Source organism: Cupressus sempervirens, chromosome 9 (assembly GCF_028749045.1).
Source record: "Cupressus sempervirens isolate cs-2001-9-10 chromosome 9, ASM2874904v1, whole genome shotgun sequence".
Taxonomy (NCBI): domain Eukaryota; kingdom Viridiplantae; phylum Streptophyta; class Pinopsida; order Cupressales; family Cupressaceae; genus Cupressus; species Cupressus sempervirens.
The window spans coordinates 208,156,653-208,300,831 of NC_143126.1; the positions used below are offsets into that span (position 1 = coordinate 208,156,653).

At 36.0% G+C, this 144,179-nt stretch overlaps 1 protein-coding gene, 1 long non-coding RNA gene and 1 pseudogene across 3 annotated transcripts; 1 reads left to right on the plus strand and 2 right to left on the minus strand.

Annotated features, from left to right (window-relative positions):
* The first annotated feature begins 9,215 nt into the window (after positions 1–9,215).
* LOC149538223 (subtilisin-like protease SBT4.3) lies at positions 9,216–19,714 on the plus strand. Its single transcript, XM_089802443.1, has 11 exons — positions 9,216–9,269; positions 9,460–9,563; positions 9,676–9,773; positions 9,890–10,036; positions 10,159–10,264; positions 16,302–16,830; positions 16,922–17,025; positions 17,151–17,375; positions 17,472–17,580; positions 17,686–17,899; positions 18,313–19,714. The coding sequence occupies exons 1-11, from the start codon at positions 9,216–9,218 to the stop codon at positions 18,849–18,851; spliced, it is 2,229 nt and encodes a 742-aa protein (XP_089658569.1). The 3' UTR covers positions 18,852–19,714.
* Positions 19,715–25,829: 6,115 nt separating this feature from the next.
* Positions 25,830–110,573, minus strand: LOC149538224 (uncharacterized; annotated as a pseudogene). Its single transcript, XR_016356012.1, has 2 exons — positions 107,873–110,573; positions 25,830–26,583 (listed from the first exon to the last, which is right to left on the minus strand). The product of XR_016356012.1 is annotated as an uncharacterized LOC149538224 (transcript).
* LOC149538225 (uncharacterized) lies at positions 60,815–62,431 on the minus strand. The gene is made up of 2 exons (XR_016356013.1): positions 61,944–62,431; positions 60,815–61,797 (listed from the first exon to the last, which is right to left on the minus strand). It is a non-coding gene; the product is annotated as an uncharacterized LOC149538225 (long non-coding RNA).
* Positions 110,574–144,179: the final 33,606 nt, after the last annotated feature.

A 144,179-nucleotide genomic window follows, 5' to 3' on the forward strand; every position in this document is an offset into this window, starting at 1 on the left:
TCCCTTAATCTCCCTCCAAAGCCTAACTGTCTCTAAACTTAGTGAGTGGGTGAACACCCCACTAATTTGTCCAAGACTCTCTAATGAGGTCTTCCCACTATCTTTTTTAGCAAGGACACTAAGCCACCCCCTCTTACAATTTGTCTCCCTCTAAATTTTCTACATTTGACTTAGTGGGAACATGGAAGATAACACATGTGACAAGTCCATTTTCGAATTGGTGGAAGAATGCATGGCTAAAGGGGCCCCCTAGGCTATCTAGTCACTACCATGGTCAAAATTAGGTCCCTAACATGTTATATTATCATATGGGTAGCTCATTTTCACATAAAAGACACTTTGGGACCACCTAATGACCCCTAAAAACCCTAGTCAAGTCCAAATTCGAATTTCCTTTGATTGTGGCCCATCCTACCCCTTTTCAAGTAGGTTTACTTATTAATAGGGTAATTAGTTTTAGGGTAAATTGCCACCATGATCAAAACCCTAAATGACATGTTAATTACACACAAAGTCCACAAGTGTCAAGTGACACATTAAAGCACATTCCACACCACCATGACATGCCACTAATGCATTTTAATGATTAAAAATTTCCACATGCAAGTAAACTCACATTTATGAAGAAAAAAAAATACTTTCACAATGAGGCTTTTGAATCTTCCAAAGATTTGCCTTGGTTAAACTGTGTTCACAAAGGTTTGGAACTTGTTCCCCCCAAGAATTTGCATGGTTCCACTTCCTGCACATTAAACTCGAGCATCAGTAGTCCTAGGAGGTTATATAACATATATATCACTAATGCATAAAATTTCAAATTTTTGCCAAATCCATATTAACAAAATTCAAATTAAATTTCCTTCTTTAATCACTTTGAATAGATCATTCAAGATGTTAGAGTCTCAAATTCGCATATCATAAACCATCATAATAAATTTAACATTTATCGGCATATCCTAAATCATCATAATCAATTTAACATTTATTTGCATATCATAAATCATCATAATCAATTTAACATTCATCTGCATATCATAAATCATCATAATCCAATTAACATTTTGCATCGCATTATAATCTAATACTATCATGCCATAAAATTGCATCCATATGTGTTCGATCATTTCATACACAATATCAGGTTCATAGTACATATTATAGATGCAAAACACTATTGTAAATGTCAAAATCAATAAATGCAATAGGCCATTGTCCTTCTAAGTCTCAAATACTGTCAAAATATCAAAATGCAAGTAACATACTCCCCACTTAAGCATTACCATTTCACATATCAAGTATTTCTGAAATTCAGCTTCTATCAAAACAATTGAAAAAAAAGTTAGAATATGAATGAAATCATTAATTATATCATTTAGGTCTTAATGTGCAGACATAAGTGCTAATCATCAAAATGAAAATATTAAGATGACATAACCTTATAGTCTCAAAAATATATCAAAACATCAAATTAGAAGTGTCATAATGCAAATATGTCATATGTACTATGACGGGTCAGGTGAGGCCTCACATGTGGCTGAACCATATTCTACTGATAGTAGTTTTGGTCATAACATGTCATTTGTCCTCTACTATTACACAACATTGTACATTTACCTAATAAGATGTAATATGACAACATGCCTTAGCTGTACACAACACTTCCACCATATCATAGAACATGCTTCCACTATATGGGATGGTACACCTCCACTATACTAGTTAGCACACTCCTACTGTACCTTTCAACACACTTCCACCATACATGTCAACATTCTTCCATCATACTAGTCAAAAAACTTCCATTGTACTAACTTAGCACACTTTCATCATACTAGTAGCACATTTCCACCATATTAGTTAGCACACTTCCATTGTACTAGTTAGTAAACTTCCATCATATTAGTAAACACACTTCCAGTGTACCAATCACTTTAACTAACCATTAATGATTACATGCCAATAAAATAATTGGAATTTCAAATAATATCTTAATTTCAAAAATCTGATAATGAAGTACAAAGTGAAATATCTGAAGTGAAATCTCAAACAATGGACTAGGTGGTTGCTAATCCAAAAATTGATTAATATTATGAGCATTGGTCTTCCAAAATATCAACACATGATACTCACCAAATACTCTAAGTAATATTTAGATATCACATTTGATGTCATGATTATTGGTCTTCCAAAATATCAACACATGATATTTAGTAAATACTCAAATAAGTTTTGATATCATGAGTATTGGTCTTCAAGTACTCAAATATCATAATTTGACTTGTTGTGGAAATTATATCTCTTATACAATGATGAGCTTAAGGGGATTTCTAATGAATGGTTCATAAGGCACAACACTTGGTGAAGCTTTTGCAAATAGGGTTCCAAGTAGAGTGGGTCTAACCATGGAGGAAATTTTGTAGTTAAGCACGCTCGAGATGGAGTAGTACTGGGATGGGTGACCTCCCAGGAAGTCCTAGTGCTTCACCTATATCCAATGAATTCTAAGTGTTCTATTTATTCTCATGAGAGATGGATTCGTATTGAATCACTACTCATGAAATATGAGTCAATTATTTTGACTTGAAAACTACACAGTTAAATCCTAATAGCAATATCACAATTTGACTTGTGGAAATTATCTCCTATCAATTGATAATCTTAGGGGGCTTTCTGATGAATGCTTCATAAGGTACAACACTTGGTAAAGGTTTTTCCAATGGGTGGCAAGCACAGTGGGTTTAACCATAGAAGAAACTTTGCTGTTAAGTGTGCTCAAGCTAGAGTAGTACTGGGATGGGTGACTTCCTGGGAAGTCTTCTTGCTTCACCTATGTGAGCATCACATAGATCCAATGAGTGATATGTGTTCCATTTATTCTCATGAGAGATGGATTCATGTTGAATCACTACTCATGAAATATGGGTCAATGCTCAAAAACTAGATAGTTAAATCCTGGTAACAATATCACAATTTGACTTGTTATGGAAATCATCTCCTATCAATTGATGAGCTTAAGGGGCTTTCTATTGAATGGTTCATAAGGCACAACACTTGGTGAAGGTTTTTTGAATGGTGTTGCAAGAAAAGTGGCTTTAACCATTGAAGAAACTATGTAATTAAGTGTGCTCAAGCTAGAGTGGTATTGGGATGGGTGACCTCTCGGGAAGTCTCGATGCTTCACCTCTGTGAGCATCATCTAGATCCAATGAGTGCTAAGTGTTCCATTTATTCTCGTGAGAGATGGATTCATGTTTAATAACTACTCATGAAATATGGGTCAATGAATTTGACTCAAAAACTAGACAATTAAATCCTAATAACAATATCATAATTTGATTTGTTATGGAAATTATCTCCTATCAATTTATGAGCTTAAGGGGCTTTCTAATGAATGGTTCATAAGGCACAACACGTGGTGAAGGTTTTTCAAATGGGGTTGCAAGAAGAGTGGGTCAACTATGGAGGAAATTTTGTAGTTAAGTGTGCTCAAGCTAGAGTATTACTAGGATGGGTAACCTCCCAGGAAGTCTCGATGCTTCACCTCTGTGAGCTTCACCTAGATCCAATGAGTGCTAAGTGTTCTATTTATTCTCATGAGATATGGATTCATGTTGATTCACTACTCATTAAATATGGATCAATGAGTTTGACTCAAAAACTACATAGTTAAATCTTGATAGCAATATCACAATTTGACATCTTGTAGAAATTATCTCCTATCAAATTATGAGCTAAAGGGCCTTTATAATGAATGTTCCATAAGGCATAACACTTGGTGAAGGTTTTGTAAATGGGGTTTCAAGTAGTGGGTTTAACCATGGAGGAAACTCTATAGTTAAGCATGCTCAACCTACAATATTATTGGGATGGGTGACCTCCTGGGAAGTCTCGGTGCTTCATCTCTATGAGCATCACCTAGGTCCAATCAGTGCTAAGTGTTCAATTTATTCTCATGAGAGATGGATTCATGTTGAATCACTACTCATGAATTATGGGTCAATGAGTTTGACTCAAAAACTACATAGCTAAATCTTGATAGCAATATCACAATTTGACATGTCCATGGAGAAAACTATGTAGTTAAGTGCACTCAAGCTAGAGTAGTACTAGGATAGATGACCTCTCGGGAAATTTTTTGATGCTTCACCTTTGTGAGCATCACCTATATCCAATGAGTTCTAGGTATTCCATTTATTCTCAAGAGAGATGGATTCATGTTGAATCACTACTTCTGAAATATGGATCACTGAGTTTGACTAAAAAAACTACATAGTTAAACCCTGATAGCAATATCACAATTTGGCTTGTTGTGGAAATTATCTCCTATCAATTGATAAGCTTAAGGGGATTTATAATGAATGGTTCATAAGGCACAAAACCTGGTGAAGGTTTTGCCAATGGGGTTGCAAGCACAATGGGTTTAACCATAGAGGAAACTTTGTAGTTAAGCGCACTCAAGCTGGAGTAGTACTAGGATGGGTGACATCCTGAGAAGTCCCAATGCTTCACCCATGCGAGCATCACCTAGATCCAATGATACTAAGTGTTCCATTTATTCTCATAAGAGATGGATTCATGTTGAATTACTACTCATGAAATATGGGTCAATGAGTTTGACTCAAAAATTACACAGTCAAACCCTAATAGCAATATCAAAATTTGACTTGTTGTGGAAATTATCTCCTATCAATTAATGATCTTAAGGGGATTTCTAATGAATGGTTCATAAGGCACAACACTTGGTGAAGGCTTTTCAAATGGGGTTGCGAGCAAAGTGAGTTTAACCATGGAGGAATCTCCATACTTAAGCGCACTCAAGTTGGAGTAGTACTAGGATGGGTGACCTCTTGGAAAGTCTTGATGCTTCACCTCTGTAAGCATCACCTAGCTCTAATTAGTGCTAAGTGTTCCATTTATTCTCATGAGAGATGCATTCATGTTGAATTACTCATAAAATATGGGTCAATGAGTTTGACTCAAAAACTACACAGTTAAATCCTAATAGCAATATCACAATTTGACTTGTGGAAATTATCTCCTATCAATTGATGAGCTTGAGGGGCTTTCTATGAATGGTTCAGCACAACGCTTGGTGAATGTTTTTCAAATGGGGTTGCAAGAAGAGTGGGTTTGACCATGGAGGAACAGCTGTAGTTGATCACGCTCAAGTTGGAGTAGTACTGGGATGGGTGACCTCTCGAAAAGTTTGGGTGCTTCACCTAGATCTAATAGTGCTAAGTGTTCCATTTATTCTCATGAGAGATGGATTCATGTTGAATCACTACTCATGAAATATGGGTTAGTGATTTTGACTCAAAAACTACATAATTAAATCCTAATAGCAATATCACAATTTCACTTGTTGTGGAAATTACCTCCTATCAATCATGAGTATTGGTCTTCTAGAATATCAACACATGATATTCACCAAATAGTCTTTAAGTAATGGCATTCCAGAATGTTGAGATACAAGATATTTTCCAAGTACTGAGAGTAATGGTCTTCAAAACATCAAGTTTCATGATATTAACCAAGTTTTTTGTGTAATGACCTCCCAGAAAATCAAATTGCATAACATTCACTATGTACTAAAAAATGTCTATAAGGTATATACACATGCATTCTCATGATGCGTATTGTATAAATATCCGCCATTTAAAGTATAATCTATCATGACTTGCATAGACATCATGAGATATCCATCATAACAGGAAAAAAAAAGTTATTATAAGGTCATCACCTTTCAATAACTTTTGCAAATACAAGTGATCATCATTTGGAGGTTGTCACTTCCTCATAATGTACATAGGGGATAGACCCATTAAGGCCATACAATCACACACAAGGATGTTTGAACTTCCTCTGAAAATCAATCAGCTGAGTCCCTCAACCAAAGTTGCCATTGATGAACTGTCATACTTCCTCTAAATCTGATATGATCGAGATCTTCTTTAGGATCAACTGAAACATATCCTCTATCTGCTCCTTCATATGGATGTGTCAAACTCCCTCTAAACATCAATATTGTAAGCTTCTTATCCAAACTTTGCTTTAACAAAGTCTCAGACTCCCTTTGAATCTGATACTAACCAAATTGTCTACAATAACATCCTCAAAAAATATCAAGGTAAATAGTTCTTATAGTAATAAAAATCATCTTTAATAATTATTCTCAATAACAATATTATTATATTTTAACAATAAGAGCATTAGAAATTAGATTTTAAATAATCATCTATATAAATGATCTATTTATATCGTACCATTCAATAAGAATTTAATTATGAAAGAATATTTACAATATTTAAGATTCCTTATACATACATGTTTCCATATTAAATGCCTACATATACATAGTTATAAACATTGTATTTTGAGGATCACACTCCTAATACAATATTCTTTATTAATATAATATTGAAATAACATACTATACTCTCTCTTACCTTGTCATGTCAACTACCGTGACTAGTCCAAGTTTGCTGAAGATTCCTTAATGCTCATGTAGAGATGATGACTTGCCTTTCCTTCCTTTTATTACATGATGAAAGGAGGATGACATATAAAACAGACACATGCTTATGTGTTGGCCCTTTTTGGTCAATTCTTGTCTAGTATCCAAGTGAGTGGATTGTCATTGATCTTGTTTCGCGATATTTTCCTTTCTCTTGCCATGTTAATGGACTTTCTACCTTTTAACATGACTAACCTCCTCCACTTTTGGTGTTGATGTCCTTGTGTAAAAGGAGTAAGGTAGATGTCATTCATATCTTGTAATACATAGGTAAGCTCAAACTTGCAACTCTCCTTAAGGGGATTGATGCCCCAAGTCATTAAACTAAATTGACTTCCCTTGCTTCATAGGTTTGTTATCATAGTCTTGCAAGACAGTCACTTATGGATGCCCTTAAATATTACGTTGAGGAAGAAATTAAGCTTACAAAAATAAGTTAGCTTTGACTATTTAACACTTTTAGCATAGGAATCAAGCTTTAGAGTGTGATGTTTAAGTCATCCACTCAATGACATGTCAGAATTTTAATGCTTCATGTCAAGTATGTGGGAATGTTGAGATATACTTATCTATTGCCTATCTTAATCATTTTTTAATCCTTGTTGACTACCGTTTGAATATTACTCAAAGAGTATGTTTTATTTCCATGAGATTGGCAAATAACCCCTCACATAAAAATTCTTGGAGCACAAGTTTGGTCTTCTTGATGGGCATCAATATGTCCTCTCCATTTATAAAATTCAACTTTCCACTTCATGCTTAGGTGGTAAACACATCACCTTCTTTCTTGGGTGATAATGTCTTTGTACTTACACTTGTTAGTGCTCAAGCTATGTTCTTTGCTAAACTGAGGTTGTGGTGCTTTCATAGCAATTGGTGTAGCACACACCAACAGTCTTTGTCAAAGTGAGGTCTCAAGAATATTTTAAGTAATCAATGCACAATGTTTGTGTAAACACCTATATCTATTGTTTGGAAGCATAGTTCAAGTGTATGATGTCAAAGGCTTCTATATTTGTATTTTGGAGTCAATCCTTAATTACATGGCTATCTCTTGTTACATTGTTGATCAACTAAGTACTTATGTGTAGATTAATCATAGTATAAAATCTTCCACCTCAGGTCAACGTACTTAATGCATTTTTTTGACATTGGTACTGATAATAACATAGGCATCTCCCGAATATTTGTATCCTCTCTTCATTCATATGTATGTATGTATCACACACACACACACACACACACACACACACACACACACACACACACACACATATATATATATATATATATATATATCTCACATATATGTAATTTCAATTTAGTCTCAAAGTTTATCCAAGTGAAGCTACCAAACATCAACAAACTGCATAAATTGTGATGTTCTTGCAAAGTTTGGAAATCATGTAGTTTGATTTATGTACTCATTCTCCTACAACATCTCTTTGAGTTCCTAATGCAATATCTCCATCTTGACATTTGCACATCTCTTTGAATTGTGGATTTTCATTAATTTGTTCACTTAAGGTTTATAGCTTATCTCTCTCATATCTAAAGATATTGATTATACATCTATTTTAGATTTATAACATGAGTTGTTATTTAGACAAAAACTGATTATCAATCACTTTTGTCGAACAATAAATACATGAAGTCATTTTTCTAAGCTAAAAGAAGCATTCAAGAAAATTTGCATCCATGAGTTATAGCAATATCAAAATACTTTCCTCATAGGAGATAATTATATGACATTGTCGAATCTTAGATCAAGTCATCAAAAGCATAATGTTTATCATAAGTACATAATATGAAATCAATTAGAAAATAGTAGACTCCAATGACTTCAAAAGATTAACATGTTGAAATTCAAAAATCCAAACATAACTACAGCATTCAAAATATTTATGCACTTATAAAATTTCCTTGATTGATGACTCATTATTAAATTCCATAATTTTAAGTATACAATTTTAAGATTTTAACTCTTTTTATATTTGTACCATGTTTCATATATAAATTTTAATTTTAATTTTCTTAAACTTAATATTATGTCAATATCTGATCTATTATTTTATTTTTCAAAACTAACAATCACCCATTAAAAAGTTGAAATCGAATATTAAAATATGATTAAAATATTAACTTATGTTCTTTAAAACATCTTGTCCTTCAGTTAATCCAAAACAAATTACGAACTAATGATTCAAGTATTAACTTATGTTTTCTAATTCATTCGATACAACAAAAAGGAGATGACATAAAAGAACGAAGTTTTCTATCTTATATTCTTATTATCATCGGCTTAACCTTTCCTATCAATGTTTACATGAATGGCTCGTTCGAGAACAAGAAACATTGTCAAATCCGCCCCATCAAGCTAGATTCCATTTCCTACAATCATCGAATAACTGGCATTAGTTTTACATAAATAATAAACATCTTTCTCAAAGATCTTCGGCATAAAACAGAAATAAGAATTATCTAAATGGCATCAATAGAGATGGAATGCCAAATATATTGATATGCCCAGTGATAAACATATTCCCTTGTGGGATTAAATCATCTAGGCCGGCTATCAAACTGCTCCTATAAATGGGACTCATTTCATAATAGTTTTGTATGAGAATTTTCTGTAATGATAAGAACTACAACTTCCATGGCCTCCCCAAGCATAACTTATCTTTTGTCCTTCATTCTCATAATGCTTCATGCCCCAATGTTTTGCATTGCTGCATCTTCTGATGGAGATACAAAGGTTAGTACTAACTCTTTGGTTGGCATCTTACACTATTAGAACGTTTTGATCAAGTTCAATCTGAAAAGAATAGCAACAAGTCATACGATAGCTCAAGAATAATATTACACTACTAGAATGTGTATAAACCTTATATTATGTTAAACTAGATTTTCACCATTCTGATTGTGCAATCTTTTTGTGAAATTAGCTACACGTTGTTTACATGGGCCATTCTCCATCACAAGATAATGGGCATTCTTACACAACAGCTGCTGCATTGCACCTTGATTTACTTGAATCTGTTCATGGAAGGTTACTATACTTAATCTAAGATCATATTATGTTTTATCAGAGTGATCAAAATAAAATAGTGATATTTTATGTACCTTAATAAATAAATATAATAGTTATGTTGTTACTATAGTCGAATGGCAGCAGAAGAATCGTTGAAATATAGTTATTGGAAGAGCTTTGGTGGATTTGCTGCCATGCTTTCTTCATCCCATGCCCAACAGATCTCAAGTAAACCAATTTTAATACTTTCTTCAAATGGCTAATCTTGTTGTTTTATTTTTGCTTTGATCATTGTTGGAAGAGGTGTGTAAAGAACATTACTATACATGTTTATGATTGTGTAGATATGGATGGTGTGGTTTCTGTGTTTGAGAGCAAGGAAGTTCAACTTTTAACTACACGATCATGGGATTTTATTGGCTTTCCTTCTTCTGCTCAGAACAATAATTTAGATTATCAAAGTGACATCATTGTTGGCGTCATTGACACAGGTAGAATTATCAAAACCAGTGTTTAATCCAAACCTCTAGTTTAGTATTGATAAATTTTTCAATGTATTAATTTTAATATTATTTTGTTGTTAATTAATTATAGTATTGTTTTGGTGCTGTAGGAATATGGCCAGAATCAGAAAGTTTCAATGACACTGGATTTGGTCCAGTGCCATCCAAATGGAAAGGTGGATGCCACACAACAAAAGACTTTCCTGCCTGCAACAAGTTAGATCCATTCTTATTCATATTTTATTATAGATTGCATACTTTTTTTTCATTTTTTCTTTTAATTGATCATTTTACTTACATATGTGTTAAGTGTTTTTTTGAAGTTGTGTTTTACCATCAAATTATTTTTAGAAATTCTTATTAGTTTAATTATAGATATATTTTTTTTAAATTGTTATATTAAATGTATAAAATTATAAATGATATATGATTAAGTTTTATTGATTATTTTTTAAGGAAAAATAATATTAAATTGAAATAATTAAAAATCATCATTATATTTTACAAAATAAAGTTAAAATTTATTTAAAATATAATTTATTTATATATATTAAATTTGTATAAACATATGTTGTGAATTGTTTTTCATATTATTTGGACACTAAGATTGGTTCCAACTTATTTCATTATTTACATTCTGTAGCTAATGAAAGGGAGTCAAAGTGTGAAATAATGTTTCCAAATGCTAAATCTAACATGAGAGATGATGCTGAATTTTTTCACAGACTCTTAAGCTATTACAAACTAGATAAACACATATATGTGGGAAAACCCTTTCATGAAAGAATCCACCATTACAGAGTCAGGCCTAATTGTATTATCAACAACAAAACAACTAAATACAATTTCAGAGTCAATGCTCTCCAAGAGTAATCAACTATGATATATAATCCAAAACAATCCCAGTAACATAACAAAGCTCTTCAAACACCTCTCTCTCTCTCAAACACACACACACACACACACACACACACACACACACACACACACACACACAACTCTTTTTAAGAACATGCAGTATTTATAGAGTTTTCTTGCAAAAAGGAAACAATTTTTAAAGTGTCTACATTCAATGTATTTACAAATTATTTTAGAAACTTCCTTTGTCTACAATTCTTGCATAAAAAATAAATCCAAGAGAATATGCTAAAAAAATTAACTTTTTAATTTTTTCTCCAAGTCTATCCTTGTAGAAGATTTAGTCTCATCTAGCATCTTTCCAAAAATGCATAAACAATTAACCAATAAAATATCCTAAGGTTGAGTCACCTTATCCCAACAATCTATCACTTGACAAAGATCTTACTTGAGTCATTGAGTCACAGCTTAGGCCCCAGAGCCCATAGAACCAACACAACATATGGATTTCTTGGTGCTTACTAGCTTTGTTAATGCATTTGTAACACTCCAAAGTAGCGACCTTTTCCAATTTCCCACCTTCATCTTCCACCGTATTGTGAAAAAAAAATATATATTATTGCTTTGTCTTGGCATGGAAAGTAGCATTCTTTGTTAGACAAATAGCACTAAGCGATCACAACAGATAACTTAATTTGTTTTGTATCAAAACGAATATTGCAACACAGTCTCTTGAACCAAATGGCCTCTTTAGAAGCATGATTAACTCTCATATAATCTATTTTCATAGTGGACAAAGAAGCTACAATTTGTCGCTTGCTCATCCAACTAATTGCACAACCAAACATCATAAAAAATTATCCACTAGTGGATCTTCTTCTATTAATGTCACCTGCCCAATCTAAATCCAAATATCCACAAATGCAAACTAAATGTTGAGATTTAGTGGGATTATCATGAAAACATAAGGAATACTTAGATGTACCTTTTAGATACCTAAACACTCTCATAACTGCAATCTAATGCACCCTACTAAGATTAGTCATAAATTGACTAAGAACTCTCTCTGCTTGGGCAATGTATGGCCTCATACAAACCATAGCATACATCAAGCTACACACAACACTCGCGTAAGTTACTCTAGACATGTCCTCCATCTTAGTAGGAGATTTTGAACAATCCTCCTTAGAAAGTTTCATTCCCTATAGCATTGGAACAACTAGTTAACTACCTAAAAGTTGTTATGTTGAGTTTCGTCAACACAGAGCTAACATACTTCCTCTAGCTCATTCAAATCTTATTGTTGTCTCTATCTCAAATGATCTTAATCCCAAGAATATATCTAGTTGCACCTAGATCTTTCATTTCAAATTGTGTTGTTCACTAAGACTTCAAATCTAAAATCATTATTTTACCATTGTCAATAAATATATCATCTCCGTATGGGACTAATAAGAATGTGACAATCTTCTGATTTACAATATACACAATGGTCTACTTTTGATCTCAAAAACTCCAAGGACAAAACATAGGTGTCAAGATTTTGATACCACATTCTAGGAGGTTGTTTCAAACTATATAGAGATTCCTTCAAATTACAAATAAGGTTTTATTTATCATTCTCAATGAAATGCTCTGATTGTGACATAAATTTCCTCCTCCAAATCACCATGAAGGAACATTGTCTTCACATCTATTTGCTCAACTTCAAAAGCATAAGTTGTTGCAAGTGATAACAAGAATCAGATGGATGTCATCTTGGCTACGTGACAGAATATTTCATCATAGTTAATTCCCTGCACCTGTGATACTCCTTTACAACCAACTGTCCCTTATACTTTTCAACACTGCCATCTCGACCCAATTTCTTCTCAAACGTCCATTACATCCAATAGGCTTTTGTCCTTCAAGAAAAGGTACCGAATCCCATGTAGCATTCTTTAATGTTTTCATCTCTTCATTCATGGCTTTCATCTAGGAATCTACATCATTCATACACGTTGCCTCTCTAATAGTATTAGGTTCATCTGTGTTAGCAATCAAAGAAAATATACAACTAAAATTCAACAAAGAATATCCAAATCTTTCAAGTAATAACCATATATATCAGGTTGCTTCCTATCACAAGTAGACCTCCTCAAAGTTTGAGGCTAAGGTTCTTGCTCTTCTCCAAAACTTTTAGAGCTACTTGAATTCTTCTCATTGTTAGGTCTATTAGAAGCTCGTATCTCTTCATCCTTAGGGTTAGAAGAAATTTGAACCACTTCCTTTTTCTATTTCTCTTCTTTCTCTGGTTGTAAATCAATTGTGGAAGGTTTCATCCCACGAAATATTGCACTTCTACTATAGGGACCTTCTCTGCACTTAGATCCCAAAGCTTGTAACATTTCACACCAACACCATAGTCAATTAGAATACACATAACCACCTTGTTCTCCAATTTTGATCTTTTCTCACTTTGCACATGAGCATACATCTAACAACAAAAGACTCTAAGATGTCCCAATGAGGGCTTCTTGCTAGACCATGCCTCCATGGGTGTCTTCTCAACAAGTGTTGAAGTATGATTTCTATTAATTAAATAACATGCAGTAGCTACAGCTTCAACCCAAAACTTTTGTTGAAGCTCAACACCACTCAGCATACTCCTATCGCTCTCCATCAGTGTTATGTTTATCCTCTCTCTAAATCCATTTTTTTGTGGGGTTTACAGAGTTGTCCTATGTCTCTCAATTCCATGATCCTTATAGAACCTATCAAATCTATTAAACAAAACTCATTCTCATTATTAGTCTTCAAGCACTTAATTTTTATACTAGTCTGATTTGCGGACTTAAGTTCCTTAAACTAACTAAAAAATACACATTTATTTCTTAGGAAGTACACAAATATCCTTATACTATAATCATCTATAAATGAGACAAAGAGCATAGATGTAAATATTGAAGGAACATTAACTAGACCAAACACATCAAGTAATGAATATAGTCCAAAACCCCAGAAGACTTATGAGTACTGGAATAAAAAGAAACATGATGTTGTTTCCCATAAACAGAATGTTAACATAAGTCGAATTCCATATTCATCAAGGGGCTCTTATTTTTCTAGGCTCTAAGACCCTTTTCACTAATATGACCAAATCTTTGGTGCCATAACATTGTCTTATCAATTGAGAGCTTCATCTCCAAAGAATTTCCACCCTTAGGTACCCCCAAAAGCATGAACATTAGATGTAGAAACAACCGTCATCTTATTTTCTTGATCCGATGGCGAGGATGAAGAATCCAAAGCCCTTTTCTTGGACTTCACAAAACCACTATTGTACTAAATCATGCATGCATCCAGCCTATACATTGTGCTAATCCTAACGCCCTTAGCAAGCACCATAAAGCATTTTTTCATCTTGCATCCACCACTACAGCCACATCACTAAACTTGTTAATTGAAAGTAGGCTATGTGCCAAACTAGGGATATGCAATACACCCTCGATCCCCTTCACTCGACCATCAAAGAATCTAGAATCTAGTCTTGACTCTACCATGGCCAACAATATTCAGGTGAAAGTTGTCACCCAAATACACCTTCCCACCATTTAACTCTTTACACTTTGAAAACCAATCTCTTTGAGATGTCATATAGAAAGACACACTTGAATCTATCAGCCACACATCTTCTAATGTGTGTGTTGTCAAGGCTATGACAAGATAATCTACATCATCTTGAGAAGTTTTTTCAAAGTGGAAATCAAAGAAATCCATTTTGCCTTTATTTTTCTTCTCCTCTTTGCACTCTTTTTGAAGATAACCAGGTCTACCGTAATTCTAATATTTTGCCTTTGTCTTTTTATTAGGAGATTTAAAGTTCCCAAGAGAATTGGATTTACCTTGTTTTTCATTCTTCTTGCATTTCTCCATTGTTCTACAACATGCAACTAAGGCCTCTTTATCCATCTTAGAATATTTTCTTTGCATCTCTTCAAATAACAACAAACCAACCACATCCTCCAATTTGAAAGTGGTTGTTGTGCTTTCAATGGCCATAACAAGGTAATTCCATGAGTTTGACAAAGAACGTAAGAGAAGCATACATTAACCTTGATCATAAATCTTAATTCCAATAGAATTCAACTAAGCAACTAGCATATTAAATGCATTTAAGTGATCAACAATAGACCCTCCTTCCTACATCCTCAAATAATACAACTTTTTTCTTAGAAATAACTTATGTTCCGAGAATATACCCTAATAAATGCCACTAAGTTTCTTCCAAAGATCAGCTACAATCTTCTCTTTGTGGACAATCAGGAGCAATGAATAGGCCAAACAAAATCTTAGCAAAGCCTTGGCTTTTCGATCCATCATAATCCCAATCATCCCACAATGTAGTTTGAGGTTTCGTTGAAGAAACTACATCCCATGGATCTCTATCTACAAGCATGTCGTCCATTTTAAGTTTTCACAACTCAAAATTGGTGCCATCAAATTTTTAAATCTCTAGTCTATTGGATATACTTTTTGTCTCTAACCTACAATTAGATTGTGAAATATTTTCCTAGAAAACTCCCATTGAAACTAGATCAACACAAAAAACCTTTCTACCGAACAACAACAACAAAGCTGGTCAGGCTCTGATATCTATAGAAAGGAAGCCAAAGTGCAAAATAACACTTCCAAATGTTAAAGATCTAACATAAGAGGTGATGCTGAAATTTCTTACAAACTTTATAAACACATACAAAATCAGATTTAAACAAATAAACTCACAACATCAAATATATGTGGAAAAACCCTTTTAGATAAAACCTAATTGTATTATCAACAACAAAATAGTTACAAATACAATTTTAGAGTCAAATCTCTCCAAGAGTAATCAATTGCGATATCTAAATCTAGAATAATTCCACAGCATATCAACGCTCTTTAAACACTTCTCTCTACCAACTGTCTTTAGCAACACAATATTTATTGAATTTTCGTCCAAAAGGAAGTAGTTTCAAAACTATCTACATTCAATGTATTTACAACTTATTTTATAAACTTCCTTGTACACAACTTTTGCATAAAAAACAAATTCAAGATATTAGGCCAAAAAGAATTTCAGATTTTTGTTCCAAGCCTATCATTGTAGAAGATTTGGTTTCATGTAGCATCTTTACATAAATGTATAAATAATTAACCAATAAAATATCCTAAGATTGAGTCACCTGATCCCAACAAATACTTTATGAAATAATAATTAAAACATATGTACTAAAAACATTGTGATGTCCAATGAGAGTATCATATTATGAATTGTGAATTTGATGGTATATAATATTATTCTAAATTTAAGAATATTAAAGACCAACGGAAAGGATTTATATGTCCTCATCAAAGTTTTCACACATATTACCAGGAAACTAGTGGGAGCAAGGTTTTATCGTACTTTACCATTTCCAGCACCTTCATTTGATTTTATATCTCCAAGAGATTTCTTTGGCCATGGAACACACACCTCCTCTACAGCTGCTGGAAATCATATTAAAAATGCTAGCCTTTATGGGATTGCTGAAGGAGAATCAAGAGGTGGAGTCCCTGGAGGAAGAATTGCTATGTATAAAGTTTGTTGGGTTAGTCTCATAAATCCTGCATGTTCAGATGCAGACATTCTTGCAGCATTCGATGATGCCATCTCTGATAATGTAGACATAATTTCTGTTTCACTTGGTGCAAATATAGCCCTTAACTACTTTGATGATGTTATTGCCATTGGAGCATTTCATGCAATGAAGAAGGGAATTTTGGTATCAAATTCAGCTGGAAATTCTGGACCTGATAAGGCATCAGTTGTCAATTGTTCTCCATGGTCTCTAACTGTAGCTGCAAGCACCATAGATCGTATGATGGAATCGGAACTTCTGTTAGGAAACAACATATCTATACAAGTAATTATCAAAGATCCAACACTTTTTTCAATTTTTTCTACAACAGAATATAAATACTTTCATATTAATTTATGATTTGTGGACTCAATAGGGACTTTCTATAAACACATATACAATGGAGAAACCATGGTATCCTTTAGTATATGGAGGAGATGCTGCTAATATTTCTGGAGGCTTTAATTCAAGCTTCTCAAGGTAAAAATCAATATGTAGGACTCAGAAATAAAAAAATTATCTATTATAACTTGAAAAATTAATATTTATGTTCAGATGCTCTGATAAAATAATTACAAATATTTATTATTTATATGTTTTTGCAGTATTTGTGAGCCTGGTTCTCTAGATAGCACAAAAGTGAAAGGAAAGATAGTGCTTTGCTATTACTATTTAGATATTCCAGATTATTCTGTTTATTCTGCTGGCGGTGAAGGTGTCATCTTAATGCTGGATTCATTGAATGACACAGCATTTGCATGGTTTAATCCTGCAACAGTTATATCAAGTAAACAAGGAGAACTTGTATTTTCTTACATCAACTCTGCTAGGTAATTGACTCGAGTAAATATTTGAATGGTAAGTTAATAAATATATTAACAATATTCACCAATGATGATCCACTATTATTGATTGCATTTCATTAGCTCTCCGGTTGCAAAAATTCAAAGAACTACAACTCCTAAAGTAGCAGCACCCATTGTGGCTTCCTTCTCATCTCGGGGTTACAATCCAATTAGTTTGGATATTCTGAAGGTAATACAGATTTTATTAAAAATGATATAAATATATAATTTGTTGTAAAGTGTGAATATGAGCCCATGTGAAATAGCAAGATATAATGTATAAATGTGTGGTCAGCCTGATATTGCAGCACCAGGCGTAGACATTCTAGCATCTTGGTCCAACAATGCACCACTTACTTATTATACAGAAGAGACTAGGCATCCTGACTTCAATATAGTATCAGGAACTTCCATGTCATGTCCACATGGTGCAGGAGCTGCAGGATTTATAAAGTCCTATCATAATGATTGGTCTCCCGCTGCTGTTAAATCTGCTCTAATGACTACAGGTATTTTATTAGTCATCTGTAACATTTAACATTTAACATTCTTCATTGTCTATACACTCCTAAATATTACTATAGATTTTCAATTCCATGTAAATTATTATATTTGAAAAGTCTATTTGTAAATTTGACAAGGGAATCTAGATTTTGCAACAATATTTATTAGTATTTTTTTGTTTTTAGATTTTCTTGAGCAAGATTTAATTTACATCAGAATTGACTATGATAATTGTTTTGTTTTTGCTAATAGCTTTTTCATCTCGATGATAGATCATGAAGTTCAATGTAAAAAATTGATGGAAACTAAATCTTATATAATAAAACTCAAAGATTAAACAATAATCTTCATGAATTGTAGAGATCTAATCTCTCATATCCATTATTTTAGATATTTGATGATTTAATTTATGATGCAGCATTTGTAATGGATTCAACACTTGTTGGAAATGGAGATGCCGAATTTGGGTATGGGGCTGGGCAGATAAATCCAGTTATGGCCATTGATCCAGGGCTTGTGTATGATGCAAATGTAGATGATTACATCAGTTTTCTTTGTAAAGAAGGTTACAATGACACCACATTGCGTTTGGTGACAGGAGACACTGGTAGTTGTGAATTTATAGAACCATCTAAAAATGGAGGAAGAGAACTAAACTACCCTACAATAATGGCTTTTATTGCTCCAGATAAAGAATTTGAAGCTATATTCCCCAGAACTGTTACCAATGTAGGAGTTGCAGGGAGTACATACAAGGCCATTATAAATGCACCATCTGGAATCAATGTGGCAGTGGAACCAGAGACACTATCGTTTTCATCTTTAAATCAGAAGTTGTCATTTAATGTTACAATCAAAGGAGGATCCATGGATTCTAACACGTTGCTTTCAGGTGCCTTAACATGGAGCTTTGCTAACTATGCTATTAGAAGTCCAATCACTATATATGCTATTTAAGTATAGTGCTTTATTTGAGAGGATATTCTTCCATTTTCATATGCTCCCTTCAATCTTGAATAATAAGAAAACTTTTTGGTGGAAATTTGGAAACAATGTAAAAAGTGATTTAATTTTCATAATCTCTGTTAAATGATACAGTAATATACTGTGGCAGGATAAAAGAGCCATTGTAATATTTTTTATGTTCTATCAGGCTGATAATTCTGATTTCTAACATTGAGAGAAGAATATCAAATTATGATTTTGGAGCTTATGATATGCCCTTGATTTTTTATCTTTCTATGGCCTGGAAACCTCTGTTGTTGAGTTTATATTTATTTTTAAAGAAACATCTGTATATTAAGGGTTGAAAACTTGAAAGTTCTTCTGTTATTAAAATGATTTAATTAGATAAAGATTAAACCAGTTTGTAAAAGTACAGAAAATTCACTCTCAAAACCTGATGAAGTTTTCATAATCTTATCTATCTGTACCTAAAGCTGGACTACGGATTCAGTTTTCGAATCAAAAAATTAAAAAAGAGACAAGCAAAAGAATAGAAGTTAGTCTCCCCTGGTTTAACATCTGATTCTGTTTCATTGCGACTACCTCCTCCTTGCACGCCCTCTTACTCTCTTACTACCCTCACCAGCATTTACCATATTATCTGCCCTCCTCAGCATGTGGACCATTGACAAACTCCTTCTGACCTATATTAGTGCATGTTCTTCCAGTGTCCTCATCACCACCTGTTTTAACTCAGTCTAGGTCCCATGGTTCTATATTCTGTTGTGGGGGACCTTGAGAATAAAAGATATTCAACAATCCCACTTCCATATTTTTCATTCTCCTCTCACCTTCATCCTCGGTTACCCAATTTTGGATTCTATGAAAGTCTGTTACTCAAGTGGGACCTTCACTGTGACGAAGTTTAGAGAATTTCATAAATAAATCAATCCTCCCTCTAATATTCCATCTCCTATATCTGAAAGCCGTTGGCTCTTCAATTTCTAAAATTGGTATCCTCTTGGAGGACACCCATTGATAATAGCCACCCTCTAATCCCTGGGCCCTGGGATAGTGAGATTATCATCTATGTTTCTCAGCACTATAGCTAAATTAACCAGAAATTCACTTATGAAAAAATTTCCTACATATCCTCTTAGCCACATTTCTGGATATACCAACATGCAGTAAGACTGCCAAGAAAACCTCAGCAATTGAAGAGAAATTAAATTGGAAGTAAAAACAAAAGATAAAAATAAATAAGACAAGTGCACCATATTTATCGTAGTTCACCACAAATGTGGCTACATTCACACTAAAGAGCAAAGTGAATCATCACAGCTGGAATAGCAACCACAGCCAGTTGCCAATCACATCTAACTAAGTTACTAACTATAAAACATTAGTAGATTTATGCTGAAATATCTAGCGCATGCAACAACTGAAATTGTATTAGCAATGTCAACCAAAAGTTGACTCAATCAACCAATCAGCACATAAAAGGTATGGCAATAACTTGAGTTGATCTACAAACCGCAACCAACCTGCTACAAAATATCATGACCTCTTCCAAGTTCTCTCTTGGAAGGAACACCCATGCAAGCCATAACTCATCCTTCTACCAACACCACCAAGTGCTCAACCATGTCAAGTATGATCTCCTTTACCTCCCCATATGAGAGCATTTACAACACCCAGACACCATGGATGAAAGCCCTTATAAACAAGAAGATCAAACTCCAAAGTTTCCAAAACTAGGAACCATCTTAAACCATCTCCTAAACTCAAATGAACAAGGAGATAAATCTACTGAATAGACCAAACGTGGGGAGTGAGATTGCTCCTCCAGGGTACACCAAGTCACAATGACTCTTCTCCTAGAAAAATCTCCACTAGGTCCATAATGAACTTGTTTCTATCCACAGGTGTAGGCTCCTCAAACTTCATGTTGAAACCTCCAAAGAGAGACTACGTCAACAAATGTTGTCTAAACCAAGAGAACTGTAGCCTCACCCAAGGCTCTTAGTTTTCAAGAGTACCTCCATGGTCAAACTACAAAGTACCTGATACCAAGAGTACTAACCAGACCAATTGTCAAAACCACCATTGCAGGTCTGCATAACCTAGGAACATAAAATGACAACTTGATCTCCATATATGAAAATCTCTTGCTACAAAGAGCACAAACTGTCAAGAGAATCCATATCGTGCCAATGCTCTAATCTAGAATCAAGAGCCACCCATAGCACAAGAAAAGTATCTCCAATCACATGGAATGAACCATCTCATGACAAAAACTAAAGCTACAATTGCCCCATAATCTATAAAATAATAAATTATCACCAAATCTAGGATCTCTTTATTCCCAAAACATATTATATAGGAATCAAAGCACCACCAAGCTCAAGAAACATGTACAACAAAATAAACTGATAACAAATTCTCCACATTCAGAAAATATTAACACACAAGACAATATAAAACTATCGCATCCCCTATCTCCCTTTGTCTCTGTCCCTCCTGCATTGCACATAAATACAATTTCATTTGCATACTATGCTCTACCTAGCTATGCACTATACAACCGCTAAACTTTGCATAAAATAAAAGACCTTCAACCAACAAAAGGTACATCTCTCAAACCACCGCAGGCACAGGAAATGAGTGATTATGTTGAAGTGGAACTGGACACATCCCCTCCATAGTACCCAATTCGACACTTTGATCCATGTCCTAATCATTTATCTTAAAAACACATCAATCAAACAAACACTGCAGTTTGCTAAAACTATTCCTCCACCATAATATCAATAGTCTTCTCCAAGAAAAATAGGTAGGAGCCTTCATTGTAACCAATGACCTATGTATTGTCCCCGCTAACATGGAGCAAATCAGGGTCATGGGTATGAGTAATGAGCTAGCCTATCTCAATATGCACCACACAGTGATTGACCTCCACAATGAGCTTCTTCCTCTCACGCATCTCGGTTCTTTGAACTCATACATTCTGAATTCATCACAAAAATATTCCTCCATTGATAACACAACCAACAAAACCTCTTCATTATTTTCTCTACAAATATTTATGCAGAACACATACCTCATCACTACCGAAGGAAAAAAATGTTAATAAGACACAACACAGAGGGCGGCATGCAAACTCCTCTAAATCTTGGGTTTAGGCTTTTCAACCTTTGTGACTATGTTCCTTCAAACGCAGCTCTTGCACTTAATCTTAGTGCATTATTTTTTCAACAGGCTTCTTCTTGCCTTGGCACCATTATCTTTTTCTCTACTCTCCTAGATCTTATATGCTCTGATACCAATTGAAGAGGAATTAAATTGAAAGTAAAAAAAGAAGATAAAAATAAATAAGACGAGTACACCATCTTTATCGTGGTTCATCACAAATGTGGCTAAGTCTACACTGAAGAGTGGAGTGAATCATTTATTCAGTCATTGCAGCTTGCATACATAGGGCTTTGCTCTTATATTTATAAATTAGTCTTCAATAGAATATGAATAGTCAAACAAAAAATAAACAATTAGGGAAGACAAAATGAAGAGTTGGACTTCACATCCAACAACAATGTCCATATTTACTCTATACATGTGATTAGCCCTAATGTAATCATTGCCTAAGGGTAGCTCCCCAGACCATTGCTAGGCTTATTTTGGCTAGCAGACACTACTCAACATTTTAAGGAGCATTTTGTCGAGTGGGTATCCCCATGAATATTAATAATTCTGATTATTTTTTAGTAATTTATTTTTTTCAATTATAAATTACGTTTTGATTATTAATGATTTAGAGATATGTTGATTCCTAATATTCCAAACATGGTTTCTTGGCCAAAAATGTTGAATTTCATAGTGTATCCATCCAATGCATTAAAAAAAGGAAGCAGAAATTTACCAATTGACCAAAAGTGCAGGCATGTGTAATTTATACAGCGTGGTTGAGAAAGAAAACTGAAGAATTTCTTTCATCACAACACAACTTACATCATTTACAAACTCCATAAATATCTTATATAATTAAGGAGAAATAACATTTGAATAATTTTTATTTACTTGAAAAGATATTTACATTTCTCTATAGCTTTTATTCCAATGCACAAATTTAGCTCCTCCAAACAAAAATATACCCATTCCCTAACTCTCATGCATTGTGAGGCATGGTGTTTCACAAATTACCATAGTAACACGGAGACACATCCCCCCACTTTTTGCCCCACATCTCGAAAATGGGGACACATCGAGGACTAGGGGACTCTGTCACTCCGTTCCCAACAGCGCCACCAGATTTTGCTACATCCACCGAGGATGGGGAGACATCCTAGTGTTAACTATTTTCTGATTCAACTATTTATGTTCAATGTTCGATGTTCCAATTCAATGCAATGTTCAAGTATTTACTCTTTCATATCTTTATATCTTATATTGCAATACATTTTTTCATCACTAGCATTTTAAGTACAATATGTATAGTATATACAATCCCCTATCCCCTGCCACCATCCCCTCGGTGTCCCCCCACCATCCCTAAATTAAGGCCCCTCTGTCCCCCCGTCCCGGAAACTTGTCCCCCTGTTCTACCATCCCCTCGTCCCCCAGGGCGGTGTAACTATGCAAATTACAAAAGATTGACAATGAATGTAATTTGATCAACTAACATAACTTTTATCAACAATTCTTCCCTTGGACATTGGAAGCCATAAACCAATCACTTTCATGTAGAGTGTGTGTATGGGCTTCCATGGGATTACTCGACATTCGATGCGGTCAACAATGGATCTAACTTTTGTACTTAAATTCTCGTTTCATATCTACAAGCAGGTGATAGAGCATGATCAAATACTCAAGCATCTTGGGAATGCTAAATATTGGAATGGAAGGGAAAGCTTTCTAGTGCAGGGAAAACCCTCTAATGTATGGCAACAAGAACTCACTGTATGGCTAGTAGTATCCCAAGCACTGATTGATCAGAATGGATCTAAGTTGTTGCACACGTGATATATTTTGTATCATATTAACAAGTATTTAACTATATTTCAAAATGAAATTATAGCTTGCTCTAAACATGCCCAGTTCATACAGCACTACACTTGCAAATATTTAATTAACTTCTTACAAAAAAATACATGTTGATTTAGATTTTAGTACTTTACCTATATGTTGTACTTTTCAAGTTATTTACTATTACAAATTTTCATATGATTTCAAATAACTGTGTTGAATTCATAATCTCAGATTCAACTCCTAGTAAAAAGCATTACAGAATTTTGATCATGATAAATTATGTTTAGCTGACCGCATAAGAAAGCCAGTGACAAAATCTAGGCCCCAAGTTGTAAGGACAACAGAGCATAGATGTAGAAAAAGAGCAATCTAAATTTCAGACTGCTTAATAACTAATTATAACAGTCAGAACAATTCTTGTTGCAGGTTGAACTCCAAACAGTCAGAACAATTGTCAACGAATGTGGAGCAGCTTACCATCCATTGAAAAGAATGTGGTATTTTGCACAGTAAGAATAAGACTGATAAGAAGCTGGAGAACCACAGAGGTGAATCTTCTCTTGAAAGTGCTAAATCTTCCGCTTATGAGGGTAGAACATCTCTAGTTTTAATTCACATGACAGTCCACCCAAGAACAACGGAAGGTTGTGTCCTTTTAATTTGGCATTGAACTCTCCATATCTGTTTGTTCAAGAACATGGGCATTCTGTCATATGAAAAAACAGTTTGTAAAAACAAGTTTGAGATTGTAAACAATGTGAGTGGTGCAGGTGGACTGTGCAACAGAAGCTCATATTGTTCTAATGTTTCTGATAGAGACAAACAACAACAAATCCTCTGTTTCATATATAAGTACTGAAGATCATAAAAGATCTCCAAGTACAGAAAGGGTTAGTAATTCACTGGTGAATAATTTGTCAATTGTTGATTCTTCCAGGATGCCTTATAGTAGAGTTGGCAGTACCCAAGATTCAAGGTGGATGCTTTCAGACTCGTTCAATTTCTCACTTGAAGATATATTCTTGACCATTTTTGTCACCACTAGTTCTATAATGTTTTGGATACAACATCACATAGAAAAAGAAAGGGAGGACATAAAACTAAGGTAAGAGATATTGGAGGAAAGAGAATTAAAAAATTCAAATCCAAGAGTATACCAAACCAATATAATGGAAATCGCATGCGCTTAAAAATTTATCTTCTTAGAAATGATGGTTCACTTCAACACAAAACACATTTCAAAATATGTACTCGATGATTAATAAATTAGTGTCATTGATTATGGAAACAATATAGTGTTTTACCATAACATAAATAAAAATAATACCACCTTGTTTAAGATCTTCAAATAATGATTCACATAGAAAATGAAATAATGCATATGGAAACCTAAAGATACTAGGAAATCACTTGTCATCACATTTAACTTCAAAAATATAATGGTTCCACCAATGCAAGGAATGTGGTTTGGTATACCACTCACCAATGACCTTCTGTTTCTACTGAAAATTAGAAAAGTTTAAATTAAGGAGTACATTTTGTTGTTCAAAACATGTTGCATAAAGCTCCAAATCTATTTCATCTTCCTCATCATCTAAATAATGAAAAGCTCGTGAATCTTTCTTATATTTCTTTAATATGTTTTGAATCTTCAACATCACCACAAATTTGCAATGCTATTTGTTGTATCATTGAAAGACATTTTAACGATACCCTGATTCATTTTTGTCTATTTGTATCCATCACCTATACTGCAAAATTAAAACCTATTAAGAAAAAAGTGTACAAGGACAAAGAAAGAAATGTTTGTGCTCTAAAAGTACATTATAAATAGAAAAAACAATGATACATTCAACAGTACACATCAATGTATTTCAAGAAAAAATGAGGTCTATTAAATTTACCATATGCAAGCCTAATTTATGACAGAGAATCAATACAAAAGGATGCAATTATTTTACAGATAAATGTTATTATAGTTTTAAAAAGATGAACATTATTCATAAGCAGTTCCATACAACTTTGTTTTATTTCGTAGATATATGCTACTAACAAATACAAAATCAATCTTCTTTGGCATATGATTCACTGATTTCATTTTAAATAGTCCTACCAAAATACCACTATTTCCATAGAAAGTGAATGTAAAATTTCTGTAAGTATTATACCAAATGTCACTATTTTCAAAGCATGTGAAAGTCCTAAATGAAATTTAATTTAAGAAACCTAAACTATATCCCACTATGTCAACACAGGTTTTCTAAACATCAACATGATGAAAATATAAACTTGTTGTAAAGCAAGGTTTAATTTCCATAGCACGTACAAAAATGAAATTTGATGATAGAAGGCCCTTGATGTAGCTTTGTTTCATCATCCTCTCCATCAGTTGAGTCCAATAAACATCTATGGGCTTTCTCAGAAGTAAAAACCAGTCCAGAATAAGAATTGGAACAGAATAAACTTCCACTAATCAACTGCTGAATCTGCATTGTTTGTATGTTGTTGCTTCCATCTCATTCTACCTCACTTTTGGGTCTTCATGCATCTGTATCTCATTCTACCTTATACATGTAAGTTTATATGCAATCAGAATTTAACTAAAGCCTTTTTTCTAAGTTACCAGATTCTCTCCAGCAATCCTCAAAGTCTGGTTCGATTCTCTACAAAGTCTGGCCCTTGTCAAATTCTCCCCAAATCTGCCTACAGAGCCACATATTCACTGCAAATTCCAGTAGAGGAACGTGGGAAGCTTTTTTTCTTAATGCAAATTTAAATACATCATATATTTACCAATAAATTTTGCTTTGGAAATCCAATGTCAGAGCAATGATGGAACTGTTTTGGAAAAGGAACGCAGTCACTTTTATGGACAGCAAGCCATATTCTAATCCATCCATGCAGTCCTCCCTATTTTGAGTTATCTTGGAGTATATTCAACTACACTTTAAGGAATACAACCATTTGAACCAACAACAGATGAATGATTTGGTCTTTGTTTGCCACAACCTTCATCCAAGCTTAACAATATTCAAGGTTGAGAATTTAAAAGCATTAACCATTAAATGCTAGAACTTAATGAATTAACAGTATTCTAACTTTCCTTGGATTTTGAATACTTCAAGATCAGTCAACTCAAATTTCTAGGACAAACTAATAGTTCAGGAACTTGTGCCTTACAAAAATTAAATAGTGTCAAAGATAATCAACCAATTGACCTTGACAAGATTGATCTTGAATTAGAAAGGATCACAACTCATAAGAGACTACCATTTCAGGAACAGGATCCGGCATCTCAAATGAGGTATTTGGTGATCATGACCACATTCCACAAGAGGAGAACAGCAAATAGAAGCATCAGCTTCAAATAATTTTTGTAGCCTAGAAGCCTTAGGTGCTAATTGTGCTTTCAAGTTTAATACTTAGGTTGTAACAGTTACTTGATTAAGAACTTGATGCGCGGTAAAATTTAAGATAAATACAGTTCCATTTACACTTACAATTTTTGTATCAATGCCATGTAGAGGAAATGCTATCGTTAACTGCAAACAGAATTGCTTGAGCACAACACACTGGTTTCACTCACAGGCTTGGCAAGTTTAACAGACTTCTAACACAATATAGCCGTACTGGTTATGGGACTGAGTAGCATTTAGCATGAACAAAGAGAGCTCTGTGGTAAGCAATAGCATATGCCAGCGGTGCCTGAGAGGAAATGGAGGTAGTATATAAAAACATCCACCAAGAGGCGAGCCAAGAATAACAATAAGTCACCCACGCATGCTCAGTTATGAATAAAGATTGAGGTGGCAAGAGATGTCGCGCAGTCTCCAATTTCATTATGAATAATGATTAACATAAAGCCCGATGCCTAAAAGGATCATGGCAATATAGGTGGTCACCCAACAATTAAATAAATACATAATGACCAAGGTCAAGATAGAAATTATAAAAAAAATAAAGGTAGCAACATCCCCAAACCCATGTCTTACTATATTAAATGTCGTTCTTATATATTCATGCTTGCCTAAGTAGCTTTATATATATATATATATAAATAATTTTTTAAAAAATTTATTTATTTATTTATTTATTTATTTATAAACAATATGTATACATTTTATACCCACACAAGTATGAGTATGGACAAGATATTATTGTAACATCCACTTTTTCCGGCCTCGGTTAACAACTAGCATATCATAGAAATACAGTTACTACTTCATATTCATGAGAAGGCAGTTATAACAGTTATGTACATGTGAAAGAGATTAATGGTTACAACCAATTTAATGGAAGTTTCATAACTAAAAATTGAAAGCACCGTTAATAAATCCAAATAAAGAATTTAAGTTTTACATAGCCTAAATTTTGAAACCAGAATCAGCCTAGGGCAACATCTACAAAGCCCAGGTTAATCCACATATAACACTTAGGCCACGAATAGTCATACCACTATATCGTAAATACAAATACCATTTAGGGCATCAAATACCACTGTATCATCCCTTTTCTTTCTGTTGCTAACAATGGCTATAACATATAGTTAGAAGATATGTTCATAATCATTATTCACATAGATGAAAGACAAAAATAACAACAATAAGATAAGCCTACCTCATGAATACAAATACATTTCATGTTTGAATGGAAGATCAGCTGATCTAACCGATTACCAAATTACATTGACGAGAAAACTGATTTCATTAAAGGTGATAATTGATTCAACGATATAATTCAATCTAACATATCTTCAACTTGCAATTTCAAATATCATAAAAGTAAAATACCTATTACCAACAAATGTTTGAATGCATAACTTATCTTTGACTTTTGAATGTCTTGGCATTTGGAGGAGAAGAGAAGCATTTTCAAGGGCTTTACCTCCCAACCACGGACCCTTGAATATCTTCACACAATCTAAATTGAGAAAGGCCACCCCTACCCAGAAATAGACATAGAACACCTTAATCAGCCATTAAGCATCCTAGTACTAGGGTATCAATCCCACCGCTCAACTAGGCATCAAGATCTAAATATTGGACTACCATGAGCCAACTCTTGTTAATTAATATCTCTTTTCTTTTGGGCTTACAATTACTATTATTAATGGTTCATTACTTTTCATGCAGAAATAATTCTATGGTTCAATTTTTTTCAACTCACCCTTCATCTCAGCCAAGATGGCCCTCCTAGATGACTTTTCTGGGTGTATGCTAAAGTGTTCTTTCTATATTAGTCGTAGGAAATTTCTTCTATCCTTTCCACAGTCATCATAGATTCATTAAGTATGCTTTACTTACATCTTCTTATGCTTGTTGCCCTTATCTCAAGGACATATGAGAAGACGTCCCTATATAAGGTGTATTTCACAAATTTGACTAACCAAAATCATAGTATCAGTATGAGATTAATTCTAAATGGAAATCACCAGCAATCAGTTGTAATTCTTTATTTAAATTGATGGATGTACCCTGTCATGGATATTAGTCGGATATGAATCAAAGTTTGCCATCGAATTGGCATTCTGATCCAATATCTGAGCTTTAAGAAAAGAGGCCTTATTCACTTACATTCTCACCCATCGGGTGGCTACCTATACCATACGAGCCATGAAATTAAGCTTCAAATTGAGATGCACGTATTTCAGACTTCACATCAAGATTCAAACATGAAATGCAAAACATGACCTGGAATGTGCTCTGCCTGGAGTTGGTTCTTACAACTTGTTCTATTCTATCAATCCAAGGTGCACAACTTTCCAATGACTCTACATAGGAGTCTGTATGACCTCGGAATGGAAGAAGAATTTGTGTCTAATAGAAAGAACTTAGGCTATGGCTCTAAGGAATAACGATGCAAAATAGAAGGTAATCCATACTTTAGAGGGTTGTACCTTGCAAAAAAAATAAACTCAGACAATTGCGAGAGGAAGAGGAACTCTTCCCAGGCAGTGGGGACAGTAATAAAAAAAATCATTTGCACGTTATCTTCGTTGCAAGAAGAGAGTGGCGGTGAGAGTTACAATGCAAACAAGAAGTCATCAGCACCAATATTTAAAATGGCCATCTCAACTTATAAGGTGTTCAGCCTGTAGGTGAATAGGAAAGAAACATATAATCAATGCAAAATACTATTCATTTATCAAATGCTTTCCATACACAACAATGATGTTTCATACAATAATAATGATGCCCAAATACATAAGTGTTCACAATATTTATAATGTCTAATATGGTGCCAATAAAACGACACAACCGTGTCCGCACCGGTAACTATCTAACTACCCATTTTGTCAGACAACATCATCCCCCCAAAAAAAGAAAAGTCATCTCCTGGCGACTCAAAAACTAACAAAATTAAGAGACAACATACAAACATAGAAACAATATAACCTAGGGATGAGGTTGCATTCTTGAAGTGTTCTGCTACTGGCACAACTCATAAACTTGATCAATGTGGATGCATAAATCCTTTTGCGTTTGTGTGTTAACTTCCACTGCCTCCTTCAGGAGAAGTGTTGCCTCCATGGCCTGGGCTTGGGCTATCTACAATCCTTGGTCGACCGCTTGCAATCTTTGTTCGGCTTTCTCCTTATCTCACAAAAGTGTCGCTCGCTCAGCTGCCCATGCTGCCTACTGGCTAACCAATTCAATAGCTAACTTCTCTCAAGCTTCTATCTTGACTGTCGTAGACCTCACCATTGCAATCCTCTCTGCTTCCCTATCCGCCTCTGCATGCCTATGAGCATAGTAGACGCCTTTATATGCCCCTACTATCTCGTGTGCCAACTTCTCCATAGTAGTGTTGCACGGTCCCAACTCAGGCTATGTAGCCCAATCAGCCAACATCTTTGGTGTTTCCACTGCTAGCCATCCCCTAGCCTCAAAGCAGGAGAGAAAACACTCAAGACAGACCCCCCGAATATAAGCTCGGATCAAATGTAACTCCTTCCTATGAGTCAAAGCCTGATATCCAATGATTTGTCCTCTCTCCATCACAACCTCCATGGCTTTGATGTATGCCTTGCATTTATCCTCATCCAACCCATAATCCTCTTTTCCCACATTGTCGACATCCCACTCCATATCTGTATCTATCCCTGCCCCTACTATAGTAGCCACATCCACAACTAGTGCGGCCTCTTCTCTGGGCACATCCTCAGACTGTGGTACTTGCACCTCTTGTGGTTCTAATAGGGAAGCTACTCCTAGGGATACCTCTCCATGCCTCAGGGATTGAATGGAGGGACTGACCTCTGCAGGAATGAGTTGGAGCTGCTGTCTCAAAAATACACTGACTCTGTCCATCAACTTGACCTTCTCTGGTTCTGTTGCCTATGGTTGTGCTATTTGGGTCATCTCAATACTTTCAACTGGTTATGTAGGCTGTGCTAGCTAGGCTTAGGCCAACAAAGATGAAGATATGGTGACCACAACATTAGAGCTGATCACATCTAGTCGAACCTGAGGTTCGGGCTCTAGCGCATGCATCTCTACCAACTCTGTTGCTAACACTGCTAGTGCGATCTGCTGAAACATTTTGTGGAGTCATAACATTTGTGGTTTCTGTCGTGGCCATCGACAAAGTCATGATAACTAGTGCATGCCTCTGGCCAAATGAAGGAATAAGTGAGGTAATGGCTGTCAAGTATGCCAAAGTTCGCAACTGGGGAGGGGTGATAAATGTGGACCCTTTGACTATCGCATTGCTCCCAACTTCTGCCAAGGTACTCTCTTCATCGGAATCGCCCCACTGCTCTCTGTGGTTTCCTCCCACTGTTTGTCTCTCTGTATGCCTCTAACCCCTACAATGCCCTCTTCTAACAAGCCGCAGTTCCACCCGTATCTAAATGCTTCCAATAGAATACTAGAGGTTCTCTTGGTGTTAATTTCCCCCTTGGTGGAACTTCAAAGTCATCTACTGGAACTTGATGAAGGGTTGCTTCCAGAAACAAACCGATTGCATGATGTGGCATGAAAAATGTCCGATGTTGTAATCTCATAAACTCCTCCATCCTATTTGCGAGGACTGAGGCCTAATCATACACAGTACCATTCATGATGTCATTCATAAATGTAATCTAAAGCAAGGCGATACCTGAGGCCCTACTTGTCCCCATCAACTTGCATTTAATTACATCTCCAATGGCCCTCTCGAATGAAATCTCGTTGTAGTCCTTGGCTCTTGGTACCTTTCACCACAGACTCCAATTCCTCTAGTGTGAGGTCATGGGCCACCAAGGTTACCCAAAATTTCTTGCGTTCTTGCGACAACATGTGATTCTTGGTCACCACTTTGTGACCTCCTTGGCCAGGAATGCCAAAATCTTACTAAAATCTCGCGGTTTAAAAGAGACTATCATCACTACTTCTTGTACAAAAATGTACTTGTTCTATTGTTCTTGTTGTACATTTCTATCATAGTTCTTAGGATTGACTCAAATAGCCGAATGGAGAATACTGGGAGTTGTATTGCCCAATGTACTTGCACCCATATCAAAAAAAATTTGATTAAATCTATATCTGCAGTCTTTTGCCACCATCTCTGGCACTCACTTCCATTCAATCCTTCAAACTGAACTATAAGGTGTGACAAGTCGGCCTTCACCTTCTGTTTCTTGTTGCTGGATGCTGTCGACCCTACAACTCAGACTTTGGAAGCCAACATTCTCGCATTCTTTTCCATACTATTTGCCTTCCACTGGTCTTTCCACTACCTTCTCTTCCCTGCAGAATGCATACTAATTGACTAACTGTCTCTTATTTTGTCTTTATAATACAAAACAAAATGGTTAGTTTATTGCCAATATCTGTGAAATGCTTCCTTCTTCTTGGCAGCTTACTTAGTCTTTCCCAAGGCTGAGTTTCCTTCTCTTTCCTTGCGCAATGTTTCTCTACCCGTCTCCACAAATACCATCCTATTTTCTCTTTTCCACCAATGGTGAACCCTTCTCTTCTTCATGTGAAATGGCTCATTATATATCCTTGATTACTTCTCTGTAGTCACTCCTAAAGTTCCTATCTAGCCTCCTCGTCTCTATGGAAGTTGTGACTCTGTTCTTTCCCGCTTTGCTACACTCCCCCGCTTTACTTCTCTCCTTTGCTAGTCCGCGAAAGTTCCTTGCTCTTTTCCTCTAACCCCAATGGATGTTTTATAATGGGAATTGTCGAGATTTATAATTTAATATTCTTCCTTTGGCAATCTCTGCAGGGGTTTCTTTTTGTTTTGAGCGACACCAATGGTCTGCGGCCATATATGTCCACGGGACCCTTAGTGCCCAGGGGACAATTTATCTTCTTCTTTTTTTAAAATTTTTTTAATCACCTAAGTCTAATTTTCAACGAGCCCTTGCTTCGCCTCCCTATCATTCCTAGTAAATTTTTAAGTTGGATCCATTGATGGCGTCGAGGATTTCGTGCCTATCCAAGGTCCATCGTTCTATGGATCCATTGTCACCGACTTCTCTCACTTTATACAATCCAAGCCATTTAACCTTGGATTTCCCTAGTTTTATCTTGTTGTGGCCATTATACCGAAGCACAAGTTGGCCTGGTTGAAACCTTTTTCTTTTCAAATGTTTGTTGTACCACACCTTTCGACGGGTCTACGCCACCTCTATCACCCATTGCGTTGTTAATCTATGTTTGTCTAGTTTGTTCAATTGATATAGGCATTCACATAAACTCTCCATATCACTAAGTCTATTGTTAATTGCAATCCGCAAACTTGGGACCATAAATTCGGCTGGTACCACGGCTTCTTGGCCAAATGTTAACTGGAATAGCGTCTATCTAGTTGTGACTTTGATTGTGGTGTGGTAGGCCCACAGCATCGAAGGCAACTTTTCCTCCTAGTCTACTTGTTTGACTCTGCATGATTTATATATGTTGGCCATCAAAATTTTATTTGTCACTTTCACCTGGCCATTGGCTCGTGGGTAGTAGGGACTTGACAATGAATGAAAAATCTTGAATTCCATTGTCAATAATCTGATCACATGATTGACAAAGTGACCCACTCTGTCACTTGTCAATTGAATAGGTATGCTATACTGTGTGATGATCTGTTCATAAAAAAACCTTAGCCGTAATGATTGCAGAGTTGTCAGGTAGTGCCCATGCCTCTACCCATTTTGTTAAATACTCTGTAGCCACCACTTTGTATTGGCAACGCCAGACCCTAGTTCCCTTCAGCAGACCCACGAAGTCTAGTCCCCAATGTTCAAAAAACTCCTAGGCATGGGACGGTTTTAATGGCATGAAGTCCCTCTTGAGTGGTTTGTCGGCTCTCTGGCATGTATCGCAACTCAACTCCCATTCCCATACATCGTTATAAAGTGTGGACCACCATAACCCAACAAGCAAAACTTTTCGTGCCGTTGTGTCAGGTCCCATGTAGCCACCTGTTGGACCTTCATGTGCTTCCCTTAGAACACTTTGCACTTCTTCCATTACACATCACCATAGCACTTTATCAGGACCCATCTTGTACAGGAGACCATTTATCAATTGGAAAGTCCAACTCCTTAAAACTAGCTTCCGTCGTTCGCCTGGCAACATCTCTTGAAAATTGAGACGTCAATAGATATTCCCCGATAGACTTGTACCATCCTAGAAGAATGGCAATTCTAAATATGTGTGCATCCAGGAAATTATCATTTACCACTTCTAGTGGCACCCCGGAGCTAATTTGAGAAAGCTAGTCCGCAATGACATGACTCTTCCCAGGTCGCACAATGATGGTGAAGGTGAATTCCTGCAATAGCAACAACCATCTGCTAATCTTGCCTTGGCTAATTGGTTTGTTCACCAGGTACATCAATGCCTAGTGATCCACGTAAAAGGTAAATGGTGTAGCCAATAGGTAATGTCTAAACTTTTGTACCGAGTACCCCATCCTAAGAGCCTCCCTTTCAGTGGTGCCATAATTCTTCTCGGCTTTTGACAGTAGCTAGCTTACGAAATACACTGGGTGATCAAGGCCATGGTCACCAATCTGCACCTATGGCGAAGTTTGAAGCGTCAATATGGATGTGGAACTCCTTGTCCCAATTCGGGTACACCAAAATGGGCACCCCCAACAATCTATTTTTCAACTCTGTGAAGGAAATCTCCTGCTCAAAACTCCAGACGTACAGTTCTCCCTTCCGTGTCAACTTGTCTAGAGGGAGAGCAATTCGAGCGTAGTTCTTTATGAACCTTCTATAGTATCCAATGTGCCAGAGAAAAGACTTGACTCTAGATACTGTTGATGTGTGTCTTATGACTCACCAAATAGTAGAACAAAATACCAAAATATCTTATCCTCTCTTGAATAAAGTCTCGTGTATGCTAAGATTGCTAGAAGATCATACAATGACTTCAAGGTTCCTCTAATGCCAGGTCTTGACTATGGATAAGATCAGTGGTTGATGTGATTTGTTGATGATCACAAGGGGCCTTACGTGTTTATTTAGATTCATTTCAAGCCATACTAGATGTGGGAGCTATCTTAAGGTTTTGCAATGACGTACATTTTGGAGTTTTCACAAAATATGCAGAAATTCAATAAGATAGGGTTCAGGAATTCTATTCTAATCCTAAGGGTAGTGATAACAACAAATAGTACTCTAGTGGACAAATTCCTCAATTTACCGAATTCCGCTCCGCCAAGTTATACTATAACTACGCGTGAATTGGTGCAATCTTCAAGGGTTATGCTAAAGATTTTTATATCACCAAATACGCCATCATAAAGAACAATGTATACAAATGATAGAAGTTAAGCATATGCATGAAAGGGGTTCAGGCTAACTTTGCACGACGAATTAGAATCACTAAAACATCAAAAGTATGAACCAAAGGAATTCATCAATACACCATCATACTCTTCATTGTAATCACCACACATCAACTAGGCTAAACTTAATATAATTGAAGAAATTTAAGAGAACAAGCAAGCACTAAGACACATCAAGTATTCACCAAACTCCAATGAAAACTTTATTATCTTAGTAGCTCATAGCAACAATCTCATAAAAGTCTCTCCTTTACAAATGAGAAATGAGGCCTTTATATAGGTCCTCAATTACAATAGGTGGCCCGGATGATCACAATAACCGATGGCCAAGATTGTCCCACATCAGCCCTAATTATGGTTAGGGCAAAGGAAAGGAATCTACATTAATGCAACAAGGAATCCATTACTGTAGTGGGTAATAAATGCCCACTATGCATGCTTGTTTAGGAAGTAGGGGTGCAATAAATATCCACCATGCATGTCCATTACTCAATAAATGCTCAGTCTTCCTTGAATAAATTATTCTTGATTCCATTCTCTGAATGCATAGAAGTTTGACTTGGAGACCTCAATTCTTCATCAAAGATAATTGGATGCCATGAAATGATGATGGAGGCCATGTAAGCTCGAGTCTTTTCCAAATGCATCATTTTAACTAAGATCCAACTTTGACTGACTTTTCTGAAAATCTCTCTGCGAACATTCTCGTCTTCCATGTACTTGCTTGGAAATTTATCTCCCTAAAACAGATTAGAATCCCTTGTTGATGATTATGTTACTCTAGAATTTCTTCATATTGAACTTCCTTCGCCATGTTCTTGAATTTTTGGATTTGAAATTTGATCTTTGAACCTTGAATGTTTAGGACTGGATCACTTAGTACTTTGATCTTGGTACTAGAATTTTGGATTTGAGCGTCTTTCTTGAATTTCTAGAACTAGAGCTTTCTCCTCCTTTTTCTTCAAATGCTTTCAATTCATTGTTATGTCTTTTCTTACATTTTGAAGAATTCCCCCTTTTAATCATCATCAATCATTTTTCCAGTCTTGGGTACACACTTGAAGAGGGTGAAATTCAAGATCTGGAGGAGAAATTTCAAGCACTTAATCCTTTTTCATTTTTCCATGAAGGAGAAAGTTTCCAACACTTAGCCATTTATTCTTCCATGAAGGAGGAATTGCCAACACTTAGCCAGTTTTTCTTCCATGAAGGAGAAACTTCCAACACTAGCATTTTTTCTTCCATGAAGGAGGAATTTCTAACACTTCGCCATTTTTGCTTCTATGAAGGATAAATCTCCAACACTTAGCAATTTTTGCTTCCATGAAGGAGAAATTTCGAACACTTAGCCATTTTTGCTTCCATGATTTCTAATTCTCTTGCTCATGGAAATTTTGAGTGGTCAAGGATTTTGTCCATGATGGAAGAATTCCGCAACAACCATTTTTCTCCAAGGTGGGATTTTTTGAGTGATCGTGGATTTTGTCCATGATGGAAGAATTCCGCAACAATCATTTTTCTCGGAGGCTGGATTTTTTAAGAGATTGTGGATTTTGTCCATGATGGAAGAATTCCGCAACAACCATTTTTCTCCAAGGCTGGATTTTTTGAGAGATCATGGATTTTGTCCATGATGGAAGAATTCCGCAACAACCATTTTTCTCAAAGGCTGGAATTTTTGAGAGATCGTGGATTTTGTCCATGATGGAAGAATTCCGCAACAACCATTTTTCTCTAAGGTAGGATTTTTGAGTGATCTTGGATTTTGTTCACGATGGAAGAATTCCGCAACAACCATTTTTTTCTTGATTGACTGTCGTGCTTGCTCATTCTTTTGTAAATAGACACATGTATCATTTTGGCTCTTTATCAACCATAGCTCACTTGTTGTAGAAACAGACCTGCCAAAAATAGACATTCTAAAAATAATAAGTTGTCCCAAAGTCAAAATAAGGCCAATCTGAGAGGCAGTGAAATTTACTAAAAATAGTAAGTTGTCCCAAAGTCAAAATAAGGCCAATCTAAGAGGCAGTGAAATTTACTAAAAATAGACTTTCTAAAAATAGTAAGTCAAGACATTCAATTCTCAAACAAGCAAATAATTTCCATTCTCAGAGCCACATGGACAACACTTTCCACATCTCGCCAATTTTACCAATTCTCATTTGAAAGAGGGAACTTTAGAAGATTTAGCCCAATACTACTAAGAACTAAAGCCAAAAGGACAAGACCAAGAGACAAAAGGGGGGGCCCCATTTGCAATGGGGCGATGGTGTGAAAAGCCCACAAACATCTAGCACCCATCCAAAGAAATATTTTTGAACATTTAAAGAAATAAGTAACTTAGAACAAAAATCTTAGGATGGCCTATCCGAAAATCTACTTAACAACAAGCACTCAACAAGGGAAAGAACTCTCAAGTTGACCATAAGTACCCTGACCATAAGTTACTCATGTGTGCGCAAATGATTTATTCCCTGCTCGACAAGAACTTTATAATCTCTCAAATTCATTAAACTTAGCTATTATAATATCCTTACTTCAAAAGCAACCTGGATAGAGCCCTGCTGCCAGTTAGGCATCTATAGCCCCAACGGAGTTATCACTGTGGCACCACAATCATGGTTCTACCTTTAGTGATTATTTTTATAGCACCGATAGAGATGATTGCACACCCTTGAACCAAATTTCATTTTTATTTTCACTTTGATATTGCCTTTCCTTTGCATAAATTCTCTTTTCTTTTCTCATGATATTTCTTTTTCTCAATCTTTTGTTTGGCTTGCAAGCAATGAAGCTTGTGGAGGGTTTGGAAGACCACAGTGGCGCTAAAGCAGGTGTAAGATCTTCGCTAAGTCCAATTTCACTTCAAAACACCAAGAACTCAGAGCAATTGTGAGTAGAATGTTGTAACCATGTTAAAGATAACTTAAGAACCTCCATCGAGTTTGACCCAAATTTAGTACAAGTCCTACCATAGACTAACAACTAAGCACATCCTTTAATCTCTGAACCTTGTCAAATGTATTCAAGAAATGAACAAGACAGACTTCATTTTGTCACCAAAAATGTGAAATCTACACATCTCGCCCACGAGTGATAACATGGACCCCCTTTGCACTTGCAAAGGCCCCAAACCAAAATGCTCACCGACAAAGGTAAGCTAAAAGATTTCAAGTCAAATGACTGGATACAAATCAAACTCGAGCTCCCTCACAACATCTAAACTAAGCAACTGAAAGAAAACTATTCTAACCAACTCTAAACTAAACAACTAAAAGAAAACTATTCTAACCAACTGAAAGGGAAACTAAACTACCCAACTGAAAGGAAACTAAACTACTCTCCTGAACCAAATGGTCCAAGAGAAACCTACCCTAACTATGTACAAGAATCTTGAAGGGATGACACAAACCAAACCTATATATACACTTGATTTAGCATAGCTTCTCAAGATGTTCAAGAGTATCAAGGATTGGGTAAGGGTTCTTAGTTTAGCATTTTTATCCTTGTACTTTGAGAAAATATTTATCAACCAATTTTCAAAATCAGGAAAACTATCATGCAAGACCAACAATTGAGGCAATTCATGTGCTCCATGGTCAATCCAAATGCAAGTTTTATTTCCTAAACCTCCATAATCAAAATAATAATTATCAAAATTTTCAACATTAGAAGCAAGGAAAGAAACAACCTGGCATGTCTCAAGTAGTAGCTCATGTTGAAATCCTTGTTGATTATTCACATATTTAGGAGGATGCAGTTGGTGGTGGATTCCCCCTCTGGTGGTAACATCAAACTCACAAGTGTTCAAGATAGGATAACTCTTGTGATCAAGCCCTTGGAATATTGCTTTAGGTGGCTTGTCCTTATATAGCGTGAACCATGCATCCTTATGTGTATTACTAAGTGCATCCTCAAAAATCAAGGATTCCTTAATGAGGTCTCCTTCATATATATTCCCAACTTGTTCAAATACAATATCCAATTGTGACATCAACCCAAATTGCTCGTCATCATCCTCACCCATGGTGTTGCTTGTAGATTTCTCTTTAGGAACATCTTGCAATTCTCTATGTAGAATCTTATCAAGCATAGAATTTTCATGATTGAAAGGAAGATCATCAAATGACTTCATAAATTCATCATCAACTTCAATAATAGGTGGTAATGTTTCAAGAGGTTGAAATTGATGGTGAACGATGCCACTTGTAGTAACTTTATCATCTTGAAATACATTTGGAAATGAATCTACTTCCCTCATGATATCATTTAGCACCCCCACAAAGGTTGTAGTATCTCTGATGGTTTTGTCAACTTGTTCCCTATACCTTGATTCATCTATGATAACTTTTAATTCCTCATTCGTCCTGTCCACCCAATTGCCTTCTATTTCATGGGTATGTGAAATTTCTTGCAAGTCATCCTCAAGAATTTGACTTTGTAGCATGTGGGAAAGTTCCCCAAGGACCACATCCTCAAACTTGGGGTGATTATTTTCTAGTTCTTCATTATGTAGATCTTTTTCTTCTATGTCTCCCCTTCCTTTGATGAAATTAATTGTGTGCTTGATTTTATTTTCAACACCTTCTTGTGAAGTGACATGTGAAAGTTCTTCCTCTCAATTGTCATCATCATTATACTCAACCATGATTCCTTGATGCAACTGATTTCTTTCTTCAGCATTTAGTTCCCAACATGAGTGACGACTACCACCTTCCTTCGACATCCAACTTGGAATTTGGAAGATATACTTGTCACCCCCCAAAGATATCTCCTCGTACCCACTTTTTTAATCATCATCAATCATTTTTCAGTCTTGGGTAGACACTTGAAGAGGATGAAATTCAAGATCTGGAGGAGAAATTTCCAGCACTAAATCCTTTTTCATTTTTCCATGAAGGAGAAAGTTTCCAACACTTAGCCATTTATTCTTCCATGAAGGAGGAATTGCCAACACTTAGCCAATTTTTCTTCCATGAAGGAGAAACTTCCAACACTAGCATTTTTTTCTTCCATGAAGGAGGAATTTCTAACACTTTGCCATTTTTGCTTCCATGAAGGAGAAATTTCCAACACTTAGCCATTTTTGCTCCCATGATTTCTAATTCTCTTGCTCATGGAAATTTTGAGTGGTCAAGGATTTTGTCCATGATGAAAGAATTCTGCAACAACCATTTTTCTCCAAGGTGGGATTTTTTGAGTGATCGTGGATTTTGTCCATGATGGAAGAATTTTGCAACAACCATTTTTCTCCAAGGCAGGACTTTTTAAGAGATCGTAGATTTTGTCCATGATGGAAGAATTCCGCAACAACCATTTTTCTCCAAGGCTGGATTTTTTGAGAGATCGTGGATTTTTTCCATGATGGAAGAATTCTGCAACAACCATTTTTCTCAAAGGCTGAATTTTTTGAGAGATCGTGGATTTTGTCCATGATGGAAGAATTCCGCAACAACCATTTTTCTCTAAGGTAGGATTTTTGAGTGATCTTGGATTTTGTCCACGATGGAAGAATTCCACAACCATTTTTTTCTTAATTGATTGTCGTGCTTGCTCATTCTTTTGGATATACACACATGTACCCTTTTGGCTCTTTATCAACCATAGCTCACTTGTTGCAAAAATAGACCTGCCAAAAATAGACATTCTAAAAATAGTAAGTTGTCCCAAAGTCAAAATAAGGCCAATCTGAGAGGCAGTGAAATTTACTAAAAATAGACTTTCTAAAAATAGTAAGTTGTCCCATAGTCAAAATAAGGCCAATCTGAGAGGCAGTGAAATTTACTAAAAATAGACTTTCTAAAAATAGTAAGTCAAGACATTCAATTCTCAAACAAGCAAATAATTTCCATTCTCAGAGCCACATGGACAACACTTTCTACATCTGGCCAATTTTACCAATTCTCATTTAAAAGAGGGAACTTTAGAAGATTGAACCCAATACTACCAAGAACTAAAGCCAAAAGGACAAGACCAAGAGGCAAAAGGGGGCCCCCCATTTGCAATGGGGCGATGGTGTGAAAAGCTCACAACAGATACCTATGTTGGGGCTTCCATTTCCACGATCATCCTTACTTTATCAGGGTCGGTCTTCAATCCTGACTTGCAAACAATGTGCCCGAGTAGTTTGCGTTGAGGAAGCATGAACCAACATTTTTTTGGATTCAATGCCAGCATTGCCCACCGACACCTCTCCATGCATTCCTGGAGTGCTTTCAAGTGGTTTTCTTGTCCACTGAAGATGGACCAATCATCCAAAAATGCTTACAAGTTGCCTATCGACATTTTGTCAAATATGTGCAAAATGATCCTCTGAAACATATTAGGTGTGTTACACAATCCGAAGGGCATTCGGTTGTAAGTATACACTCCATCCTCCACCACAAAAGTAGTTATTAGCTTATCTTCTTCAGTGATGGAAATCTAGTTATAACCAAAGAATCCATCCATAAAGGAATACATCTCATGTCATGCCACTTCAACTAGAATTGTGTCCATGAAGGGGATTAGAAAGGGATCTTTTATTGTTACCACATTCAAGCACCGAAAATCCACACATATCCAGATTTGGATCTCGTCCTTCATGGATATCACAATTGGTGACACCCACTCACTTGTTTGAAGTTTAAATATTATGTCGGCTTCCAGCATTCATTGTATTTCCTCATCGACGCGGGCTATGTAGTTTTTGTTCATTTTGTACGGTCGCTTCCGCACAAGTATGGCTTCAAGTACTAAAGGTATGCGATGGACACACATTTCTAGCAGGACCACTTTTAAATCCTTTTAAGTCCATGTAAATACATCTTTATACTCCATAAAGATTTTAAATGTCGTGGTCTTCAGTACCGAGTTCCAGTCATCTCCAACCAATATGTTCCTCGGATTCTCTGCATCGCCAAGATTAGTAGCCTCTACTGATGGCTCTTCGTATCTTATAGCTTTCCCTTCAAAGAAATGGATGGGACTTTCATTGATCTTCGTGTTGCCTTCTTTATATTCCACGAACTCCAGTGGAAATACCTCCTTCTCATCTTCCGGCTCCTCAATGCCAAGCATTTAGGAATGGAAGAGCTCATAATCTTCCATGTGCCAATGGAAAAGTCCATTTAGTGAACTGGTCTCATCCCTTGAACATTCTTCCAATTGTAAAATGCCTTCGTCATTCAAATTCATATAGGGTCTTCCCTCATCTCTCGGATGTTCCCCGTCTGACTCGGACTCCAACAACGATGTCATTTATTCACTTACTATTTGAGTTCGGAGATCAATGGCAAACTTCCACCCTCCACTTTTCATGGACAAAACATTTTTCTTCCAGTTGTGATTCACTTTAGCGGCCACCAGCCATCCTCTTCCAAGAATGGCATCATATCCTTTTTTCTTCAAGGGAATAACTACAAAATCCAACAGAAATGGCTACGTCCCGATAGTTACTTGTTGAGCCACCAAGGTCCCTAGGGGCTTTATCCCTCGATGGTCGGCGCTGAGCAGGTTGAATGTGGGCAGCCACAAGCTAGGCTTGCGCAATTTCTTCCACGTCTCCTCAAGAAGAACATTCACCCTGGACCCACCATCCACGATGGTGTCCATCAAGATGGTTCCTAGGATTCCCATCTCAACCACCGCCAAGTGACAGCCGTTGCTTACTAATAGCACCATGGATCTGTGGCCGACCCTCCTAGTACCGTTGGTTGTTCCTTCGTCTCTGACAAGTTTGCGTGGGCATTCAATAATGTCGTCCTTAGTTGTGGTATCGTTGGTAATAGGTCTTGAAGTCTAACGAGAACCTCCATTTACAGCATCTGATTGACCAAGTTCTCTCCCTCTGATCTTCCAGGAATAGTATCTTTTGTAGCCTTCATTGCCCTTTCCATGTCTTCCTGTGCCTCCCACAATCTTTGCTTCTCCGTGCGGGGGTCTGGATATGTGGTCTGCTTAGCCTAGTTACGAGTGACAATAAGAACTTTCTCTTCATCATTATTAAGGACGTTTACTTGTTTTGGGCAGTTAGCATCTTCATGGTACCCTGGACCACACCATCGACATAATTTTTGAGGAATGTCATTCTTCAGAAACTCTCTAGCGAAGTGGTTCCATTAGTTACATGCCAAACATTAGATTATGGGTCTACCCTTGGAATCATACTGTATCTGATTCCTGTTGTCATTGCCGCCCCGTCCTCCTTGCCAGTTGTTTTTGTAGCCGTCGAATGTGGCATTGTTGTTGCCCTAGGTCTCATTATTAGTGCCCAAAGTGGATGATTGTTCCTGTGTGAACAGTATCTGCTAACTTCGTGTCTTCATGTTGAACGGACATTCCTTCGTCGAATGACCCAAGATCTGATAGATATCACACATTGCCTTTTTAGGGCACGCTCCCTTTGGGTGGCCTTTCTCTTTGCAATCCGTACACCATATTTCTCCCTCCTCCATATGGCAACTGGTTCCCTTCATGGATTTGAATTCCTTTCTCATCTGCTCTAAGTCTTTTTGGAGTGCTTGTACTTTCTTATTGGGTTCCTCATTGCTATCTGCACTGCTTTCCTCTTCAAAGGACTCATCACTCTCCAAGGAGGATGAGGATTTACTTCTCTTCTTTTTCTTCTTTGTCATTTTGCCCTCACTTTCCAAGTTCATGGCACAGTCGTAGGCATCCATGTATGATGTGGGCAAGACTATCTCCATCTTCCTTCTCAATGCCCCACGGAGTCCTTCTACAAACCATTGTTTCTTTGGTTCGTCTATTAGTTGAGTACCCATTCTGCTCAGAAGATCCTTGAGCCTTCAATTGTAGGCTTGAACTGTTTCCTTCTTCCTTGTTTACAGTTATAGATCTCGGTGAAAACCTCATTGTCGTCCCATAGCAGTCAAAATTCTACTTGGAATTCTTTATTTAGATCATCAACATGTGGCGATCTTTGCCTTGTCCATGTCCGAGAACCAATCCACGGCCACTCCCCGTAGGCTGGCAGGGAACTGGTGCAACCACTCGTCTGCATCAGTGACTGAGTTGGCAGTTCATATATTTGCATACGTATGTCAATGCCACATGAGATCTTCCTTCCCATTACCTATGAACTTTGGGAGTTTTTCTTTTAAGACATTGTGCTTCTCGTCCTTTGATTGCCGCTAAGTCATGTTGTTGAACTATTAGAAGTTGGTCTTAGAAGTTGGTCCTGATAGGTTACTCTGACCACCATGCAATGTCGCTCTAACACTTCCTTGTGTCCCGATGTCTTCTGTTGGCCTCGCCTCCTCTCCTACTTCTTCACAAGTTCCCTCTTGTAGTGGTGTACGGGATGAATGTAAAAATTGCTCCTTTGTCTCCTCAAGTACTGCTAATCTATGTTGTGTTTCCTCGAGGAACTCCTCAATGCTCAGTCCCCACCATTCCAGTGAACTGTGGCACCTTTCGATGGTTCCTGTGAACCCCACTACAACCACCACACTAGGTGATTCCTCCAGCTGCCCCTCAGTCTGTTCCTCGGCAAGTTGTCTTATTCTTCATCATCGTTCGGCTTCCCCACGCATAGATTATAATTCATCAATTTCTTCCCTCAAATTCCTATTCTTATTTACAAGATTGGGCATTTGACATATACCATTATTTTTAAAAAACAAACAAGATAGAACACTCTTTTATTTATTTACTCTATATACATCATGTGTCAATTTATGCAACAATTAGAGACTTCTGAGTGCCCTTGACACCATGGCACAAAAGCTCATAGTTTAGTTTTCTGACGCCATGTGTCTCTCTCCTCATAGAAATTCCTAAGGGTGTTTTGCCGACAATCCTCTTGTTCCACTTCTTCCCCACTTCTTTTCTGTGACAAGTACGCATGCACAATTAGGCAGGGAAGTTGGTCTAGGAATCAGTTCGTTGTCGGACTTGCGTGCATGGCATTCCACACTGTGTTCTATGAAATGTCATTCTCTATGGCTTCTCTCCGTCACGTTTCTAGGCTTACACGGTAGAGAATGTGGAAGTTTTGGGTTGCCTCATGTTCGCCTTCTAGAAGTTATCTTTCGTCATCCTCGTTCGTTTTCCGGTTGTCTTCTACGGTATTCCCATCTATTCTTGACCTTCCATGTGCTACTTCTGGATTAGAACTAGCAACGGCGCCAAATGTTTAGTTCGTAGGTGAACAAGAAAGAAACATATAATCAATGCAAAATACTATTCATTTATCAAATGTTTTCTGTACATAACAATAATGTTTCATACAATGATATGATGCCCAAATACATAAGTGTTTACAATGTTTATAATGTCTGATAAAGTGTCAATGAAACGACACAACCATGTCCGCACCAATAACTATCTAACTACCCATTTCGCCAAACAACATAAGGCCCGATGGAAATAATATAGGAATATGAAAGGTGGCCTCACATGAAATAATATTAAACCAAAGCCAAGGTGAAAGAAATAATAATATTGTCTTAGTATATAGTATCATAGTATCTATGCCAACAGTGGCATGTTGTGATGGTTAAGTTGTTGCATTGTTATCCTTGCCATCAAGGTTCAAATCTCATGGGGATGAGGTCCCTCGTTTGTGGCTTCACTGGTTCATAGCTCCAGGTCAAAGCGTTTACCCCTTTTTTTTTTCTTTTTTTTTAAAGTATCATAGTATCTATAGATACCTATATATGTGTGTATGTATATATGTGTACATGTGTAAACCCCAACCATATATTTCTTATGTATATGCTAAATATCAAGTATGCATATACATCCATATATATTTATATACATGTATAGATATTTAGGTCTCATGATGTCGATATGATAAGACATGCTTATACACTATATATATATATATATATATATATATATATATATATATATATATATATATATATATATATATATATATATATATATATATATATATATATATATATATATATATATATATATGGTTTATGTATGTACACATATACATGTATAGATATTTAGGTATCATGATGTCAATATGATGACATGCTTATACACCAAGAGGCTCTAACCAACAACACAGTTACAAAGGTATAAACTTGCTCAAATTTCAATTCATGCTTAGTGATCTCGTTTACTATTAAATGATATGTAATTTAATAGGTTAACTCATGGTCATCCAACATATACTCTTGCTTGCCTAGTCGTTTACCCTTAGCCATGGTGGTTCAGGGGTCATACCTATTTGCTCAATAAATGGTGGTACCCCCTCTACACAATTCTTTTCTGACAACACTTCTACCCCTTGACGTGTTCCTGCAAGGAATTTCTCCACAATTTTATCATATTCCTCAATATAATAACAATTACCATAACAAGTTATTAATCATAAACTATCATAACCGCTAGCTGTCATTTCACTTCCCATGAATTAATGATGAATAACCAACTTTCCAAGATAACATTAAAATATCATCATAAAGATTCACTAGCATGCCAACTTCATATGAAATTTTAACGATTAACCTTCTTACCATTTCACAAGATGATAACTAATTTTACCTGTCAACTAACTTCACATGAAACCTCAACAACTATATGAACATTTCAAATGGAGTCAAAATTGGGATGCAACATACCCTTCCCCTCATTTAAATTGTGCCGATAATTGGAATGTAACAATTACTATACTAAGACATGATAGCATTTCAAGGCACACTGAATCATCCACAAAGTGAAGGTAATATTTCTTATTTGAGCTTTAAAGTGTTTTAGTTTCACTAGATAGCTCATGGTAATCCTTGTACTTTTTCGCCTGTCTAGTCGTCCTTGGTACAAGGTAGTTAGGTTCATACCTGATGGCCTAACAATGGATTTGGGTGTCCCCTTCCGAACTCTCATTTTGGCAACACTTCCCCTCATCGTCATGCTCCAACAAAATGGAAACAATTCAAGGTAATAACACATTTCCAATAATTTGAAATAATAATAAAATATCACATAATCATTTTCAATTTCTAAAATATTCATTTTCCAATTTCATCATAACTAACTAACATGTCACATGAAGCATTAACTAATAACCAAATTTCTATTCCACAAGAATCAAAATATCTAAACAACTTTAACGATAGATCAATTTCACATGAACCAAAATTCTCAACAAATATACCAAACAACTAATTTCACATGAATTTTTCCAACGGCTAGAAGATTATTCATGTAGCAAAATTTGGGGTGTAACATACCCTCCCCCCTTATGTTTCATCGCCCCCGATGAACTCTACAACATAACAAAAAAATACTATAGCTAAAACATAAGTCAAAACACATATATAATTTAGAGTTCTTTCATAGTTCAAGTTCTCAAAAACAAATGAGGAAACTTCTACAAGATCTCATCATAATCTTCCCATGTGTCATTTCCCTCAGAATACCGGTCCCACTAGACCTCACATTGAGTTACATCTTGATTTTGCAAGCGAAGCTTACGCACCTCGAGTATTTTGAGTGGTTCTATTTCCACCACCCTTGGGTCTCGCACCTGCAAAAGATTCCAATCAATGACATGCTCATCATGGGTTATATATTTCTTAAGGTATGATTCATGAAACACATTATGCATTCTAGCAAAGGCTTGACGTAGAGCAATTGTGTAGGCTACCTAGTTTATGACCTCCAAAACTTCAAATGGCTCTACATATCTTAAGGCTAGTTTTGAGTTCTTGCCAAACTTGATGTTGCTCTGTTGTGGCTTAACCTTTAGGAGGACCTTTTCTTCGACTAAGAACTCTCTAGGGATCTTTTTCGCATCTGCATAGCTCTTTTGTTAGTTGTTTGCCTCCTTCAGTCTCTGACAGATTTGAACTACCTATTCCTCAATCTCTAGAAGCATCTCAAGCCCGACAATGATTATGTCTTCGATCCTCTTCCAACTCGCAGGGGTTCTGCACTTGCGCCCATATAGAGCCTCGAAGGGCACCATCTTAATTGTTGATTGGTAAGAATTGTTATATGCATATTCAACTAATGGAAGATATGTTTCCCATAGGTACTGTTGGACCATACAATATACCCTTAGGACATCCTCTAGTACTTGGCTCTCCCTTTCTGTTTGATCATCTGTTTCAAGGTGATAGGCGGAGCTGATATTCAATTTGGTTCCAAAAGCCGAAAATATGGTTTGCCAAAATCTGGATGTTATCCTAGCATCTCTATTGAATATGATATTTTTTGGAATTCTACGAAGTTCAAAAATTTCTCTTACAAACTTATGAGCAATCTATGATGCTCCACCTATTAGATTTCCTAGTATAAAATGAGCCACCTTAGTCAACCTATCTACAACCACTAGGATGTTATTATTTCTATTCTGAGTCATAGGTAACCCTTAAATTCTAGAACTTCATTTGGATGAAATAGTCGTGCTGGATAACGGTGCTCTACCTTAACCCTCTAACACTTGAGGCATCCTACCACAAAATCTGTGACTTCTTTCTTCATCCCTTTCCAAAAGTACAAAGGTTTTAGAGCTGCCATCATTTTGGTTACCCCATGGTGTCCGATATAAGGAGTAGTATGAATTTCTCCCAAGATCATCCTTCTAATTTCCAAATTCCTAGGTATGTACATCCTACCTTTATATGTCAAAAGTCCCTCCTCTAGATGGTATCCTTCATATCTAGAATCTTGAGGTTCCCTCTAAAGTGCTTAACGGACCTCGCTATAAAAGTTGTCACCGAGTAGATACTGTAGTACTTGCTCCTTAAGCTCAATGTTTATTGCTACCATAGCTGATATATGCCTCTATAGGCTTAGGGTGTCTGCTACTCTATTTTCTTTACCCTTTGATATATCTGATCCATCTCCTTTGTCGTACTGCATTGGGATTATGGTGGGCAAATATATATTTCAGCCCATGATGATCTAACCGAAGTTTGAAGAGATTCCCAATTAGATAGTGCCTCCACATTTATAGAGTGTGCACATTGGTTGCTAGTCCCAAGTCATGTGGTGCAAAATTTTGCTCATAATTTCTCAATTTTCTGGACTCATAGGCTATGACTTGGTCTTCTTGCATCAATACGCCCCCCAATTCTTCCCCTGATGCATCTATTATGACCACAAACTGACCTTCTGGATTAGGCACTCTAAATATGGGGGTGATAGTTAACTTTTCCTTGAGGTAATCAAAGGTTGTTTGGCATTTTTTAGTCCAAATGAACTTCTTCCCTTTTCTTTGGAGTGAGGTGATAGGATGTGCAATTTTGAAAAAAATCTTTGATAAACTTCCTATAAAATCTAGCTAAGGCCATGAAGCTCCTGATTTCTAACACATTCTTAGGTATTGGCCAATCTTTGATTGCCTTTATCTTTGCAGGATCTATAGCCATTCCTTGAGCTGATATAATGTGCCCTAGATACCGAATTTCCTTTTGGAAAAAGGAACACTAAGAAATTTTTCCATACAGCTTATGTTCTCGCAACCCCTGAAGGACTCTCTAAGTGCCTCTGGTGCTCCTTTTCATTTCGGGAATAGATAAGAATATCATCAATAAAAACTAACACAAATTTATCCAAACAATCCTGAAAAATACTATTCATGAGGTTCATGAAGGCTGTCGGAGCATTGGTTAACCCAAAAAGGTAACACTGTGAACTCATAATGCCCATACCAAGTTCAAAAAGCAGTCTTGTGAATGTCCTCTTCCTTGATTCAAAGCTAATGATAGCCCAATCTTAAGTCGATCTTGGAAAACATGTAACTCCCCTCATCTGATCAAATAGATCATCAATCCTAGAGAGTGGATACCTATTCTTGATGATAACCTTATTAAGCATCCTCTAATCTATGAACAATCTCATAGTTCCATCCTTCTTTTTGAAAAACAAGACTAGAGCTCCCCTAGGCGAAACACTTGGTCGAATGAGTTTCTTATCCAAAAGGTCTTGCAACTGCATTTGAAATTCCATCAATTCAGTAATGGTCATTCGATAGGGCACTCTTGATATGGATTCTGCCCCGAGCACCAAACCTATAGTGAAGTCAAATACTCTGGATGGAGGTAAGCCGGGAAGTTCTTTCGGGAATACATCCTGAAAGTGTTTAAGGTATGGATACTTTTCTTCAAAAGATTCCCTCAGTTTTTCTCTGATTTCCCCATCTTCAAAGATGTAATCATCCTAAAAAGCGTTTTCTAGTGGTTCTCTCAAATCTTCTATCTTTACAGTGAATATCTCACACCCCTTCCTCTTGCATCTTTTAAGTTGCATAGCTAAGATTTGGCGAGGTCTTACCTCATGCATTATGCCTTGAATGCTTATAGTGTTTCCTTGATCATCCAAACACTCTACTGTCTTGGCAAGACAAACTACTTTGGCCTTGTGCTCACTGAGCCAATACATTCCCATGATGATGTCATACAACCCTAAATGTGTTACAAGTTTACCTTAGTACAGAAGTTCAGAAAATCTACCCAGGCCTCAAACAGACACTGCTCTACCCTAGCCCTTGTCTTATTTGCATACTCAATAGTCCATGGTTTTGTCATAAATCTAGTTCTTTTAGGGAACATACTCAAAAAGGCCTAATTGATGTTCAGCTTGCCGATTATCCACTACTCCATGAATCCTCTGCTAATAGATAGCCTGTTGAGGAGGGAGTGGAGGTCATGGTTGTTGGTTAGTGTTGAAGTTGTTAGGGCATTGATTAGCGTAGTGGTCCCCACTGCATGTAAAGGATCCTTTGGGTGGCCCTTTCTTTTCATCCCTTTATTATTACCATTGTTATTGGTATTACCTTTAACCTCCTTTCTACTCCTTCCATTGAATTCTGGTTTGTTGAGCCTAAAGTTCTTAAAACTCCTTGTATGGGTTCCTAAATCCAAACCTTCAATGTTCTAGCTGATCTTCCTCTTATTATCTCGAATGGAGTCATCCCTTTTAATTTTGAGCTCTTGCTGAATGGCTCGCTCGAGAACTTCCTCCATGGTTTGTGGAGTGAGGACATCTACAGCTCCCCCAACTCTATTGTTTAAACCCATGATAAACTTTCTAACTTTCAAATTTTTGTCTTGCTAATAAGGGGGAACATATTTCAATAAACGGATGAGCTTCTCCCAGTACTTATGTAGAGTCAAATCTCCTTGCTTGAGATTCTGGAAGTCTAACAATATCTAGTCATAAAAGGTTTGGGGAAGCCATCAGTTTTTGAAGATAGAGACAAACCTTTTACATGCAATCTCGGTGGTTTTGATATTGAGTTCTATTTTGGTGTTTCCCCACTAGGTAGCTGCTTCTCCAAAAAGATGGTACATTCTCCATATGAATTTAAATGTTTCCAAGAAGCTCCTAATTTGATGTATTGCTCCATCTCAGCTAGCCATGCCTCAACATCTTCTTTGGATTCGGAGCCTAAGAACCTAGGAGGTTTTATCTTCTTAATATCAATGGATAGATCGCTGACTATTTCCTATTTCTTTTATTTTTCATAAGGTGTTAATGAAGCTTGTTTTTCCTTTTCGTTGTGGTCAGAGTTCTTAGGCTTATACCTAGGACGGAGCAAGGAGTGGGTCTCCTCCTGACCTCGCCCAATTTGGGTTGTCATTTCATTCATTCTCCTTTCCATATTCTCTAGTTCTGTTTGCTTATCTTGTAAAATTTGGATCAACGGATCTGATGAGTTATGGGGATTAGCCCCACTGGTTACCTCGTTATCAATAGTGTTTCCATGGCTAACCATGTTTTAAAGTTGAGTTTCCCTAAGATACACAATTATTTCTTCAATCAATATTATGCTAGCATTTGCTTACAACAATTTTAGGAAATTATGCTCACCAAGAGAGAAGAATTACTAATTGCTCATTATATATATATATATATATATATATATATATATATATATAATTTTCTTTTTCTTTGCTTGTTGCAACTGCAACTACATTATTTACAAAAATTTCCTCTCTTGAGGACACATCAAAAAGAATAAATTAACAATAAAATGGACATCCTATTCCTAGGTATTTTGTCCATTTCCATCTATGGGCTTGTCTTGCCCTTTACATGGTTTATGAAGGTCATCAAAGGACTAGTTTGTCTGGCATTCCATGCCTCAATAAGTTTGTTTCTCATTTCTGCCTTCCTGGCCGGAGTCCACCTGATTCTTTCTTTCTTGATTCGTCATAATGTTTGCAGTAAGGTTTCATTATCCTTGGGTATAGAGCAATAGGAATAATAATGTTTTGGCATACTCTTAATCAGATAGAAAAATATGGATGTCAGGGTTTCTTGCGAGGTGTCATGTGGGTATACACCATGTTTAACATCCAAATCTACATTTTCAGTTTTCTTGTTTTGTCTGAGAGGTGTGATGAGCCCAGGGTTCAAAGTTGAACCTGGCTCTAATACCATATGTAACATACTAGAATTCTAGAAATAATTAATCTTAACCGAATGAAAAGAGGTACTATTAAATGAGTTACTTACTCTTTCACATGAAATGAAAATATGTCTAATTAAAATCTACATTTCCATATATTTAGAAAGTAACAACCATCTAACTACTAGATTCACATGACATTCAATTATTAACTACCATTTTCACTTGCATTTTCTAATCTGAAATATTCTAATGGAAACAACACATTTATCAAATGAAATGCGAAGAGAAACATGTAAAGGTTATTAGAGTAAAAGCAATTGATGACATTGAGTTGTACAAGCCTTAACATCTGGAAGAGAGGAGAACCATTGCCATGGGCTTAACCTCCCAACTACAAACCCTTTAGTATCCACACATAATCTCCATTGAGAAAGGCCCTCCCTACCCTAGGAGTTGGCTTAGGACACCATTATCCAACCACTGAGCATCCTAGTGTTAGAGAGTCGACTAGACAGTTGTTGAGACTATGGATACTTTCCAATCAGCCTATCTTACAACTGCTAGTACCCTGAACTCTAGTGATCATGGTGAAAAACATGTCTTTAACTACCTTGGCCAAAGATTTCAGATGGGCAACTTATATGCCCAATCACCCACTGCTCAACTCGACAACAAGATTTATTACAAGGATTTCCATGAGCTATCTTTTTATTGTATTTGAATGTTTTTACTGATTACATGATTTCTTTCATTGCAGAATTCTTCCCACTCTCTCTCCCTTCATCTCAACCATGCTGGTCATCATGGATGATAATTTGGGAGGTTCACTACATGACAACTGTTCTTTTTATAAATAAAAAATAATGTGATTATACATTTGCCATCATCTTGCCAATTCTGGCCTGTGGCATTATAGGAATGTTAAGCCTTAAATCTGAATATTGTTCTCTACATATTTAGAGCAACTTACCCATCTCGAGGATATATAAAACATATCCCTATATAGTTTGGAGCTCATGATAGAGGAACATGAGTGCAAATGAATTTCAAGCATTTCACATACACAATCCTTCGACATTCACATATATAAATCTCTGATGAAAGTGCAAATAGAAGAATATACATCTATCAACCCATTTGATCATGAATTTCAGTAACACAACCAAGGCTGACTCGAGCAAAACAGCTATTCAGATTTCATGATATAAATATGATCAGATTGCGTATGATTACAAGACATGGCTTGATTTGGCAAACACGATATGCTGAATATAGTTAAATTGGGTGTAGGAAGATGCCACCACTATCGTTAACTACAAGCAGATTTGCTCAAGCACAACACAAGTTTCATTCATGGGCTAGGCAAGTTTAACAGACTTCTAACACAATATAACCGTACTAGTTACGGGACTGAGTAGCACTTAGCATGAACAAAGAGAGCTCTGTGGTAAGCAATAACATATGCAAGAGGTGCTCGAGAGGAAATGAAGGTAATATATAAAAACATCTGCCAAGAGGCAAGCCAAGAATAACAAGAAGTCACCCGTGCATGCTCGGTTATGAATAAAGATTCAAGTGGCAAGAGATGTCGCGCGGTCTCCAATTTCATTATGAGTAATGATTAACATAAAGCCCGATGCCTAAAAGGGTTATGGCAATATAGGTGGCTGCCAACAATTAAATAAATACATAATGACCAGAGTCAAGATCGAAACTATTAAAAAAAGGTGGCAACATCCCCAACCATGTCTTACTATATTAATGTCGTTCATATATATTCATGCTTGCCTGAGTAGCTTAATATATATATATATATATATATACACACACACACGCCAAAATAAATGAAATTCACATACATATATATACATATATATACGTGTATAGATACGTATACATTTTATACCACACAAGTATGAGTATGGAGTCTAGACACGATATTACTATACTAAGACATGATAGCATTTCAAGGCACACTGAATCATCCACAAAGTAAGGCAATATTTCATATTTGAGTTTTAAATTCTTTTAGTTTAACTAGATAGCTCATGGTCATCTTTGTACTTTCTTGCTTGTCTAGACGTTTTTTCCTTGGTCCAGGGTAGTTAGGTTCATACCTAATGGCCTGATAGTGGATTTGGGTGTCCCCTTCCTAAATCTCATTTTGGTAACACTTTCCCTCATCATCATGCTCCTGTAAAATGGAAACGATTATGGGTAATAACATATTTCCAATAATTTGAAATAATAATAAAATATCACATAATCATTTTTAATTTCAAACATATTTATTTTCCAATTTCATCATAATGGCTAAAATGTCACATGAAGCATTAACTAATAACCGAATTTCCATTCCACAAGAATCAAAATATCTCACAACTTTAACGATGGATCAATTTCACATCAACCAAAATTCTCAACAAATATGCTGAACAACTAACTTCACATGAATTTTTCCAACGGCTAGAAGATTATTTAATGTAGCAAAATTTGAGATGTAACAGTATTGCTTCACATAAGTTCCATTATGTTGCCTCACGGTTTGTGGTGTACTAACACTGACATCAGAGTAGCACAGCAAATTGGTGCAGCAGTATTCCTGAGGTTGAAATGGGATCTAGGTATTTGGTTTCAGCTTGCATGTGCGAATTGCTTGAGGGCAAACAACCTCTAGGAAGAGACAATTGTAATGTTCTCAAATATTGGCGAAATAAATAAATTAAATTAATTATTTAAAGCTGTCCAAATAAATTAATATTATAAGGATGATTTTATTTTTATTAAAAGTGACTTCATAAAATAAGTATTATTAAAAGTCATTGAATTAATAAATTCACCTTATTATAATGTCAACTTTAAATTATAACATAAAGTTGCATTTTGGAGAGATGAAATAAAGTTGCTCTCTCAAAATAGGGAAAAGACTATTATAAAAGGAGGAAAAAGAGAATGGTGAAGTTGTTATTTTTATTTTGAGTCTTTTCTTTGTGAGCTTGAAGCTTTGCTTAAAGGTCCAGTAAAACCCTAGTAAAAATCCTAGATGGTTTGGTGATTTGGATGATAACCCAGATCAGCCCCTTTGGTGAATTCGCTTCAAGATTCACATGTGTATTATATTTGTTCGCATTGTGGGTGTCGATCCCATTCATGGCCTGATTTGGAAATGATATCTCAAAGGAACTTGATGATATTGTACAGGAATTATGTGGGTACGCTGCATGTAAATATTATGCATGTTCTAGCACTGTAACAACAGTATATTTGATGTAACAGCCATGCATATGTTATATCAGAATCATTTTCATAGATCGGTCTTTGTAATAGCTTATTTCCTTGGAAATCTATATCGTTTCCTTTGCATATTTAGTTTGTATGTTGTTATTTTCCAATGAAATGAAGCAAATCATGTCAAAAATCTAAAATCCAAATCAGACTTGAAAAAACATCCTAGTTTGGGATATTTCAATGTGCTTTACACCCTGTGTATTCAGATTGTATTTCATGGTCTTTTGTGTATGACTCGTGCCTTACACATATTCAGGTAAATACTCCATGCTTTAACTGTACGATTCATGTGTATTGTGTTGATTCTATGAATACTTAAAAATGTTTCAAGAGCTAAAATCTTGCATTCAAATCAAAACAAGATACATTATTCATGCAAACATGAATCTCACTATTCCCTAATTAACATGGGCAAGACTCTAGTCAAAACAAGTGAGGGATTGTCAGACAAACCATGCCATGCAAATCTGTAAGGGTAGGAAGAAAATCCATACTCTATAGTGACAGTATTGGAACTTAATGAGTGTAAAAAGTCCGCCATTCATAGCATATTCATGAAAATCAATAGCAAGACATCTCAATAGGCAATTCAGTCGTGTCCCAGATATCAACATGATATTCAACCAAAACATTCTTTATATAGACAATACTAAAATCAAGTTAAGTTGCTATTATTAACTCTTCACAGCATCTTCTGGACCTATCAAGATCAAACATCTTTCCTGGTTCTCTAAAATTGTCATAAGGTCTCTTAGCGATTGACTTAGACATAATCATCCCACAACTTATGGAGTAAGAAACCCAGTCACCCAATCATGAACAGAACACCAGGGTGGGGTAAACATTATTAAAGGTTTTATGTGTTCCACCACAACAGTCATGATCCATGTATGATAATCCCTGTTCAGGAAACTATTCCAACCTGTTTACACTACATACATAGTGAAGTATCACTAGATCGTCTACAAGACTGAAACAAGTTTTGAAACCAAAAAAAGGTACAGAACCAGATTGTATACAGCAATCTATTGCTATGAATATTGAACAAACTCAGACTATTACACCTTCCCTTGGGTCATGGATGTCTGTCATGCTTGTAATCCTCATCTTAATATATGGAAAGCACACCCTTGCTATGACTCAAAGATATGTCTATGATGCTATGCAAGAAAAGGTTATGATGTTGAGAATAATTGATGAAACGTAATATCAGATTGGCACAGCAGAAGCAAAACACATTAGAATCTCTAAAGGGTTGAATTGGGATCCTCATGATAACAAAAGACTCCATAGGCAAAATTACACTATCATTGCTTGAGAATTAGTATCTTGGGAAGGCGGACTGTCATGCCCCCTGTTAGGATTAAACCATGGACGGAAATAACAATTACATGCAAATATAACCAATATCAGAAAATAATAGATCACACAGTAAAGAACACAAGACACCAAGATTTAACATGGTTCACCCAATCCCTGGGCTACATCCACCAAACAACAAGTCTGATATTATTACGATCCAGTGATAACAACTTGATTACAATTCGTAATCCCTTACAACTCAATACCGCCGCAAGAACCAATTTTTGCATCACAACAACGAAACAATCCCTAACCCTAAGCCCTTTTATACAAGTATTTTTACCGCTTTAGGGTTATAATTAATAATTACATGTCGGCCCAAAAATCTCGATAAAATAGGGTCCAAAAGAATTTATGAAGTATTTACAGTACTTTCTTGATTAGTCACCACAATCTAACACCCCCCTCATGTTAGGAGGAAATACAGCTCACAAACCCTATTAATAGGCGTCGAACAATATACCGTTGACAGCCACCTAAGACAAAACAAGTATTCATATTGGGCTGAATATCAGTTTATTTATCTCCAATATCAGTTTATTTATCTTGTGTCTATGCATATAAAGTTCCCACAGTTGTCACAAATGAGATAGATTAAATGCTAATTTAATTATTTTGGCATTTATTTTTATTTGCTGGCTAATTATTCATAGCTAAATTCTATTTTGTTGGAACTGATTTAATTGGTTTTGGGGACTTGTTTATAGTTAATTTTATTTAAGTCGATTAAAATTAGAGCAATAGCAGTGATAGGATTTAAATGAATTAAATTTAGAACTCTTTACAGCCAACCCTTTTAGTGTTGTTGCCACTTATATGCTAAGGGGCCAACCACACTTTGTGTCATGTCCCCTATTTTGCCAGTAGAATTTAATAATAAATAAATGAATCAATTTAATAATAAATTATATTAATAATTTATTATTAAATAATACAATATAATATTATATTATAAATAAATAAAGAAATATAATATTTTATTAATCAAAGAACATAATCAATATAATTATAATTATAGTTATATTTAGATAATTATAAAACCAATACACTTACATCTATCAATCATGTCCCTTGGGATAATAATATAGACCATAGTTACGGGACTCGGACTCGCCTGTGACTCGGAAAGCCAAAATTTGACTCGGACTTGGACTCGACAATCGAACTGGGCAAGGACTCAAAAAATAGAAAAACCCATGAAATTCAAAGATTTTTAAGTATTTAAAGATTTTTCCATGCATCATTTAGTCAATTAACATCAAATACACAATAATTGAGATAAATAGAAGCTACTTAACACACACAATTTTGCATAGATCACATAAGTATAACAACGAATTTCTAAAGGAAAAAAACTAAATAACATAATATAAAGTTAAACATAGTGTCACTATCAAATGTCTACAATTTATGAAATCCATAGAATCAGAAGTTGAAAAAAAATATCAAAATATCAGCTAGAGTGTAGAAGACTAAGGTTCATAGTAGCCTCTGCCCTCCTACGAATATGCCTAAGATAAGTCATGAAAGACTCAAATATTGAGAAATATGCTTATTACAGCTTATGTGTGCATTGTAGACAACAACAGGGCTCTCAATCTCAATTATGTCTTTCAATTTGCTTGGTGAAACATAACCTGTAACAATAAAAGTCTTTTAATAACAATTTTAATAACACTAAAAAAAAACACCTTCCAGAAATCTCTATCTTTTGAAAAAAAATTAAATTAAATTTTAAATTTTAAAAAATTCAGGGAGTCCTGGGCTCGGGACTTAGCGAGTCCACATGGACTTTGCCAGGACTCGACCAAGTTCGAGTCCAGAGGCCATTTGCCTCGGAAAGGCCACCTCTGCTTCAAACTCGTAGAGTCCTACTCGGACTCGTAGACTATTGGAACACTAATATAGATCGAGAATATAAGGAAAATAAAGGAAGGGATAGCTTTGACTAAGATGGGGGAAGACTTAACATACATTTTGGAAGACAAGCTCAGAGAAACTAGCGATCATGGAAGAAGCGAACATCACAGAGAAAGAAGAATAAATACTATCAGACACCAAGTGAACAGCGTGGACGAACAGTAACTCGAGAGAATAATTACAAACAATCAAATTAGTAAAGGATGAACCCACTTCAACACATACTGTGCAATTAGCGATTTAAGAAATTAAATTGCATACCACCAGAGACCATAACAAGAGCCTACAAGTCAACAAGATAAAAATGAGGAAAGGAACATAGAATATAAAAAGCTATAATCCGGAACTTCTGGGCATCCATCGACAATTACAAATAAGAGAATATCTCCTGGCAGATTCGCACTTCAGTTTACATACGATGACATAGATATCAAAGTACATAGTTACATTCAACACCAACTCATACAATCAATGAACCATGTAATTTTTATAAAGTCAATGACATCTCATCCATAGCAATGGACATATTTGAAAGATTAATTCCTACGATATTTTTGGTGATGAAGTTGTGGAAGACACAATACTTCTCGGAATAAGAGTAATCAACTATGGTAAGGAGCATTGTCACAAATCCATAACATATAAGAAACGGTAAAAGGAACAAGTCAACTATTGCAAAGATGAATACAATAAGATGAGTATACTTAGATGAGATCAGTCTCAACACTAAACCCAGGCATCGACCATTATAGGACTAACATAGTTAATAAGTTGAAGAGATATGGAGACAAGCATCAAACAAAATTCTGATATCCAATATGCCTAAACCAGTCAGCTGTATTATTGAATAGCCAACAAGAAGTCAGTATAGACCAAAGTAACAAGAATCAAAATTGGATTGGAATTGGCAAGGTTGAATTGAACCATGAACCAGACATGAATCGGAATCGAATCGGCTGTTAATCGGCAAATTTAAAAACACCCTTTAAATTTAGAGATTTTAACAATTTCAAACTTATTTCATGCACCCTTTATTGAATATAACTTAAACACACTATAACATCATCAAATAGAAGTTAACATACATGAACATGAAACATAAATGATAAATCCATCACATATGTAACTATGTTACACGTAAAATGTAAATTGTAGGCTATAGCTTAAGTAAGTAGAAATCATTGATCATAATGATTCAAATCATAGCATGTATGTAAGATGAAGATCCATAAGACATCAAATCATAAATATATGTAAGAATCTAAGATGAAGATCCATGAAATGTATATCTATTAATATTTGTAAACAAAATGAAAAAACAAGGCTCCAACTCAAGCCTCATCATCATCCTCAAGCTCAGTCCCAGCCTCAAGCCTTCTAGAAAGGCGTTTAAGGAAAGTCCCAGAGGACTGCCAAGTCATAGCCCCTACATGTAAGATGGGCTCACGAACAACATCACTTCGGCCTATGCGTGTGCATGTGTGTGTGCGTCTACCAGTTCCTGAACGTACTCTAGCTGCCTCCTCTACCATGGCCACAACCTCAATCTCTCTATCCACCTAGTCAACCCACTCATGGTCTTCCTCAGTGAAGACTGGATCCACAACCTCAATGAGTCACTCTGATTTTGGATCAATCTCCAGAAGAGTTGCTTGGCTGACTCAGAATACAAATAGCAATTTTTTGAGGTTTTGGGGTTGTGGGCCCAAACATTTGCCACCACCTATCTAAAATAAGGAAAAACAAAAACAATTAGTCTCATTTACAACTTTAAAATTACATAATCAACAATTAAAATGAACTTATAAGTCATAAATTTAAGAATCATGAATATATTATTTAATTTTTCCCTAGTTGTATTGTCGTCCAAGCATCTACGGCCATCCTGCCAAAGAAAAGTGGCCCTTCTTTATTATTGAACTTGTCGAGCTCAATGGTTGCAACTGCACTATCCTCATCACTACTCGACCTCTAGATCACTATATATAAGCCGGTGAGAACCTCCCCATCCACCTTGAAGTCAGGACGGAAACGAAATGTCAAATTCAGATAGTAAGTTGCTGCACGGATGTGTCGATGGAGCTGATTTTTCCATCTCTTGTCAATGATCTCCCAAATAGGGGCATACTTCTCCTGCACTCTTGCATACTGGGCTCTAATGGTCTCCTTGGCCCTATCCATGCCCTCATATATGTAGCCCATAGAGGGCTTCTCCCTATCAGCAGTTCGTAGGAGAGATACAAGGGGCTCAGTGACCTACACATAATGTAAAAAAACATTTGAGTCAAAACTTAAATATAAAATAATATAACTAGAAGTAAAAATAAATAATTAAACAATTAAATAATAAATACTAAATACTAAATAGTAAATTACTAAATGTTAAATTGCAATAAATTTACCTTAAGGATTTCTTAAGCAGGTTTCCAAAAGCCATCATCATCAAAGATGCAATTCACCACATCTGCCCTTGCAGTGGTTTTAGCATAGGAAGATGTAATCCACTCCTGCCCAACAAACATGTTCCTCAAATCGTCCCTTGATGTCGACAAGGACTACAGTGTGATGAAATTTGAGGCAAACCCCGTGATGCTTGGACAAGCTAACTCCTTGCCTCCTATGTAGTCCCTCATTGTGCTAAGGACGAATGAATGGTTATAGATAAACTTGCATATACTCTTTGCCCTTTCGACACATGATTTGACCCACTCAAGTTTGCCAATTTCCTCCAACATGAGGTCAAGGCAATGTGTCGCACAAGGAGATCAAAATATGGTGGGGTGCCTCTCCATCAAAAGTTTACCAAGAACAATTTTAAGTTCATTAGAAATTCAAACATGTTAGGAAACTTAGAATTAGAAAAGGTTTAAAATTCAAATAAAATTTTTTTGAAAACTTGAAAAGTTAAAAGTTTACCTACAGCAACATAACTTGTTGCATTATCTGTCGCCACTTGCACCACATGCTGTTGCCTTGCCTTTGCTATGATTTCCTCAATAACCTCACATAAGTATGTGGCATTTTTATATGAGCGAAAGCACAATGGATTTGAGGAACATGGAATATCCTACAAAACAATGAATTATCATGGATCATCAACAAATTAACAACCAACAAATCAATATTTGAAATATTCAATCATAATTCACAATTCACAACATGTGTAGGAAAGTAGAATGATCAATCACCTCCTCCGGAAACAAGAAAATTGAGGAGTGTTATATTTCTCTGATCTGTCCAACCATTAGTCGTGATGGTGCAACCCTTTATGATCAACTCCTTTCGGTGGTCCTTGAGCTCAACCTTCATATCCTCTACCATTTCATCCAAGAGTTATCCACTCAACTCAGCCTCAGTTGGGGCTTTAAACCCCAGACCACAAATAGCAACTGCATCTATCATGTTTTGCCAATAAGAAGCCCTATCACAAATGGAATATGATTAGAAATTTATATGACAAATCATTATGTAAACTTGTAAAGTGAATCTATGATTAATCAATGAATCATAAAACAAATAGATATAATTAAAATTTTACTTTAACCTTAAAGAAAACAAAGAAAAAAGAATCAATTACCTGGCTGCAACAAATGGAATATTGCAAAAGTACCATAATTTGCAAATTTCTTTTCTGGCAACATCATGAATCTCCTTGTTCAAACCCATGCCCTCAAGCGTGGATTGTGGGCCACAAGTAGTGCGGGCACAAAATAACTATCCAATCTCTTCTTCTGCACTCTAGGCTATAATAAGTTGGACTCAATCTCAATATAAGACCGACTAGCACTAGAACTAGGACAAAAAGGAGGCCTGGAAGAACCCTCTCCAACACAACCTACAGATGCGGATGCAGATGCGGCTATGGGAACATGGGAGCCAATAGCCCTTAACCCTTCAAGTTGTCTTTTCTTATTCAATTTATCTTGTTCATATTTTTCTATTGCCACTAAACAAGTGTGATTTGCCTCAACAATTTGTAGAGTGCAAATTGTAATATCATGTCCAGGTACAGCAGCAATTTGGTATTTGAATCTATAAATACCACTAGAATTTATTTCTTTACAAAACATACATTTCGTTTGAAATTTGTTTATTCTAAAAAAGTCTTCGATATATTTCCAACATTCATCTTTTTTTACCCATTGTGGAAAATGAAAGTTAAGGTTGTTGCAATAAGAAAATTCAAATAAAACCTCAAAGTTAGAAACTAATAAACAAAAGTTACAAAACAACATACCCTACTTTGCAATTTAGTAAAACTAAAAAACATTCAAGATTTGCAAATGAAAACTAGAAAAATTTAACAAAAAATGTGTAATACACTAACATGCAAAAATAAATCAATGGTTACCTCTTGCAAATGAGTTGAGGAGTGTTGCTATTGACTCCTTAATGCTCCCAATGCAATCTTATGGCCTCCCCAAGTGGACTTTTGATCTCTTTGTTGCTCTTCCTTCTTGCTAGTTGGAAACCTATAGTTTTTCTTTTTTCTTCTTCTCTCTCACTTTTCCTCTCTTCTACTCATGCTTAACAATTAGATGGCCCTTTACGGTTAAAACAAAGAGGAAAGGCCAAAAAAAAATGTGTTTTAATTAAAAAACAAGTTCACTTTTTGCCTTGTCGTGCGGCTGATTCATGTGTTTTTTGCATGAATCGCATGAATTGGCAATTTAGGCGATTCATACCGAAAAATCAGCTGAACCGATTCATGACTCCAAAAAAATTGTCAAGCCTGAATCGAATCACCAAACCAGCGATTTTGGCGATTTTTAGGCAATTCTCAAAACAATGGTACAGACACATGGTGGTAGGTTATAAACTGGAAAATCATGGTGATATCATTAGTATCCAACATGAATCAAGCTAATACTAACAATGAGATTTGCACGAAGCATATACGAACAAATCAACAATATAGTCAGTGCCTTGCCAATATAGAAATTATACACAGTCTGAATCTACCATGAACGATTATCTTTAATATCAACTAGGTCACTAGTGCTCGGAGTGCTGAAGGCAACGACTGACTGTCAAGATTAATTTGGTTCTCTAATCATCCTTAAAATGGTAAAACATTAATTAGTGTAGATATTAAGAGTCTGGAAATAAGACATTTTGATGAGGCAAGCCTTCTACATTTAAAATAATTAGCATGTTGACTACCCTCTCGCTGTTGGGTATCCCAAAATAGTAAAAAAGTAATGTTAAAGTGCAGACTAGCTCAATATATAAATCATTGCAGTTCAGGATAGCCTTCAATACATTCTCAATAAGTCTATTGCTTCTACCCAAGCTCAATGAGGGTGTAAAGTAGTCAGTAAAAAAGCCTCTTGTTATTAAATTATTCTCTTAATTCATAGGTCCAGACAAGGGGACATTTCACTTTGGCATCAACAAAGAAACATATAAAAAAAGTTTAATCACCCACATTATAATAAATAAAAAAGGAAGATTTAGAGAGGTCATTGTCATTGGAGAAGGCAGGGATTAATATTAATATGACAATTAAGTGCAGCAATTTATTAAGGCAGAAATCGGCTTAGAGGCCTATTAACCAAAGGGCACCTCCTTTAGAGAAGGCATGTCCATAGTGAAGAGTGGTGTCTCCCAAAACTATAAGAAAACCTAATCCATTCAGGACGAATATGAAGGTATAGAAGGCACATAAAGTAGGTTAAAAAGGGGAAATCTAAAATGAAAATCATTCAGATGTAAGCAGAAAATCATATCAATCAGACGTGTAAAAATATGGCATCACTCCTTTACTAGCACAATAGTGAATAAGAATGAGTGCATGAGCAGAATCGTAAAGTGGAGCAGATATAAATGGATAGAATGTATAATAAGATCATTCAATGAGCATGGGATAATAGAGCAGATCTGGATGACATTTATGAGAAAATTTTGGACAGTAATAGAGTAAGAGCAGTTCTAGAGCAGACGTGTGTACAGTAAAGTATTAAAGATAAATCATACACATCAGCAGAAGAGGCATTCTGCACATCAAAACAGAATTAGCAAGCAAATACAAATACCAAGGAAGATGAGTCCAGTCAGGAAACAAAATACAATGAGATCAAAGAAATCAGGAAGAGTAGCACAATATACATAGGAAGCATTCAAAACACAACCCCATAAATCTGATATAGACTAATTAAAGTCTAATAGCAAATATATCAAGGAGATTAATCTTCAGACGAGGAATAATACTGCAAACTGATATCATTTCAGATCTGCTATTCTCGGTACTTTCTTTCTTAGTCAATTGTGGTATATATAGTATAGACACATGTTGCTTATGCATAACAGATAATGCTCAAGTGGATGTTCACACAGAATATGACTGTCTGAAGCCCATCTTGTAGGAAGGGCCTGGGGTGTAAGAGAAGAGGCCTTGGGTATAAGAGAAGGGTTATAAGAGGATCATGTAATTAGGCCACTCTAGAGTTGAGCATATAACTGGATCCTAGGGGCAAGAGGGCACTTACATAGGACCAAGAAACCCCCTGATGACCTCCACCCAACTCCGCAAGATGGCACTTGTTAGGAACATGAGACATCAATAGGAAAAGATAAAAGAAAACTACTAAAAATACTAAAAGAGGGCTCTGGCAGACATCCACTCTTCCACTTAGTGTAGAAATCATAGTTTAAAAACTTGGTATCGGCAATATCTCGGCTGACCCAAAAATTTTGAAAAACTTGGAATCGGCAAAAACTCGGCAATAAATCGGCACTTTTATCGAACATTTGAAAATATAAAAATTTCTTAAAATATTCTTAAAAACGCATACATATATCAAATTTGTAGAATATATTATAATTTGAAAATTAAGATATCCACCATCTATCATTTAAAGTTCAAACCAATATTACAATATTAGAAAATAGATTTACAAAATAACAAACAATAAAATAAGTACTAAAACCTAATTAAAAATAAATAAAATTAAGTTTTAAAGTTTTAAAATTTAAACAATGAAACATTACAAAGTTTAATTTTAAATATAGGTTTTAATTAAAAATAAATAAAATTAAGTTTTAAAGTTTTAAACTTTAAACAATGAAACATTACAAAGTTTAATTTTAAATAAATATATTAAAAAAATTAAAAGAAAATCAAAAAAAATACCTAGTTTGAAGTCAATGCAGGCTGGGAGTTGATGGTGGCTGGAAGTGGATGCCAAATATTGTGAATGGCGAATACAAAGAAAGTCGAAGGCAAACACGGAAGGCAGGCAATCACGTTTTTAATCCAAATCTGTTGCAGATGCAAGTAGTCGTGCTGCCGTCGAATGGAAGGAGCCACAAAGAGCCACCGTAAAAGTTTAAATGATGTGTGCCTCAGGATAAGTAGAAACAAAAAAAAAAAAACCTAACACGCAAGCATCGACGACCGACAACTTCTAACCAATTTTTTGCGATGATATTCTCATTTTCGCGTGATATATTCTGATAATTTCGCCGCGGGTTTTTCCTTTATTTTGCTGCCGATATATGGTGTGATATATTTGGCCTGTAAAGTGGACAGCGAAATACCACAAGTCTGGCGATATATCGCCAATATTTTAAACTATGTTAGAAATGGCTTTGGGCGAACCTACCACATTTCTTTTAGCATGTTTGTCATTGATGTTACAAACTGAAACAAGAGGTTATGCAATTTATATTTAATAAAACTTGGGAAATTTATTGAATCCTTTACGTGAGAAGAGACTGCAATTAATCTGACTGCTGACCTGACAGAGCAGAGATGGAGATATCCTTTTGTTGACTGAGGAAGCTTGTTTGGACACAAATATATAGTCATATGCTGAATACAGTTTATAAGAAATGACACTAAAACTTCCAAATTTTATAAGGTTCCAATTCATCGCCAAAGGGATCATCTGTTATCTGTCTAGCATCCAATTTATTCACTTGGAAAGGACACACATTGAGTTTGGCAGAATAAAGACATGATTGGAAGGGCTTATAGAATTATGAAGACAGTCTAAATAAATGTATCATATTCAGAATGAGAAACATGTATCATAGTCAGAGACACAGCGAAGCAGTTTATAAAGCAGCAGATATTCTACAAAGAATTGATATAGTCAGGAAAGAGAGAATCGAAAAGACCTTCATGTGTGCTGGTGGTGTTGCAATGGAACCATGATATATGCCACCTGTATATAGGGTTAGCTCATAACTGCTTCATCATCATAGATATTTCTGATTGTTTACTGATCTAAATGCAAATTGCTTTGATAATTTGGTTCAAGAAGTTACAACCAATGAAAAACCTATCAGTGGTTTTTTAAAATACTTGTACATCCGATAGAGATAAATCAAACTCTCCATTTATTATTGCATTGAATTTCTGAAAGGTGATGTGGTGATCGAATGAGTCATATGTAAGGGTTTCATCAAAATCTGAAGAAAAGCGCTGTGAACATGAAACTGTGATTGAAGAATAAAACAAGTATTGTGTGCTTCAAAAGGTTTAACATAGATTCTCTCGCATGCAGAGTTATACGTTGCATTGAAGAATGGTAAAAAGTTGCACAAAAGAGAATGCAGACTGTTGAAAACTGTGAGTAGTGAATTCTGAGGTAAAAGAAAGATAACTAAAAGTGAACATCAGGCCTACAGTTTGTTTTAGAAATCTACTTGAAAGGAATGTTCTGATACTATGCTCAAATTATGGATTCTGATTTCATAAGATATAAATCATATGTGTGTTTCAGAATAAGATATAAATGTGGATATGTTCTTCCTGATTGTTTACAGTTTGCTGGAAGACTTGTAATAATTTTCAGACTGGAATCAATGTGCGGAAACTATGCTCTGATTATGTTTGTTGGAAATTAGTTTATGGAGTGGTATTAGCACTTCAGATTAGAGTCATTTTACAGAGAAATAATCAGAATTGTCTTGTTGCATCATAAACTTCATTCATATTTGTAAAAGGGAATACGTATCTTGTACATTCTGAGCAGGTGATCAAGTTATTGGTGAGTTGGTACTCACATAAGGGTATTCAGTGATACCTTGGATTGGCACCGTAAAGATTATAATGCTTGAAATTGTGAAACTAGATTAGGACAGAAGATCCTGGTAGCATTTCTCACAATGGATTTTCCCATCCTAGGTTTCCAGTCAACTCTTGTGCACTGTCTTTATTGTGTGTTGTTTCTTTTCAGTTTGGTGCCTTATTTCAATATTTAGTTGAAAGTAATTTATCCAAGGATTTAATTGGATAAAAGATTTAAATTTTATCTACTACTGACTCATCACCCCCACCCCTACCACCCTGCCCAGTAGTAAATGTGCTCCACAGTTTCTTCCTCCAAATCCTATTATGCTTGGACAACTAAGTTGCCAGATTGGATGTAGGTTCGACATTCGGGTTTGAAATTCGATCAAAAAAAAAAATTGGGCTGGGCTTGGGTTCGTATTGGGTTCGTCTGTACAAGAAATTTTTACTAAAAAAATTATATATGTGTAAAAATATGCTGCAGCAAACAAGTTCATACACCACTATGCTATTATTAAAGCAACTTAGCAAAATATACCACAATATATATTAACTAAATGAGAACCCTAAAACACTTAAAAATTATGATGGAGAGAGAAAATTAAGAACACAAACTAAAACATACCTTTTTACAATTCTTTTTTTTTTAATTTGTTTTTTTTTTTTTATTTAAAATCAAAAATCAAAAAAGATCAAAATTCTAAAATAAATTCGTCTCTATTAGTATTAAACATAAAATAAACTAATGCATTATTCCTCTAATATCTAGAAAAAGATATGAAATAAAATAGATGCAAATTTTAATAACACACAACAAAACTAGACTATCCAATTTCCATAGATTACAAGAAAGGTGAGATAACAACTCTAATTTTGTTCAAAAGAATTTTCCTCTTAGTTTCCAAATTGGACGGTAGGAAGTATTCATTGGCGCTTTCACAAAACTTCCACAACTCTAAGTTGTTTTCATCGTCATTTCTTGAATCTTCACTCAAAAAGTAAAGAGTACGAAAGAAAAACTGTATGCTAAATTTCAACCTTTTTTTAATTAACTATACTTATGTTTATCGTTTGTAAGTGGGTCAAGATACGGAAGATAAGTTTAGCAGTCCTCTCATTTTCCAGACTACTTTGCAAATAAAAGACAAAAGACTTCAACTTGAAAGATTCCATCTGCACTTTACAAGATTTGCATGTTAATTTTCTGAGCTTTGACGACTCATTTCGCACCAAGAAATGCATTGATTATAGATTCTCAAAGTAGTCTTAACCCCAACATCATGGCATGCATTTGAAATTCACCGAAATTGATCCAAATTCATTTTGGCTGCAGATTGACTGGTCCAAATTTGCTGCAGATGATTAAAAATTTGACAAGGGTCCCTTTGACCAAATTTGCACTGAATTCCTTGTAAAATATCGATTTGTGTGCGTGTGTGGTGTTTGTGTATTTGCGTGTGGTGTGTGTGCATGTGTGTGTGTGTGCGTGTGCGTGTGTGTGCGCGTGTGTGCATGGGTGCGTGGGTGTGTGGGTAAGTGTGGGTGTGGTGTCTGGGTGTGTGTGTGCGTGTGCGTGTGCGTGTGTGCATGTGTGTGGGTGTGTGTGTGCGTGTGTGCGTGTGTGTGCATGTGTGCGTGTGTGTGCACGTGTGTGTGTGCATGTGTGTGTCTATGTGTGTACGTGTGTGCGTGTGGTTGGGTGGGTGTGTCTGTGTGTGTGTCTACGCATGTGTGCATGTGCATGTGTGTGTGCGTGTGTGTGGGGTTTGTGTGTGTGCATGCGCATGTGCGTGCGAGTGCATGGTACGTGTGCGTGTGCATGGGTGTGTGTGTGGTTGTGTGTGTGGGTGTGTGGGTGTGTGTGTGTGCGCGTGTGAGTATGCACGTCTGTGTGCATGTGGGTGGGTGTGTGTGTGTGTGTGTGCGTGTGTGCGTGCGTGTGTGTGTGTGTGGTGTGTGGGTTTGTGTGTGTGCATGAGCATGTGCATGTGCATGTGTGCATTTGTGTGTGTGGGCAGGTGTGTGTGTGTGTGGGGTGTGTGGGTGTGCCTATGCGTGTGCATGTGTGATGTTATGATTGTAGGATTGAGATCCATGATTGCATTATTTGAAGAAAATTTTCTAATATATATGAAAGACTTGCTGACTTCTGAAAAACACGTGAGTATTTACGTCATTGACTCCCTAAGCCGGAAGAATACAATGGTTGGGAATTTTATTTTGACTGAATTATTGTGCTCCTTTATTGAAAAAACACCCTCCCAGCCTTCAACAATGTCATTTCCAATGATCTTGTGCTATGGAGCGAAGATTTTTAATTCATCCAATTGTAAGTGCAATTGGAGTTTGTTCAAGGCCATCCAACAAAGAAAACAAATAAGTTAACTCTAAAGTGTCTCAATGACCTTTTTTTTGTACAATATAATCTTTGATTACACACAAGCAAGGTAGAAATATTAGGAGGTCCAACTGATTTAGATGATATGGGTCCTATTGTGAGATTTCCACACTATCAACCCATTGTGAATTGGGACCCCCTCTTTTTGCTTTAGCAGGAGTAGTGGTCTTAGGTCGTCTTGGTAACAATTTTCAAGTCTCCAAGTCTTAGAGATGATTTTGGGCAACTTTAGCTTGTTGGGTAGTCAAGTCAATGATGAAATGGGCATGTACAATTTGGGTTGGAAGTCCACCTTGCAATTCCCTAACTCTCCAAAATTTTGCCCTGCCTTGGATGAGGTCTAGATGAAGTTTTCAATACAGAGTGCTGATCAAAGATGCAAGTTGATGAAATGAGGAACAAATAATCAAGTAGTTGAACCAATGAATAATAAATGCAGCCCCCAAATTGGTTCAGAATTCTGCCCTTAGAAATTCCCCAAAATCCAAAATCTTTGGATGTCTCAAGTCAGTATTTGATCAGATCTGTCAGCTGAAAGTTGATAAAGAAGGTGAATGATTATATTCTAAGTTGCAAGTTTGATGAAAGTACAAGAGAAGAACCAATTTGATGAGAGAATGAAGAGATAATGATACTCCAAATGGAGACAAAATTCCCAAGATCTTGGGATTTCCACCATAAAAATACAACGCACCTCATGATAAAATCAGATTGAAACCCTCTCAAATGGATTCAAAGAGATGAAAATGATGAAGTTTAATCAAACTAACAAAAGATAAAGGGGCAAAAAAAATTGTATCCTGGGAATTTTATTCCCAAAGATCTAGAATCTCTGCCATAAAGCTCTTGGGCAGAATAATTACAAAATTTCCGATGTATAGCTCTTAGGTGGAAGTATTACAAAATTAGGAATTGTACTCCCAACTTCTCCCAATCTCTGCCCTTGACATGAAGGGGGCATGTTCATGTGCTTTTTATTTCACTACAACATGCAAAATCACATAATCAAGGTTTTGAAGTCAAACAACAAACACTCAATGCTCTCTTGGAAAAGGTCACTTCTTATGCTAAGCTTGCAATGTAAGATCATGAAATAACTTCAAAGCTCCTTCTATTGCGGATACTCTCTCAATGAAATAATGTGAGTTGATAGTAATTGTTGTGGGCTTTTCACACCATCGCCCCCTTGCAAATGGGGGGCCCCCTTTTGTCTCTTGGTCTTGTTCTTTTGGCTTTAGTTCTTGGTAGTATTGGGCTCAATCTTCTAAAGTTCCCTCTTTCAAATGAGAATTGGTAAAATTGGCCAGATGTGGAAAGTGTTGTCCATGTGGTTCTGAGAATGGAAATTATTTGCTTGTTTGAGAATTGAATGTCTTGACTTACTATTTTTAGTAAATTTCACTGCCTCTCAGATTGGCATTATTTTGACTTTGGGACAAGTTACTATTTCTAGAAAGTCTATTTTTAGTAAATTTCACTGCCTCTCAGATTGGCCTTATTTTGACTTTGGGACAACTTACCATTTTTAGTAAGTCTATTTTTAGTAAATTTCACTGCCTCTCAGATTGGCCTTATTTTGACTTTGGGACAACTTACTAATTTTAGAATGTCTATTTTTGGCAGGTCTATTTCTGCAACAAGTGAGCTATGGTTGATAAAGAGCCAAAAAGGTACATGTGTCTATATCCAAAAGAATGAGCAAGCACGATAGTCAATCAAGAAAAAAATGGTTAAGTCTGGAATCACCCATGAAATATCCAAAAGTAGAAAGGCATGAAAATAATAGGAAAAATGGTTGTCGTGGAATTCTTCCATTGTGGACAAAATCCAAGATCACTCAAAAAATCCAGCCTTGGAGAAAAATGGTTGTTGCAGAATTCTTCCATCATGGACAAAATCCATGATCACTCAAAAAGTCTCGCCTTGGAGAAAAATGGTTGTTGCAAAATTCTTCCATCATGGACAAAATCCACGATCTCTCAAAAAATTCAGCCTTCGAGAAAAATGGTTGTTGCGGAATTCTTCCATCATGGACAAAATCCACTATCTCTCAAAAAATATAGCCTTGGAGAAAAATGGTTATTGCAGAATTCTTCCATCATGGACAAAATCCATGATCCCTCAAAAAGTCCCGCCTTGGAGAAAAATGGTTGCTGCAAAATTCTTCCATCATGGACAAAATCCACGATCACTCAAAAAATCCCACCTTGGAGAAAAATGGTTGTTGTGGAATTCTTCCATCATGGACAAAATCCATGACCACTCAAAATTTCCACGAGCAAGAGAATTAGAAATCATGGAAGCAAAAATGGCTGAGTGTTGGAAATTTCTCCTTCATGGAAGCAAAAATGGCTAAGTGTTGGAGATTTGTCCTTCATGGAAGCAAAAATGGCGAAGTGTTAGAAATTCCTCCTTCGTGGAAGAAAAAATGCTAGTGTTGGAAGTTTCTCCTTCATGGAAGAAAATCTAGCTAAGAGTTGGCAATTCCTCCTTCATGGAAGAATAAATGGCTAAGTGTGGGAAACTTTCTCCTTCATGGAAAAATGAAAAAGGATTTAGTGCTGGAAATTTCTCCTCCAAATCTTGAATTTCACCCTCTTCAAGTGTGTACCCAAGACTAGAAAAATGATTGATGATGATTAAAAAAGGGGGAATTCTTCAAAATGTAAGAAAAGGCATAACAATGAATTGAAAGGATTTGAAGAAAAAGGATGAGAAAGCTCTAGTTCTAGAAATTCAAGAAAGACGCTCAAATCCAAAAATCTAGTACCAAGATCAAAGTACTAAGCAATCCGGTCCCAAACATTCAAGGTTCAAAGATCAAAGTTCAAATCCAAAAATCCAAGAACATGGCAAAGGAAGTTCAATATGAAGAAATTCTAGAGTAACATAATCATCAGCAAGGGATTCCAATCCATTTTAGGGAGATAAATTTCCAAGCAAGTGCATGGAAGATGAAAATGTTCGAAGAGAGATTTTCAGAAAAGTCAGTCAAAGTTGGATCTTAGTTAAAATGATGCAGTTGGAAAAGACTCGAGCTTACATGGCCTCCATCATCATTTCATAGCATCCAATTATCTTTGATGAAGAACTGAAGTATCCAAGTCAAACTTCTATGCATTCAGAGAATGGAATCAAGAATAATTTATTCAAGGAAGACTGAGCATTTATTGAGTAATGGACATGCATGGTGGATATTTATTGCACCCCACTCCTTCCTAAACAAGCATGCATAGTGGGCATTTATTACCCACTACAGTAATGGATTCCTTGTTGCATTAATGTAGATTCCTTTCCTTTGCCCTAACCCTAATTAGGGCTGATGTGGCACAATCTTGGCCATCGATTATTGTGATCACCCGGGCCACCTATTGTAATTGAGGACCTATATAAAGGCCTCATTTCTCATTTGTAAAAGGGAGATTTTTTATGAGATTGTTGCTATGAGTTACTGAGATAATAAAGTTTTCATTGGAGTTTAGTGAATACTTAACGTGTCTTAGTGCTTGCTTGTTCTCCTAAATTTCTTCAATTAGATTAAGTTTAGCCTAGTTAATGTGTGATGATTACAATGAAGAATATGATGGTGTATTGATGAATTCCTTTGGTTCATAGTTTTGACGTTTTAGTGATTCTAACTCGTCGTGCAAAGTTAGCCTGAACCCCTTTCATGCATATGCTTAACTTCTATTAGTTGTATACATTGTTCTTTATGATGGCGTATGCAATGATATGAAAATCTTTAGCATAACCCTTGAAGATTGCACTAGTTCACAAGTAGTTGTTGTATACCTTGGCGAAGAAGAATTCGGTAAATTGAGGAATTTGTCCACTAGAGTACTATTTGTTGTTATCACTACCCTTAGGATTAGAATAGAATTCTTGAACCCTGTCTTATTGAATTTCTGTATATTTTGTGAAAACACCAAAAAAAGTACTTCACTGCAAAACCCTAAGATAGCTCCCACATCTAGTATGGCTTGAAATGAATATGAATAAACACGTAAGGCCCCTTGTGATCATCAGCAAATCAAATCAACCACTGATATTATCCACAATCAAGACCTGGCATTAGAGGAACCTTGAAGTCATTGTATGATCTTCTAGCAATCTTAGCATACACGAGACTTTATTCAAGAGAGGATAAGATATTTTGGTATTTTGTTCTACTGTTTGGTGGGTCATAAAACACACATCAACAGTAATCACCTAAGGGACTTATGCTTTTCATTTAGTGTATATCAACTGCTTGCACTTCTAAAGATTTAGCTTCACAATATGCAACGAAAATATATTTTGATTTTCCAACTTTCCACTTCAACTTAACTTCTATTGCTACTTCTACTTCTAACTATAAATGCAAGGATGTATGGATGAAGTTGGACTCTGCTAGATGCAGCTTTATTAGTAACTCCACCCACCTAGTGCAAGCTTTGGTTTTCAAATCAATATCTCCTCTTCAATACAATCAAATGGATGCAAATTAAAGATTGAATACCAATTGAAGTTAAGTACAAATCACTAGCTCACCACACAAGGCTATCATCAACATGAGGCTAGTAGCCTTGTTTATGTCGAGTCACTCAAGTAAGTTGTTGGACTAACCGCCAATGTTCCCCTTCAAGATTCGTGGCATGGCTTAACCGCCTCTAGTGTTCTAAAAGTCTAGTAGTTGTATCAGGCATTGATAGGTTGATCTTTTGGTGCAATGGAAACTCTTGTTTGTAACAAGTGGCATCAAAGCTTGGTCATAGATTCAAATCTCCTCAGGTAACGCTGAGGGGGAGATTGTTGGACTAAGCGCAAATGTTTCCCTTCGAGATTCATGACATGACTTAACTGCCTCATGTGTTCTATAAATCTAGCAGTTGGATTGGGCATTGATAGGTTGATCTTTTGGTGCAACAGCAACTCTAGCTTGTAACATAAGCATCCACAATTTCTTTGAATAAACTAAGCTACTTCAACATGAATTGAAATCTACTCCAAGTAAGGGATTGAAGAAATCATGCAACACTTCAAAGCAACATTACATAATCCACCATGAAAACCAACAATGAATTATCAATCACTTTTTCGTAGTATTAAGGCAACAGTTTCAATAAGCCCCTACCTTAGCTAACCTATTGTAAATCTTATCTCTAATGAATCTACTACCTAACTTCACTAATTGACCCCTTACAAATGAGAAGGCCTTGGCCTTTATAGTTGTTCAATAACCCTAGTTAGGATTTCCATAATGTCAACCAATTACATAAAGGCACTACTCAATGGACCAATATGAAAATTACAATGGTCTTCATAACCAATGAGAAAATTGTACACTTTGTGTAATATGATTGAATGTGCTTGTAATTGGAATTCTCTAATTGGTAGAAGACAACTAGGTGCCATATCAGCATTCTTATCTTGTAAACTTGAGAAACCTCTTGTTGATGGGAAAATATCTCTTGATACTCAACATTGCCAAGCCTTTGATTGTGATGGCATGTTACCAAATTGCTTCATATCCTCAAACTTTCTCCATCTTTATTTTTGGAAATTTTCTCATTGCCACAACTAAGAACTTGCAGCTTGAACTTGCAAATTTGATGTTTGAACCTCTTGATATGGTGAAGTCTTTATGTAGTTGGGCTTGCCAATTTGTTCTTTCCCTTTGTTCCTTCACTTCTTTGATCCTTTCTTGATCTCAATTTGCATTTTCTTTCGAAAACTTTGATGTTGAACTTCCTTCTCACTTGAAGCCTTTGACCATGAACTTTCCTTCTTGCATCTCCTTGAAGTCATCGAAGTTGAGCTACTACCTTATAGAAATTTCTTGCTTAAAATCCTTCCATTCACTTGAGGTTGAGCTTCAAGCATCCACGTGGAATCTTGAAGTTTGGAGCAAATAACTCCTAGTTTCACTTTGTTTCTCCTCTTCTAGTGATCACCTTGCAAAACAAAAGAAAAAAGACATTAAGTTTGGGAAAAGATAAGGAAAAAAAGAAAACCTCAATTTTTTTCATGACACTACATCAACATCAAAGAGGCAAAATGAAATGGACTCCCCTTAGGTCAATTTTTTTTCTTCAAGCCTGACATACTTGTTCTTGCAATCGAAGATAAATTCCATCAAGTTCTAGGCTCTAAATGAGTTTTGGGCTGCTGTAATATGCCCAGATTCCACTTTATTAGCCCAACTTTCATCTTAGATTATAGAGGAAGTGAAAAGTTTCTTACCAGATTTCAATATAAGGCTGACTGATGCACGATCTTTTTGCAGGTTTAAGCATTGATGCCAATGAATTTGATTTGCTTCAGAATCTATATATATATTACCACAGAAATAATAGAGATGCTCTTGTACTTGAGATGCTTACATTCCTTTGATATGCTTGCATTAATAGATTTTGATGCATTGTAATATCGAGTAGATCGAGTATATATAACAAGGAGGGGTGTGAGAGTGAATGGGCATGTCTCTAAATGGAGACATGATCATTCACTATCACACCTATTCGGTGTTGGTTTGCCATACCTATTCTGAGTCAGTTAGACTTAACACAAGTCTATACATATATTACTGATAATAATGTATGTAGCCTAATAATGATATTTATACGGATCAATAATGATCTTAAATCAAAGTGATTGGAACATGTTATGATCATGGCTAAGATATGATCTCAAAGAATACATGTGTGTGTGTGTGTGTGTGTGTGTGTGTGTGTGTGTGTGTTCATAGGTTTCAATTGCATTGATCATTTGCAGAATGACATATAAGGAGATTATATATATATATATATATATATCAGTATGTAAATCATACTGGTATATATATATAGACACATATGAATTATAGTCTTTGATCACAATCATTGTCTAACCAAAGCTACATGCTTTAACACCCTCTCTTAGCTAGGGAAGACAAAGTGCATATATATAAGTTCTTATTTGAAAAGTGATATCACCTAGTTAGTGATATACTTAAGAAAATCAAGTCTCGTGATATTCTTTCCAATTATGGTGTGTACAAATATCAAGTCTCATGATATCTACCATAAGAGATCATGGTATATCCATAGATATTATGTCACAATACCCACCATGATGAAATGAACATACTGATCTTCTACAGATTTCACGTCACATGATATCTGTCAATATGTCCTTTTAACTATCACGACTTGTCCATGAATATCAAGTCACATGATAGTAATCTAATCATTATAAAGTCGTCACCTTATAATGTTAGAGTCAACATTTCATTATAAATGATTGTCAACTTTTAATAATGTACATAGGGTAGGTCCATAAGTCATAAAGTCACACATATGACAGAAGAGTTTACACTTTATACATCTTTATAAAAAATAATACAAATTTACAAAGTTGAGAGTCAATCTCATAAACTTACATTTCAACCATACCAAGTTTCTTTCTGAAATGATCAACCTTCACTTTAGGAAGAGGTTTGGTCAGAATGTCAGTTGTTTGATCACCTGTATTAATATATTCCAACTGAATAGCTCTTCTTTCCACCATGTCTCTTCCGTAGTGGTAAGGGATTTCTACATGCTTGGATCTATCATGAAATACCGGATTTACGAACAACTTGATACAACTTTGGTTATCACGGTAAATAGTGGTAGGTTTCAAAAGCTCACTGAATAAATTAGAAAGCAACTTTCAAAGCCACGCTGCTTCTCTTGCTCCCATTGTTGCTGCAATGTACTTTGCCTTGTAAGAACTCTAAGCGACTGAAGCTTGCTTCCTACAAATCCATGAGATCATAACTGATCCTATATTGAAACAACATCCTAATGTTCTTTTTTGGTCTTTTACACTTTCGGCCCAATCAGAATCAGTATATCCATATAACTCCAAGATGGTATTCTCATATTTAAGTTCATACCCAATAGTGCTTTGAAGGTACCTTAATATATGCTTCAAAGCAACAAGATGTATTTCTTGAGGTTCACACATGAACTGACTTAATGCATTCACCTCATAGCAAATATTTGGTCGAGTATTCACAAGATACATCAGAGACCCATTTATCTGTCTATATAAAGTGAGATCAATAAGTCTGGATTCAGCACTTGCTTCATTTCGCTTGTATAAGTTGCTTTGCATAAGTTTTGACATAGGTCGACAGTTCCACATTCCAAATGTTTTCAGAATATCGACAATATACTTCTTTTGATGTGGGAAGATAATCCCCGACATCCGACGAACTTCCAATCCAAGGAAGTAATGAAGAATCCCTAAGTCCTTCATGTCAAGTTCAGAAGTCAATTCTTTCTTACACTCATTAATGAGATGGTCTTCTCCTCTAATCAGAAGGTCATCAACATAAAGGATTAGAATCAACATATCACCTTTAGTTACTTTAAAGTAAAAATTTGGATCAGCATCATTCTTGATGAATCCAAGACTTAGAAGATATTTATCAATCCTTTCATACCAGGCTCGAGGAGCCTGTTTGAGTCCATATAGAGCCCTTTTCAGTTTACATACATAAGAGGCAGCTTCATGAGTCACAAATCCTTCTGGTTTTTCCAAGTATATTTCTTCCTCAATCGGTCCATTTAGAAAAGCAGTTTTTACATCCATTTGATGAATTTTCCAACCTTTAGATGTTGCAATTGCTATTACAGTTCTAACTGGGGTATACCTGGCAACTAGTGCAAAAGTTTCTTCAAAGTCAATTCCTTCCTTTTGAGAGAGTCCTTGATGAAGGGCCACACCACCCTACCAACTCATAACCAAAAATGCAACAATATGGAGACAAAGAGAGACAAAATGCTTCCCAAGCAATTTTATTATACTTGAAAATCCTTACAACATCCACAAGATGATATCATAGATATGACTTCTTCAAAAAGAAGCTTACAAATTCTTCAACATAAGAGAACTCCCAAATAAGAATTTCCACAAGAAGAGTCTTCACACCAAGAGCTTCACCAAGAAGAACTTCCCAACTAAGAGCTTTCACCTCCAAAGCTTCCACCCAAGAACTTCTACTTCAAGAGCTACACCTTAAGAGCTTTCACACCTTGAAGCTTGACCTTCCAAAGCTTGATTAGAAATGTTCATATGCCTTGCTTAAATAGGCACTTACCACCCAATGCATGATTTATCCACAACCTTCTAGAATTCCACCTACACAACTCGATAAATGGAATGACAACCATTTTTTTTTTTTTTTCTATTATGCCACCTATGCACCTCGAAAATAGAAATTCTTTTTTTTTCTTTTCTCCTTTTTCCGTTATTTTATTTTTTTATTATTTTTCCTTCTATTTTCGTCACTTTCTCTCTCCTCCAAAAAAAAAAAAAAATTTTGTTATTTTTAAATTTTACTTTCAATATGCCCCCTTTATTTCGGATGCAAGATGCTCCTGCATCAGTCCTCTAGCCACAAAACAAGCTTTATGCTTTTTAATGCTACCATCTGCAGCATAGTCAACTTTGAAGAGCCATTTGGATGAAACAACAGATTTTCCTTTAGGTTTACGAACTATATCCCAAACATCATTTTTTAGTATCAACTGATATTCTTCCACCATTGCATCTTTCCAAACTTGATGTTTAAGAGCTTTTGAAGCATTGGAAGGTTCAGAGTTTCGAATCTCACACATGAATGCATTGTATGTTAATTTTTGAGTTCTTTTGTTTTCTCTAAATGTCCTTGAAGGTGCTGCAAATTCATCTCCTTCCTCTATAATTTGTCTTGCCCAAAGTGGCCTTTTAGAACTATTGTCAAGACTCTCTTCTCGAGTCTCAGGAAGTATCTCATTTTCATTTGAAGTCTCTTCAGGGTACTCCCTCTGAATTTCAGGAGCAAGAGCCTCTTCTAGGGAACAGAATAAGTCATTTATATCTAGTTCATCTAAAATTTTGGCTCTTCTGAAAGCAATATCTTCTTCAAAGATGATATCTCTACTGAGTTCTATTTGTTTCTGTCTAGGTATGTAGATTTTGTAACCTTGTACTATTTCACTAAAACCAATAAGAATTCCTTTCCTTCCAGTAGGTTCTAACTTTGTCCTTTTCTCCTTAGGTACATGAACATACACAGGACATCCAAATATCCTTAAATGGCTAATGTCAGGTTTCATTCCTAAAAATGCTTCTTTAGGAGTTTTGTTGTCCAAATGTGAGTGAGGACATCTATTTTGAATATAGACTGTTGTATTAGATGCTTCAACCCAAAATGACATGCTCAAGTTTTGATCATATATCATAGCCCTAGCAGCTTCTACAATGGTTCTATTTTTCCTTCCAACAACTCCATTTTGTTGAGGGTTGTAGGGAACTGTAAACTCCCTCTTAATCCTAACAAGTTTGTAGAATTCTTTAAATATTTCAGAAGTGTATTATTTCCCATTATTTGTTCTTAGAATTTTAATTTTCTTTTCTGAGGAGTTTTCAGTAATAGTTTTGAATTCTTTAAATTTAGAAAGAATCTCTTCAAATTTGTTGCACATAAGGAAGTATATCCATGTCTTCCTTGAAAAATCATCAACAAATATTACATAGTACAAGAACCCTCCTATGGATGGTGTAAACATGGGTCCACATAGGTCAAAGTGCACTAGTTCTAACACATCTTTAGTTTTGCTCAAACTATGAAAAAATGACTTTTTTTGTGTTTTTCCCCAAGACACAACCCTTGCAGGATTCATTGTGAATTTGACTTAATTTGGGCATTCTAGTTACCAACTTCCCCATAGATGTTAGAGCACGAAAGTTGATATGACCTAATCTTCTATGCCAGATTTCAGTTGAATTTGAAGTCTCATGAACAAGTGCAAGATTTGTCTTAGTGTAAAGCTCATATAATAGTCCTTGTCTTACTCCTATTGTTTAAGCCTTCTTTATAGTTGAATTCTTTGCCCATGCTAGTACTTTGCCATCCATAAATGTAATTTTATAAACATCATCTTCAAGTGCTGATATAGATATTAAATTCCTTTTTATACCTGGTACATATAGAACTCCAGAAAGCTGAATAGATTTTCCAGATTTTAATTTGATGGTGCAAGTTCTAATTCCTTTTACGGAATGTGCAGAATCATCCCTATTGTGACCAATAGTCACATCATCGCCCAAGCCTGGGGCCCCCTTTTGTCTCTTGGTCTTGTCCTTTTAGCTTTAGTTCTTGGTAGTATTGGACTAAATCTTCTAAAGTTCGCTCTTTCAAATGAGAATTGGTAAAATTGGCCAGATGTGAAAAGTGTTGTCCATGTGGCTCTGAGAATGGAAACTATTTGCTTGTTTGAGAATTGAATGTCTTGACTTACTATTTTTAGAAAGTCTATTTTTATTAAATTTCATTGCCTCTCAGATTGGCCTTATTTTGACTTTGGGACAACTTACTATTTTTAGAAAGTCTATTTTTAGTAAGTCTATTTTTAGTAAAGTTCATTGCCTCTCAGATTGGCCTTATTTTGACTTTGGGACAACTTACTATTTTTTAGAAAGTCTATTTTTAGTGAGTCTATTTTTAGTAAATTTCACTACCTCTCAAATTGGCCTTATTTTGACTTTGGGACAACTTACTATTTTTAGAATGTCTATTTATGGCAGGTCTATTTCTGCAGCAAGTGAGCTATGGTTGATAAAGAGTCAAAAGGGTACATGTGTCTATATCCGAAAGAATGAGCAAGCATGACAGTCAATCAAGAAAAAAATGCTCAAGTCTGGAATCACCCATGAAATATCCAAAAGTAGAAAAGCATGAAGATAATAAAAAAAAATGGTTGTCGTGGAATTCTTCCATCATGGACAAAATCCACGATCTCTCAAAAAATCCAACCTTGGAGAAAAATAGTGGTTGCGAAATTCTTCCATCATGGACAAAATCCATAATCACTCAAAAAGTCTCACCTTGGAGAAAAATGGTTGTTGCGGAATTCTTCCATCATAGACAAAATCCATGATCTCTCAAAAAATCCAGCCTTGGAGAAAAATGGTGGTTGCGGAATTCTTCCATCATGGACAAAATCCATGATCACTCAAAAAGTCTCACCTTGGAGAAAAATGGTTGTTGCGGAATTCTTCCATCATGGACAAAATCCATGATCTCTCAAAAAATCTAGCCTTGGAAGAAAAAATGCTAGTGTTGGAAGTTTCTCCTTCATGGAAGAAAAAATGGCTAAGTGTTGGAAACTTTCTCCTTCATGGAAGGAAAACTGGCTAAGTGTTGAAGATTTCTCCTTCATGGAAGAAAAAATGGCTAAGTGTTGAAAACTTTCTCCTTCATACAAGAAAAATTGGCTAAGTGTTGGCAATTCCTCCTTGATGGAAGAAAAAATGCTAGTGTTGGAAGTTTCTCCTTCATGGAAGAAAAATTGGCTAAGTGTTGGAAACTTTCTCCTTCATGGAAGAAAAAATGGCTAAGTGTTGGAAACTTTCTCCTTCATGGAAGGAAAACTGGCTAAGTGTTGAAGATTTCTCCTTCATGGAAGAAAAATTGGCTAAGTGTTGGAAACTTTCTCCTTCATAGAAGAAAAAATGGCTAAGTGTTGGAAACTTTCTCCTTCATGGAAGGAAAACTGGCTAAGTGTTGAAGATTTCTCCTTCATGGAAGAAAAATTGGCTAAGTGTTGGACACTTTCTCCTTCATGGAAGAAAAAATGGCTAAGTGTTGGGAACTTTCTCCTTCATGGAAGAAAAACTGGCTAAGTGTTGGCAATTTTTCCTTGATGGAAGAAAAAATGCTAGTGTTGGAAGTTTCTGCTTCATGGAAGAAAAATTGGCTAAGTGTTGGAAGTGTTGGAAACTTTCTCCTTCATGGAAGAAAAATTGGCTAAGTGTTGGCAATTTTTCCTTGATGGAAGAAAAAATGCTAGTGTTGGAAGTTTCTCCTTCATGGAAGAAAAATTGGCTAAGTGTTGGAAACTTTTTCCTTCATGAAAAAAAAAATGGCTAAGTGTTGGAAACTTTCTCCTTCATGGAAGGGAAACTGGCTAAGTGTTGAAGATTTCTCCTTCATGGAAGAATAAATGGCTAAGTGTTGGAAACTTTCTCCTTCATGGAAAAATGAAAAAGGATTAAGTGCTAAAAATTTCTCCTCCAGATCTTGAATTTCACCCTCTTCAAGTGTGTACCCAAGACTGGAAAAATGATTGATGATGATTAAAAAAAAAGGGGAATTCTTCAAAATGTAAGAAAAGGCATAATAGTGAATTGAAAGCATTTGAAGAAAAAGGAGGAGGAAGCTCTAGTTCTAGAAATTCAAGAAAGACGCTCAAATCCAAAATTCTAGTACCAAGATCAAAGTACTAAGTGATCCGGTCCCAGACATTCAAGGTTCAAAGATCAAAGTTCAAATCCAAAAATCCAAGAACATGGCTAAGGAAATGTTTGAGAGCTTTACCAGGGAATCCAGTCGATGGAAAAAGATTGTTGATAACATCAAGCAAGGAATATCAAATGCAATTGCATCCTTGTTATTAGAAAGATTAGGGGAAGAGGAAATGACAACTGATAATCTGAAAGTCAAGTTAGAGGAATTCTTTCAGCTAAACGTATATGGAAGAGATGATTTTGAGAACTTCTCCATCTTCTCAAATACAATGCACACTACTAAGGACTTACTACCAGATTGGGATGAAAGCTTGGGAAAAGCAGAAAGAACAATTGCAATTCTAGAATTCAAGCAAGAATCTGCACCAAGCATCAATACAGAGGAGTTGGAAATAGTATTAGATCAATTTCGATCTTTCAGGCGAAGAAATCAAGGATAGATGCATTAAATGTAGAGTGGGTGTGCATTGGGATCATTTATTACACCCCACTCCTTAAATTAGCATGCATGGTGGGCATTTATTACCCACTCCAGTAGTGGATTCCTTATGGCATTAATGTAGATTCCTTTCCATTGCCCTAACTCTAATTAGGGCTAATGTGGCATGATCTCGGCCATCGGTTATTGTGATCATCCGGGCCACTCGTTGTAATCGAGGACCTATATAAAGGCCTCATTTCTCATTTGTAAAGGGAGATTTTTATGAGATTGTTGCTATGAGTTACTGAGATAATAAAATTTTCATTGGAGTTTGGTGAATACTTGACGTGTCTTAGTGCTTGCTTGTTCTCCTAAAATTTCTTCAAGTGGATTAAGTTTAGCATAGTCAATGTGTGCTGATTACAATGGAGAATATGATGGTGTATTGATGAATTCCTTTGGTTCATACTTTTGACGTTTTAGTGATTCTAATTCGTTGTGTAAAGTTAGCCTGAACCTCTTTCATGCATATGCTCAACTTCTATCATTTGTATACATTGTTCTTTATGATGGTGTATGCAGTGATATGAAAATCTTTGGCATAACCCTTGAAGATTGCACTGGTTCATGCTTAGTTGTAGTATAACTTGGCGAAGCTGAATTCAGTAAATTGAGAAATTTGTCCACTAGAATACTATTTGTTGTTATCACTACCCTTAGGATTAGAATAGAATTTCTGAACCCCATCCTATTTAATTTCTGCATATTCTGTGAAAAATCCAAAAAAAAAAAAAGCGCTTCATTACAAAACCTTAAGATAGCTCCCACATCCAGTATGGCTTGAAATGAATATGAATAAACACGTAAGGCCCCTTGTGATCATCAGCAAATCACATCAACCACCGATCTTATCCACAGTCAAGACCTGGCATTAAAGGAACCTTGAAGTCATTGTATGATCTTCTTGCAATCTTAGCATACACAAGATTTATTCAAGAGAGGATAAGATATTTCGGTATTTTGTTCTACTGTTTGGTGAGTCATAAAACACACATCAACAATCCCCAATTGTAACTTCTTCATATGTTTCTATTTGCATGCTTTCTAGGTTATCTTGATATCCAGTGATGTGTCTTGAAGATCTATTGTCAATTATTCAATTGTTGGACTTGGTTGATATTTGACTAGACAAGGCTGAGTATAAGGCATATTTCTCAGAATCTTGACCTTCGATTGATTTATCAGTTTTGGCAAATGATGCTTGAAGTTTTGATCGATCCAGACAATTTAGTGCATAATGTCCATATTGATCACATCTAAAACATTGAATTTTAGACAAGTCTTTCTTCTATTTTGACTCTACTTTTTCATGGAAGTTACTTTTCCTTTTGGTGTTCTTCTTCTTACCCTTCTTATGAGAGTCAGTGTTAAGAAGATGAATGTCTTCATCTAAGGTTTTATATTTTCCTTTAGTCATTAGTCTCAACTCTTCCTAAAGACAATCAGATCTTAATCGATCTAGTTTTGGAATTTTAGATCTTGCACTTATACCTTGTACTTATACCTTATACAAATGACTCCCAAGAATTTGGTAGTCCTGCTAATGCTATTAGGTATAACTCTTGGTTGTCAATCTCATAACTAACTGAAGATAATTGATCACTCAATTCTGTGATTCTCGTGAAGAAGGCATTTACTATTTCTCCTTTATTCATGCTAATATTATTCATTTGTCTTTTGTGAGAAAGTTTTCTACCAATGTTATTTACTATGAATGCATTTTCAAGAGCTTTAAACATGCGATATGTTGTTGCATGTTTTGCCACAATAAGCACTGTGTGATCTTGAACAACATCCACTATTATTTTCATGGTCTTCGCATTATTCTTGATCCATAGATTTTTCTTTGGGTCATCTTTAGGTTCTTCATTTTCTTCTTTTACAAAGAGTTCTAATTTGTTCTCTTTTAATAGCACCATTATACGAAGTTTCTACAAGTCAAAGTTGTCAGCACTTGTGAGGTGGTATTTGTATCTTAAAATGTTTGTCATCTTGAAGAATAATGATAGACTACAAATTAATGTGAAATCCGATCTCTTAAACTTAATGAGATCTCTCCTTCGCAAGGCTGTGATACCATGTAAAGTTTCTTACCAGATTTCATTATAAGGCTGACTGATGCACGATTTTGTTTGCAGGTTTAAGCACTAATGCCAATGAATTTGATTTCCTTCAACATCTGTATATATAACCACAAAATGACAAAGATGTTCTTGTACTTGAGATGCCTACGTTCCTTTGATATGTTTGCATTAATAGATTTCAATGCCTTGCAATATTGGGCAGATTGAATATATATATAACAAGGAGGGGTGTGAGAGTGAATGGGCATGTCTCCAAATGGAGACATGACCATTCACTGTCACACCTATTCAGTGTTGGTTTGTCATACCCATTCGGTGTTGGTTTGTCATACCCATTCGGTGTTGGTTTGTCATACCCATTCGGAGTTAGTTAGACTTAGCACAAGTCTAAACATATATTACTAATCATAATGAACTCGGTTCATATGCAGCCTGATAATGATATTTATATAGATTGATAATATGATCATAAATCAAAGGGATCAGAATATGATATGATCATGGCTGAGATATGATCCCAGATAAAATATATATATATATGTTCATTAGTTTCAACTACATCGATCATTTGCAGAATGACATATAAGGAGATTATATATATGTATGTATATATATCAATATGTAAATCATACTATTATATATATATAGTCTTTGATCACAGTCATTGTCTGACCAAAGCTACATGCTTTAACAGGAAGACTGACTGTAATAGTCCAAATTCACTGCATTTTTGGAAGATGCATCCTTTCTCTAACATGATCAGTGGCCTCATATGCAATTTACTGCCCTACAACTGTCAATTCACTCCCTATAGGAAGAGACGAAACTGATTTGTTTTGTGTAGAAAATGGCTTGATTTCTATGATGTCCCTCTCTAAGCTTGCAAACAAAGAGGAGAATTTATTAAATGCTTGTTTTCCTCCTTCCTTAGCATTTAATACGTGAACAGAATAATGTATATGTTAGGCACTGTTATTAAGTATCTCAACATTTTAAACGTATATATACATTAAAAGAAAGGAAGTGAGTTCATAAAAGACAAGTCAAGAAGGGAATTAGGGGAGCGTAACACCTGATCTACGTGGAAAGGAAGCCAAGAATGCATTGTCGTTAGTCAATTAAAGAATAAGCGTTGGTGGAGCACTCACAATGGATTATGATAGAAAAAGAATGAAGTGAGTGGACATTCATGTGTACTGGATTTTTTATGGAGCAACCTCTAATCACACTCAAAGCTTACCAGAATAGGTTCCTTCGATACTGCAGGTATCCAAGGAATTTGGTAAAAGTGAAACGGCAATAGTGGAGGGTGTCAAAAAGATAGTGGCCCGGCTTCTTTATATCCAAAGTCCCATCACAAGATTTTGGTCTATCTTTGGCATATGGGAACACAGACGGCTCAAAATAGACAATGAACACTGAAGGCAATCGCATGCTCAAGTAGGAGTGTATTCCGAGAGTTAATGCGATTTCCAATAGAAGTAAGTTTCATGAAAGCTTAAGTCCCGTGATTTGGAAAGCATTTGTTAGTCTTCATGATATGCAAACGGAACAAAGTACAAGAACTTAATAGCAGCTTGAAGCCGCAGGAAGACATATTCTAAGCAATTCGATGGCATCACCTTCATCGTTCTTTTGCAAAGAATCAGTTTTGGGTTGATAGCCAATAGAAAAACGAAGGGGCGTGTGCGTCTGGGAGATATAAGACCTGATATTCGAATATTATTACTGAGGGAAGCGAATGTGAATTCCCGGTAAAGTGCAGGGGTTATGGAGTCCTTCTGTCTCAAAGACAAGTGACTAAGTCTGTCTCATGGGGCAGGAGGAATAACAGAGTACAAGTTAGTTATTTGCAACATCACACACAGCCAATTAGGATCAATAGCAGTCATTGTTGAACAAGTGGTGAAGACATACACTAGGTAGAAGTGTGAAGACCGAACAAAAGAAAAGAGTGATCGCCAGCCTCACTAGCATATCTGTACAGGTTTGACTGCAACCTTACTAACCATCTCTTTCCTAAACGCTCTTTGCAGTCCAAAATACTATTATTGTTTGATTGTATTTAGTCTGTGTCAAAGAACTGTGTATTTGGTTGTAATATCAGTCCTATTGTGTTTCTGATAAAGATAGTCTATTCCTGTCGTTTACAATAGCAAGTTAAATCTTTTCTCATAATTGTATATTGGTATTTAACTCTGAGGAAAATAAGAGTGACTCACCAAGGGAGCTTGTTATAGTGGTATCAGAGCTTTGATAAGCTCTTGGGAAATCCATTGGTTATGTGTCCATTGCAACACTACATTTGCAGGAACAAGTCAAACATCAATTCAGACCAGCAGCCTGAGTTGGGCAACTTTTCAAATAGAAATAATGGATAGAGATGCAAATGCAGGAGGGATTAAGAACACCCTGGGTGAATTGGCCAAAACCTAGATAGATATGATGAATCTGATGGTTCTATCACAACAACAAATGACTCAAATGCTCACACAGCTTGTGCAACAACATACAGATAATGGAAATCAGGACAACAACACGAACCTAGGGAATAATGGAAATAGGGGGCAAAGTTCTACTTCAAAAGTACAAGGGAATAATGGCTCAACAATTCACTCCCGCCCACTAATGCCTACCTTCAATCAAGCTAACAACACTCCAATAGCAGAACCAATAGACTAAGAATTTCATAGGCAAGTGTGGGCTGATTGGCAAGAATTGGAAGCATATTTTCAGGATGAGATGCCATTTCCAGAATACATTGCTTTTAGAAAGAGGAACAGGCCACGAAGGGGTAATGGTGATAGGTACCAAAATCAAGATTTGCAATGAAGAGTGGGTAAAGCATCCATACCATACTTTGAGGGATCAAGGAAAATGATAGCGCGATCATGGGTTCAAAAGTTGGATTCTTTTTTCCAGCTTAAATCAATGGCTGAAGATGAAGCAATCAAATATGCAACCCTGCATTTGGAAGGGAGTGCTCACGATTGGTGGTATCATGGCTTGATCACTTTAGGCTATGATCAAATCGTAAACTATGCTGAATTCATTGAGAGGTTGATTGATCGATTTGAAAAGAAAGATCCGGAGTTGGACTTCAAAGAATTGGCACAATTAAAACAATGGGGCACTAAGGAAAGTGGCTATATCAAATTTCCAAAATATTTCAGTTTTCATGACAAACACTTCAGAGTAAAGGAGAGTGGTTATTTTCATAGATGGATTAATGGAGCCATTAAGGGGTTGGGTTCAGGCCTTGAACCTAACTAATCTACAAGATGCAATTAAAAAGGCAAGGGAAATGGAAACTTCTACTTCAAGAAGCAAACAATTCACAAGGAATTTCCAACACGAGGGACAGACAAAAAACACTCTGACAAGGATGCTGATCAGTCTAATAAAACAAAGGGGCAGATTGGATGACGAACAGTTAAATGAGTTAAAAAAGAAGAAATTATGTTTCCAACATAGGGAACCTTGAGACCCAACTCATAAGTGTCCATTGAAGGAAAAGGTGAAACAGTAAGAGTACTTTAAAGCCCCAGAATCAAGTTCTGAAAATTCAGAACAGCAATCTGAGTCAACTTCAAGTGAAGAAGATTCTACATCAAACGATTCAGCAAGTGAACAAACGGGGAAGAGTTGCATAGCTCAATTGACAAGCTTGCAGAAAATTGGATCATTTAGAGTTAGAGGGGTATTGTGTGGGCAGCGAATAATCACATTAATAGATACCAGTGCAACCCATAATTTCATAGATGGAGATGTGGCTCGAAGAGGTTTGACGACTGAAGAATGTTAAGGATTTAGAGTAATGTTTGCTGATGGATTCACCATCACTTGCACACGCAAGATACCAAACTTATGGATTCAGCTGGGAGAGTATGAATTGAAGGATGACTTCGATGTAATTAGTGTTGGGGACACGGATGCGATGCTTGGCATCAAATGGCTACAGTCACTTGGTGAGTTTAGAATGAAATTGCAAACCATAGAAATGAAGGGAAGAAGTTCCTTCTTACAGAAATGACAAGTGGTAACCCAAAGATTGTTTCCTTTAAATGAATGGAAAGGTTAATGAGGCATGATTAAGTGGAGTGGGAAGCAGAGTGTATCTTCTCACCAAAAGATTTGGAACAGCAAGACAAGAAGTTTCAGCCTAAGATTAAGGTGTTGTTGGATAAGTATGGCAAGGTTTTCAGTGACATTCCACATGGTATTCCACCGGATAGAGGCATTGAGCACATAACAGAATTGGAGGAAGGCACGAAACTGGTTATAACCACACCCCATAGACACTCAAAAAGACACAAAGATGAGATAGAAAAAGCAATTAAAGAGCTCCTGGAAATGGGTCACATAAGGCCAAGCAAGAGTCCCTTTGCCTCTTGAGTGGTCTTTGTGATGAAGAAAAGATGGAACCATACGCATGAACATTGATTACAAAGGCTTGAACAGGAAAACAATCAACAACCATTACCCCATTCCACGTATTGATGAGCTGATTGATGAGCTGCATGGAGCTTGTTTCTTTTCCAAGATAGATTTGAGATTCAGGTATCACCAAATTACAGTAAGGGAAGAGGATGTGGAGAAGACAGCATTTAGGTGTCGTTGTGGGCACTATGAGTTCCTAGTCATGCCCTTTGGGCTGACTAATGCAGCAGCCACCTTCTAATCTTGTATTGACTGGATTTTTAACAAGCAACTCCGTAAGTTTGTGTTGATATTTTTTTATGACATTTTATTATATAGCAAAACATGGGATGAGTACTTGAAACATTTAAAGGTGCTTAGTATTTTGGAGAAGGAATATTGTTTGCTAAGGAGTCTAAATGTGAATTTGGTTTAGACCCAGAAAATATCAAGGCAATCATAGATTGGCCTCCTACTAATTTATCACAATTGAAGGGCTTCTTTGGTTTGTGTTTTTTTTATAGAAGCTTTGTCAAAGGTTTCTCATAGGTGGCTGCTCCATTGACTGATTTGACAAAAAAGGGGGCCTTTGCATTGTCAAATGAAGCACAAATATGTTTTTACTAGTTTAAGGAACTTGTTAGTTCATGTCCGGTATTAGCAATTCCAGATTTTACTAAACCACTTGAGCTGAAATGTGATGCATCAAGCGAAGGGATAGGTATTGTTCTAACATAAAATATACATCCCATTGTCTTTGAAAGTAGAAAGTTGAGAGGTGCTGACAGGCGCCATTCAATCTATGACAAAGAGATGTTGGCAATAATGCACGTTCTAGCCAAGTTTAGACAATATTTAATGGGAAGCAAATTGACTGTTAAAACAGATCACAATAGCCTCAAATGCTTCCTAAATCAGCAAGACTTGAGTGAAAGACAGCAAAAATGGGTGAGTAAATTGCAGGCCTGTGACTTTGACATTGTCTATGTGAAAGGGAAAAGAAAGGTTGTGGCTGATGCTCTATCAAGGAGATCACATTTATGTTCCATAGTAGAGATAAGAGCTGATTGGAGGAAAATATTACAGCTGAGTATGTTAAAGATGTGTAAGCTTCAAACATTCTTGAAGGCAAACTCCATGATAACAAGTATAAGGTGCAAAATGAGCTGATACTCTATTAGGATAGGATATTTTTATTGCCAAATTCTACGCTTAAATTGGAGGTTCTGAAGTCTTTTCATAATGCCCCTATGGCTGATCACCTGGGAGTCTTTAAAACATACAAACAAGTAAGAGAAAGATTCAGTTGGAAAGGGTTAAAGTTGGAGGTTCAGAAGTTTGTGCAAGAATGCCCAATATGCCAACAAAACAAACATGAAAACACATACCCAGTTGGCTTATTACAGCCCTTACCCATTCCGAACCAAAAGTGGGAAAGCATTTCAATAGATTTCAAAACCAGTCTACCAGCTGCTCAAGGTAAAAATTGCATTTATGTTGTGGTTGATAGAGTGACTAAATTTGCACTTTTTCTTGCCATATCAGCTACATACACAGTGGTACAAGTAGCAGATCTTTTATACAAAAAATAAATAAGACTTCATGGGCTGCCCACGAACATAGTTAGTGACAGGAATAATAAATTTATAAGTCCGTTTTGGCGAGAATTGTTCCAGTTATGTGGAACCAAGCTCACCCCCAGTACTAGTCATTTGCAAACGGATTCCCAAACTGAGATTGTTAACAAGTGTTTGGAGGTGTACTTAAGAGATTTTGTTTTAGGACAGCAAAAAGCATGGATAAAGTGGTTGTACATGAGTGAGTACTGTAATAATTCATCCTATCACATATCCGTCAAGATCTCACCTTACATGGCACTTGTAATAACCCTCCCTGGCTATAGCTCTAACAAATACTAATTTCTAACTTTTAACATTACATCAAGACATTTAGCATACAATGCCAATACTACTAAAAAGAACTCCAAGGTTGACTAAATCACATTCATCAAAATTAGGCAATTTTTGAACAACACTAATGATAACCAAGCTCAATTCAATGGCAATGATAGATTTGCATTTGATTTACTATGCCATGTAACTTTAAAGAAAATGAACTACTCCATATTTTATCTCTCAATTCAATTTACATCAGTATTGAATCAAATTACATCTTAGAATGTCACACACTTTCTTCCAAGCAATAGTAATGACAGAAATGGAACATGCAAACCTTAAGAAATTGATCCACAATACCTCAGCTGCAAGATGAATGCTCAATTCTAAAACTCCAAACCTTTAGCCAAATGCTTCAATAAATATATAATAATCAAAATTATTCTCCTTAGCTACAACAAATATGGTAGGAGATGTTGGTCAATTGTATACTTCAGCACGATTGCTAAGAACTTGTCAAACTCAACCCTTATACTTTAGCAAGGGCCACAAAATATCAGAACTCAGAAAAAGCCACAAAGGCATCAAAAGCCAATAAAATATCCAAGCATGCTTTAATCAAAACAAATGGGCTTGTATTTATAACCTCCAAATTCCCTTTTGTTGCCAAAATATAACTTCACTCAAGAAGCTTCACCACACAACATCAATTTAAATATGTCGTCTGAAATAGGAGTCATACCCATTATTTTTCCATGTGACCAAATGCACTTTTCAAAAATAGAAAGGTTCCATCTCAATCAACACCAACTCACCACAAATAGAAAATACACAAAGCTAAGCCCAAATGAAGTCCAATTTGAGCCAAACGAAAACCAACCTGTAGCTTACTGAATTGTGGAGAAGACAAGACCCTCCCAAGCCAAGTCACTACCACAAAAGACCCTATATTAATAATAATTAGCCTATGAGGATCACAATAATAGGCTAATCTCTCAAACTCCAATGCCGACAAAAATGGGGACATTACAGCACTATATGGCTACGAGCCACCAAGTATTTTAGATCTGGTTTTGGCGAACAGTAGGGTACCCAAAGCCGCAGACTTATTACAGCAGAGCAAGGATATAGTGAAAGCATTGCAGGAGAATATCCAACATGCCCAAAACCAACAAAAGCAATTATGCAGATCAGCACAGGGTTGAAAGGAATTTCGAAATTGTTGATTTGGTGTATTTGAGGTTGCAGCCTTACTAACAATCTTCTCTCAAGATAAGCAAAAAAAGTAAATCTGACTTTTTTTCATGACAATTGCATCAACATCAAAGAGGCAAAATGAAATGGACTTCCCTAAGTTCAATTTTTTTCCCTTCAAGCTAGGCATTCTTATTCTTGCAATCTACAATGAATTACATCAAGTTCTTGGCTTTGAATGAGTTTTGGGCTGCAGTAACATGCCCAGATTTCACTTTAGTAGCCCTACTTTTATCTTAGTTTATAGAGGAAGGCTGATTGTAATAGTCCAAATTCGCTGACTTTTTCGAAGATGAATCCTTTCTCTTACATGATCGGTGCCCTCATATGCAATTTGCTGCCCTAATACTACCAATTTGCTCCCTATTGATAGAGGGGAAACTGATTTGTTTTGTATAGAAAATGGCTTGATTTCAGTAATATCCCTCTCTAAGCTCACAAACAAAGAGGAGAATTTATTAAATGTTTTTTTTCTCCTTCCTTCACATTTAATAAATGAACAGAATAATGTATATGTTAGGCACTTCTATTAAGTATCTAAACATTTTAAACATATATATACATTAAAAGAAAGGAAGCAAGTTCATAAAAGATAAGTCAAGAAGGAAATTAGGGGAGCGTAACACCTGATCTACGTGGCAAGAAAGCCAAGAATGCATTGTTGTTAGTCAATTAGAGGAATAAAACGTTGGTGGAGTGCTCCCAATAGATTCTGACAGAGAGAGAATGAAATGAGTGGAAGTTTAGGTGTACTGTTTTTTTCTAAAGCGACCTCTAATCACACTCAGAGGTTACCAAAATAGGTTCCTTCGATACTGCAGGTATCCAGGGAATTTGGTAAAAGTGAAACGGCAATAGTGGAGGGTGTCAAAAAGACAGTGGCCCGACTTCTACATATCCAAAGTCCCATCACAAGATTCTAGTCTATCTCCGGCATGTGGGAACAGACACAACTCAGGATAGACAATGAACATTAAAGGGAATCACATACTCAAGTAGGGACTGTATTCCAAGAGTTAACGCAGTTTCTAGTAGAAGTAAGTTTCATGAAAGCTTCGGTCCCTGTTGGTAAACAAATTTGTCTTCACACAAAATGCTCACAAGATAACTCAAAAATGCCCAAACTTGAAGACAAAACAACACCAATAATTGGGTCGCGTTGCAATAGGATTATGCAAGCGCCCTCTGCATTTTATAGGGTACAGTTCCCCGATTAGATATACAAAGAATGAGTTTAACAAGTGCTTTTAACCTAAAAGCGAAGGCTACCCTCACTATTCTTGGATAGGGGGCAAATAACTAAACAAAAATGAAAAGAAATGACTTTCATATACAACAATGAAAACACACAGTTGTTTCACTTCATATATGTGATTAGAAAGATCAAGAAATGATTAATTGAACGAGAACAACCTTTGCAAAAATGAGTTCAGTAGCAGAATTTAACTCCATTACTTAGCCCTGATTCACACATAAACCAAGAATAAGATCAATTCAAAGCACATAATCTTTGAAATAATGGAATCTTGATTCAACCCAAAAATTATCCAATTTCTGAATACTACTGACAATCAAAATACTTGCAAAAAACTGGAAAAGAAATTTAACTTAAAAACTAACAGCCCTGATTACAATCAAAAAGTCCCTTCATACAATCTGCATTTCGCCTCTCATGCAGCACATAGTCTACCCAAACAATGGAACCATTCTATCTTTCAAAAGATTGCCATAAATAATATCCCTTGAGATTTTTCGGTTACCCTTCTATAACCGCATCTTGGAATGAGCCTCTAACTCATCTTTTGTTCCTACCTTTATAACATCATAAACATTGTTTATAATGCCATATTACCTTTTTTACAACATTATAGACATAATTTATAATGTTATGACATTCTCATAATATGTACATTATATGCAAGAACATGGTATTTGTTGGTGATGAAGTGTTGTAGTCATTTCATGACAATCATTAACAATTTTGACAATACTCCACTCGAACACCCATAACTTTTGATCCATAATGTATCTGGATAAACCATTTGGAGAGGATTTAGAGAATTAGGTAGGGCAAAACATAGCCGAAATTCAGACACATCCAACAGTTAGATTAAAAGCTATGACCCCCAAAATATGACTGATTTTCTCTCATCTGCATTTTGTGAGTGTTATGGATAATTTCGACAGCATCACACTCAGAAACCTGTAACTTTTGATCCATAACGAATCTGATAGAAATATTTGGAGGTGATTTAGAAAATTAGGGTTACTCACACATATCCAAAACTGAGCACAATCCAATGGTGGGTTTGAAAGTTATGACCCCCCTACTGAGACCCAATTTTTTGTTTTTTTTTTTTTTTTTTTTTTCAATTTTAAACCTGTTGCTGCTAATAAAACTGAACCATTTGAACCTTTAAATCTGATCATGCCCTTTGAACTTATACCTTTAGCTCACGAGCCTTTGGCTTTGGTCTATTCACTGGATTGGATGCAAAATCTCATCTTTCAGACCCTTGAGTTTCAACAACTACAATGTACGCATCAACCATACGTTCATATGCATAGCTGTTGCAATTATCTTTTGCCAACTTCCTATAACTGTTCATAGAAGTCTTGTGGAGACTCAATTCTTTTAAATGGGCATTGTGAGTTAATCATATTTGAGTGTACTCTCCTTTCTTATCCACATGTACTCAACACCAATAAAACTTCATATATGCAAGCGTGGACTTTGAACTGGTGAACTTAAACTGGGCTTTGCATTTTGTCTTTGAAACTGCACTTTTGCATTTATGAACTTTTGAATCATTGTACACAAGGATCCGACAACGGTCTTGCACATCCTGGAAACAATCATTTGAACATACTTGTTGTGTCATATCGAACCAATGAACCTGTGAACCATCGAACCTCTGAACCACTGAACTTCAATCTTGAATCTGGGGTTCAAACCATAATATTCTTGAAATCTGCATATTGAATATTGGACTCGAACCAAGGAACTTACAACATGCAACTACGTCATGGAACACTGAACTTCTTGAACCTCTAAACCATTGAACCAGTTCAAATGGTACGAAGTTTACAAAGGAAAGCCTTGAACCTTGGGCTTGAATATTTTGGTTCACTGTCATGAAATTTCATCCAAAACTATCCTTACACAATTTGACTTTACACAACATTTTCAATATAAATCAGAGAAGAATCATTAGGAAGACTGAAATTCCAAGGAAAGGCCATTAGGAAGACTGGATTTTCAAGCTCAAAATTGGGGTTCAAAACACCAACATTGGCTCTCACTGGGGAGTATGTGCATGGAAGGTGCATAAAGAATCGAGCATTTCTGGTCAAAAGACTAGTGCCTAGTCCATTGGGTAACGAAGTCAAAGCACATGACAAGAAAGAGGGGCTGCTAGCAGGAAGAGCAGGGCAACTGCAAAGAAGACTCCTAAACTAAGAACAAGCTGAAAACAAGCAAACCAAACCAGGCACAACCAAAAACTTGCAAAGCAAGAGCACATTTACAAACATATATATAGGCAAGAAGATCCTACCATATGAGCCAAGAACAAGATCGACTTATACAAAACCACTCACCGGCTAAGAAAAATATGAGCCCTTCCGGCATAAAGGATCATGCGTGAATAAAGTTGCCGCCCAAGACCGCTGCTTTTTAATAACTTCCATGTTGTTGAATGCCATGCTGATAACGTGCAGAAATTTGGTGACAAAACAACCATTCCCAAATAACCAAATCATGTCATAAACTTCTACTCTTTTCTGGTCCTTTTGCATATCTTCTTTCAAATGGCTCCCAACTTCAGGCTAAAAGAGATAATGTCTAGAAACATCCTCAAGGGAGACTACATTCTCTTTGAAATAAATGCTCCCAAGATCATCATTTTTTACATAGCCCCTAATATCATGACCTATTTCAGCAAAGCAAGATGTTTCATTAAGCACAAAACCTGCCCTTACAAGAATACTTGCTCCACTTTGTGAACCACTTTGTGAAAGAAACACACCATAATTGTGCATACCAAGCATCCCATCCGCTTCTTTATTTATCAGATCATCATAGTGCTCAACCCCATCTCTACATTCTGGAATTTTCACAGCGAGGTCATCTTCTTTGATAGCTGATCTTTCTTCTTGCTGTGGCATCTCATAGGCATGGTTATTTTTCTGTTCCATCTCAACATTCACATTGTAGAACAAATTTTCAGACTTAGATAAATCTTTATCATTAGCATATGTCATCTTATTATCAGCACAAGTCCCAAGAGGAGAATATAACATTGCTTCATTATCACAAATAGCAGATTCTTTAATTGGCTGATTACAAATTTCAGAATGCAAAGAATCGTTATTATTTGTCCTTTCAATGACACCAGAAGTCTTACACTGCTGCATACTAGTCTGAAAATCTTTATTATTAGAAACACTTGAATCTAGATGACATTCCATACCTATGGACTTGAGAGATTCTGCCTCCAGGCTAAAGAAAGATTGTGGTAAAGCTTTGTCATTTGAATTTACGAGCTCTTCAACATCGCTTTTCTCCTTCTCACTTGCTGATTCTTGCACATGGGGTTTCTTCTTGATAAAAACAGCACCATAGAAAGACTTCAACCAACTCACTTGCTTTGCCACTTCTTCGGTAACCTCTCTGATCGGATTGCCTTTGAATGGTGGGATAAAGATAAAGATATCTGATGTATCTTCATTTCTTGCTAGAACCCAATCTTTTAAAATTTCTTGATATGCTAAAAATACTTTCTGGCATTCTTTTTCAGTAAAGCTTCCAACCTCCATCCTAGGGGAGGTAGCTCGAGTTTGGGAAAAGAGAACACTGGACTCTTTAACCAAAAATTCTAAAAGTTTAAAACAGAGACCAATCTCTACTTGCAGAGATAAAAAATTTATTGACGAAAGAAAGCATTGATCTTTTCTATCCGTTCTCCAGTGAAGTCGCCAAAATTTGTCAGTAAACAGATTTGTCTTCACACAAAATGCTCACAAGATGACTCAAAAATGCCCAAACTTGAAGACAAAACAACACCAACAATTGGGTCGCATTGCAATGGGATTATGCAAGCGCCCTCTAAATTTTACAGGGTACAGCTACCCAATTAGATATACAAAGAATGAGTTTAGCAAGTGCTTTTAACCTGAAAGCGAAGGCTGCCCTCACTATTCTTGGATAAGGGGCAAATAACTAAAGAGAAATGAAAAGAAACGACTTTTATATACAACAATGAAAACACACACAGTTCTTTCACTTCATTTATGTGATTAGAAAGATCAAGAAATGATCAATCAAATGAGAACAGACTCTGCAATAAACGAGTTCAATAGCAGAATTTAACTCCATTACTTAGCCCTGATTCACACATAAACCAAGAATAAGATCAATTTGAAGCACATAATCTTCGAAATAATGGACTATTCATTCAACCCAAAAATTATCCAATTTTTGAATACTACTGAGAATCAAAATACTTGCAGAAAAATGGAAAAGAAATTTAACTTAAAAACTAACAGCCCCGATTACAATCAAAAACTGCCCCTGCATACAATCTGCATTTCCCCTCTTATGCAGCACACAATCTGCCCAAACAATGGAACCATTCTATCTTTCAAAAGATTGCCATAAATAATATCCCTTGAGATTTTTCGGTTACCCTTCTATAACCAAATCTCAGAATGACCCTCTGACTCATCTTTTGTTCCTACCTTTATAACATCATAAACATTGTTTACAATGTCATATTACCTTTCTTACAACATTACAGACATAAGTTATAATGTTATAACATTCTCATAATATATACTTTACATGTAGGCACGTGGTATTTGCTGGTGATGAAGTGTTGTAGTCATTTCATGACAGTCATTAACAATTTTGACAATACTCCACTCAGCCACTCATAACTTTTGATCCGTAATGTATCTGGATAAACTGTTTGGAGAGAATTTAGAGAATTAGGTTGGGCAAAACATATCCAAAATTCAGACAATCCAACAGTTAAATTAAAAGTTATGACCCTCGAAATATGACTGATTTTCTCTCATCTGCATTTTGTGACTGTTATGGATAATTTCGACAGTGCCACACTTAGAAACCTATAACTTTTGATGATGAACCTGATAAAAATATTTGGACGTGATTTAGAAAATTAGGGTTACTCACACATATCCAAAACTGAGCACGATCCAACAGTGGGTTTGAAAGTTATGACGCCCGTACTGAGACTTAGTTTTCTATTTATTTATTTTTAATTTTAAACCTGTTGCTGCTGCTAAAACTGAACCATTTGAACCTTTAAATCTGATCGTGCACTTTGAACTTATACCTTTAGCTCACGAGCCTTTGGCTTTGGTCTATTCACTGGATTGGATGCAAAATCTCATCTTTAAGATCCTTGAGTTTTAACAACTACAATGTATGCATCAACCATACCTTCATGTGCATAGTTGTTGCAATTATCTTTTGCCAACTTCCTATAATTGTTCATAGAAGTCTTGTGGAGACCCAATTCTTTTAAATGGGCATTGTGAGTTAATCATATTTGAGTGTACTCTCCTTTCTTATCCACATGTACTCAACACCAATAAAACTTCATATATGCAAGAGTGGGCTTTGAACTAGTGAACTTAAACTAGGCTTTGCATTTTGTCTTTGAAACTACAGTTTTGCATTTATGAACTTTTGAATCATTATACACAAGGATCCGACAACGGCCTTGCAGATTCTGGAAACAATCATCTGAACATACCTGTAGTGTCATATCGAACCAATGAACCTATGAACCATCAAACCTCTGAACCACTGAACATCAATCTTGAATCTGGGGTTCGAACCATAATATTCTTGAAATCTGCATTTTTAATATTGGACTCGAACCAAGGAACTACAGCATGCAACTGCATCATGGAACCACTGAACTTCTTGAACCTCTGAACCATCGAACCAGTTCAAATGGTGAAATTTCATCCAAAACTTGCCTTAGACAATGTGACTTCACACAATATTTTCAATATAAATCAGAGGAGAATCATTAGGAAGACTGAAATTCCAAGGAAAGGCTATTAGGAAGACTAGATTTTCAAGCTCAAAATTGGGGTTCAAAACACCAACTAACAATCCTGTTATTTGAAGAGCATTTGTTGGTCTTCGTGATATGCAAACAGAACATGGTACAAGAGCTTAATAGCAGCTTGAAGCCACAAAAAGACATACTGGGCAGTTCGTTGACATCACCTTCATCGTTCTTTTGCAGAGAATCAGTTTTGGGTCGATAACCAATAGAAAAATGAAGGGGCATGTGCGTCTGGGAGATTTAAGACCTGATAATTCGAATATTATTACCAAGGGAAGCAGGTGTCAATTCCCAGTGGAGTTTGGGGGTCATGGAGTCCTTCCGCCTCAAAGACAAGTGACTACATTAGTCGCCAGGGGCAGGAGGAATAACGGAGTACAGGTTAGTTGTTTGCAACATCCCACACAGCCAGTTAGGATAGATAACATTTGTTGTTGAACCAGTGGCCAAGACCTACAGTGGGCAGAAGTATGAAGATCGAATAGAAGAAAAGAGTGATCACCAACCTCACCAACCTATTTGTAGAGATTTGACTGCAACCTTAGTAACCATCTCTTTCTTGAATGCTCTTTACAGTCTAGAATATTATTATTCTTTGATCGAGTTTAGTCTGTATCGGAGAATTGTGTGTATTTGGTTGTAATATCAGTCATGTTGTATTTCTGATAAAGATAGTCTATTCCTGACATTTACAATAGCAAGTTTAAATATTTTCTCATACCAGCAATTGAGGAAAATAAGAGTGACTCACCAGGGGAGCTTGTTATAATTTCACTTCTCTTATATTAATGATTTGATTTGACAAGGCATATACCCCAAGGCAGACTGACCTAGGCTTTTTTCATTCGATAAAATCATTTTAAATAATTAGTTTAATAAGCCACATAGGCCAACTTTATTAAGGGAGACTGATGGCTTCCAAAATGTTTAATTTATTCTCAAAATTGCTTCCTTTTTGAGTGTGGGTCGAGCCTTCTATAAGGGGCAGAAACATGCATTGCATAAGGACTTTATGATGGGCGAGAATTCCATACTCACAAGGATTCCATCCTCGGGGGATGGTGGGTTCCACAATTCCTCAAGGAATTTCATTATTTTTCAACTTGACTACAGCCATCAAACTTTCATTGTTTGCCTCCATTCCTTCACATTTGGACATCAAAGACCCTCTTGAAATCCTATCATCATCAAGGCAGAATTTCTACCTACATAAGGATTTTATCCTTGAGAAGAGCAGAATTCTACCCTTACCAAGGATTTTCACTTGCCTTCATTCCAATTTTGTTTCTCACCTTTAAATTGACTCACTTGATTTTGCACTTCCAACTCAGATTACAACAAAAAATGTTTATTGGGTGTCAAAGGCTGCCATGTCTTTGTTTAGGTGAAGATCCTTGTCCTTTCAGAGATCAAAAATCCTCAATGGGGAGGGAATTCTGCACTCCTTGAGGGAATTCTGCCCTCCTCGAGGGAATTGTAATGTCCCCTTTCAAGAATGGAATTTAATGATAACAAGAATTAAAATATACGAATAAATAATTAAATAATAAAACATAATTATAATGTATAATTATTATATAAACATAATTATAATTATTTAATTAAGTTGATAAACTTAAATTTTAATACAAACTATGTAAGAGTTGGATAAATAATTAATAGTCAAAGAAATGTAATTATAAAATATAACTAATACAATAGTAAATGAATAATGAATATTAGTTAAATAAATAGTAAGGAAACATGATTTAAAAATCTAAGCTCATAGCACAATAGATTGTGTGATGTCAAATTTTGAGCAAGGATATTGCCATAGAGGATCAACGAATAGAGCATATTGAAAACCCTCAATACAAAGATTATTGATTAATGGATTGGTACGGATATCCATGACATCCTAGACTGTGTAAGTAACATTCACAGGAGCACTATATGGCGGCAAATGTACCAAGAGTTGAAATAACAACCAAAATATATAAGATATTGAAAACTTTCATTGCAACATATTATCTGAGTATATTGGCTCAATTACATTGAAACATTATGAATACAAATCATTAGGATTCAATGATATTACAGAAGAAACCAAAAAGCTCCAACTCGAAGACATTCGAAAGGAGGATAAAGGATGGTCAAAGTAAGAAGATTTATGAAACCAATAGTCTCATCTTCTTACAACGACAACCATGCACTTTATCAGATCGACAGTTAGAAAGAATACAACAGATATAATATAGTCAGCAACCAGTGTATTCCACAATAGTGTCAGTCAGGGATGATATCAATTCCTACCAATGGTTTAGCCAAACGGTGGTATATTTATCCATTAAGCGATTCCATAGAAGTAACCTTTATCATCAACCGAATAACCAAGAAATGATTCTATCAGATGTTAGCAACAATCAGTAATATATGAAAGCAGTCCATAGTTAACATTGTTATCAGAAATTAGGCAGAGACAACATTTTTTAGCGATTATTACAATCACTATAGCATCCATCTGTATCGTTGTGGGAGAAATAGCAATGGAATGCAGAATAATTAAAGGATTGCTAAGTCATTGGTTAGTATTCAATTAATAATCGACATTACAACAACTATCACTAAAAATGAATTTTAATTTGTGTAAATAACTAATAATAATGAAAATGGTACTATTCAGAATAAGAAGCCCGATTTATAATGAAGAGTTACAATTAAGGGCACATTTATTTCTAAGCAAAGAATACAAGTATTTAAGACCGAAGTCTTTCCAAAAAGGCATCAAAACTTATAACTGATCTATTCATTTTAGATCTGCTCAATAGAGAAGTTGCCTAGTTGGCTTAAACTAGTGGCAAGCAATCGTATACATATCAGAGAGGCAGCAATTACAAACCAGATCCAAGAATAACTCAACTAAATAAGGATTCACTTCAGTATTCTCATATCTCACAAGCTATACATTTATATAAATATATTCAGTTACATCTGCAAGGTATAACAAGAATATAATATAATAATATTAAATAAAAAGATATACATATATATATATATATATATGTATGTATGTATGTATGTATGTATGTATATGAAACTCATCAAAGTGGAAGAAGGAAAGAGAATTCGAGGTATTGTCATTTGGAGGATTCAAATACAACCAGTCTCCTAATCAGCGTTTTGGCACATATGACAAACAATATATATCTTTCATATCAGTACAAGTCTATACTTGATCCATATATTATAACGCATCAAGGATCATATCAAATATTGTTTGATAATATACCATGCATATACTCCAAGAGGATATAAGGGCTAACAGTTGATCGATACATTGACATCACATTCCATAGACATATCAGTTATATAAATAAGACTTGTAGAATTATTTAGCTCTAGGAGATATCATAATTTTACAATTTGCTCATTAATACAGATCTAGCTTAGCGTTGAGAGAATTAACCTCATGTTGGCAAGTATTTAATAGAAAGAAGTATCTTGCAATTAGAGTTAAAAGTAAATAGTTCCCATAACAAAGAAGATTACACGTGGGGACACTACAGTGGAGTTCTGCCCTTACCAAGGATTCTCATTTGCCTTCATTCCAATTTTGTTTCTCAACTTCAAATTCACTCACTTGATTTTGCACTTTCAATTCAGATTAGACGGAAAATTGTTTCTTGGGTGTCAAACGCTGCCATGTCTTTGTTTAGGTGAAGATTCTTGTCCTTTGAGAGATCAAAAATCCTTGGATGGGAGAAAATTCTGCCCTCCTCAAGGATTCCCAATATTTCATCATTGTAAACATCCAATTTAGACCCTCCTTTTGCAATGTTGTTTTTATAAGTTTCATGTTTTGCTCGTGTGAAGGTTATGCTTGCTCTCATGACTATCCTGGTGGGGCAGAATTATGATAGTCTTGAGGATTTTATCCTCAAGGAGGATCGAATTCCACCCTTCTTGAGGATTTTGTTCGGATTACTTCCATGTTTAAAAGTTCTTCCCTCCACCAAGTTTAGTTACTTTTCTAACCAAATCATATATATTTCAATAAGTTCACTTATGATATAAATAATGATCTCTTAGTTGGGGAAGACAAAATATATTTCAATAAGTTCACTTATGATATCAAAGGATATAATATGCTTAAGAACATCAAGTCACATGACATTCTTCTTATATGTATATCCAATTGATAAGTAGGAGATATTTCCACAACAAGTCAAATTGTGATATTGCTATTAGGATTTAACTATGTAGTTTTTGAGTCAAACTCATTGACCCATGTTTCATAAGTAGTGATTCACACAAATCCATCTCTCGTGAGAATAAATGGAATGCTTAGCACTCATTGGATCTAGGTGATGCTCACAGAGGTGAAGCATCGGGACTTCCCGAGAGGTCACCCATCCCAGTACTACTCTAGCTTGAGCGCGCTTAACTACGAAGTTTCCTCCATTGTTAAACCCACTCTACTTGCAACCCCATTTGCAAAACCTTCACCAAGTGTTGTGCCTTATGAACCATTCATGAGAAAGCCCCTTAAGCTCATCAATTGATAAGTAGGAGATATTTCCACGACAAGTCAAATTGTGATATTGCTATCAGGCTTTAACTGCGTAGTTTTTGAGTCAAACTTGTTGACTCATGTTTCATGAGTAGTGATTCACACAAATCCATCTCTCATGAGAATAAATGGAACGCTTAGCACTCATTGGATCTAGGTGATAAGTCTGGATCTCATGGGATAAGAACATCCATGAGGCCAAAGCATCCTATGGGACTCCTAAAGTAGCACACAACCTAAAATTAGGGTGTGTAACCTCTTCTTTAGAGCTCTTCTTCGACAATGTGTTTTGATCACAAGGTTTGTTGTTCTGTCTAGCTTTGTATCTTCAAATAAGGTACATAAATTGTCTGCTTCTAATATATCCACAGCTGGAACGGATATCATCTTATGTTGGGCACTCCATGATACAGAAAAGCTCTCTCTATGGTTTACCACACCCCTGTTGCAAAATAGTTATATCCTTTTTTTCCACTCTTCCTTAGGTATCAACCATGTACCTATTTCACACCTCAAATGATGAGAACTAGTCCTAAGTTGGACTATGACCATTTTTGCTCTCCATTTGGTATTTGCTCCATGTATGCTTTTACCAATTTGATGTATGACCCCACCTTATAGAGCCCACCAAGATATTTTTTCCCATTTACCTTTCTCTTGTTTATGGCATCGTAGCCAAAATTGTTTTAAGATTTATATCAACATGATTTAAAGATTTTTATTTTAAAATCATCATTTAACAAAAAAAAACCTCTAGTTAGGGTTAGGTTTGGAACTTTCAGTATCTTAAAAAGGAGAACAAAAATCAAGGTTCAATTTCTTGCAGAATATGGCCAAAGGTCAGGAATATGTCATTTTTCCATGCGGTTTAATTGGATAAAAATCACGATTTACTCCAGAGAAGACACCAAAAAATTATTTCACCAAATTTATGCAAAACTCATTATTTTAGCAGTGAAAAAATTAGGAAATAATCAGATTCCTGAAGAATCATTTTTTTCCCCAAATTTTCACTATTACAGTTTACATTTTGTATTCGATGTTTTGGCCTCATGACCAAGGCCACTAGTAAGTCTGGACTTGCTAATCCTCCTACAACTAAATAACATAATGCAAGCCTCTAGGAAAAATCTTTTGTCTAGCCACTGCAAGATCCCTAGTGTCAGCATCACGCGAATCAGATATCTGACATGGATAGATTATTGTTTCATGTTTTGAGAAAATGTTCAAAATGCTGTAAGAAATAAACCTATTAAAAAAGGAGAGTTAGGATGAGGTCTCATATGGGCTTAAGCTTCTAAATTTCAGGAGGAGGTTCCATCAAGAAAAAAGAAATTTGCTACACAAATATTTCAAATCTTTTCTTGGAAAATAGGAGTTCTACTTTTGAAGTCACATATTTAAGCGGATTAAAATAGGGTGGTACTAGAAATTACTCCACCAGCTTAAGAATGTTATGTTCCACTTGTCAAACATCTAAGTTCCGATTTTTCTTTAAAAAAACTTGGAGCGAAAATGAATATTTTTTGCTCGTTTTTATCATAGTACAGAGTTGAGAAGACAAAGGTATCGTATGAGACCTTAGATTTCTTAAATTACAGAGCTTAAACATTTAAGCTGAGCTGCACTACAAAAATCATGGGACCAGCAACTTTAAAATAATCCTTAAAATTCTCATCACCCTTGGCTCTATGTTTTAGGAAGCCCACCTCTATGGGACCCCAGCCTTAGCAATATTTGTTAACATCTGATGCAAGAAAGGCCAACTAGGAATTTTTTCAGGCTGAAAAAAAATATGACTCAAAGTTTTATATAAGTTTCAAATACCTTCAAATTACAAAGGCTGCAGAGAACTTTTCAAGCATTTCTTGATGCCAACAGTCATTTCCTTTCAGAAGACAATTGACAAGTGGATTCCATGTGAAAGCATCAGGGATAAGCCCTTCATCATCAACTGCTTTAATTAGAAAGCTTGTGGCCTCGTTTACCAAAAATGCTTTGCAAAGCCACCCTATCAGTGTGTTGTAAGTTATAATGTCACGTGTAATACCTTCTTCAGGCATTTTATCAAAAAGCTCCCTAGCTTCTAATATTCTGCCCTCTTTGCAAAGACCTTTAATGAGAGTGTTATAGGTGATGCTGTCTGGAGTACATCCTCTATGACACATGTCCTTATAAAGCCTTATTGCATCAGATGATCTATCTGCATTACATAGCCCGTTAATCAAAACATTGTACGTATTACTGTTTGGGGTGACTCCCTTCCACAGCATTTCCTGAAACAGATCCAATCCCTTATCAGTGTCACTGACCTTGCAGAATCCTTTTATCAATGTGTTGTAAGTAATAACATTTGGAAAACATCCTGCTAACACCATTTCATTTATTAGCTTGAAAGCCTTCTCAATGTCACCTTCCTGCACCAACCCATTGATTAAAGTATTATAAGTGACTGTATTTGGAACAATGCCCTGTGGTAACAAGTGGTTGAAAATCTTCATGGCCTCACCTATTCTGCCTTCTTTGCATAGACCAAAAATAAACGAGTTATATGTGATTATGTCAGGGGCACAGCCCTGTCTTGACATTCTATTCATTAAGTCAACTGCTCTACCCAATTTACCTTCTTTGCATAGAACATGGACAACTGTGTTGTATGTTTGTACGTTCATGGCAACACCCCTACCAGACATTTCTTCCAGAACCTTATCAACATCCTCCACTCTTGCTTCTTTACAGAGACCATGAATGAGCGTTGTGTAGGTAGCAACATTTGGAGAACATCCCTTACTTGTCATCTCATCAAAAAGCTGATAAGCTTTTGTGGAATTTCCTTCCATGCAAAGCCCACGAATCAAAATACTGTAAGTGAAAACATTTGGTTCACATCCATTTTGCAACATTTTTTCATTTATAAACTCCCTAGCTTCTTCCACTCTGTCTGCCTTCAGCAGCCCATCAATTAACATGTTGTAAATAGCAATATTAGGTTGTAAACCATTTTTAGACATGTAATCCAGAATAATTCTAGCTTCACCCACTTGACCATTTTTGCATAGCCCATTAATCACTATATTGTAAGTAAATACATTTGGACTGCAGCCACGAAGCAACATTTTATGAAATAGGTTTCTAGCCTCAGAAATCTCTCCAGACTTACAGAAAGCATCAATGAGATTGTTGTAAGTGAAAACATCAGGCGTGCACCCCATTAAAAGCATCTCATGTAAAATTTTAAGCCCCTCCCTTGCTCTATTATCCTTACAAAAAGTGTCTATGAGGGTATAATATATAATGGCATTAGGAACGCAGCCATGCTTGGGCATTTCGTGCAACAAGCGGCAAGCAAACTCTACCTGTTTCATTCTGCAAAAGGCCTTAATGATGGTACCAAAAGTGAAAACAGTAGGAGAAACCCCAGCACTAAGCATGCTGTAATAAACAGACTGTGCCGTTTGGTAACAATTTTGTGAAACCAGGATGTCAAGCAACACATTGAATGACTTCACTGTAGGCTCACAATTGAATTCGCTCATTAAATTAAGAAGACGAGCAGCCTGACCTGGTAATTGTGCTCTTGCATAGCATTGCATTACCAAGATAAAGGTCCATTCCTGACAGATGCATCCTTCGGCTTTCATTTGCCTTAAAAGTCTATGAACCTCTTCAAACTGCCCAGCATATCCTATTTTCCTTATTATGGCATGGTAAGTCGCCGTAGTGTGAGTGTACCCCTTTTGTCTGGATGCCCAATCGAAGGTATTCAGCGCAGTAGAAGTGTCGAGAGGTAGCTCTAACAAGCTCAATAGCCTCATCGGTGTAAGACCATTTATAGTTTCGGCAAGCTCTTCAAACCCTAGTGGCCTTGGCACCCTTCCCTGTTTACTAGACCCCTGTCTTAAGCCTCCTTCCTCTGCCAACTGATTTTCTGATGCAGTCAATGGAGTATAGGAGGAAAAAGGAAAATGGCATGTGAGTAGGCTGAAGATGGATGTTTGGACAAGGTGGATGCACGTCATCGAGGGATTGCCTCTGTATAAATAAGTATGCGAATACATTGAACAGGGATGTTTTAGCAAAGTGGTTACATTGGTTCGAGGGATTCAATCTGCATATGCCTGCGTGTCTAAAAATCATTATTTTCAGATTCAACCCTCTTCGTTTACATCATCAATAAAATAAAGTCTGATAAAAAACAATCCAGGCCTTTGTTTTTCTGCTATTCTTTGTCTCCAAAAAAAATTAAAGCAGTTTGATTTATTGCATAAGATAGTGAGTAAAATTCCCTTCCGGATTACGAGAACTCAAATTTGATATGGATTTACTAGACCCCTCTGAGATAAAGAATTTATTCTTAGCTACAAATACCATGCAATTATTCATTTCAGTCCAGGAAAGGAGGCAGAAAAACTCACTACGTCAAAACCGTAACTATGTTTTCCTCGCAATTTCTCGATGTTAAGACTGCTCACACTTGTATCTCATGAATCGTTTAACAGTCAGTTTGCAAATATCGTTGGCATGGAATGTATTGATGACAACTGAAAACTTATAGCTGGCATCAAGAGGCTGCTGACGTGGAAACTGGAAGTGAGGGTGGTGGGTGTTTTTTTGGGACAGGCTAATTTCTAGACAAAATGCATTAAAGAGAAAACAAAAGTCAAATATTTCTTTTTTACATTCACGAAAATATGGTGATTTTTTTTCAAATTTTTTGTTGTTTTGGACTACAAACTATGAAGATCATGAAGATCAAAAGCTGAAATTTTTGGAAAAATTTATGATATTTTTGAATTTTTGAAAATTGGCCTATTGTACAATTTGTAGGGAGGATAGTCACATCCATTTTTTTGATGCCAATATCTATGCTAGTATCAAAATGACACTTTCCTATTTTTAATAATTAAGTTAAAAATCAATTTAGAAGTGTATCTTAAATTTAAATTAAATTAAAAATTATCATTTTGATGTCGGCATAGACATCACCTTTTTTGAAACTCGCATCAAAAACCCTAGCAATGACCGTCCAGAGGAACTTCAGCATAGTTACAGAGAGGTTGTGGGCGAAACACCAAGTAGGCACAACAGCGAAGGAGCATCGAACAATAGAAAGGCCAAATGGGAAGCGGGTCCAGTTCAAACAGCACAAAAACGAAGAGAGGAGTGGTTCCAAAGGCATAAACAAATAGAGTAGTGGGTCCTCAAATAGAAACGAGTAGAGAAGTGGGTCCAAATTCAAATCAACAAGTCTTTAGTAAATGTGCTTGCTAGCTTCCCCTATCTCATTTGTCTGCAATTTTTTATTTTTTATTTTATGCACTTCATCGTTGTAGTCAAGACACTCTTGGGCTCGCCTAAAATATGTTACATTAAACTACACACCAAAAACAAAAAAGGAAAACTTGTGAGAACAGATAAAGAGTAACGTGAAACCTTTTTGGGTTTTCACCGTGCATTCAACATGGGGCCGAGCCCTAGGGAAACATGCAAGAAACTCACAATGGTTTGTCATAGATCCAATCTGGAGGGGTCTTTGTTATTCAAAAGGGAACAAGTTTTTTTGTCAAGATAGAGGGGATGTGGACAGTTTCAATGGGAATCTGCAATCCCAGTTAACATGGACAATAGCCAACTTGCTATACCACAAAGGTTGGAATCAGAGAGCGGGAGGTCCTTCAACACCTCAATTCTCAAGTATAGTAGAAAGTATAACTAAGGATTGTCAATCTATTATGACAGACTTCCTAAATCATGCATGTAATACAAGTGAAAAATTAATATTGGTAAATGCAAAGTAGTACAAAGGTATCTTAAGATGTAGACTATTGTGGAAGGGCAGACAAACGAATAAAAAATGTTTAGCTATGATATTACCAAGGATCAACGAAATACCTAACAAAACATACCAAGTTAATATGAGGCAAGAATCACAAGAAGAAAACAAAATAGGACTACAGAAAAAGGTAGAATCCAACATGAACACCTCATTAAACACGATTCAAGTTGTAACTAGAGGAACAAGCAAACGAGACAACATTGAAGGCAAACAAGATGAGGATATCTATTATAACCCAACTAAAACATCACTCTCGTGATCTTCGGATTTGTATGTTGAAGAGCTTATGGACCTAAAAAGAAGGATGGAAACTCTAGAAACTAGGAACTCAGAAGAAGAGACCAAAGTGTTTGAAATAATTGAATACACAAGCAAAATAGAACGAGAAAAAAAAACCCTTAGAGAACAAATGTCAATCATGCAATCCAAAATGGATATTGGACAACAAGAACTGGAAATATTAAAACAAGAAATGACATTATGGAGGGTAATAGGGAATAAAGAAAAGGAAACTATGAAAGAGGTGGGCAGCACCCAATTGGAGGAAATCCAATCAGCCCTAGCAGATATAGAATTCAAAGAATCTTAGTTGAAAGAAATGATAGAAGAGGCTAAATCATGGTCTCAAGTTGTAGGAAACTCATCAAGTAAACAAAAGGACATCATTGAGTGGAAAATCAAGTTTCAAATAAGGAAATAACGGGAGAAATGGGGCAAGGCTCCAAATATCATCATCAAAGGCTTGAAAGATTTTGGAGAAAGGGAAAGGACTAATATACTAGCAAGAGATTTTCTTACTGATATGCCAAAATGGACAGGTATTTTTCAACAAGCAAGCAAGATAGGTAAAAAGGTGGATGGTGGAAGAGATAGACACATAAGAGTTTTTTTAATAAACCTAGAGGATAAAAATCCCATCCTTAGGAATAGGGGGCTTCTTAGAGGAACTCATATCTATCTAGATGAAGATCTAACTTTTGCTCAACAAGAGGAACAAAGGAAGGAATGGGACAAAGTAAAGGTAGCCGGAAGTGAGGGAAAGTGGGCTTTGTTGAAAAATGGGAAAGCCCAAATTAGTGAGCATCTCTCAAATAAGAAATAGGATTTTAGGGCCCCACGGGATCACTTAAGTGTAGTAAGTTGGAATTGTAGAAGCTATCCATGGAGAAGAGGTCTTGGGCTAGGTCACCTAGCAGAGGGGAAATATATTATCATCCTAGTTGAAACACATGAGCACAAAGGGTGCATGGTCCTAGATTTCAATGGTTACAGGAAGTTTACAGTTTGGAACAAAGGGAAGGATACAAGGATAGGTCATGGGGGAATTATAATGCTCATCAAGGAGAAGTGGGATAGATTTGTAAGACTTTTAAAAGTAGATCCAAACAAACAATACATATGGTTGCAAGTCACTATAGATGAAACTATTTTCAATTTGGTTGCTTGCTATTTTTCTCCAAAGAACTCTAAAGTATACAAGAGACAAAACTTGGATAGTGAAGACCCATTCGCTTCATTAAAAAAGGATATAACTCTATTCAACAACTCGGGGGCAATTATGCTTGTCAGCGACTTCAATGCTAGGACAACCAATAATTAATCGTTGCAATTGAACATAGAAGAAGGGGAGGATAACCCTTTATGGTTAGAAGAAAATGATGACCACTCTTGGAAGAGTACCTCTCAAAACAACAAAGGCGGTGTTTCACATTTCGAGGCAAAACTTTTGGGGATGTGATAATCTTTTTAGCATGGTTATTTGCAATGGCATGAGCATTTGGCCAACATCTGAGGATGTCACATCCAAAACATACAATGGACAAATTGTGGTGGACTATGTGATTTGTTCTCAAAATTGGATTACTAGAGTGATAGATTTCAATGTTGTGGAAGCTCCTATAGAAATGAAATTTGATCGCATGCCTCTTTATTTTAATTTGGACTTGGTCTCATATAACATGCATAATGAATGTGACTTCCACATGGAAAAGACAGCCACTATTAGTGGGAGAATACTCATAAATCAAGCAAACAAGGACATATTTAGGGCTTCTCTCAAACAACAACTCCTTGGGACAAACATAAATAGCACAAAAGAATTGATCAACATGGATTTAGAACATGTACACAACAGGTTGGTTATCCCTATTCTCCATAAAGCACTAAAAGAATGTAAAAGATCTCATAGTAAAAAGAGGGTTGCAAATACTTTTCTTCTAACTCGTGGTATGATGAGGAGTGGAAGGTAGCCAAGAGATCTTTGAAAGGAATGTATATAAACAAAGAGGACAAGAAGAAATATATAGAGTTGGTCCAGTCAAAGGAAAGAGATTATGTAAATAAAAGACGAGAGGAGTTATTAGCCCTAAGCAAACACAATCCCAAAGACTTTTGGAAAGAACTGTAACAAAGGAAAGAACAAAACAAAAACAATATCATTGATGCCATTGGTTAGAATATGTGAAGTTACTTTATGAGTGCATTGAGGAGAAAGAACTACCTCCCATGGTGACCTCTTCTTCTGAGCTCTTCACAATAGAGGACATCAAACGTGGAATAAAGAAGTTAGCAAATGGCAAGGCAAGTGACATAGAGGGGATGCAAGCTGAATTTTTGAAATGGGGAGTTTATCTTCTAGCTCTTCAGGGCATGTGCAAGATCATGGTGTACCAAACTATGGCCTTAAGTGGCAGTGAAAAATCAGCAAATTAGGGTTATGTCAACTTGACACATAATTTTGAAGTGGTTATGGACTTTATATCAAAAAGTTGTAAGAAAATAATTTGTAAGAAATTGAATGCAGTTTCTAAACTGTTAGGCCTTATTAGGAGAGAAAAATAATTGATTGGTCAAATGTTTGAATTTTAATGCAGTACTACGAAAATTTCAGGGCAAAAATAAAAAGTCGGTGTACGTCTGACCACCTTAATCAAAATCAAATGATAATATTTTTTTAATATAATTATAGATATGAAAATTAAACTCATGCCCGGATGTGACACATTTTTTGATATTTTTATTCCAAATAAATAATTAAATATAAATTTTCTACCAAAATGTTTTCGAAAAAAAAAGTCCCATGTCTGACCACCTTAACTAATAGAAAATTTTACCAAATTTATTTTTTAAATTTTTTTTCTTATACTAGGTGAAGCATAGAATGTGACGCAACTTTTAGATTTAAAAAATGTTATACCGTTTGAAAGTTATAGCTATTTTTCAATCAGTATGTCAATCAGCACTTTACAATAATCTTCATTGATAATTAACTAATAAATACTTATCGAACTCAGAATTTGACAAAAATTATATTGATGGAATCTCGAGAGTGATATTAAAAAACCCTTTTCATTTCATTCAATTTCAATCAAAATAACATTGTCAGATGGCTACCCGAAGTCTGAGTATCACTAAAACTCTCTTCAAACACGTCTTTTGGGTTGATCGGGTAGGCTTGGTAAATACCAAGCCTAATCGGATATCTGATATGCTCTGGCAGAATTTGGGTGGAAAATTTCAAATCCCAACCCATTTTGGAGGGAAAATTGTGTTTAAGAGTTATAGCTTATTATTTATAAATTATTTCACTTATATATATATATATAATAACGTAATGTAAAGATATAAGATATAATCTATTAATATATAATAATATATTATGTTAATCTTATTACAATCTATAAATATAATTTATATTATTATTATTATTACTAAATATAATAACGTAATATATATATATATATAATATGTATTATATATTATTATATTAATATGTATGTTATTAATATATATATATATATATTATTAATATATATGAGTCAAAGGGGGTCAAAGGTAAACCATTGACCCCTTTTGACGCATTAAATGATGACATATGTCCCTAGGGGTCCTAAGACTCCTAACGACATATTACAATGGTTAATATGGGTCAAAGGGGGTCATAGGGTGACTTATGACCCCCTTTGACCAATATGAACGATTTTAATATGTCATCATTTAATGGGTCAAAAGGGGTCATAGGTCACCCTATGACCCCCTTTGACCCATTAAATGATGACATATGTCCCTAGGGGTCCTAGGACCCCTTAGGGACATATTAGAATCATTCATATGGGTCAAAGGGGGTCATAGGTGACCCATTAAATGATGACATATGTCCTGAAAATATTAGAATTGTTCATATAGGTCAAAGGGGGTCAGAGGGTGACCTATGATATATTAAGGACCCTTAGAGACATATTAAAATCATTCAGATTGGTCAAAGGGGGTCATAGGGTGACCTATGACCACCTTTGACCTATTAAATGATGACATATGTCTCTAGGGGTCCTAGGACCCCTAGGGACATATTAGAATCGTTCATATGGGTCAAAGGGGGTCATAGGTGACCCATTAAATGATAACATATGTCCCTAGGGGTCCTAGGACCCCTAGGGACATATTAGAATTGTTCATATAGGTCAAAGGGGGTAAGAGGGTGACCTATGAACCCCTTTGACCCATTAAATGACGACATATGTCCTTGGGGGTCCTAGGACCCCTAGGGACATATTAGAATGGTTAATATGTGTCAAAGGGGGTCATAGGTTGACCTATGACCCCCTTTGACCCATTAAATAATGAGATATGTCCCTAGGGATCTTAGGACCCCTAGGGACATATTAGAATGGTTAATATGGTTCAAAGGGTGTCATAGGGTGACCTATGACCCCATTTGACCCATGGACATATTGGAATGGTTAATATGGGTCAAAGGGGGTCATAGGGTGACCTATGACCCCCTTTGACCCATTAAATGATGACATATGTCCCTAGGGGTCCTAGGACCCCTAGGGACATATTAGAATGGTTAATATGTGTGAAAGAGGGTCATAGATTGACCTATGAACCCCCATGACCCATTAAATGATGAAATATGTCCCTAGAGATCCTAGGACCCCTAGGGACATATTAGAATGGTTAATATGGGTCAAAGGGGGTAATAAGGTGACCTATGACCCCCTCTGACCCATTAAATGATGAGATATGTCCCTAGGGGTCCTAGGACCCCTAGGGACATATTAGAATCATTCATATGGATCAAAGGGGGTCATAGGGTGACCTATGACCCCCTTTGATCCATAAAATGATGACATATGTCCCTAGGGGTCCTAGGACCCTTAGAGACATATTAGAATCATTCATATGGGTCAAAGGGGGTCATAGGTTGACCTATGACCTCCCACGACCCATTAAATGACAAGATATGTCCCTAGGGGTCTTAGGACCCCTAGGGACATATTAGAATGGTTAATATGGGTCAAAGGGGGTCATAGGTTGACCTATGACCCCCTTTGACACATTAAATGATGACATATGTCCCTAGGGATCCTAGGACCCCTAGGGACATATTAGAATGGTTAATATGTGTGAAAGGGGGTCATAAGTTGACCTATGACCCCCCACGACCCATTAAATGACGAGATATGTCCCTAGGGGTCCTAGGACCCCTAGGGACATATTAGAATGGTTAATATGGGTTAAAGGGGGTCATAGGGTGACCTATGACCCCATTTGACCCATTAAATGACGAGTTATGTCCCTAGGGGTTCTAAGACCCCTAGGGACATATTAGAATGGTTAATATGGGTCAAAGGGGGTCATAAGGTGACCTATGACCCCCTTTGACCCATTAAATGACGACATATGTCCTTAGGGGTCCTAGGACCCCTAGGGACATATTAGAATGGTTAATATGGGTCAAAGGGGGTCATAAGGTGACCTATGACCCTTTTGACCCATGAAATGACGACATATGTCCCTAGGGGTCCTAGGACCCTTAGAGACATATTAGAATGGTTAATATGTGTGAAAGGGGGTCATAGGTTGACCTATGACCCCCCACGACCCATTAAATGATGAGATATGTCCCTAGGGGTCCTAGGACCCCTAGGGACATATTAGAATGGTTAATATGTGTGAAAGGGGGTCATAGGTTGACCTATGGCCCCCCACAACCCATTAAATGACGAGAAATGTCCCTAGGGGTCCTAGGACCCTTAGTGACATATTAGAATGGTATATATGGGTCAAAGGGGGTCATAGGGTGACCTATGATCCCCTTTGACCCATTAAATGATGACATATGGACCCCTAGGGACATATTAGAATCGTTCATATGGGTCAAAGAGGGTCATAGGTCACCCTATGAACCTCTTTGACCCATTAAATGGCGAGCTATGTCCATAGGGGTCCTAGGACCCCTAGGGACATATTAGAATGGTTAATATGGCGAGCTATGGTGAGCTATGTCCATAGGGGTCCTAGGACCCCTAAGAACATATTAGAATGGTTAATATGGGTCAAAGGGGGTCATAGGGTGACCTATGACCCCCTTTGACCCATTAAATGACGACATAGGGACATATTAGAATGGTTAATATGGGTCAAAGCCTTTGACCCATGAAATGATGACATATGTCCCTAGGGGTCCTAGGACCCCTAAGGACATATTAGAATGATCAATATGTGTAAAAGGGGGTCATAGGTTGACCTATGAGCCCCGACGACCCATTAAATGACAAGATATGTCCCTAAGGGTCCTAAGACCCCTAAGGACATATTAGAATAGTTAATATGTGTGAAAGGGGGTCATAGGTTGACCTATGACCCCCCACGACCCATTAAATGACGAGATATGTCCCTAGGGGTCCTAGGACCCCTAAGGACATATTAGAATGATATATATGGGTCAAAGGGGGTCATAGGTCATAGGGTGACCTATGACCCCCTTTGACCCATTAAATGATGACATATGTCCCTAGGGGTCCAAGGACCCCTAGGGACATATTAGAATCGTTCATATGGGTCAGAGGGGGTCATAGGTTGACTTATGACCCCTTTTGACCCATGAAATAACGACATATGTCCCTAAGAGTCCTAGGACCCCTAGGGACATATTAGAATGGTTAATATGGGTCAAAGGGGGTCATAGGTTGACCTATGACCCCCTTTGATCCATTAAAGGACAAGATATGTCCCTAGGGGTCCTAGGACCCCTAGTGACATATTAGAATGATATATATGGGTCAAAGGGGGTCATAGGGTGACCTATGACCCCCTTTGACCTATTAAATGATGACATATGTCCCTAGGGGTCCTAGGACCCCTAGGGACATATTATAATCATTCATATGGGTCAAAGGGGTTCATAGGGTGATCCATTAAATGATGAGATATGTCCCTAGGGGTCCTAGGGACATATTAGAATGGTTAATATGGGTCAAAGGGGGTCATAGGTTGACCTATGACCTCTTTTGATGCATTAAATGACGATACCCTAGGGACATATTAAAATGGTTAATATGTGTGCAAGGGGGTCATAGGTTGACCTATGACCCCTTTTGACCCATTAAATGACAAGATATGTCTCTAGGGGTCCTAGGACCCCTAGGGACATATTAGAATGGTTAATATGTGTAAAAAGGGGTCATAGGTTGACCTATGACCCCCCACGACCCATTAAATGATGAAATATGTCCTTAGGGATCCTAGGACCCCTAGGGACATATTAGAATGGTTAATATGGGTCAAAGGGGGTCATAGGTCACCCTATTACCCCCTTTGATCCATGAAATGACAACATATGTCCCTAGGGGTCCTAAGACTCTTAGGGACATATTAGAATCGTTAATATGGGTCAAAGGGGGGTCAGAGGTTGACCTATGACCCCGCAACCCATTAAATGATGAGATATGTCTCTAAGGGTCCTAGGACCCCTAGGGACATATTAGAATGGTTAATATGTGTGAAAGGGGGTCATAGGTTGACCTATGGCCCCCCACGACCCATTAAATGACGAGATATGTCCCTAAGGGTCCTAAGACCCTTAAGGACGTATTAGAATGGTTAATATGGGTCAAAGGGGATCATAGGTCAATATGAGTCAAAGGGGGTCATAGGTTGACCTATGACCACCTTTGACCCATTAAATGATGATATATGTCCCTAGGGTTCCTAGGACCCCTAGGGACATATTAGAATGGTTAATATGAGTCAAAGGGGGTCATAGGTTGACCTATGACTCCCTTTGACGCATTAAATGACGACATAGAAATATTAGAATGGTTAATATGTGTGAAAGGGGGTTATAGGGTGACCTATGACCCCCCACGACCCATTAAATGACAAGATATGTCCCTAGGGGTCCTAGGACCCCTAGGAACATATTAGAATGGTATATATGGGTCAAAGGGGGTCATAGGATGACCTATGACCCCCTTTGACCCATTAAATGATGACATATGTCCCTAGGGGTCCTAAGGACATATTAGAATGGTTAATATGTGTGAAAGGGGGTCATAGGTTGACCTATGACCCCCCACGACCCATTAAATGATGAGATATGTCCCTAGGGGTCCTAGGACCCCTAGGGACATATTAGAATGGTATATATGGGTCAAAGGGGATGTAGGGTGACCTATGACCCCCTTTGACCCATTGAATGATGACATTTGTCCCTAGGAACATATTAGAATCGTTCATATGGGTCAAAGAGGGTCATAGGGTGACCTATGACCCCTTTGACCCATTAAATGACGACATATTTATATACTATTAATACTATTGTAGCATAATAATAATAATATAAATAAACACTAAATATTAATACTATTATATCTATAGTAATAATAAGAATACTATTATAGGTATAATATTAATATTGATGCTATATATTAATACTAATAAACCAAAGTCGGTTTCCCTCCAATAATTATTGTAATATTAATACTAATACAGCAAAGGTTGTTTTTCCTCCAAATCTCATTGGCAAATATCAAATATTCAATTTTAAATCGAAAATCTGATTTTTCTCGGCACCAGTTTCTAACATATCCCTGTCCTTGCAGACCCGACAACATCACTTTTTCTGTTCTTTTTTCACAGGGTTTGCAAAAAAGTGTGTTTCGGTGCCCAACCAATCGAATTTTTTTTCGAAAATATAACCTTAGGTGTTCAAATTTTTCATCTCAATGGGGAGCAACAATCGTCGAAAGGATAAACACAAAAGGAAGATATCCAATGAAGACATTGCGACATATAGGGAAAGAGACAAAATGGAACATCGAAGAAAAAGACAAGGTATGCTAAATATCAGTCAAGTTGACAATGAATTAGTCGAAGGTGAAATCATAGAGTTAGATAATGAGTATTTATAGTTGGGGAATGAAAATGTACCTATTGAAAATGATAATGCCAAAATTGAAAATTTAGAGAATGAAAATTTTGAAGATGAAATGCTACCAAGTCATAATACAAATTCCATAATTGACCATGTTGAACATGACAATGCACAATAACGTTACATATCTCCTCATTATAATCAACATGAAGGTTCTAAAACACCAAAATGGATAATTGAAATTGATGAAATGATTATTACTAGTTTGGAAGGGAAAAAATTAGAAAGAACCATTCGGTTATGGGCTTCAAGACTATATCAGATGTTTTTTGGCAACAAGATAGTGGTAGAGCAATGTCAACTTTTCATGCACTTATTAAAGATGCAAAAGATGAGACCTATGCTTTCCAAATTGAAGATTCATGTCAATAAAAAGTTGAAAAGAAATGCCATTATTGTGAAGAATATTTTCAGTGCTCTCAATAGCATTGGGAAAAATAACAGGGAGAAGGATACTAGAGTTGCTCGAAGGGTTATTACAACCTCTTTGGTAAGTCATCATTTGAGAAAGGGTAGATATATAAGACAAACTTGTATTGATTTGAATCTAAATTGTACTACTTTGAGAAGAGCACTTAGTCGATGAGAGAAAATTGATGATCCTCTTCAAAATGAAACATGGGCATTTGGTGGAAGACTTCCATGTTTCGATAAGAAGCTATCCGATGATGTGAAGGAAGAAATTACACAATTTTGGCACTCTAACTCACGAGTATCACCTAATGCTAAAGATGTGTTAAAGTTGAGAATTGGCATCAGAGACCGCACGCCACATCCTAAACACTATTTGGAGGTAAGTCAAACTATGTTGTTCAAACAATTTAGAGAGAGTCATCCAAGTCTTCATATATCACAAAGGGCTTTTGAATCTTTGAAGCCATTTTATTATGTGCCATTCAAATTTCGAAATACATGTTGCAAATATCGTGTTGAGTTTTCTATGCACTATGAACTATTATGCTCCATACATTCTACTTTGCATAGTAAAGAAATGTTGGAGGATTGTGGTGCTAGTGAGCTTCCAAAATCATCAAGAGACTTGCTAGATCAAATTTTATGTCGTAGAGTTGATGGTTGTTTCTTTTATAGAAATGCTTGCTTAAATAAGAAGTGTTTAGAATGTGGTGGCTTATCCAAGTTTGACACATGTTTCTATGAGGGGTGCGAACAAGATCTTGGAAAGACAATAGTGAAAAAAAAGGTATATGAAACGGGAAAATACACATTGAAGAGTGGAGGTGAGAGCTCTAGATGTGAATTGGTTGGAAAAGATATCAATGTGGCTAGTTTTATTTCAAATTTCAAGGCAAATATTTTTTACAAGTATGCAAGACATAGTCACAGGTCTAAGTGGTTGGATGAAAAATTTAGAATGTGCAAGGAGAATTTTCCCATTAGCACTAGTATATCAGTTGTTGATTTTGCTGAGAACTACACATTGCAACCTCAAAATGAGACACAATCTCAATATTACAACTCTATTTAGATTGCTATTTTTGTTCACATAACATATAGACATGCCCCTGATAGTGCGGAAGATAATCAGAAGATTATTAGAGAGTATCATTTTTATATGAGTGATGATAGATCTCACTCTCACGAGTTTGTGCAACATTGTTTCGAGAATTATTTTGATTTCTTACATGAGCATGCAATTGCTATGGATAGACATATCATTTGGTCAGATAACTGTACAGGTCAATTCAAGAATGCTCGCATATTTTATTGGTTGTGAAGGATGCACGTAGAGAGAGGGGTCCCTCATATTTGGAGTTTTTTTGAGTCCGACCATGGAAAAGGGGAACATGATGGAGTGGGAAATGTGTGAAGAGAGCTCTAGTCAAGGAGCAACTGAAGATTTCAGCAGCAGAGCTTCTTGATCCTCATAGCATTGTTGATTGGTGTAGTTTAGCATTATCACAAGGGGGGACTCTTGATTCAGTGGTACACAGTTTCTTTTTGTTGGTTGAGGAAGGGTCTGTAGCTGATAGATTAGATTGTGCTACAGTGAGAGACTCATAAAAAATGCATTCATTCTGGAGCTCTGATTCTAGTACATGGACCATTTGGACACGACATCTAGCTTGCTTTTGTCCTAGTTGTTTTCAGTGTGATTGGGATCACTGTGAGTCAAGTGAGTGAGTGGACACATGGGCTCCACATTGTCTTACTCCATTGTCTATCATATCCTCTATCAGAAATGATGACATGGAAAGCTCACTTGAGCATAACCATCTATCAGATCTACTTCAGCCAGGACATTTCTTTGCATTGGTTGCACCACAAGGGAATGATGAGAAATCTGATTATTGGTTAGCACGTTGTGTAAGAAGTAAACAAAAACTTGCACAACCAATAACAGATGATGATGGATTCACATATCCTACTGGTTTAGTGGTTGTCGCTGGAACATGGCTACGAACATACATGCTTAGAAGGAACGAAATTCCTGCATTCGAAGACTATCAAAAGCACAAAATAATTCTCATATATTCACATCTTATTACAGCAAAAAATGTAAAGTTGTTGAAGCATCAAGGAAGACCAAAAGTAAAAGAACTTTTTACTATTGCTAATGTTGATCATGAATCCCTGTTGGAGACCCTAAAATAGAGAGAGGACCCTATTGGAACACTCGACTAGGTATATTTACTTCTTATGTTATTTTCTTCATAATGATTCAATGAACTAATGATTATCTTGTTTAATACAATAAGTTACTAATTTTTTTATGATATTGGAATGTAGGTACATCATGAAGAGTTGGGGGGGGGGGGGTGGGTATTGGGGAGAATTCCTAAGATTTATTATGTAGTATGACGTAAAATGTTAACTTTTTTGTATATGGTTTTTGTAATAATGAAAAAGACAGGTTAAATTAGTTGCACATTCTAATTTGTATTTTGGTAGGTTCTTTGTAAGGAATTATAAGAGGAAGATATTGAAGAAATTCTTGCAAATCATATTTGCATGTGATACAAGGTTATAAGGACAATTTTAAGAGCATTTATAACTATATGAAAGATGCTTGTGGATATCTTATTACAAATTTGGTTTTTTCCCTATTTGACATAAAGCTGACATTATGATTATTAAAACTATTTTTATCAAACTAATCAAATAAGAAAAATCTAGAAAGTATGGATGAACAATTAGAATACTTGATTTCTTTCAGTTTGCAAACAATCATGGCATTTGAAAGCATAAAGAGTCATAATATTATATAATGTTTTGAAAGACTTTCATATTGAAAAGTTGTAAAGGACCATGAGATTTGAACTTTAGTAATGTCTAAGTTTGTAAAGGGTAAGTGAGTCATTACATAGGTCATAATAAGGTCTCATAATAATCTCAAGTCATTTCATAAGTTGAAACATTCAATAAGTCACTTAAAATTTAGCTTATTGCTTTAGAAAATTTAAATCTTGAATGTAACGACTACATGAGCATTTTGGAAGGAAACTCTATAGTTTAAATTTTATGAAATACAGGGAACACTAGTGCAAAGCACCTAATCATTTTTATTTTCTTGATATAATAAGGTATAGGGATAGATCTAATGATCTCCCTGTGACCATCCACATTTGTAATGGACACAAGACCCCATGGTGCAACTATAAGCCTTGGCCATCAATTGGTCCAATAAAGTGGATTTTTGGTAAATTCCATATTTTTAAGGTAAGTCTAGATGTTTAGAACATTATTAGGGTTCCTAGGAGTTTGTAGAGTCTATTTGCAATCAAATTTGCAATAAAACTTGTCTTAGTGCAAAAAATTGCAAAAAGTTGCTTAGCAACTTTTGCAATTTTTTTGACAACTTTTCAAAATCTAACTCCTAAATAGCTAGAACTGTTTGAATCGTCAGTGCCATTAGCTCCAGGTGGGTGGGTGAACCCTAGTTACACCCTTGTTCCAACCATGGAGACCCTCTATCGTCCGTGGCCAACCCGTACCGAGGAGTCCCCAAGGTTCTCTAAGTGCGTTTTGAGGTTGATCTTCTAAGGGGCATAACTCAGAGCTTGTGAGGGCTATCGAATGCTACAAGATGGTGATGTTGAGGCCTAAAATAACCTATCTCATTTTCAAGAGATCACATTCTGTTTGGATTCGGCACAATGATCTCACTCGGTGCCAAAACTCGCAGTGTGCCTCAGTTCATAGGTGCACCACAGTGTAACTTTGAAACCGCTAATCGTGGAATCGAATTGGCAGTGCCATTAGCTCTGGATGGGCGGGTGAACCCTAGTCACACCCTTGTTATGGCCACGGAGACTATCCATCATTTGCGGCCACCCCGTACCGAGGAGTCCCCAAGGTGCTCTAAGTGCATTTCGAGGTCGATCTTTCAAGGGTCATAACTTGAAGCTCGTGAGGGCTATCGATGAACTGTCAAATGCTATAGAATAGTGATGTTGAGGCCTAAAATAATCTATCTCATTTTTGAGAGATCACATTCCATTTAGATTCGGCACAGTGATCTCACTCGATGCCAAAACTCGTAGTGTGCCTTAGTTCATAGGTGCACCACAGTGTAACTTTGAAACCGCTAATCGTGGAATCGAATTGGCAGTGCCATTAGCTCTGGATGGGCGGGTGAACCCTAGTCACACCCTTGTTATGGCCACGAAGACTATCCATCATTTGCGGCCACCCCGTACCGAGGAGTCCCCAAGGTGCTCTAAGTGCATTTCGAGGTCGATCTTTCAAGGGTCATAACTTGAAGCTCGTGAGGGCTATCGATGAACTGTCAAATGCTATAGAATAGTGATGTTGAGGCCTAAAATAATCTATCTCATTTTTGAGAGATCACATTCCATTTAGATTCGGCACAATGATCTCACTCGGTGCCAAAACTCGCAGTGTGCCTCAGTTCATAGGTGCACCACAGTGTAACTTTGAAACCGCTAATCGTGGAATCGAATTGGCAATGCCATTAGCTCTGGATGGGCGGGTGAACCCTAGTCACACCCTTGTTATGGCCACGGAGACTATCCATCATTTGCGGCCACCCCGTACCGAGGAGTCCCCAAGGTGCTCTAAGTGCATTTCGAGGTCGATCTTTCAAGGGTCATAACTTGAAGCTCGTGAGGGCTATCGATGAACTGTCAAATGCTATAGAATAGTGATGTTGAGGCCTAAAATAATCTATCTCATTTTTGAGAGATCACATTCCATTTAGATTCGGCACAGTGATCTCACTCGATGCCAAAACTCGTAGTGTGCCTTAGTTCATAGGTGCACCACAACGTAACTTTGAAACTGTTGATTGTGGCATCAAATTGTTAGCGCCATTAGCTCTGAATGGGCGGGTGAACCCTAGTCACACCCTTGTTCTAGCCATGGAGACCATCCATCATTTGCAGCCACCTTGTACTAAGGAGTCTCCAAGGTACTCTAAGTGTATTTCAAGGTCGATCTTTTGAGGGTCATAACTCGAAGCTCGTGAGGGCTATCAATGAACTGTCAAATGCTACAGGACGGTGATACTGAGGCCTAAAATAAACTATCTCATTTTTGAGAGATCACATTTCGTTTGGATTCGACACAGTGATCTCGCTCGATGCCAAAACTCGCAGTGTGCCTCAGTTCATAGGTGCACCACAATGTAACTTTGAAACCGCTGATCGTGGCATCAAATCGTCAACGCCATTAGCTCCGAATGGGCAGGTGAACCCTAGTCATACCCTTGTTCCAGCCATGGAGACCATCCATCATTTGCGGCCACCCTGTACCGAGGAGTCTCCAAGGTGCTCTAAGTGCATTTCGAGGTCGATCTTTCGAGGGTCATAACTTGAAGCTCGTGAGGGCTATCAATGAACTATCAAATGGTATAGGACGGTGATGTTGAGGCCTAAAATAATCTATCTCATTTTTGAGAGATCACATTCTGTTTGGATTCGGCACAACGATCTCGCTCGATGCCAAAACTCGTAGTGTGCCTCAGTGCATAGGTGCACCACAGCGCAACTTTGAAACTGCTGATCGTGGCATCGAATTGTCAGTACCATTAGCTCCAAGTGGGTGGGTGAACCCTAGTCACACCCTTGTTCCAGCCATGGAGACCATCCATCATTTGCGACCACCCCATACCGAGGAGTCCCTAAGGTGCTCTAAGTGCATTTTGAGGTCGATCTTTTGAGGGTCATAACTCAAAGCTTGTGAGGGCTATTGATGAACTGTCAAATGCTACAGGACGATGATGTTGAGGCCTAAAATAACCTATTTCATTTTTGAGAGATCACATTCCGTTTGGATTCGGCACAACGATCTCGCTCGATGCCAAAACTCACAGTGTGCCTCAGTTCATAGGCGCACCATAGCGTAACTTTGAAACCGTTGATCGTGGCATGAAATCGTCAGTGTCATTAGCTCTGAATGGGTGGGTGAACCCTAGTCACACCCTTGTTCTAGACATGGAGACCATCCATCATTTGTGGCCACCCCGTACCGAGGAGTCTCCAAGGTGCTCTAAGTGCATTTCGAGGTCAATCTTTCGAGGGTCATAACTCGAAGCTCGTGAGGGCTATCGATGAACTGTCAAATGCTACAGGATGGTGATACTGAGGCCTAAAATAACCTATCTCATTTTTGAGAGATCACATTCTGTTTGGATTCGACACAGCGATCTCAATCGATGTCAAAACTCGCAGTGTGCCTCAGTTCATAGGTGCACCACAACGTAACTTTGAAACCGTTGATCTTGGCATTGAATCGTCAGTGCCAATAGCTCTAGATGGGCGGGTGAACCCTAGTCACACCCTTATTTTGGCCACGGAGACCATCCATCATTTGCGGCCACCCCGTACCAAGGAGTCTCCAAGGTGCTCTAAGTGCATTTCGAGGTCGATATTTTGAGGGTCATAACTCAGAGCTCGTGAGGGATATCAATGAACCGTTAGAGGAGAGAAGTTTGTAAGAAGTAGTGACTTACTGTTTTATCTAAAATAAGTTAGTGGGAAGGCTTTATTAGAGGGTCTTGGCCAAACTAGTGGGGTATCTACCCACTCTCTAATTTTAGAGACAGTTAGGTTTTGGAGGGAGATTAGGGGAGCTCTACTACAACTATCCTTACCCTAGCTTGGACCAAGGTTGGTATCTCAAACTTGCTTCTTTTCCATTTCTTTCTTTTAGCATGGTTAAGCAAATATGCAAATGTGGAGTTTATCAATGGAGTATGCATTGCATTGCATTGTGGAGTAGCATTCATGTGAGTGCTTGAATGGTGTTCATTCCATGTAGATTAGTGTGACACCATTGTGCATCTTGTTGTATTGTGTGGAGTATTATGAGTATGAGGTTTGGATTTCCTCTATTTCCTTGTTGTATTATGGGTGTTGTATTATCCATTGTATGCCATAACCATTCATATCTTGTTGGGGGTGATAAGGAAAGTATGGTGTAGAAAGGAAGTTTGAGGAGTTACAGCTGATGGTAGTGGGTTTGGAGGAGGAAATGTGGAGGCCCCGAGAGGGCATTAAATTGTTGATTTATGATAGCCCCGAGAGGGCATGAAATTTGCTGAATTATGATAGCCCCGAGAGGGCATGAAAATTGTTTATTGCAGATATGGTTTGGTATGGCAAGTCTCCATTTTAGAACACACCTTCACCCTATGTTTATGGTTCCATCTGTGAAGCCATTGTGAAATAGCCTTGGGGGGAAATTGTTCAAGTTTGAAATGTAATGTTTATGCATTGAAAGATTGTATGTGTATCCTAGTTTGAGCCTTGTTCCCTAGCACGGGGGTGGTCTCTTTGAGGCCTATGGTTGGGTGGAAAGCACCCATGGTCCTTGTTATTTTGTTGTGTTGCATATGTAGATTTGTGTCCAAGGGAGCAATGGAAATGGCTTGGAATGATCACCTTGTAGATTGATGTTGGATGAGAAAACTTGACATTGTGCCCTCATTTGTGGAGGAGGATTCACCAGCTTGTTCATGTTCTCAATGATCATGTTGGACAATGTTCATGCTACTCATTGTCCATATCTTTCAATGTTCATGTTCCTTATGATTTTGAAAAGTCCCTTATGTTGCCCCATTGTGGTGGAAGGAGATTGTATCATTGTTACCTAATGTACGTGTAGAGGAAACAATTGATAAGGTTGTATATGCATGTTTCATTTGGAGTTTATATTGTTATGAAAGCATTGGTATGAGTCACAGATTTACTTTGACATCATTGTTATCATTTGAAAATGTGAAAGAAAGTTTTCTCCTTGTGGTATTGTAAATGACTAGTTGATAATAACAATCCATAGATACTATGTGATACCATTGATTGTATAAATTTAAAACTTAGTAGATTGCTTACAATCTTGTTGTGCACTCAATAATTTGGAAGGAAAATTTTATGTTCATATCACATGCACTCAATAAAAGCCAAGATTGATCTTGACCGCCCTTGTAGAGTAGCCCCCAATATTTCCTAAGCCATCATAATGCAAAAAGTTTTCTCCACTCCCCAAGGCGTATTGTTAAATCTGATATTCATTCTGACATGCCATGTCAAAACTTTTATCCTTGAGCTTGCCTCCTTGAAAAGGGGTTTCAATCCCATTAATATACTTGGGTGCATAGGAGAAAGGGTTTATGTCACATCCTTGTCTTATGCACTAGTCGTCCCCTCCTTGCAGCAGTGGTCACGTGTTCCCAAGCATAGGTAGTCGACTTGAAATTTCTTGTAGCAGTGGTCATGTGTTCCCAAGCATAGGTAGTCGACTTGAAATTAAGGGGGAGTGGGATAGCAATCCCAAGGGATTTGTACTTAGGAGAATGTCAAGTTGACATTTAATATGACTTGTTCACATTAGGATTGTTGATTGGAGGGATGGGAAAAAGATGTCCTAAGGCTTGGATTAGTCAAAATTTTGCACATGACCCACATGGGACCTTGTGGGGACCACGTGTAGGAAGAAATGTGGCCTTGGTAAGAGTTAGGGAATGATGAGGATTTAAGATAGATAGGAGCTTCACCCTTTAGATTTATTTTTATTTTTATCAGATAATTATTTAATCATTTCAAGTCTTGAGTAGAGGATAATGACACTTAGTGTATTTGAGCTTAGTTTAAGGGTAATGTTTATATCAAGGGGCTCATTTAGAAACATGTAACAATTAAACCATATGGTAATGGAAAAGCTCAATATAGGAAAATAAATTAAATGAAATAAATAAGTTTATGAGAATGCATATATAATTGAACATGATGTTAAGTACGAAGGGTTTAATTAAATTAGTGTTAAGACTGTAAATTAGGATAGTTGGATATAGATATAATTGGGTTAATATGAAGTAAGTTGTTTGGATGATGGGATTAGAGAATCAAGGATAAGGATAGATGGTGGATTAAAATAATAACTCAAATCTAGTTTTATCTAGTCAATAAAGCACATTGATAGATAAGAGTTACTAGATAGAATTGAATGCATGACAAACCTGTGTAGATGTTGGATTTAATGTCAAGTGAATTTTATATTTGGCTTGAGGGAATGTTAGTTAGATAATGAATGTTGTGGATTCGATTGAAGATATTAGTAGAATATCAAAGTCGATAGAATATATATACCAATTTGAAAATGTACTATAGGAATAAAGCATTAGTTAGCTAGTATGTAATAAGGGTCAATAGGCATGTCATTAGAAGTAGCTCGTTAGCTCATGTACCCTATGTATATAATTAATGATAATATGATTCATGTCCACCACATTTTACTACGTTAGTTGCATGAAATGATGAATATATATATGTCAGAACAACAAGGTATGTTATATACAAACCTTATTTATACGCTTGCACCTAATCCTTGCATAAACAATTCATCTAACAAATTTAAATTAACACACTCAATATGATGATGTAGTAGGATGTGTTTAAATACTGATCGTGAATTATTATTGAGTTAAGTACTTTGAATTGGCCCTTAGACTTACCAAGAGTTTCTCATTTTATGTGCTTACTAATTCATACTATGAAACTACTTTGACTCTTAACATGCTTTGATAATAATAATATTGATAGTGAGAAAGTAAGCTTATGGTGAATAATTAGATGTGATAATGTAAAAAGTAAATGTAATAGTATAGTAATTATAGTAATTAAAATAGTAAATGTAAAAGCATGGCAATGTAGCTAGATTAGTTAGTAGTTGATGAGATAGATAGTTAGTAATTGTTTTTTGTTAGAGTGAGTTTAATTTATGTATTGAAATAGTAATATTTGTGTTTAGGAAACTATAGTGAGTGCTAGTTTGGTGAGGAAGCAATGTTGATAGAATGCATAAGGATGACTAAATAAAGTAAAGAGGGAGAAAATGACTCAGCATTGGTCCAATCTTCGAGAGGACCTGTAACCAGTAAGATATGGATGCAAGCACATGATACACGTTTGGCACGTAAAACAAATTGTTTATTCCATAAGTTGTGTATAGTATGTGTTGAATGATGGATACTATCAATACAAGTGGCCCCTTCTCCATCATGTAGACTTCAAAGCTACCTTTGGGGCATATCTTTTCTAATTTCCAATGGTTAGATCCAATATAGTGTGGTAGATAAGTGTACATTTTCTTATTTGACTAAGGGTGCTCATGTGATGAGTACTAAATCTAAATTCTCTAGATATGTGTGTTTAATCGACTAAGATATACTACACTTCCACACCATATAGTAATTGTCACATTAATATATATTGTAATGATTAATGAATGTGTGTACATTGGTAATGAGGATAATAAGTAATTTTGATCCCCTTCCCTTACATGCTAGAATCACGACCTAGTCCATATGATACAACCGACAAACCTTAATAGAATATTAGTATTAGAGGCTTGTTAGGATATGAATTACATCACTAATTTACGAGTGTTGTATCTTGAACTTGCTCTTTTGACTCGTGATGCTAACTTGAACTAGATTGTCATCCAATCTATTTGAAAACCACCTGTGATTAAAATGTTACGACTGGATGACACTATCCACATGAGTCTTGAACTCCTATTCAATGATAACCTTGTTTTACAATATGTAATTTCTTATGCAACTTCATAAGCTACAAAAAAAATTGTTTTGTTTTTACTAGTAAAATTTAGGGCATGACACATGATCCACGATAAATTGAACAATACTAGATACTAAATTAATATGTATATCATTATGCACATAAATTACAAAAATATATATCAAAATACATGTATCCATAGACAAAATTTTACACAAATATATATCAAAGATCATGTATCCATAGACAAAGTGCTCAAATATATATCAAAATACATAGATCCATATACAAAATGCGGCTGATCATGCCATCAGAGTGTGTATAATATCAATGTTTTTGTATACAATGTGGCATATTCCATCTCAAAATGTCTCATGATGCATCCTACGACAACTATACTATCCTAGGGTGTTGGTGGATGATCAAAATGTAGCCTCTTTGCTACACTAGGTGGATCAGATGCCTCCTACATAAACAAAAAAGGAAAACCCAAAGTTAGACTACTAAATTTATATGATTTTACATATCTAACAATTAATTACTCAAATGCATAATGATATTTTTTGTAATGGAGATTAATACTATCAAAATTTCATAATAAATACCTCTCTCGTTGACCTCCTACGCTGGTCAGGAGTCCTCTCGTATGCCCTTGACAATACTAGTACCTCTCTGATTGTGGGTTGTATATGTTCAAATACCTTTGTCAGATGAATCTAAAATTTAAAATATAACATTATAATTCATAGCATGCTAAATTTATAACATATTTAATGATGAATTCAAAATACAACTTACTATTTTAGGCAGCTCATCAGGAGTGAGTGGCTGCATCATCAAATCAACATAACTCTCCCGTCAGACCTCCTGTGCACTAGGAGTCTCCTATGAGATATAAAATAGTAGTTGCTAATATCATGGAAGTCAGTTTTGAATTTATTTATGAAGATAAGGATAATAAAAAATAAATGATACTTATACATACAATAGGGCTCTCAGTGCGAATGGAAATCCCTGATGGTCTACGACACGAAATCTGTATAGGCTCATCACCAGTAGTGATGCCCTATATACAATAAAGAATGTAATTAAATGGGATTACCACAAACATTTTACAAGAATTCATTGATATTTAATCAAATAGAAAGTGCCTAATTACCTTTCCTTTGTCAATGCTTGCTGGCTCACCCTCCACACTTTGTCCCTCTGAGACAGGTGCTACCTACAAGATAAAAGAAAAATTAGCAATCATATATGCTACAATATCAAATAGAAAAAAAATGCGAACACAATATAATGTACCGTAGATGTCTCAAGGCCAAATGAAATGGCCGAGAGCATGGCATCATCAATTTGTTTGAGCTCCTCCTCGGTCATCAACTAAGTTACGTGAATGAAGATCACATACATATAAAAGTCAATATGGCTTAAAAATTAAAATTACTCTATTATAAAAATTAACTGTAAATCACATATGTCATAATAAAATTATATATACATGTACTGACATCGAAGGAGTCCATGCCTCTGCGCTCCCCTCCTCTCTCACATCAGGGTTTGTAGCCTATGTGTGTGTGTTTGGTGTATCCTCGTCTAATACAAAATGATACTCAAGAAGATCACCTATGGGACTCAGGCAAATATTCTTGCACATAATGCAAGTGTGAGGCACACAAACATGTGATGAGCTAGCCAATGATGAATTGGAACCAACATCATCAACACGAGGAGGCAGGATTGACCTAGCCTGAGATATCATTAGGCTACTTAGCCTATGAATGGCTCTGATAGTCTGAGAGCTAGCCTCTATCATAATATCTGGATGCTGCACTTGAGGAGGAGGGGAGATATCAGTGGGGGGGATAAAAGTGCCAACTTTCTTTCGCTGGGAAGAGGGTTTATCCTGAGGAGCTCCTAGTCCTAAGCCCATGTTGGGCTTCGTGCCCCAATAGTTCACTTTAAGTTTCAACACAAATTCAGCATATAATTTTCTAAGGAAATAAAATGGTATGTCTAAATTGCCATGTGGAGGGATATCAAAGACCATCCACCAATGATCCCAAAAGTTTGCATGTATGGCGTCATTTGTGCACCATTTAATTGATAGTTTGGATTTTTTTGGGTCAACTAGTAAACCCGTTTTCAAGTTCGCAAAAAGGTTGGCCAAATTGTGTTTGCTTATGTTGAGGGCCGCAACTTCATCATAATCCAAACCATCATCAAACATCTCATGCATTTGATCACGCCAACGAAGAGCGGCATTTTGTTGGTTTGCAAGGGTTTCAATGGTATCCACTATGGTGTTTAACATGGATAACATAGGAGCCAATGCGGGTACATTATTATATGTTCTATGAAAACCTCTCAACTTGGTGAGATTTTCATTTATCAAATCCTCGATTTGAGGAGGGTTTTGAGGGGGTAGAGGATTGTTTGGTGGACGGTTTTGTGGGGGTACTGGATCATTTGGTGGGGGGTTACGAGGAATATTATTCCCTGCCTCAGTGTCATCATTCTGATCAACCATTCCTATTGAATTGCAAAACGTAATATATTTTTTTAAAAAACTTTAATTTTAACATTTTTTTTTCAAAAAAACCCTAGATTCAACTAAAACAAACAAAATCATGCTAAAATCTATCGAATTTAGATTAAAAATTAGTTTTTTTTTAAAAAAACCATACCTTAATATCCGATATCCAATTTTATAACTAATATTCGGTCACGCGTCAATACTAGCCCCCAAAATGTGAGAAATAAGGGCTCACGGGTATGTTTTTTTTTTAAATGTAATGCTACAGGTATCGGATATCCGATATTGAATCGGATATCCGATCGCCCGTTATATTTTATATATAAGATATATAACATATAGCTTTGAAATATTATATTATATTATATTTTATATATTTTTATTTTTTATTTTATATATATTATATTACATTAATATATATTATAATATAAAATATTATATTATATTATTATAATATAATATTATTATTATAGTATAATATTATACGATTATAATATAATATTATTATTATTATTATATTATAGTATAATAATAATTATTATAATAATATTATATTATATATTTAATAACAATATTATATTATAAATTATAATATAATAATAATATTATTATTATATTATAGTATAATCATTATTATTATAATAATGTTATATTATATATTTAATAATAATATTATATTATAATGTATTATATTGTTATAATATAATGTTTTTATATTAATATAATATTATTATAATAATGTCATATGAATATCGGATATTTGATATTAAATCAAATATCCAATATTAGATCGGATATCCGATAAGGCTCGGCCTTTCCTTCTAGGCTTGGTACCTGGATAGGCGGAAAAAAGTCAGAGTGAATTTTGAAGCACATTTAGACGTGTTCAAACTCTATTTTTTTTCACATCGCCACTTTTTGGCACACCATGATCCTGCACATACCCTCACATAAAGGGTATCTTTAATAGGGTCATTCAAGATGGCTTTCTGGATCATTGGACCAGTAGTGTGGTTATACCTTTATTTAAGAGTGGTGATAACAACCCATCTAATTACCACACTATAATGGTCAACCTGCTATTTTGCAAACTTTTTGGTAACATGGTGGAACACAGGATTAGAAAATGGGTGGAAATGGAAGGAAAATGAGCAAAAGGACAAGTAGGTTTTAGATCAAGACATCCTATTATTGATCATTGTGCCACTCTTAGACAGTTGATAGAGAAAGTATGGGATAGTCATGGGGGAGAAGCTTTTTGTTGCTTTGTAGAGTTCAAGAAAGCCTTTGATACGGTGCCAAGAGACAATCTATCAAAAAGAATGGAAGAATTAGGCATCCCAGATGTGTACAAAGCAGTAGTGCATAGACTTTATGATAAAGTTAGAGAAAAAATCAGAGTTAAACAAGGAATGTCCGAGTGTTTTGGGAGTGATATTGGTGTGAAACAAGGATGCCCATTATCCCCCACTTTGATTAGGTTATATATTGATAAATTAGAAGCTTACTTAGATGAAATTGATGGGGAAGGGGTCTACTTAATTAGCTATATGATGAAGCTTTTTCTTTATGTGGATGATCTAATCTTAATATAAAAAACTTCTCATGGACTAAAAGATCACTTAAAGGCATTAGAACACTTCTGTCAAAAGGTGGGGATGCAAGTGAACAAATCCAAGACAAAAATCATGATTTTTTCCTTGAAAAGAAAGGACGATCATTCCAATTTTCTTTTTGAAGGAAGCTCATTAAAAAGGGTGAAAGAGCACAAGATTGACTTAAGCCACAGGCTTAGCCAAGAGACTTGTAGAGTTAAAAGGATATAGGGGGGATGGAAAGTGCTATATATGTTGCAAAACATATGTAGGAACACTGAGCTATGGGACTCGAAGACCCAGAAAACTCTATTTGGTTTGTTGGTCACTCTAGTTGTTCTTTATTGTTGTGGGGTTTGGGGGGGCAACATGACAAGGTGTGGTGAAGAAGACTAGAGAGGATCCAAAAATGTCTAATCACTACTAATATCAAGGTCAAGGCATCTATATCTTATGAAATCCTGTTAGCAAAAACTAGTATGTACCCACTAGAGGCAGCTACCATAACTCGGTTAATAAGTTATTTAAGGAAACTTGACAATATGGATAGCCATCGTTGGCCCAAAATTGCAAGGCAAGAGGACTTGGCTTGTAGGAAGAAGACTTGGATGAAACAAAACATAAAGTGGTTGAGCATGTGGAATATCAAGTTGCAAGAGTGCCCTACCACTAACATGGAAATAAAGAAGTTTGTTGGGGGAAAATTTCAAATTGCCATGTGGTCTCTTAATATGGGTCAAAAAAAGACACATTGTATCAAAGTTTTCAATCCTTCTAAGGGGCATGAGGGTTAAGCATATTTGGGGTTAGCTATTAATAGTAAGGCTAGGATGTTAATTGTTCAATTGAGGACTAGATCACATCATCTCAAATGTGAGATCGGTAGATGGGAGAAGCCTAAAGAGGAGAGGGAGGAGAAGATCTGTAGATTCTATGAAAAAGGGGTGGTTGAGATGGAATGTCACCTTCTTACTGATTTCAAGGCATATGAGGATATTCAGGCTGAATATAGGGTCATCTTAGGGGATGGCATAAGCTTGCATAGTTTGTTCGATGATGATAAGATACAACAGATTGTTGGTTTGATTGTCAAGATTCATAACAGGAGGTTGGATTTAGAAAGGAATTAGGATTAATGCTTCTAATTTATGGTCCCTTAAACCAATGGTCTCATGAACGTCATTAAAATCCTTCATTCATTCATTCATAAAGAAAACACAACTTAGTTTTTTTTTAAAGATTTTGTGTTTTTGGAAAATGTATATAGAGAAGAGGAATCAATAGTTGAGTAGGGTTCAATAGTTGATCACCCTATCTTGAACATATTATCCAATCTTCCAACACATTTTTACCATATATTGTAATTAATTGATATATTTGTAAATATAAAAAAATTCAAATGTTGATAAAAAAATGTACCAATACTTGAACACATGAAAACTTATAATGTTATAGGAAAAATAAATGAACGAATTCTTTAATGACTGAAATAAATAACTTTTTGTCTCAAAGAAAATCTCATAACTATCTAATATATTTGTGTCACTCAAAACATAATATACTCACTCAATAAAATAAGATGCTTGCTTAAATAAACATTGATATCTTAGTGTACAAATATTATTCTTATTTGTATAACTATTGAGGTAGCAATGTATATTCATAGAGAAAATCATATCAATAATATGTCTCATCACAAATATAAAAGGTGAATACTAATAATGGCTTGTATTTTCTCATGAAATGTGGGAGATTGTCAAAAACTTTTAGTGTTAAACTAATGGTCCTTTTGTGTTGGATAAAGGAGGTCCTTTTGTGTTGTATTTATATAATAATGTCTTATTTTTATAACAAACAAGTATATTTTTTTGTTAAAGTATTTGTCCTTTTGTGTTTAATATTAAAGTTATATATAACAAATATTTATGATTAATAAAAACTATTTGGTCCATTTAAGTTGTATACGTTACATTTAATATAGCTATACAATATTATATTAACAACAAATGATAATTTTAAATTCAATTATTAGAGATTTTTAGATTAAGCTTTGGTCGAATGTTTAAAAAGTCATTTTTTGGACACATTTCACTAGGTGCACTATTTTAACGAGTTGTGTGATGAGTCACCCCTTCAAAACTTAGTTGCAAGTAATTCAATGTCGATTTTACATTTTTGAAAAAAATGGTCTTACGATATCCCATGTAGCGGCTACATGTTGACGAAGTTAGCCCTAAAAACTATTGGTTCCAACACAAGAGGTATCAACAATATGGAAGGAGGTTCTACCAAGTTGAAGACCTTGAGAGAAACAATATAGGTTGAAAACTAAGGAGCAATACATAGTTTAAATATAATATTTTTTAATAGATAGTGTTAGACATCAAGGAAAATGTCCATTTATTGTTAATGCTTAAATAATTGTTCATTGAATTTTATTGAAAAATATTTAGTTTGTCAATAATCATTCACTTGTACATTTAGAGTGTTAAAAAGTTAGTAATTGGATCAATTGTACAATTTTACTAATACTAATAGTATATGATTATTGGGACATTTATGTATAAGTATTAGATCAATTGTACAAATGTGGTTGTCAAAGCGAAGGATTAATGAAGCACTAGAATATGTACGGCAAATTAACTCAAAATGACCACATTTTTACCCTAAGTGGATAATGAATCTGACAATATTTTGCATAACTACCCACAAGCCAAACAATAGCTTAGAGCACTCAAGTTACCTAGAAAGAAAACAATTAAAATTTATAAAAATATTATGTATCATTTAGAAGCTTAGGTTGGATGAAGTACTTGATATAACTACTATTAGTACCCTCCCCTTATTCACGATAAAGCTGAATGGAAGTCTCACACCTTAAAAGTTTAAACAAATTTATATATTGGATTAAAAATAACATTAAAAATGCAAGAAATTGTTGTGCGGTGAGAGAGTGGAGGGAGGAAGGAAAGGTATCAACTGTCAAATGTTAACATTATGTCATTATTGTCTACTCAAGCAAGAAAAGGAGCACAAATCAATAGAGGGAGTTTTCTAGACTTTGGCTAGCTAGCAATCACGTCATGAAAAGTTAGGTGGAGAAGAAAAATAATTGTTAATGGCTTGTGGCCATCCTTATTGAGCATGATCACTTCTTACAAGAGGTGGAAAACCTTATGAATGAGCATCATAGTTGTCATAAGTGCATTAATTACATCTTAATCAATAATACTCACAAGAAAAAGCTTGATATGTATTAAAGGTGGGAGTCAAAGGGACCATAGCAATAATACATGGGGCATTACTATAATGATCCAACAACACTTGGAAGTGAGAAACTTTATCTACTTATACTTGAATTTACATAAACACATTAAAATGATTACTTTAGAATAAATAAATTAAAATCATGATCAATGAAACATATAGGACAAATAGTACAATTTATTTATTTTCAAACTCTAAAAAGTGTTTGCCCTAAAATGCATATAAAAATATGAAAAAGTCTTGGGTTAAAAAGGATTTAAGAAATCATGAATATAAATTCATTTAAGTGTGTTTGTTTCATTTTGAAGTGTACCTAAATTTGTTTCTAGCAGTTTTCTTAATCATATTATACAATATCTTTAATATGGTGTAGATTAGGGGTTAGGTTCAAGATACAAAGACCTACAACAACAATATTAGACCACCACAAAGATTTAATTATGCAAATAACCCTAACATCCAAGAGAGACATCATATAATATAGGAAATGCATACAAAATAACAAATAATGAATTAAATTCAAAACAACAACATGTAAACTAGATTAAGTCTCTCTTGTTCCTCTCCTAAATGTGTGGGCCCACAACTTGTGCTCACTTGGAGAGTAGAAGAATTCAATGTATGTGGTTACATAGATCACACTTATCCTTGTACCTATTAAATTCAGGTGTTCCAAAGTTTGTTGGAAAAGGGAAACGTGTATAGTGTCTTATTGAATAGACGAGGACAAAGATTTTTTGATGTGTAACATAAAATTTAAATGTTGAGTGTTAATATTGATTATGTATAAATTCATATGCCACATTAGGAAGATGAAAGAAGGACCTTTAAGAAAAATTCTCCAAAGGGCTCAAACTAGATTGACACAAGTCAAGGGAGAATGACAATGCCAAATCCAAGTCCCAAATAAAGATCACTTAGATGACACTTTCTAACAAGGTACTTTCCCTTAATTACAATGATGTAAATTGATTTGAATTAAGTCATTGTAAAGTGCAAGAAAATTGATCAAATGAGATGCAGATAGTGAATAAACTTGTATGAAAGTAAAGAGACATGTAATAATCAGAGGAAAAGCATCAATATAAAGTTTATGAAATGAGAAATGAAGCACAAGACTCACCTTGTAGGTCAAAGAGAGGGATCTACTCATATATGGAAAACTAAAAAGTTGTCAAAATTTGGTAATGTTCTTGATTTGAAACTTGAGAACTGAGATCTCGGGATTCTAAAAATATGGAGACCAAAGGATAGGGATGACTTCCCTAATAATGTTCAATATGGGGTCAGGGATGGCATGGGTAAGGGATGAGGTCACCCCTTCCCTATTGTGTACAAAATGTGGAGCTCTAAATTAGAATTTGTAACTTATAACCATAGTCTACAAATTTGTGTCTATTGACTATGAAACCTATAAATCCACATATATAACTTTTTCTTTTTTTGTGGGGGGGGGGGGGGGGAGGGTGGAGGGAGGAGCTTTCCTTGGTCAAGCCCTAGTTGAGGAATCAACCTCAAATAGATAAAGCATGTAAATAGAAGATAAATGTAAGTATTGACCTCTCTTGTAAAACCTTCATGGAAGGATTCAAATCCATTCTCCACAAAGATGTGTCAATGATTGTTAAAGGTGTTTATTATGAATGATATAGGATGTCTCCATAAATATAACTGGATCCACTAATAACAAATCATAGATCCATCCATGAAGATATTCTCTTGAAATGCTCCTTGAAAGCTTGCTTGAATGAATGACGCTTTGAATCAATATTTCCCTTAATAGGCATTAATGAATTCCCAATGAAGTGTAGATGAAATTATTGCATGTAAAATGGATAGAAAAATGAAGTGAGTAAGCCTCCTTTTATGTTGATTTTGGAATCAAATTTGAAAGGGTCAACTGCGCTAGGCAGGAAAACTAATTGAAAAACCCAAAAACAAGCCTTAGATCCAAGGAAAAACCCTCTAGTAAGGGATGATTTTGTCCCTTACCAGGGTGTAAATGATGACATAAACCTATACCTTGAGGTTTTTGGGCTTGAGGATGACTTCTGGGATCTTGAGGATGCAAAAAGAGTCTTTGAAAATGGGGCAAAAAATCAAGAATGAGATAAATCAGAGTGTTGGAGATCATTAAAGGGAGTGATAAAATTACAAAGGAAGTGATTCTATTTTTAGATGGTACATTTTTCCCTCACTTTAGTAGGAGTATGAGTCAAACTCATACTCATGACAAAGTATATAGAAAGCATAAGATATTCTTATTAGGACTAAGGACACTAAGCAATAATCAAGCCTCCCATTAGACTTGCATCATCTTCAAGTCCAAAATTAAGGCAAGAGAGATATCTCTGATAGGAAAAAAAAAAGTGTTATCAACTTGCCCAGATATATTTGTTTCTCCCATTGTCAACTATACCTAAGGTATGCTGGAATAAAAGGTGGAATTGATGGCCTAGAAAGTGTGTGTTGCCATGCTAGTCAACTCATAGAGATATTCCTTCAAAGACTCATTTCCATAAGAAGGTAAATTCAAAGATGATCTAGGCACAAGGATGTATCTATCCTTAAGGGACCAAATTAGTGCAAATGCAAGGATCAAGCCTAGTGTAGGGATCAAGCCTTATAGACTGTTACTAGTCAAATAAGGGATCCAAAAATTTAGGGAATCAAACTTTAGAAACTATTAGTAGTTAAAGAAGGGATCCAAATATGTCGATAATTATAGTATGTATGTGAAAAATATGAGTGAAGTGTATGTCCCAACATTAAAGTAATTGCTACCAGGCCTAAACAAGAGAAATGGCTTTAAAATAAGTGTACATACATTTATTAGAAATATTTCCATTGGGAAATGCCCTAGGCAAGGCCACGTTCAGGGAACTAGGAACATGAAACAAAGAGAGAGCACATGAGGGATCTACCAATTCTAGGGTTAGTATGTGTACCATCTTAAATTGGAAGCACCCCAATTTAATGAAGGTTTAGCACGCATTTAATGTCATTCTATCATTTATTTGAATTTATCTTCCATTTTTGCTCCATTTAAATAATTAATTTCATCTCATTGGACCTTTTATTAATTTAGAATTAATTTAAATGGGTTAGACCTTTATTTTTCTTAAATATTGTCTACTCATTTATTAATTACTTTAAATTAATTTTTTTAATTGGTCCTATATTAGATAATATTATTATCTCCCCTATAAATTAATATTATGTGTCTCCTCTTATTTTATAATTTGGGATGGACCTTTTATTGATTTTAATTAATAATCCTTAATACTCACCTAAGGAATCTCATTTAATGTTCCACTTTAGGATGGGTCTTACCTCATTTTAAAGTTCAAGGTATTAGCCGCTTTGAGATCTCTATAAAAGGGAGGCTTCTCATTTCATTTGCACATCATATCATATCCTACATTCACAAGATCAAGAACTCACACTCAAGCACTCAAGAATTCAAGTATTTGAGCATTCTTCAAGCTATTCCTCCATTGAACATCAAGGATTCAAGCATTCAAGAAATTGTGGGAGCCATCTTCAAGATCTCCTTCAATCTATTCAAGATCCTTTGGTGTATCTTCCACATCCATTCATCTTTATCTTCTTGATCCAAATCAATTGGTGAAGTGAGAAAACTATATTCGATTCAAGAGATCCTAATATTGTAAGGTGAATCTATACATTTATTGTACATGTTATTTCAATTCAAGGTTAATTCCTAAACTGGGGTTTGACCAAGGAAAAGCCCCCCATCAACAACAAATACCCTTTTTTTGTAGGTTAGGAACTTGAATTAACGAACAGGTCATATATTTAAGTACCCTTTTTGGTTCTTTATGGATCTATGAAATCAAAATCAGAATCAAACACAATCAATCATGGTCACACATGAACTAGTTCACCCTTGATGATCTAGGTTGCACTGCACCCTTGATGATCTAGTTTGCCCCTAAAGATTCCAGTTCACCCCTAATGGGCTAATTAGGGTTATTGTATACCTTGATTTGATAAGGTCTCTCTTGATTTCTCATCGAACAATTTATAGGTTTTATCCATAACATAATTTTCAATCTAGTTAGTGGGAATTGGCCCTTTGGAGGTCATTTGACAACTTGATTTTTAGGTTTTTCACATTCTATATATTTTTCCCTCTTTCATTTCAATACACTTTATCATTGATTTATATATCTTAGCTCTACATTACAGATCTACTTAACTTCTCTTCATAACTCTTGCTAATTTAGGTTTTCAAGAACCTTTGTATCCTTTCTCCAACCCTATAACCATTAGATCTATGTTTTCATTAGTTCTCCTTTACCACTCGGTCTGTTAGGACTAACCCCAAATAAAAATAACATTTACATGCAAATATAACCAATACCAAAAAATAATAGATCTCATTAAAGAGAACACAAGACACCAAGATTTAATGTGGCTCACACAATGCTTAGGCTACTATTGTCACTTAGGTTTGCACCCTTGTCCAAAGCCTATGCATGAGAACAACCTAGTGAAACATGGAAACAACCTTCAAGTTGTGGGACTTGAACTATGAGGTTGAGTCTTTGGAGAAGGCTGACTTCCTCTTACTATCAGGATGCACCTAACTACTCTTGGAGAGGAAAAGGGAGAAGGAGAGCATGAAAATCTACCTAATCTAATGTAAAGAGGTGATGCACC

Excerpts from the sequence above, each read along its gene's own strand:
- LOC149538223 (XM_089802443.1), top strand. The coding sequence starts at position 9,216 with ATGCTTCATGCCCCAATGTTTTGCATTGCTGCATCTTCTGATGGAGAT. Across the intron at positions 10,037-10,158 it reads TGTTGGCGTCATTGACACAG|GAATATGGCCAGAATCAGAA; the intron begins GTAGAATTATCA and ends TTGGTGCTGTAG. Across the intron at positions 17,900-18,312 it reads ATCTGCTCTAATGACTACAG|CATTTGTAATGGATTCAACA; the intron begins GTATTTTATTAG and ends TTTATGATGCAG.